This window comes from Ambystoma mexicanum, chromosome 5p (assembly GCF_040938575.1).
Source record: "Ambystoma mexicanum isolate Mex_15411 chromosome 5p, UKY_AmexF1_1, whole genome shotgun sequence".
Lineage (NCBI taxonomy): Eukaryota > Metazoa > Chordata > Amphibia > Caudata > Ambystomatidae > Ambystoma > Ambystoma mexicanum.
Window position 1 is genome coordinate 422941392 of NC_090930.1, and position 144179 is coordinate 423085570.

At 44.9% G+C, this 144179-nt stretch overlaps 1 protein-coding gene and 1 long non-coding RNA gene across 4 annotated transcripts; one reads left to right on the plus strand and one right to left on the minus strand.

The window, feature by feature from the left end:
* Positions 1-9869: 9869 nt before the first annotated feature.
* LOC138480990 (uncharacterized) lies at positions 9870-67134 on the minus strand. The gene is made up of 4 exons (XM_069612823.1): positions 66892-67134; positions 54471-57291; positions 15299-16165; positions 9870-10312 (listed from the first exon to the last, which is right to left on the minus strand). Exon 2 carries the CDS (start codon positions 57237-57239, stop codon positions 55539-55541), a length of 1701 nt encoding a protein of 566 aa, XP_069468924.1. The 5' UTR covers positions 57240-57291; positions 66892-67134; the 3' UTR covers positions 9870-10312; positions 15299-16165; positions 54471-55538.
* On the plus strand, positions 51153-118984 carry LOC138480991 (uncharacterized). Of its 3 annotated transcripts, XR_011274180.1 has the most exons (7): positions 51153-52935; positions 73949-74028; positions 79788-79924; positions 81311-81529; positions 81628-81650; positions 86637-86717; positions 118639-118984. It is a non-coding gene; the product is annotated as an uncharacterized lncRNA (long non-coding RNA). The 3 variants fall into 3 exon arrangements; XR_011274178.1 differs by lacking the exon at positions 81628-81650; XR_011274179.1 differs by lacking the exons at positions 73949-74028; positions 81628-81650.
* Positions 118985-144179: the final 25195 nt, after the last annotated feature.

Consider the following 144179-nt stretch of genomic DNA (forward strand, 5'->3'; position numbering starts at 1 on the left):
ATCCAGTGATCCCAGCGACTGTAGGATCTTCAGGTAGGAAGCAGACTGAAGACGGTGACAAGTCCGCAAGGCAGAGTACCCAGGCAGAGGCAGGCGGCCAGGCACAGAACCAAAGAGGTTGAGGGCTAACCAGGAACAATGACCCAATGGACTTGAGGGTAAAACAGAATGGCAGGTGAAAACCCAAGTCAGGACCCCAAGGCAGGAGCAGGAGGCCAGGCACAAGTCCCCTAGGTGGTCAGGGGGGAATCAGGGAACAGGAGACCCAGAGGAAAACCAGGAAGGGGAAACCCTGCCCAAGGAACAGGAGAGCCAGGGAAAGAGGCCAGCCCAAGGCCAGGGAACAACCAAGGAAGAGAAGCCAGGAGCGAGGAAGGAAGGAACCAGAAGCTAGGTCAGGATCAAGGGAAAGCTGGAGGCAGCTCAAGGAGCTAAATCAGGCGAAGACACTATCCGGAAGCAAACCGCATTGAGACGCGGTTTGTTCACATGGACCGGCCCTTAATAAAGGTCAGCCAGCACCCGGGAGGCTTGGAACGCAAGCCGTGCTGTTCCTGGGTGCTGGCATCCCCAGAACGAGGCTTGAGCAGCAAGCTCCTGTCTCCCCGGGTGCCCTATGGACTGCGCATGCGCGGAGGTCGAGGCACGGCCGCCCGTGCATGCGCAGTCCCCCACAATCGGGAAACCCGGAAGTGGCAGGGACCGCCGAGCGCCGGGACCCCCCCAGCCTGAATCGCAGGTAAATCTGCCAAGATGGGGCACGGCGGAATTGGCCGACCCGCTCCGAAACCCGGGTAAGTGGCGTGACAATTGGAGTATAGGATGACATTCTTGTATGCATTTATGTTTCCTATTCTTATTCTACTGTATGATGAAAATGCTCAGTTTTGACTACATGGAGACTTCTTCAAAAACGTGTATATTGTCATTTATTGTATTATTTATTTTAAGAACTGGGTGTCATTCCGAACAGAATTCACTTACAAAGCAGACAATAACATAGCAGAGGCAGTTCTATGATAAGGGGCCTTTACATAAGAACACTGTTGGATTGAAAGACGTCTACTGGGTAGTGAAGCAGTATGAGAAGAGTCATATGTCAGAGACAGGGACTGGAAGACATTACAGTATTTTTACTATTGAGAACCTGTGACCAGTTTTACATACATACAGATATTAGAGTTGTCCCGGGGGCATAATACAGAAAAGGTGAATGGAGTGGCTAGTGTGGAGGGTGCAGTACCTGGGGGGTGGGGTGCCTCCTTACATCCCAAGGAATGGGCACAGGGAGGAGGTTCTAGAGTCCCATCAGAGGAGGAAGCAGCAGTTAGAGAGACTGGAGGAGACCCAGTCGAGTATGGTGTTCTTGAAGCAAAGAAGGGAAAGAGTTTGAAAGAAGGAGGAATTATCCACACTGTCGAAGGCAGATGGAAGGTCTAGATTCAGGATGAGAAAAGAGGACAATGGTGAGCAGTGGTTAGAGAACAGTCGCGGTAGAGTTTTTGGACTGGAATCCAGGCTGGAGGGGATCAGCAAATGAGTGTACGTCGAGATAGTAGACTTTGCGGTTGAAGTCAACTGTGACAGGGTCACGATCATGACTCTGTGAGGGGTGGTGGAGGGGCAAGAGGGACCCTTCTCAACTTGGGGCAGGAGGTTCTCTAAACCAAAAATCAAAACCAGTGCTGTCCCAAATATGTGATGTAGAAACTGGGGGTTCTCGTGTGACGGGGTGGCCCGCCACAAATAACCACACTGACTCTCAGAGTACTTTCAAGGGTCTTTTATTGAAGTGTTACAACAGATAGGATGGCTGTAGATGCTGGTGGGTCAGATGCTCTACCAAGTCTTTTGGAAAATTGGCGCTCCACTTCCCGCCTCTCTAACCCAGGTGTGCCTAGCGGGGTGTTCGTACTACAGACAGGTGACCCCACTGTCTATCACCCGCCCTGGGGCTAAGTGTTGCTTGCCTAAGGAGTTCACTACCTGACTCCATAGGGGTCTTCTAGCTCTCCTTATCCTAGCCCGCTTAGTTTTCTAGGGATGTTAGGGGTGGTGCCTTTTTCCACACTGTACCCCTCTCTCACTGCTTCCACACGTTTTCTCACCTGACACTTTTCTACAATGGTCTCAAGCTATTCAAGCTATATAACTCCCTGTCGCTCAAACTACTCTTCTTCTACTATTGTTCTTACTTCTTTGTTCAATAAAAACTGGGGGTTCTACACTGTTTTCAGATCCAAACAATTTTCGAACATTCTTTAAATGAACAAAGGTGAAAACCATTTATGAAACATACTGAATTTATTAATCATAAATTTGAAAAAATGCACATTATCAATACACATGTAATTCATGTTATTCCGACAATACATAATTCACAAACCACATAATCACATTATATTAAAGTGCAAGTGCAAGACTCCCTACGTGTAAACTGGTCACACACTCAACTCAATCCATCCTACACACAATCCTTACACTCTCACTCGTGCCTAAACAGGGTTTTTTTTAAATAAAAAACAAATGAGTCATATAACACAAGACCAATGATTCATCCCAATGCCTCTCACAGTAGAACTCAGTGTGTTGATTTGTTAGCTTCAAAAGGTCCACATATTTAATTTCATTTAATGGCCATGTATTGAAGGTTGGAAGCCAAATTACAACAATGTAACAGTTTTTACGTCAACTCGAGTTTTGGCTCTGAAGTCCCTCCTTTCTACCCAACCCAGCCTTCTTCAGGACAGAGATTTCATGGAACCACATGGGACAACATCTAGTCATCTTGTTGTGAGTTCAAATTGGGACGTGTGTCCATTTTATAGTGTCATCTTTGCCACAACTACGTGCCCAATGATCGGCACCCTACAAAATACCATCGGCCCAGGCCACCCAAGCTTTGTAATTCATCAAAGGCAAAAGTCCTTAATAACTAGGGGTGTACAGAACTTCACCTTCCAGTAGGTATTCGGCTGAATTACGACTGATAATCAACTATTCGGTTTCCGTCGAATACTTACAGGAAACCTTACGGGAAGCAGAAGTTACACCCCTACTTGTAAGTATGTCTGGCGGAAGCTGAATGACTCCATGCAAGTCATTCGGCACGCACTCTGGACCCCAGGGAGCGGTTCAAAACCCCCCATTCTTTTTCATTCCTCGTTCACCCCTTTGACCATTTTGATACAATATGCTTCCATGCTGCACTTATTGAGCCGGGGACATAGAATTCATACATTCCTAGCTAGTTCTGGCAACCCTTTTGTTCAGCTGCATAAAGTAAATTAAGATAGGGGAGCCCTGTGACTTGACAGCTTTCTGAAATTCTAAAGCATGCATAATTTTTCATAATTCCTCAAAAGACGAACTTTGAGCTTGCTTTCTATGACATTCATTTGTTCAGCCGATCTGTGTTTCCTAATATATGCATTTCTCAGCAAGGATGTTTGTCCCGCTCTTTCTTCAGTTGCAAGACTAAATGGCATTTGTGAGCAGGGTGAACAACGGGGGTGGGGAAACCAGAGAAGAGAAGCAGGGAGAGTGGGGGCAAGGGTGCAGGGAGTGCAGAGGCCATGGGATGAAGAGTGAAAAAGAACAGTAAGGAGGAGGATCAGGAGTGGCAGGAGCATTGTAGGCAAGGAGTGATGGTGTTGGGGTAGGGAGACAACAGGCTCCTGGGGAAGAATAAACTGCAGTAAAAAAAGAATCACTTGGTCCTAGATGACCAGACAGTGACATCTTTAAAAAATCACATGGTCCTAGGCAAGCAAAGGATGCAATTAAAATAACTGACAGTACCCTTATTTCAGAGTCTATTTGGAAAGCCTTAATTAGAATGGGAACTTACTGCTGAGTAAGGAAATACAAATAATCATCTACAACTAGTAATGCTGAAGGACTACAGATTCCAAGATGTACTATGTCAGGTTTCAGCAAGGCCTCATGTTTTAACTCATAATTTTGTATTCCAGCGACATACTTGCAGTTTATTTTCTTGCTGTAAATATGTACTAGAATGCAAAATGATGAAAGCCTAAGTGGGACACAAGAACTCTGTAAACCTCACCCTGTTAAAGAAGTAGCATCTACTGCAATAATGCCATCCACTGCACAGAAAATGAAATTGATGATTGCCCTTGTGTTGTAGAGGTCCAAGTCCAATGCTGCCAATGGGGGGCACATGTACCAATTGCCCAAGTAACGTGGAGACGGCAAGGATGACATGTGAGTGACATCAGGGTGACAACGTCATTGAATACAGCACAGCTTCCATAAAATGACATAGAAGCCAGCACAGCACAAGAAGCCCCAGGGTGGAACTCCAGGAGGCGTGGGCGTTTTAGGGGCAGTACAGGGTCGTTGTATAGAGTGGGCACATGGTGGGGGTGCAAGATGTTGCAGGGAGCTTATGGTATGGGGGCTTTCTTTGAGCAATATGTGAACAGTAGGGAAGCCATTTGGGTTGTAGGTCCACGTTAAGAAAGCTTTTCTCACAGACAGGTCATAAGAAAAGAACTGCATGCCCTTGTGTGACAAGCAGAATGTATTTCCTGAACATTCAGCCGAAACAGTGTGCTGAAAAGTTGCACGACTGAAGGTTCAAAGGAGAACAGAGCCACAGCAAAGTTATTCTAAAAGGATATTTTCGAGGCCAACGAGCTAGGCACCCGGGTGCACGAGGAGAATAGGCAAAAAACTAGAAATTAAATGCAGTTAATTAAACTCCAGCCACGGTGTGGTCAGACTACACTTGGCAGCAAGGCGTGGGAAGAGAGCTGGGGGGATATGAGGTGCGGGATGGGAAATCAATCAACGGACAGAGGTTTTGATGTCCCAAGGGTGCAACATTGTACAGTGTCCTCGATGATGTCCGTGGGGCACACCATTAATCTGACTCGGTGTGAATGTTTCGCCCCTTGCCATCTCAAGATATTTTGTACATTGAACGTTGCCAACCAATGGTAAACTAGTATTTTTTACTGATCAGCACAATCATTTAATTGAGGGGCGGTGTGGGAAGTTTTGTGATGTCACGAGGGGTGTTAATGTAATTGTGGCCAAACGTTGTAGAAACCAATTAAATTCATTCAATATATATTTGGATACAGGGGACTGATGTAGTCTCACCAATCAGCTATTGTGACCTGCCATAAAACTGTAACTAAAATGTTGTATGGTAATTTGGCAAATGATGAATAAAACGTTTAGCCGCAGTGGGTGGCGCTGACAGCTCACTTAATTCAGTTCAGGTCCACAGGGCTGTCTGAACCGTGCTTCCGAGCTGTTTGGGTACAAAAAAATGTGTGTTAATTCTTGCTTGGTGTACGCTCCTTTTTTTGACTACTTTTTCTTCCCTTTGATAACTTTTTATGGAGATCCTCTGATACACTTGGTTACAAACTCTTTCACAGTACATTGCTTTGACCCAGCAGTTTGTGGTTGAAGCACATGTCATCCCCTACTGCTCTCCTGTGTTTGCATTATTTTGAGGCCTTTTATTGTCCACTTTCTTATCCATTGACTCTCCTTAGCCCTCTCCCCCCGCACCTACATGGAATCAGAAAATCATATGCATGACAGCTCATCATTTGAGACTTCTAAATGCTTCACAGAAAGCACACCTATCCTCATATTTCCTTTATTAAAGCAGTTAAAATATATCCTCCAGCCTCTTTCTCTGTGCAGATGGGGAGCAGGTGCATGTGGATCTTGGTCACCTGGACTAAGCACCACCCACCTTCTTAGCCCTGCCTCTTCCTTCCTACTCTTAGATCAATGGCGTCTCTCGCCTGGGCGTCCGAAGCGAAGGGCAGGCAAAGAAAAGGGCAATTCCTGTTTGGACCTGTGCGGACCAGGAGGATCCAGGGCCTGAACCCCTGCTCAAACAGCAGGTAAGCATGCACCAACATGTGTTTACTCCCTCTGTCCCCACAGGCCATCCCCACCCCTCTTGCCCCCCTGTGATGTTCTCTTTTGCCCCCACCCTTCTCGCACACAGGTGTTGCCTGGTTTGCTTGATTCTTCTACCATGCTCCCCCTCCTTCTCCTCCAGCCTACTTCTGCAGGAGTCTGTTCTGATACATTCTGGTTTTGCCATCACCGTCTTATGGCCAATGTGGGATTTGACTTTTATGGACTTCGTTGATTCACGGCGCGTCACCCTTTCTCATAGTGGCCCTGAATCATGCTGTTGTCATCTTCATCTTGTATCCAGGCTTACAACATTATGTGTTACTACCGACTTCTGCAATTCTATTTGCTCTCCCCTCTTGCTTCACCACTCTTTTTGACTGCTTACTCTCTTGTTTTCTCCTCTCCCTTTCTCCCTTTTCCTATCTCCTCCCCTCCTCCCCTTACTTTCTTCTATGCACTTACTCTATCAGAAGTGTCCCTGGACCTAGTATGATAGCAACCTCGTCTGTCTCCTTCCCCCTTACTTGTTTCCCCCCATACACCCTCCAGCACTATCTGAAATGTCGTCAGGACTAGTACAATAGTTGTTTGTTTTGTTCCTCCCCTCCCTTTCTGCACCCCTCTCCCTCATCTTTTGTTTTCTCCGGCTCTATCAGAAATGTCGTCAGGCCTAGTATGGTAGTCACCTGTCTGTTTCCATTTCCTTCCCACTCTCCCCCTCCCTTCCTTATCTATGTCTTAGCTCTTGCACTAGCCTAAATTTCGTCAGGTCGAGTATGATAGTTAATTTCACATCCTTACTGTTCATGGACTGTAAGAATGTCATTGTATTTTCCCTTGTTCCCTCCCTTGCCTTGAAGCGCTTTGAAACACATTGTATATAGGCGCTATATAAATAAACTATCATATCATATCATGTCTCTTAAAACAGTTGATAAAACTGACCTAATAAATGTGTAAATAGGACATTCTGTTGTGGCTGTTTTCTTTTTGCATATAGCATATGAAGGAAGTGTGGTTTGTTTGGGGGTGGCCCAAGGGTTGGGCAGCCTGTGCGATTGCACAAGGCTCTGCACCCATGTTGGCCTAACAGTCCTCCATCCCCTCTGGTTTTGTTAGGAGAAGGGTGCAACCAGAAACAGGCTGATGATACACAGGTGTCCTGGACTACATGAATGGATCTAAAAGTGACCAATGTCCACGGATGTGACCATGATGGAAGAAGCATTAGAGTGGAGGCAGAGAAAGTGAGGGGCAGAGGCAGGTTAGAGGTGAGGGGAAAGGGTTAGCTTGAAGGCAGATGAGATGTAGGTTAAGAGGATAACTTGGAGTCGAGGAGGTAGACTTTCAATTTGGCTTTGAAAAATTGGTGTGGACTGTTCTCGATTGTCCAGGGAAAGGAAGAAAATTCCCTGCAAGTGGAGTAAAAAGAGAGAAATAGCAGAAGCAAGAGGAAGTACAGGGAACGTGAGATGCCACAAAAGTAGTCGAGGAGAAAGAGCAAAGATTACGAGGAGGCTTGTAGAGTTGAATAGATGAGGATAGATACTGTAGTGACTTACAGTGGATAGATTTGTGAACCAGGAGAGGACATTTAAATCTGCCCTGTTATGCATCGTCAGTCATCCAGCCTTGTGATGGTAAGGGGAAGTAGGTGTGAAGTGAGGGAGTTCAAAAAGAGTCCTGGTAGCAAGGTTAATGATCTTGTCGAGAGGACAGAAAGCATAGTTGGTGAGACCAAAGTGGATGCTTGCACAGCAGCCCAATATAGAGAAGACAAGAGTGGTTAAGAGATGCTTGGCAGACTTGAAAGGAAGAAGGTGCCTGATTTTCCTAATATTTAGGTTGAGACCGTTTTGGAAAGGAAAGTAGAGAAGGTGTGCAAAGAGTCACAGGTGGCACTGAGGTTTCTAGCCAAAGAGGAGTAGGGAAGAGTTTCAGGTGGGAACTGGACAGGCAGGGGAGATGAGAGAGAGTACTTGACAGGGAAGAACAGCATTTCTGTTTTCGAAGAGTTTAACATCAGAGAATGCAATGCCATTCAATATTTATTGGCAGAGAGACAGTTTGAAATTGTGATAGAGAGATCAGAGGAGAATTCAGGAAAAGAGAAGATTTGGGTGTCGTCCACGAAAACTTGGTACAAGAAGCTAAAGGGGGAGATTAGTGCCCCAAGAGCAGATGCGTAGAGTGTAAAGAAGAGAGAGCCCAAGACAAAGATTTTTGGAACACCAACAGTTAGAGAAGGGATTTGAGAAGTGTTGTTGTTCCAGCAGACAGAGAATTGCCGGGGTGGTAGGTAGGATTCAACCCAGGTTAGAGCTTGACTGTGAATCCCAAGTGTTAAAGGGAGCAGACAGGTCAACGAGAATTAGGATACAGGATATGTTAGAGGGCTTTGCAGAGGCAATGAAGTTGGAGACAATCATGAGCACAGTTTTTGTGGAGGGGCAGGAGCAGAAACCTGCTTCTAGTGGGTCCTGAAGGTTGTGGATGTCTAAGGAATTGATAAGACAGTTGCACACAACCCTTCCCAGCACTTTGGAGTATTGCGGAAGGAGAGACACAGGAGGAAAGTTTGCCGGAAGGTAAAGGTCAGCCCCTTGCTTTTTTAGGAGAGGGATGACCATGACTGTTTTGAAAATTGAGGGAAAGCACACGGCTTTGAAGGACGAGTTGAAGTACAGTGAGGTGAGAGGCCACTAAAGGGGCATTAGGCTTGACTAGCTGAGTAGTAGGAGGGTATGATGGGGCACAAGAGGGCCTTCATCAGATAAGATGGTACTAATATGTATTGGAATGGAAAATTAAGAGTTCAAAACGTAAAGGACATGATTTGTGAGCTCTGTTGCAGCAGGTTTTAAGAAACGAGTGTCTAGTCACTACATTGGTGAGAAAGGTGGCCAGGAGTTGGTTGCATTACTAGCTTCAGAAAGGTCATAATCAGCAGTTGAATTTTCATGACGATTACTATTGTGTGATGCAAAAACATGTAATTCTTCAAATTAAGTAGCTTCATCCCATGGGGCAAAGTGTTGATATATCTTGACCACTAGGGGGTTTTTAAGAAACCTACATGCATACGTTTGAATTTCAGCACTGTGCTTTCTACTTTGCATAGTCAATAAAATGAGTACCATTTAGTTTTGAATAGTGGCATGTGTTATTTACAATGCAATGAAGATAGCCCACGAAAGCTCAAACTAATGACTAGGCCACAGGAGCGCACAAATTAACACAATTTTGAGAACATTTGCAGCATCCCGGCGAAACAGAATGGCAATAGTTTTGAGCACAGCTTACTAATTATTGCCAATAATGTCATCCTCCTTCGGGTTGCACTCTTTGATCGCTGAAGACCTCCCTTTCCTTGCTGTGTACCTCTGCCTGCAGCCTCTCCCCCAACCCATTGGTTGCTAGCTGTAGCTAGCCCATTCAACCCTCACACGCCCACATGCTGTTCACCACAGACCTGTGTGCCAACAACACTGAATCACAATACTTCCAATCCCAGTTCAGCTTCAGTACCCATAGCAATGCAGATGCAGTGCGAAAGGGAAGCCACATGCAAGTAAAGTAGCCTTCCATTTACTTTTACAGCCATCGGCTCATCCAGCACCCTGACTGGTGCTAAACACTTTAGCATCCTTGGGGGCCTGTAAAACCAGCTTTTAGGTGACCCTCAGACCGCCTTAATGGTTCTTTCTTCACACAGGGTCGTGGTTTCCGGGCACCTAATGGCTGGTATGTCCCCCTGACTCCTGCAATGGTACTCTGATCAAATAAATATACATTCCTTAGTTTACTGGATCGCCTGTCATTGGCAATGTGTATACAGTGTAAGCCCAATCTGTTCAAAAATCCTGCATATACCACTGTTGGTGATCCTGGGCAAATCATTTTATTTTATTTTTATTTTTTATTTACTTGACTCATTTGCATTTACAATTTTTACAAGAGAACTTTGCCTTAACAAAATGAAATTTTTGACGGATTCAAATAATAAGAGTGGAGTTTCCTGTGTCTTCAGCTCAGGTTGTCTCTTCCAAACGAATTTCGTACGGAATATTTGTAAACCATTTTCTAATTACAGATTTAGGTTTCCTGAGCCGACTCCAGACATATATTCTGAAAGAATTGATGTTCTTCTTTTTCCATTCATCAAGTGGCTCCACCATGTCTCCTCTTCGTAAAATCAAAAGGTCTTTGAAAAGGTGTCCCATACGTGTGAGCCTCATTGTAGTTGTTCCGGGCATGACAGTAATAGATGTCTTATCGTTTCAACTTTATCCTTTCTATTACACTTCGACCTTCCTCTCACCGCCAAGATCTATCTTGCTTTGCTTCATCACTCACAATGGGGCATCCTCACAAGTGATTTAGTTCACATGGTATGCTATTAAAAAAAGACGTAATCATGGTTTAATAGTGACATCAAATAATGCACATCACAGTAATCTGTTTCATGGTATAACCAGGTAACTTCTTGTAACATAACTTCCCTCAATGTCTCCAGGTAGAAAATTAGTCGGCCCTGAACGGCAAACACAAACTATCACAGAAATGCACATTTTTGTTTTACTTGTATTAGTAAACAAAATGATGTGGGTAATTCCATTTAAGGAAGGTAAATCTGCTGATCAGGTTTCCTTTTCATAAAATTCCATGCCAAAAGCAGTACCTGATGGCAGCACCTGCCTAACACTGCCACAGAGCAGGTTCAGGTCACAGGCGCCCTCTTGACAGCCAAGTCTCTGCAGCCCAGGGGCTGTTTTTAAGATATGCACCCTTGTTCCAAAATCGGCATAACTCTGAGGATTTTGTCCGGGTGGCATGTTAAACTGTAAAAAAAGTAAGCCATACCTGTGTTAAGGTATGGTGGTCAGCATCTCTCAAAGTTATTTTTTTTTAATGTATTTATTTGCATTTGGTTAACAGATACACCTTTGCAAAAAATAGTCAAAAATGAAAAGAAGTCACACATATTTCACATTTAAGTACAAATCACTATTAGCATTTAACACATTTAAAACAGATTTAAAAATATACAAATTAAAAACATCCAACTCATCGAATTAATTGATTAATTCCAATGTTATAATTAGAATTAGGGTAAGATAAAATAAAAGAAAAGAAAAGAAAAGGAAAGAAAAACCAATAAACCAATGAAAAGAAACATAGTTTCATTTTCTTTCACATAGTACAATCTCCAAGAATCTTAAAATTGTCACATCTAAAGCTAACTCTCGGCTATTTAAAATCTTGGCCCAGAACCAATCTGAATTGAGAAAATTCATATCCTGCACAAAGTGCTAAAAAACGTTAAAGCGAAGATTAGTCCAGGCAGAGCATTGCAACAGGAGATGGCGACTCTACATGTTCTCAAGGATTGCTCAATACCTTTTCTTGCACCTTCGGCTTCCCCAGTGGACAGTGTGGACAGTACATTTTATTTGAAATGTAACATATCGCAACAATGTTTCCTAGACGGATTTTTTTTTAGATAGAAAGGTAAGACATTGGGCCTCATTACGAGTGTGCCGGTCCAGCTGGTCCAGTAACAACGGTGCCGGTAAGCTTACCAGTCCCGTTGTTACCGGACCAGCACACTATGAGTCTGTGGGCAGGTGCCGTCCCGCCCACCAGAGTCAGACCTGCCGCAGACTTTCACAGAAGCACTGGCACTGTTGCCCACAGTGCCAGTATTTCCGTGCTCCCCATTCCCATTGAGTCCTGTAGGACTCAATGGGAATGGGGATTTACATATACCGGCGCCTGACTTCACGGACCCCCGGGGCAGTAATGCCCCGGGGTTTCCGTGAAGTCAGGCGCCGGAAAAAATCACAAGTCTGACAGCAACCTGCTGGTTTTACCAGCACGGTTACTGCCGGACTTGTAATGAGGCCCATTGTGTGCTCTTGTTTCATACTGTAGATTGTAAAATAGATGGTAATTCAGAGCTGCCTCTCTTTTTCTAATCCAATTAAGTTAAAAAATGATTTTCTTTTTATTTACATGGGCCGCTATCAGCTTGTCTATGTTCAAGTTATAGTTACTTAGTCATTTTACACACAAGTTTCAAACTATTCTAGCAGAACTTGAGGTACTACTGAACAATTCAATTTGAAGTTCTGATAGAATACAGTTCACTGGAGGGAGCAAGAAAGCCCTACATAATTGCAATCTCTCATCGTTATCCTAGCCACATTACATTAATATCACACGTGTCAGTCCTGTGGCCCCAGTTCAGGTGTGGAAGGGTTATGTGTATTTGTTCCAGACAATGCTCCCCCTGCCCACTGACAGGACTGTAGCATTGGAAGGTTGCCTTTCTTTGTTCCTTTGTAAGGGCAGGTAACACCCTATGCCCAGGGACAGCCACTCCAAATTAAGCTGGCCTCAGAACAGGCATCAAAGGGCACACCCATCAACAAAGGGCTGGGCCTCACATCAAGGTGCTGCATTTTTAATGGCTCTTGATTCTATTGAGAAGGGAAGGGGCAGGGTTATTGTAGCCAGGGAGACATCTATACAGGTGGGGGAAGATTCTGTAATCTTGTTTCTCTCTGCCTCTCTCTCTTTACTGGCCCCTCCACTTCCTGTAGCACAAGGCCCTTTGGGAGAGATGTCAGAAGGGCAAAGTCCACTCATTCCAAGATCTAAAGCAGGCTATCGTAGATCCAATCACCGGTGGACTTTTGCCTTTAAATGAAGGTGTCTCACACCACTTCTTTGAATCATTTCTGGAATCTAACCCTGGAAAAAGATTTAGCTGGGTCCTGCTGAAAGAGCAGTCCTTTCTAAAGTCCTCCAGTTGTGAGGTGTAGGTAGGTGTTCCAAGGCAGAGGTAAGCTATGTCTGCTAACAATTCACAGGGACCATTGGGGGTAGACCAAGATCTGCATCTCTGCCAGCCACCCTGTTTCCAAAGACCGCACCATGTTGCAGGATCCCAGAAGGTGTGGCCAGCCTCTCCTGTGTTTGGGAGCCCATGAAAATGACTAATCTTGGCCCTTGAGACTCTGGAGTGGAACTCACAGCTCCTGAAAGCACAAACAGCCATGATCTCTTTGTTTTCGGCGCCGACCCACTGCAAGCTGTGATTCAGGCACGTTTGATGCTGAGCGAACCTCCGGGACCCAGCGAAGCTGCCTTTGGCATTCATCTGTCTCTGAAAAGCTCTTTGCTGTTCAACTCTGTTTGCCACTGCTCTATGCCAGCCGAAGCATGTTATTGCCTTGGCTATAGTGACTGAAGTACTAGTGCATTGCTCAAGTCACTGTTTGAAGCACCAGCTTCTTAACTGCCACTCCTGTAAGTCGATTGACCCCAGGCTGGTGTCCCCCAAACAACAGCCTTTGACTCAACTGCACATCCTGGTATCAGCTCACCACTGTAAAGCTTCTACTGTTGGAGTAGACACTTCCAGACCGCAATTACCTTCCATTCAACCTTGACTAGATACCAGGTTACCGCTGGACAACCATGACTGAGGCATCCTCCAACCAAAAAGAAGCTGTGAATGACACAGAGAAGCCTGGTTTGACGCTGTCGAACTGCCAAGACATTGGCAAATGTATTGCTGACTAAGATCTGCCCGCCTGGTCCATCTTTGGGCACTAGAGACTGGCTATGTCAGTTTAATCCCTTTTGCAACCTCAAGAAATATCCTTTTTGACCATTGTGGTCTTTTAATTGCCACCCCCTACCCCCAGTCTCATTACCCAGAGTGCTGCATCTATTCTCTCTTTGCATATTCTGTGTTCTTTCCCCAGGAGTTTTGACAGTGTTTTCTGGTCAGTTATTATTGTACATGGTGTGTCTGATTAAAGTAATACATTTTTATAGAACTTTGATTGGACATTCCTCTTTATTTTGGACTATTGTACTTTGCTGTTTGGGTTGCTACTGAACAACATTCACACCCCTTTCAAGAGTATAGCCTTCTCTCAGCCCACATTACCACTAATGCCACAAAGGTGTAGTCAGGGGTCACTAATTAGTGCATAATAAAAACTATGTAATCAAAAATTAAGCACAAACCGGGCAAGAAGCAAAGCTGTTTATTACAGCTGGGTGAGCACAAGTCAAACAGAACCGTGGATTAGCTCTGATCAAGAGGCTGACATCTGACCGGACTATGAACAGCAGTTTTATAATAAGAAATACAATAGTCAGAAGTCAGGAGAAACACTTGCAAGTTGGAAGATTTGTTTTTTCTGTGCTTCCCAGGGATTTGATTGGTTTGCAAGCTCCTCCTCTTCCTCAATATTTACATTAATTAGTGAAAGCGTCATTATAGCAAACAGTTCAATAGTTTCCCATCACCTCACCTCCCCATATGGTACCACATGTTATTCACAACCCACCCTGGAACATCTTGTTATTAATGAAGCAACATTTGACCGCCAGAACTTTAATATACTGCCATTGGTCAGCACCATTGAGAACGGGACACAAGACACCCTGCAGCTGGTAGGAAAGGGGACATTCACATGATATCTGTTAGATAATGACCATTGCGGACTCTGTGGTATATACTTTGAGGGCTGGCTCCCTCGTCAGAGCTTAGTAATTTACCGTCTGATTGGTCCTCCCAGGAACGCCGCTTTGTCCAGTGTTCCTTTCCAACTGCGGTCTGCCGATGGGCCTCGCCAGTCTTGTGACCCGCACACTGGCGCACTGGTATACAGCCACCCTCCCCCCAACCGTGCAGGGCGGCTTGTTTGTCCAACTGCCCTGCAGTTACCTCACCCAGTTTCGTTTGTCTTAATTCCCATATGATGAGCAAATTGACCCCCCCCCTGCACATCCCTGTCATTGTGTTTAAAATGGAAATGTTCCCAGATCCAGCCCGCTCCTAGGGATTTCCCACTATGTTTATTTGTGATTGTGCTATTTTTGTCCCTCCCCTCCTTTAGCTAATCATACAGCAATGTGTTGGACCAAGTTTACACCCAATGTATCGTTACCCACTACCATTCCGGGTGAAGTCCTTTATACAGTGTGTCGGTGGCTCAGAGTATCTGTGTTATTTCCGATGTGGCCACCCCCACCATATATCTTCTTTACTCCTGTAGTTGGTAGGTGCGCCCCCCTAGCTGGTGCTGAATTAACACCTTTAACACATTCCCCCTTCGATCGATCTTTCGGTCAATACTTCTGCCCCTTTCATTTCTTTTTCTTTACGCACCCACTCCCTTGTTATCCTGGTCATGTCCCCCTCTTCCTCGTACCTGTCCAGGTATTCCCCAAAAATCAATATTTTTGTCCCATCAGGCGAACAGTCCCCCCCATAATGCATGGTAATTCTCTAAGTCTGGTTGTGGTGCTGAAAATATTATTTCTTCTTCATTCTCCCTCTTGCTCACACTGGGCTTACCTAATTCCTCCTTAGCTTGCATTTTTTTCATTGCCATTGCTTTCCCTTTCTTGTGCTGGTGGCATTCATACCACTGGATGATCCGACGACCGATGCAGGTGACGATGAGCATTGCGACGGGCAGAGGGACAGTTATTTTCAACATAGCCACAAGCCAGTTGGGTGCCCAGGTGAACGATGAATCCAACCAAGATACCAATGAAATGTCTTTCTCCTCGTTCGTCATTCTCTCACCTGTTGCTCTTATTTCCTCTACCACCTCTGGGATTGTTCCATTGGTAGTGTCATTGGTTGGAATTGTGGTAAAGCATGAGCTGCATATCTCATGACAGACCCCTCCATCCACTGCCATCATAAGATCAAGAATGAAATAGTTTTGGAGGGTCACCAACAGTAGAACCTGTAATTCTTCATGCACCACGTTGAGTCCCTTTTCAGTTGCATTTGCCAGTTGGAGCAGTTTGTAGCGGGTGATCTGCAGCCATTTTGCATTGTCTGCAACCTGCACCCCAGGTACCAGGAGAGAAGTAAAGAAAACAGATCCTGAACTGAACAGTTTCAAATGCAATGGAATGTTCTATCCGCTCTTGGTGGACTCTGCCGAGATATAGTTACTACTGGACCTTTTCTTCCTTGTTACCTTATGCTGGTTTGTTTGTTTTTCTGCTGCCGTTTTCTCCTTAGTCATGGACAGCCCAGTCAGCGATATCAAGTCTGCACACGACACCACTAATGTTGTGTTATGAAGAGTTAACAGTGCACATATTCCCTTTCAATCTGGCGGTAGTTGGGTGTATGCTCTTGTTCCGCGATGTCATCTTCCTCCTGCAGCCGGTATTCATCCCCAGCATTATTGTTCCGTTGGCCCTAAAACATAGAGAATATTGTGTCAGTGGCTTTATGTTTTATATGTTTCTGGACATGTGTTTTCATTTATCAACGTCAAAGCATGTATATAACTGATCCAAATGTTCTTACATCGACCATTAATTTTCTTAACCACCCTTCCTTCAAAGCCCACCAACCCTTCTGCATGGCACTGTGCCAAACCTCTTACCCATTTTCCGTTGTGTAACACCGAACCCTGGATTTGCATCAAGGGCCTGGTGTGGCACCATGGCACATAATTTCCTGTGGAGGTTTTACAATATATTCTTTTATGGACAGCAGCCATCTGTTTTCCCTTTTGGGTCCCCTCTGTTACATATTCCCGAACCATGTATTTCTTTTTCTCCTCAAGGGCCAAGCTTTCCAGTTGTATAAGGTTGTCCTTGTATATCTCTTCCCTCTCATCAATCCACTTTACTCTACCGTATGTCCCTGGAACATACCCCTGGTTCTTCACAAGGCCAGATGTGCCAGACACCCCCCTCTTCTGCTGTCATCTCTTGTGCGAAGAATTGCTTTGGCGTTCCTGTGAGGTGTGGAATCCGTGAGCACACATAGCAGATATCATTGGTGCTCCCCTGTCCCACTTTCTTCATTTCCCCATACCATATATTTTCTCAGGCTAGATCTACTCATTCCCTGACAGTGTTTAATAATTCCAGTCTGCTAGCCACACTTCTCTTAGTGCGTGTTTCCCTTTCAGCACTTGCTGATGGGCTCAATTTATCTGTATGTGCTAAATACCAGAAGAGAAGAAGAAGACAGAAAACAAAGATGCAGAACAGAAGAATATATTTTACTTTTGCCATACTCTTCTCATCACTCGCCGCCCCTTTTCTTTTTCCTTGTCCCTCGTCCATCTTCATTGTGGGTTTCCTATAACACCTTATTATAGTACAAAATGTTAATGTAAATTGGGTTATACTTCCTGTCAAGTCACTCCTCCTCTTTACAACGTGCTGCTGGTATCTCGTCGAACATCAGTGTCATGAATCCAAGCACAAAGTTATTTTATCTTCACTGCTGTGGGTGTTGAGAAGATTACTTCAAACGGCCCACAAAACCGAGTGTTTGTGGAAATGCTTCTGCACTCTCTTCAATGTTGGTTGGTGTGCTTGTGGATTGCTGGATTTGGTGGGAAATGTAGCGAAGCACATTTGCCATCTCAGTCAGATATTTTTTCAGTTCCTTTCTAATTATTTATGAGCTAGAGTTAGCATCTGAAATTTAACATGAAGTAGGGACAGGCACATGCATTCTCCTTCCTGGTACATTTTCATGCGTACTCAGGTGGTGGTCCACAGAAGCTGTTTTCAGAGGGCAAAGAGTGCAAGAGGAAGGCAAAAAATCCAGTTTTGACACATAGGGGGTCAATACGACATTGGAGGTAACCATGGCGCAATTTGCGGCATGGCTACCTCCATTCCGGTTACCGGGTCAGGGTTCCCTGAATGGGGAAGTACCAGACCATTCCAACCTTGGAGGGCCCGGTATTTCCCCATTCAGGGAACCCGGGCCCGGTCCATCCCCATTCATATTTTAGCCCCCATAGGGTTCAATGGGAATGGGGAGGATGCTAACAACGGGCCCGTTGTTAGCACCCTGGTCTGCTAGCGGGACCTGCTAAGGGCACCAGGTTTTACCAGGCGCCCTTTGCGGATCCCACGAGCAGACTCGTAATAGGGCGGTAAGGGGTTAACGCCGCCAGCACCTTTACCGGCGCCGATAACCCCTTAACGCCAACCTCAGAATGAGGCCCATCGTATTTATTAGCTTATCCAAGCGTTCTTTTAGTAAGCCATTTATCCTTCCACAATTCCGTTCACCTGCGGCTGGTAAACTGTACAAAGTTTGTATTTAATTCCTAGGAAACGTGTTATCTCCTTAAAGACATCATTGGCGAAGTGCTGACCATTATCTGATCTTATCTCTTCACATATGCCCCATCTTAGGAATACTTCCCTCACAAGAAACTTTGCAGAGGATTTGATATCATTCTTTGCACAGGGTCCTGCCTCAAGCCAACATGAAAATGGACACACTACTACTATTAGGTACCTGTAGGAGGCACATCTCTCTTGCATGTTGACATAGTCAATATGCAAGTGCCGGAAGGTCCCTTCCGGCTGTGGTATTGTTCCCCTTAAGGTTTTCAATGTGTGACCAGACAGAAACTATTTGCAAACCATACAATTTCCCACAAACTCATTTACTTGCTCATGCATTTTTGGAACTTACCATCCCTCACTCAGCTCTGCTGCTAAGCTCTCTTTGGATGCATGAGCAGGGAAATGCAGCTGTTCTAAAGCTACATTTAACAGTTTTTTGGGCGTCACAGGGTTTCCTGTGCTATTTTGCCACCAAATCAGGTCGGTTGGTGACAGTGAACACCCTCTTTGTATCCATAATTCTTTTTCCTCTTTTGGCACTTGTCCTTGTAATTCTACTATGTCTACTATGGGGATCATATGGAAACTTTCCTCTCTTTCTTCCTCCCCACACTTCTTTCTTTACGCTGCGATCAGTGGCACCCTTTCCCCTTCCTCTAGGTACCCCAGCACTCCACCTTCCTTTGGTAAATATGCTGCTGCCTTTGCCGCTCTGTCAGCCATTGTGTTCCCCATTGATACCCTGTCTTGTTTTCCTGTATGGGCGGTGCATTTTATTATTTCCACCTCTAATGGAGCATTTAATGCCTCAATTAATTTCCTTAATAGTTCACAAACTGTGCAACAAGCAATGCTGTTTATTACAGCTGGTTGAGCACAAATCAAACAGAACAGTGGATTAGCTCTGATCGAGAGGCTGACATCTGAATGGACTATGAACAGTAGTTTTATAACAAGAAATACAATAGTCGGAAGTCAGAAGAAACACTTTCAAGTTGGAGAATTCTTTTCTTCTGTGCTTCCCAGGGATTTGATTGGCTTGCAAACTCCTCCTCCTCCTCGATAGTTACATTAATTAGTGAAAGTGTCATTAGAGCAAACAGTTCAATAATTCCCAATCACATAACCTCCCCATTTGGTACCACATTTTATTCATAACACACCAGGGGACATCTTGTTATTAATGAAGCAACATTTGTGATGACTGCCGGAAATTTAATATGCTGCCATTGGTCAGCACCATTGAGAATGGGACACAAAACACCCAGCAGCTGGTGGGAAATGGAGCGTTCTCACGATACCTGTTATAATATGACCATTGCAGGCTCTGTGGTAGATACTTTGAGGGCTGGCCCCCTTGTCAGAGCTTAGGAACTTACTGTCTGATTGGTACTCCAAGGAACGCCACTCCATCCAGTGTTCCTTTTCCACTGCCACCTGCCGATGGGCCTCTGCAGTCATGTGACCCGCACACTGGTACAGAGCCACCCTCTCCGCTACCCCACAGGGTGGCTGGTTTAGCTGACTGCCCTGCAGTTCCCTCACCCAGTTCCGGTTGTCTTGATTCCCATATGATGAGTATTTTGAGCCCCCCGCTCCCCTTTGCACATCCCTGTCATTGTGGCTACGTGTTTTAAATTAAAATGTTTTCCAGCCCGCTCCGAGGGATTTCCCACTAGGCGTATTTTTGATTGTGCTATTTTTGTCCCTCCCCTTCTTTAGCTAATCATAGAGCAATGTGTTGGACCAAGTTTACATCCAATGTATCGCTAACCCCTACCATTCCCAGTGAATTCCTGTATACAGTGTATCGGTGGCTCTGAGTATCTGTGTTATTCCCCATGTGGATACCCCCACTGTGCATCTTCTTTACTCCTGTAGTTGGTAGGTGTGTCCCCCTATCTGGTGCTGAATTAGCTCATTTAGCTCATTTAACACAGAGCTATATCTCTTTACTGTGCCTCTTTTACCTCTATGATTGTGTTGGCTGTTTGTTTGTTGAGAGTTTGTAGGCTGATTTATTTATTGAGTCTTTTTTATAACTCACTTAATAGAGATACGAGATACGTGGTCTTGCTTCCAAGATCAGCATGTTGCCCCTGTGATTGGGCACTTTAGCCTCTACTGATCCTTGTACTCCTGTAGGGTAGAAGACAATTCGTCACAAGCAGCACATAAATGGGCCGTAACACTTCAAAAGACTGCAGCCTTCTACATGAAGCGCAGGCTGCTTTTCAGTACAGTGGCAGCGACACCGGAATACAGAAAAAGCAAAAGCATCAGATACTTGTTGTAGCTGTCCACACTGGTATATATGTCCTGCAATGTAGAGCCATTTTTTGCTTAGGGTGAGTAGTGTGAACAATTAAAACTGGAGAGCCCAACTTACATTATTCGCTCAAAAGGGTTTCAAATGTAAAATTCTGAACATACTTATGTTCCCATAATGCTCTGCTTTTATGCAAATCGCCAGGATTAGTTTTTTTGTAGAGATGCTCTGATTACTTACTGTAAACTTCATTACTCCTAGTACAACTCTTCCTCGTCACAGTACTTTCCTCATGAGGCCCTGCCTCTGATACAGGAACTTCTTTATTTATTTTCTTCATATAACTCCTCCCCGCACCCAGTACTGCAGTTCATTAGTACCAAGCCAGAGCTTGGGACTCTTCCTGCAAGGAGGGACAGGAGGGTCGCCCAGCACTGTGACGAGGAAGAGTAGGACTAGGTGTAATAAAGATTACCAGTAAGTAATCAGAGCATTACCTCCACGTCCACTCTTCCTCGTCCCAGTACTTACCTCATGAGGAATACCAGAGCAGCAACGGAGAGGTACCAAAGAGACACACAGACACAGAAGTTCAGTAACAAAACGGACAACTTTAATGACCCTGAACTTATATACCAAAAGACAAAACTCCAGGCCCAAAAGACCCATCAGTTGAGTGGTAGACATTGAACTGTTGGTGGTTGATTAAGGTATCCTGATCAGCCCAGGTAGCAGCCCTACCTACACATTTCCTGCAGGGAAACCCCTCACGCATCTGCCCAGGAAGCAGCCACACCCCTGGTTGAACGATCCTGAGCATGGTCGGGCACAGGCAAACCAGAAGCTACATATGCCATGGAAATCACCGTATGGATCCATCTGCTAACGGAAACCACAGAGATTTTCCGCCCAGCACCTGCAGTGCCAAAAGTAACCAACAGGCTATCAGACTGCTGACAGGGGGCAGGCATTAATGGAATGCCAGGCCACCTCGTCCGGCATCTGCGGATCCTGAAAAAACACTGGAAGAACCAGATCATGCAACATATGAAACCTAGACACGACCCTGGGCAAAACTTAGGATCACATCTCAACATAACAGAGTCAGGAAGAGTTCCCAAAAAAGGGGCCCGACACAACAAAGCCTTTAGTTCCCCCAACCTGTGGGCAGACTTATTAGCTATCAGAAAAGCAGTCTTCAACGTGAGGTGCTTGAGATTAGTCTCAGACAGGGGCTCAAATGGAGGCCCTTGAAGGGCCTGTAAGAGAAGAGGAAGATCCCAGGGGGCAGGTCCTTATAGGCACACGGACGGGAGATAGAGAGACTGTGTCAAAACCTTCCCACCAAGACCTCCCCTTCCAGATGGCGATCAGAACCCCCATAGAGTCAAAGGCCTTCGAGCCGTATGGATCGAGTCCACCACAGGACCCGAGAAACCTTGGGCTACTAACCGGAACCGTGCAATCGCCAAACTGCCCATTGAATCTGCCTGACCTTGAACCCCAACCCCGTCTGCAGGGTACACGAACACCTCGGAACCAACCAAGGAGCCTGAGACCAAAGTTCCAGAAGCGAGGGAAACCAGCTGCACCAAGGCCAAAGGAGCAACCAAAAGCACCTTCGCCCCGCTGTCCCTGATGCACTGAACCACCCGGGGAAGGAGGGGAAGAGGAGGAAAAGCATAAAAGAGACCCAGAGGCCATGCACTATTCAGGGCATCCACACCCCATGCTCCCCTGTTTAGAATTCAGGAGCAGAAGAGAGGTACTCCCTCCAAGACTTGAGAATTAAAGAGATCCAGCACTGGGTGCTCGAACCTGTTGCAGATTTCGGCAAACACCTGGTCCAACATAACTAATTCCACTGGGGAGGGGAAATGACAGCTGAGCCTTTCCGCCCGGAAATTGTCCACTCATCTGACATGAGTGGCCCTCAGGAATAGCAGTTATGCCTCCCCCCAAGTGCCAATCTGGGCAGCCAGAGCATTCAACGAGCAGCTGGACCCACTGTGCCGGTTGACATAGGCCAATGCGTGGTATTGTCCCTCTGGGCCACCACTGCTTGACCCTCCAGGAACTTCTAAAAAAAAAAAACAGGGCCCTGAGAATGGCACACGCCTCTTTCTAGTTGGAGGACTGATGAAGATCCTCCGGAGCCCACAAACCCTGAGCCGAGTAGACACCTATCGTGGCACCCCATCCCTGCCCGCTGGCGTCTGTAGTAAGAATGGTCTGTATGGGCCAAACCAGGGCCACCCCGCCCGGAGATTCGGAACCTGCAACCACCACAGCAAGCCGGCGTCCAGATCCTGTGACACCAGAATCATGGCCTTGTAAGCCTGAGACACCGGGAGCCAGCGGGGTAGGAGGTAACACACTAGGGGACGCAAATGAAGACGAGCCCAAGGGACTAGAAACACGCAAGAGGACATGTGCCCCTGCAGCATGAGCAACAGGCGAGTCGAGACCCTCCACCGCCGGAGAACCCTGTCCAGGATAGACAGCAGGCGCAGGACCCTCTTCAGAGACAGAAACACCCGCCCCAACCTGGTACACATCTGAGCCCGATGAACATCAGATCCTGGGAGGGCTCTAGGTGGGACTTCTGCCAATTAACCAGAAACCCCAAGGCCCGCAATGCCTGGCAAACCAACTGGACATGTCTGTCCGCCAGAGGTCCGCCTTGATTAATCAATCATCCAGGTAGGGAATAATCTGGATGCCCCTCAGGTGGAGGCGCACCACCAGGGGAACCACCAGCTTGGTGAATACCATGAAAACCGGAAGAACTTCATATGGCAAGGCAGGAGAGACAGGTGGTAATAGGCATCCTGGAGATCCAGGGACGCCATCCAGTCCCCTCTATGCAACATCGGAAGAATGTTCTGCAAAGTCTCCATTTTGAACTGCTCCTTCCGGACAAAACAGTTCAGAGCTTTGAGATCCAGGATGAGACGAAACTTCCCTAAGGTTTGGGCACCAGAAACACCCTTGAATAAAAACCCTGGCCCTGCTGGTGAAGAAGAACAGGAATGACCGCCTCCTTGATCAACAATTCTGACAGAGCCGATGCCATCGCCAATTTCTTTCCCTGGGAGCGGGGAACAACAGTCCGTACCAAAGAGCCTGGACAGGGGTTGACAGAAAATCCACATGATAACCCCCTCGAACAGTGACCAGAGCCCAAGAATCTGAGCACCACTGGGCCCATACTGGAAAAAACCTCTGGAGACGACTGCCCACCGCCTTCACCACACCATTAGGACTTCTGAATCGGGCCAGGCCGAGAAGGAGGAGGCCCACGGCCCCCTCGGGCCTTCCAAAAAGACAGCGAGAAGGAACCAGAGAAAGACTGTCTGGCCTTGATTCTTGCTCCAGAAGAGGATGTCTTGGCTGATGATGTTCCGCCAGTTTATCTGCATGTTTATCGGCCCGAAACACCTGATGTATCTTATCCTCAAGGGAGTCACCAAAGAGTTTGGAACCTTCAGACGGAGGTTTAAGGGCAACCATCTTCTAAGAGCCTTCCGTCTTTCAGTCACGCCAATAAACATTCCTCAGTACCAACACGCCAGCACCCAGGCCCATGGTCGATTCACAGACCCCATCATATGACGGATCAGACAAGAGTTCCACCTGCCACTGCATATCTGGCAAAAGAGGAGCACAGTCAGAACCCCTTTCCACTGCATTTATCAACTTTTTCAACCCACTGAACACTGTTTCCGCAGTGTAGGAACCATAGATACTTGCCCTGAGGGCCAAAGGAGCACCTGCATGAACCTTCTTCAGACTGGAGTTCACCCTACGGTCTACCGGGTCTCGCACTGCTGCCTCCTCAGCTGACATAGAGGAGGGACCCTCTAGACTGTCAAGGATATAATCCACCGCAACTGTGTCCGAAAGCAACTTCTCACTCCCCTTATGAGGATAGAGTTTGACCATAAAACTGGGCATGGCAATCCTTCCTGGATCACGTCATTCTCGCAGAACTTTAGAACTGATATCCAAGACCAAAGACAACCCCATATAATGGGTGTGTTTGTACTGCCGAATGGTAGGATCCACCCCTTCACACTGGGCCAAGGGCTCTGAAAATCCCATATGTTTCCCAGACTTGAGTCAGCACTTCTTCCACGTATTTCCCTTCAGATTCAGGCAACGAGGACCGGGACTCTGTGGGGGAAAACTCGGCCTCAGAGGAGGAGGATGAAGAAGATGACAAGCCCCGGCACTTACGTCCATTCTTGGATTGAAGGAGCAATTTCTTAAAGTTGTTTCTAGTCAAGGAAACATGTCTGGACTCTGTCCTCTTCCTAAAATGATGATGACCGGAATGGTCAGAGGAAGATGAAGAAGAGGACACCACAAGGTGCCTCAGCTTTCTGGTGTGCTTCCCATAGTACAGCCACAAAGCACAGCAGAGACACACTGAACTAAAGGCCCTCCTGAAATACCCCTGCCAGAGGGGATGGGGAGCCCGGAGGACCTGCACCAATGAGAGAGACCAACCAATTAATCCCCCGGCAACCGGCAGCTCTGTGCACTCTGAGGCACCAGGAGGTGATCCCAACCCGCCCCTGGGAGCCTACGTGCACAAGCATCAACTTCAATAAACACAGAAGCGAAAAGGCTGCCGACCGCCACCAACAAGAGCCATGGTGACTGCAGCGAGCCCCTTACCGTAGCTCTGGTCTCGTTACACCGGGACAGCTACGCCGTCCTCGCCGGGCCTCAAAGCCCCCATCAGCCCAGGAGAGATGGCTCCCACTCCACCGGCACCCAAGCCCCGCAGGGAATCCAGGACCATGCCACCCCCTGCAGGTCACTGAAGCCTCGCAAATGGAACGGTCAGGGGCCCCGGTGCCCCGCACCCGGAAGAGAGTAAATGACCCTGCTGGATGCAGGAAAAGTTGAACTGGAGTACTGGGTGCGGGGAGGAGTTATATGAAGAAAATAAAGAAGGTCCTGTATTGGAGGCGGGGCCTCATGAGCTAAGTACTGGGAAGAAGAAGAGTGGACTTGGAGATAATACTGTTGCATAAACTGGCCTAGGGCCACGCCCCTCTGGCCTTCCTTTTCGTCCCCACAGCCCCGCCTCTCCAAGGATGAGAGGGCTCCCCCAATAAATGTTTCCTATTTCCAGCACTGGTCACAAGCACCATTTTTGAAATGCTAATTTCGTTAATATAAAATGTAGCTTTCGTGTGTAAAACATGTTTCTCCACTTCCACAAAACTGTAGCATATATGATCGCAAACAAAACACATTATTAACACATTCTCATTTGTTCATTCAAAATGAAGCTTTTATGTCTATAAATAAAAGAGCCACTTCGCCTTTGTATGCCGTAAATAAATGCAGACTGAATCATGTGTAAAACAAAGGCAGTTTCTCCACTTCCACAAAACTGTAGCATATATGATCGCAAACAAAACACATTATTACCACATTCTCATTTGTTCATTCAAAATGAAGCTTTCGTGTATATAAATAAAAGAGCCACTTCGCCTTTGTATGCCGAAAATAAATGCAGACTGAATAATGGGGGACACGACTATCACACAGATGAATGCTCATTTTGTAATTAATGTGGGATACTTGGTTGAAACACTGGCTGCTTCTCCTCTCCACCGCCAGTGCATACATGATTCTATGTCAAGACTGGAGGCTCGGATTATGCTTCTCTTTCATTTTTACTACTCCAGCAGCAACATGACAACCAATAATATAACTGATAAAAAAGTTCAAAGAACTACAATATCCATTGAAACAGAATCTTTGGTAGTCCTGATATTATTGGTCTTCAAACTGACCACGTGACAAACTTGACCAATCAGTACAGTCCTTATCCATAACCACACTGTACCTTCTCCTCTATTTCCTCTTTCTTTGCTGCTCGGCTGCGAGTTAAGTGCTTTTTTCACAAGAGACCACTATTTTTGCCCCATACTTGAATCACTACAGTGATGGTAAGAATTTTAATCAACATTTTCTAAGGTGAAATGCACTTGGTAAAAGAAAATAAATCTGATTTTGCTTAAAATTGAAGATGGCATATTAACTAAATAGATTTGATCAGTAGGCCATTGATGAGTAACAACATACTATCTATTAAATACTGTACAGTCAATGTTATGTATAACACCAGCATGTGACATTTAACATGCAACTAATCAGGGGAGTTGCTAGTTCTGGAAAAGATCCGGGGCTACGCTAATGTCGGAACTGTTGGGACTGGGGGCTAGCTAGCCTTTTGGTTGTAGCTCCTGAGATTCTATCCGGGGCTACAACCAAAAGACCAGGGGCTATAGCCCCCTGAGCCCCCCCTAGCAACGCCTCTGCAACTAATCCCAGATTTTTGCTTAATCTTTTCCTTGTACCTTTCTTATTTCCAATTAATCCTATCCTTCACCCTCCCTAATCTGTCAATACATGTATTGTATAATCATTGAGCAATGAACAGTGACATTATGACTATGAGATATGCCCTGTTTTGAGAAAGGCTCAGCATGAGCCAAAACACATGTCAATAAAAAGGGCTCTCCCACAGGAGTTTTGTGACATACAAATGGTTTGCACTCATCATTTCAGTGGATCAAATTCTGTAATATTTCTAAATATGTGAGGCGCAGTCACGGTGTGAAATTTTCAGAAACTTGTCTCAAATCTCGAAGAAGGGGTAGTGGTTACTCCAAATTATCCTTCACATAGACGCAACACTTGAGATTTGCAACATTTAAAAGGGGGGCAAGCCCTAGGAGGTTGACCCCAAACAACTACCCAATCATAGTATGCTTTTTTTCATTACTCTTATTACATGGGTTACATGCTAATGTATTGTGATTGATGTTCATGTGTAGGGGCAGACATGCACGCGTGCGCGCAGTGTAGAGATTTTCGCAGAGCGTATCCACATTTCGTGGTATCAAGAGTTGCGGTCGCGACGGGGCTTGTGCTCCGGTGACCGCAACCATAAGGTAAAACCCATAGTGGGGCACCACAGCTACAGAAGAGGGAGCACCACAGGACCATGTAGTTCCGGTGCTCCCTTCTTTCCACTGACCGTTGGTGAAGGTTAAATCTTTTCAATTGATCGCTCCGTGACCATATGCAGATATTACAGAGTCCAAAGGCTATAACCCGCTCGATACATTAGAGTACAACGTTCTATGAAATCGCCACCCACGATTAGCGAATGCAGCGCCCCTACAGGCCACCGTGATCAGCAAACGCAGCACCCCTGCAGGCCACAGAGAGTCAACGCAGCTCTCATATTGATGGGTAAAACCTGTTAATATTATATACATATATACAAGTCAGGTGATTTATATCAGAACATATATATATATATGTATATATATACAATCTCTAAGAGATAACCATTATAATTCCTGGTATAATATGATATGATATGATATGATATGGTATTTGTAACGCGCCTATACACAAGTGTTTCAAGGCGCGATACAATCCCCAGTGTTCTGTGCTGACATGATGTTACATTTCCCAAGCACAGACCTGCAGTACCTGCCTTTACCGGGAAATACATGCGAGGGACGGCGCGCTCCAGATCCTCGTTATGGTTCAGGTATCGGTTGCCATGGCGTCTGGCCATGCAGCGGAGGACGCCAGGTCAGCTGAGGTGTTCCGTGCACGAAGAGCGCGTAAGGAGGCCCCGACCCCTGCACCATAAAAAACGGCTTTCCATTCCGCCAGGGGGTTGCCGGCGTCTTTGGGGGCGGATGCTGTTACATTTCCCCGGCACAGACCTGCAGTACCTGCCTTTTCTGGGAAATACATGCGAGGGACGGTGCGCTCCAGATCCTTGTTATGATTCAGGTATCGGTTGCAGCGGAGGACGCCAGGTCAGCTGAGGCGTTCCGCGCATGAAGAGCACGTGAGAAGGCCCCGCCCCCATGCACCATAACAACCGAAGAGCTCAAACAACTAGTTGCTGCTAATTGTTGCGTTACTCTTCTTCGGTTATTTCCCGCTCCTGGATTACCTTATCCTTTAATCCATTCTGCCTTGATTCCTGTTGCCGACCTCGGAACTCCTCCGGACTGCTTCTGCCTTCTCCTTCAGTCCATTCCTTGATTCCTGTTGCCGACCTCGGAATGCCTCCGGACTACTTCTGCCTTCTCCTTCGGTCCATTCCTTGATTCCTGTTGCCAACCTCGGAACGCCTCTGGACTGCTTCTGCCTTCTCTCTGTTTGGTCCGCCTACCTCTCGACCTCTGTGCAGGACGCTGATTTCTGCGGACGTTCCTGCTGAGTTTTCCTTCTGCTCTTGCCCGTAGCTATTTATCTGGCTGCTGTGTGTAGCAGAGGTCACGGCGGATACGGAGGGATTCCCTCTCCCCCACCAGCACCCAAACAAGGTAAAGACACTTTCTGCTTTCATCCTTAGTTGTCTGTATACCTTACCTGAACCACAACTTCCCTTCTATTGTGGTGTGGATTCCTGGAACTCTGCATTGACTCTACAACCTACTGAACTTCTCCACCGTGCATTTAAGTGACGCTTTCCGGTTCATGCACCATCCCGTGACTAGTGCGACCCTCGTGCCGCCCGGGTATTACTCCCTTTACTAACCTTCCTGTTTGTTGTTTTATACCTGCCGTTGTTGTTCCTTCCCTTTTGATATCCCATGGGAATTCCACTTCTCAGGTCTGTGTTGTGAATTACAGTCATAAGTAGAATCATTGTTAGCTAGTACAGATTTCTTATATTTGGGTTTTCTCGTAGGTGCAACACATATCTCTACACCACAACAACCAACCTCTAGGTATTCCCAGAGTTATCTGATTGTGTTGATTTGATTCCACATTACCATATCATTCCTAATCATTCTGTATTTCCTTTGCAGCATTGGTTTGGCGGTGTGTGTTTCTCCCCCGCTCTTTTATGGGATAGACTTTTCTGCTAGTCCTCATCCTATTAGCAGAGAGGTACATCGTGGAAAAGAGCCCCTCTTTTGAGGAAGCCTGAATCTTTGAATTATGGGGAGCTGGATTCCTGAGGCTGGATTGTACCTATCACACATTCCCTTCCTTGGTGAGGTCTGCTTACTACGCTCCAATGAAATACCGGAGTGGTAAGTAACAGAATTAGCAGCCTAAACAAAATGTCTACAGAGACCACTGAGGCATTGAATCAAATAGTGCAAATGGTCACGGATTTACGTACAGATTTGACCAATGCACAGGAGGCATTGTGGCAATGTGTAGACGCTATTCAATCTCTGGTTACAACTCCAGCCTCACAGTCCATTGGCACTGGAGCTTCAGCTTCAGGGTCACGGTTTCCGGCTCCTACCCAAGAAGCTGCCCCTGTAATGCTCACCACTTAGTTTCCTCTGGCACCTCCAGAGCGATTTTTGGGTGATCACAAGCAATACAGAACTTTTGTAAATCAATGCAAGCTGCACTTCTTATGTCACCCAGGTTCCTTCCCTTCTTCCACTACTAAAGCAGCTTTTATCCTGTCGCACTTGGGTGGTACAGCAGCTGCATGGGAAAATCCGTTGTTGGAGGCTAACAGTCATGTTCTCTATAATTGTGATGCACTTCTCACTATGATGAGCAAGGTGTTTGACACCCGATACACCACCCAGGCCACGGATCTGGAGTTATTGAAACACAAACAAGAGGATAACTCCCTTCTGGTTTATTTAGCCCGCTTTAATCAGCTGGCTGCCAAGACTGACTGGCCTGAAGAAAAGAAGTCGGTTGTCTTTTATCAGGGTCTTTCAGATGAACTAAAGGATATCCTATCCACTGTCCCAGTTGTTCCCACTGTATTCGGCGAACTACTTGACTTGGTCCTGCAAATCGACACGCATAAGGCTGAGAGACGTGGAGAAAAGAGAACAACTCTGCTCGCCCGGCAGTGGCTGAGGCTGCCTCCACGACCCTGCCTGGCCCTGAACCTATGCAAACAGGAGCAGTTAAGGGTTCTCTGACCCCTGCCCAACGCGAATACCGCAGGTCACACAATTTGTGTATGTACTGCGGAGCCTCAGATCATCTGTTACCAGAGTGTCCAAAAAAGCCCAAACGAAAGGCGGGAAATGCCAAATCCCGACAGTAGACGGAGTCCCTACGTCTGGATGTTTCACTATGGACTCTACTTTGCTGGATCCTGTCCGGTTGTTCCATCTTCCTGTTGACTTTTCTTCGGCTCATGGTGTATCATTCAAAGCTACCGCAATCATAGATTCCGGAGCAACGGGTAATTACATTGATCAAACTTATGTTTCTGCGTCAGGAGTTCCTTTACTGCGCAAAAAACATCCGGAAACAGTCAATGTCGTGGATGGATCCGTTCTTGCCTTGGGATTGGTCACCCATCAGACAATCCCGTTAGTCATGAGTACCGAGGATGGACATACTGAGGAAATATCCTTTGACATTATTAAAGCACCATCTTACAAAGTGATTCTTGTTATTCCATTGCTGCAACTCCACAACCCTGCCATTGACTGGTCAACGCATCAGATCCAGTTCCCGTCCAACATTTGGAACACCCAGTGCACTTCATTGCACGGAATAAGTCACGACGGTCCAGCCAGGGCAAAGGTTTCTTCTTCTATGCATATTGGAGCCATTACTAATTCTCTCACACCTGTGGTTCCGTCCCAGTATGTCAAGTTTACTGATGTGTTCGACAAAAGAATGGCAGAAACCCTACCCCCACATAGGGTCTATGATTGTCCAATAGACCTTATACCAGGGGGGAGGATACCAGTTGGGAGAGTGTACTCTCTCACTCTCAAAGAAGATGCAGTGCTCAAGGACTATATAGAGAAGGCACTTGCCATGGGGTTTATCCAGTCTTCGAAATCTCCAGTGGCGTCTCCTCTTTTTTTGTCCCAAAAAAAGAGGGAGATCTGTATAGATTATCATGCTTTAAACACGGTAACAGTAAAAAACCAATATCCCCTTCCTCTGATCTTAGTCCTCCTTGATCAATTGGGATCCTCCCAGATCTTCACAAAACTAGACCTCAGAGGGGCCTATAATTTGGTCAGGATGAGAGAGGGGGATGAATGGAAGACCACTTTTAAAACACGTTACGGTCTATTTGAATACTTGGTGATGCCCTTTGGGCTTTGCAATGCCCCGGCTACTTTTCAAGCCTTCATGAACGATATATTTCACGATATCCTGTACCGGTACGTTGTGGTCTACTTAGACGACATTCTAATATACTCACAGTCTCTCTCCGAACATGTCCTACATGTCAGGACGGTGCTTCAACGGTTACGAGATCATAACCTGTTCGTGAAGGCGGAAAAGTGCATTTTTCATGCCTCTGAGATACAGTTCTTGGGGTATGATTTAACCAACCATAGAGTCCAGATGAGTCAATCCAAGGTGAAGGCTATCCTAGAATGGCCAATACCCAAATCAGTTAAGGCCCTCAATCATTCTTGGGTTTCGCAAATTTCTACAGGCGTTTTGTGAACGGCTTTTCTGACCTATCAGCTCCTCTTACCTCCTTGACTAGTGTCAAAGTTCCATATGACTGGTCGTCAGAAGCCCAGAATGCATTTGATCAACTAAAATCTGCCTTTACTACCGCTCCTGTGCTTAAACACCCAGATCCCGAAATCCCATTCTATGTAGAAGCTGATGCCTCGGGATATGCGATTGGTGCAGTTTTGTCACAATCATGCTCTCATTCCGGTGACATACATCCAGTAGCCTACTTCTCCCGTAAACTGACACAACATGAAAAAAACTACTCTATTACAGAACGCGAGCTCCTCGCCATTAAGGATGCCTTCTTGGAGTGGAGGCATCGCCTACTTGGTGCTAGGCACCCTGTGACCGTTTACTCAGACCACAGGAGCTTGTTGGCTTTCAAGTGTATGAAATGCCTCACTGCCAGGCAGGCACGATGGCACTTGTTTTTTTCTCAATATCAGTTTACGATCACCTATCGTCCCGCAAAAGCATAGCTTGCAGCCGATGCTCTATCTCGCTCTTGTGCGGGTGAACGGATCTTAAGGACGGAACCTATACCACTTTTGTCTCACAAGGTCATCTGTGGTTGTTCAGTCCAACCCTCCTTGCGATCCATCATCTCAGAATGGGCCTCTACTCATCCGGGTGAGGTCACGGAACTTAACATGGATCTGGTACAAGGGTTATCTTTCATTCAGGGGCATGTCTTCATTCCACCCGGTCAAGCCCGCACCTTAGCTCTCCAGTGGTCTCATGATTCGCTTGTTGCTGCACATCCTGGCATCCAGAAAACATTGGAGGCGTTACGGCGCTGGGCCTGGTGGTCTTCCATGTCTCGCGATGTTAAGGATTACATAACAACTTGTGCCATATGTACTCAATGTGAGGGCGTGGCCTAGATCCATGGACTGATGACGAACTTCTCCTGAGCTCCTGCCCTGATCCTGAGACTGATCCTCGTAAGAACTTCCAGCCCGGACCGAGGACGGAAATAATCATATCTCCAGCTGCCTCATCCGAGCCTGCAATGCCCGAGAGCGAATCCAGACGAAAACGGAGCCGACAACACCGAAAACGCGACCTCCGCGCTTCTGTCCCGGGGAATCAAAGATAGCGGCTGCGACTCCGTCCGAAGCCCGCAGACGAGGAGAGCCCGGGAACTGAAGGAGGCGGCACCAGCGGCTCCGGATGGTGAGGAATTACTGATCGCCTGTGCCACAGACGGCGAGCAGACTACTGCGCCTCCCGTCCCTGCGCTGAGACCATCGCGGGGCGCACACCGCCACACACCGCCGCTGTGAGGAGAAGAGGAGAAGGCGGGGGCTGGCGGCCCGGGCCGCTACGGGCCCCCAAACGGACGAGGAGCACCGCGCGGAGGGGCACGCTGAGCCTCCCAGCCCTTCTCTGGACCCGGCGGGTGGGGGCCCTCGCCGCCGGGAAATACTCGCCCTCGGTCCGCGGTGCCCCTAATAGACGCCGGCGGGCCCTGCGGGCGACCGCCACTTGGCCTGCACACACGGTGTGAGCCTCCTAGGACACCAAGAATCACCCGAGCCATAACGAGGGCCTGTGGGCCCCGCGGCGGGGGCCACCACACGGCCCATCCACATAACGCGGACGAGAGGACCGATAGCCGCACAACGCTGAAGTGCCGGGCCCCAGCACAAGACACAACCCGCACCGACGGCCAAGAGTGGCTTCGCCCCAGCGGACACTTCCCCACCCTCTGCCCAAGGATACACCAATAGTCGGGGGAAACAGCACAGCCCCCGGGAGGAAGAACGACCCGCTGGCAACTACTTGATCAATACCCTAAAATAACGAGGCGAGTGAGGTGGAGCACCTTACTGCATGCAAAATGGCAGCGCCCACAACAAACCAGTGAACGGCACTCTCCCGCACAATCACTGAAAATGACCTGAGGAGCCATCAGGCCACAAAGTCCACCAAACCACGACGGCCCCATATTCCTGACAACCAGAGGTCCCGAGAAAAGAAACACTGCCGGAAGTAAGCGTACCGGAGAACCAGGCCGTTGGGAGGGGTCATAACACTGTGGGAACCAGCCCTAAAACATGAGAACACGCGGATGAGTCCCGAGGCGAAGCGAGGAGCAAAATACCCAGCAGCAAGGGGGGTCACCTACCTAAGGCGACCTAAAAGCCGCATCCAGGACTCTCTCATAACAGTCAGGCCCAAACAACAACAAGAAGCAAGGGCAACAGTTGCACAAACGACTCAACGGACACGCTACCACTGCAGGCAGCAACGGCACTGCACATACCTCTCGGAACACTCTGCTGAGAGCCCTGGTGGACGAGCTTGAAGCGGACATCATATAGCACCTCACCAAAAGCCCTCTTTGGAAGGAATGCCACCTCCAAGGCACAAACCCAGACTTGTCACAATGGATGCCTTCACCTCAGTCAGACCAAAACAACAGATCCCACAGGAGATGAGCGCTGTTCAAGGATCTCCGACTCAGGCAACAGATCCTCGAGACTCCCAAATCCTTCAAGCGATAGCAGCACTGCGAACATCCATGGAAGACAAGATTGGCGAAATAAAATCGGACATTCAACTGATGAGACAAGACGCGCGAAACCTAACCGACAGAATGGTCACTGCGGAAGCCTCCCTGCAGGACACCGCGGAGACCACACAGGAACTTAAAGCGAAAGTCAAAGAGCTGGAATCCACAGTAGCTCGACTGGAAACGCGCTCAGAAGATGCGGAAGGCCGTGCCCGCCGCAACAATGTCCGAATACTGGGGACACCGGAGGATTCAGAGGGCCCCGACCCTACCGAATACATTGAAACGCTGTTCCTGCAGGAAATCGGGGCAGGCAAACTCACCCAGGGTTTCTCTGTGGAGCGAGCTCACCGATCCCTTCAAAAGTGACCACCCCCCGGCTCACATCCGAGACCCATAATAGCTAAAATCCTAAACTTCAGGGATCGGGAGGCCATTCTGCGGTTCTCGAGAGAAGGCGGAGAGATCAAAAGAGGCGCGGCGTCAATAGTCATGTATCCCGATTACACCCCAGTAGTACAACGGGCGAGAAACTCTTTTATACCGGTGAAGGCCACTCTAAGGAAACTCAACCTTAAATATATGCTGCTATATCCAGCGAGACTCAAAGTGCTTCACAACGGGAAGGCAATCTTCCTTGAAACCCCGGCGGCGGCAAATCTATGGCTTGAGCACAATAATCTGGCTGAGGATGCGGAGGGAATGGCGAGAAGCAACAAACACCAGGGCAACGACAAAGATCACGCGAGAAGCTGAAGGACACATCAACCACGGTTACCACCTCGGAATGAATCGCATCGCCACACCAAGAAGGCGACGCAATCGGGCAGGAGCTCGGAGGCTCTTGTGCAAAAACACTGACGACCCACCCCAACCGAAGCGGTGCAGGTAAAATGCCTACACATCACCCGGGCCGGAAGCCCTGGAGAGGACTGGAAGGCCCGGGAGCCCCCGAGCGTTGCGAGTTCGTAACAACTGTTGGGGACAGTTTATTGTTGTTCTTCTTCGTTGATCCATTCTACGGGATGGAGGTTGTTAATGTTGATAAATCTCCGAAGGCAAAGTCACAACTGACGGGTGGGGGAACTGGCTGGAGGGCCAGGATGGGCAGGACCGCACCAAACGGTGCCGAATTGGCGACGCCGGTCGCCACCATCTGCATTACTGGTGGAAGTGGGGGCTCTCTAAGTGTTTTGCGAATACAAGATGGCTACACACATTAGACTATTGACTTGGAATGTAAGGGGCCTGGGCACCTACCTCCGCAGGAACAGGATTAAATCCTACCTACAAAGAAAGAGAGTGGACATTGCTCTCCTACAAGAGACTCATTGCACCGCTGAAACAGATGAGAAGCTCAGAGAACACTGGGGGGGACAAGGCTATGGAGCCCCCTACTCTAAATTCGCCAGAGGGGTGTTCATCTGGTTCAACCCCCAGGTACCGTTTCTCCTGCGCAGGTTGGTGAAGGACCCTGAAGGTAGATATCTGATCATATGGGGAACGGTAGAACAAAGAAAAATATGTATAATAAACTCATACTTCCCCAACAATAATATCCCAGCCCATTTAAAAGTACTCAGCGCCCAGATGTCACAGTATCGGGATGGCCTCTTCTTGTGGGGAGGTGATTTTAATTGCGTTTACAATCCTGAACTAGATAGGTCTTATCCACCGGTAAGCGGCTTTCCCGCTGCCACCTCATCCCTGAATGTCACGGTCAATGAACTTGATCTGATTGATGCTTGGCGGGACCTCCACCCGGGTGAAAGGGCATACTCATATTACTCATCCCCACACAAACTTCACACGAGGTTAGATTATTTTTTCATAAGCAGAGAACACATGCCTCAAACGGCTAGCACACAATACCTAGGGAGGACCATCTCCGACCACTCCCCACTCCTATTAGACTGGCAACACAATAGCCCTAGACCGCCCATCCCTATGTGGAGAATGCCTGCTGAGGCCCTGAAAGATCCGACCTTTAGGGATGAGCTCCAGGAGTCCTTGGAAGACTATATAGCGGTAAACACAGGCAGTGTGGACCAAATAGGTACGCTATGGGATGCCCTAAAGGTAGTAATACAGGGAGAAGCAATTGCAAAAGCAGGGGGCATCAGGAAATCACTACGGCAGGAACTGAACCAGAAGGAGTTGGAAGTCCAACAACTAGAGTCCACCCCTATTGACACGTTGGGGAGGGAGGAAGAACTGAGTTCTCTCAGAGAGGACTGCTGCAAGGCATGGGACAGGCTGGCTAAGTTCGATTTTAGCGTTAGAACTAATAGAGCACATGCAGAGGCCGACAGACCGGGTCGACTACTAGCGTGGCTCTGCAAAAAAGAACACCCTAGGCAGGCTACTACAGCACTACAAGACGAACAAGGCATAGAACACAGGACTCAACAAGACATAAACAATACCTTTCAGCGCTTCTATGCACAACTATACTCCCACACACACAAGGGCCCACAAGACCAGATATTAGATACCCTGGAGGAGATTGGCCTGCCCAAACTGTCGCCAATGCAGTCCGAAGCCCTAGACTCCGACATCACACCGTAAGACATAACAGAGGCTATCAGGTCCCGCGCTACTTGTAAGACCCCAGGATGCGATGGACTCCCCCCAGAATTCTACAAGGAATACGAACCCACCCTTACGCCCCTCCTACACCAGGTCTTTTCTGAGACATTTGAAACTGGTATCCTACCCGACAGTATGAGGGAAACCTTACTGGTCCCGATGCTCAAACCCAATAAACCCTCCGATAAATGCGACTCCTATCGCCCGCTCGCCATGCTTAACTACGATGTGAAAATACTGACGACAATACTAGCGAGGCGACTATCCAAAGTGATTGGCGACATAGTGCATGAAGACCAGAACGGCTTTATACCTGGACGTAACACGTCCCTAAACTTACGCAGGCTTCAGCACATTATAGCTGAAACCAATACAAGCGATAAACAACTCGCATTACTCTCCCTAGATGCTATTAAAGCATTTGATTCCATTTATTGGGAGTGGCTGGTAGCGGTCCTGGAGGGGTTTGGACTCGGCCAACGATTTATCAGATGGGTAGTGATCCTATATAATGAACCAAGGGCCAGGATAAAATCCGGGAAATATGTGTCAGACGCATGGGATATTCGCAGGGGCACTAGGCAGGGCTGTCCACTCTCTCCCATGCTTTACATCCTAGGCCTAGAACCCATTGCAATCTTCCTCAGGCAGCAATTTTTTGGTGCAGGAATTAGGCTGGGCGGGACTGACCATATTGTTTCATTATATGCAGACGATGTCCTAATATACGTTAACAACCTTCATCTCAATGTCCCGACAATACTGGAAATCCTTGATAACTACGCCAAAGTTTCGGGTATACAATTTAGCAAAACGAAATCCTGCATGTTTCCATTGGCATCCCTGAAAAATAAACCTGCAGAAGTGCTTCCCTCAGTGGGCATAACGTGGGAGACCAAATCTTTCCGTTACCTTGGGATCCAGATAATGCACACCCCAGAACAAATGCATATACGAAACACGATGGCTGCGATACCCAAATTGCGCAAATCCATACGTTTCTGGTCTAAGCTTCCATTATCCATGCTGGGCAGGGCCTCAATAACCAAGATGATCATTCTCCCTAGATTCCTATATGGGTTCCAGAATGTGCACTTTTATATCACCAAACCCTTCTTCCAGCTTCTAGACACAATAATTAAGGAGTTTCTATGGGGTAAGGGCAGACATCGGGTGGCACTATCTACCTTAGTATTACCACACAGCCAAGGAGGGATCCAGTTACCAAGCCTAGAGAAATACTACCTCGCAGCTCAGCTAAGCCATGTAACCAAATGGCTAGCGGACGGGACCACTTCAGAGACCCCCCTCCTACAGGCCATGATCTCCCCAATTCGCCTGAGGGAATTGCTCTGGGCCCCTCAAACTTTGCTACACGATCAGCCTTTTCTGGCAATCCTAGGCAGGAAAATATGGTGTAGAACCGAGACGATGTTACACTTGAAGCAACCATACTTCCAAGAAGTACCAATACTCTCAGGACTTGACAAATCTGTCACCACCCTCCACACCATTAGGCACTGGGAGGAAAAGGGTGTATACACCTGGGGCGATTTATACTCCGAAGGCATATTCAGGGATTTCGCTGAGCTGCAAGAGGAGGAGGGCATTCACGCTGGCCAATTCCTGTGGTACCAAAAGATCCGCAAGATAGCACGCACTAGATGGGACACCTGACCAGAGGAACCAGAGGCCACCCCCTTCCTGTCTTTAATGTATACCCTGAGCGAAGAGGGGAGAGCAGTATCTCAGATCTATAAACTCCTTGTCGACATCCCTAATCCCCGCAGTGATATACTAAAGACCCGCTGGGAATCAGACATGGGACAGGAGTTATCCGAAGAGGAATGGAGTAGAGCGCTATCCTTTCCGAAAGAGGTCTCTAGAAACCAGAGATTTCGGCTAATCCAATTAAATATACTCTATCGCACCTACTTAACCCCAAGCAGGATTGCGAAGTTCAACAAAACCGCCCAGACACAGTGCACCTGGTGTGGGACAGAGGGGGCAGACCTAATCCACATGCTATGGAATTGCACCAAAACCCGCAGCCTCTGGTCAACGGTGAAAAAAACCTGCGAAGAGGCAGAAGTCACCAGATATAAGTGGACCCCAGCTGAATGCCTCCTAGGCTGCTATCCCAGATTTGCCAAACTCAAATATGCGGTTAAGCTGATGGACTTGCTATGCATAACAGCCAAAAGGACCATCGCCATGGCATGGAAACGGCCGGCAGGACCAAATCACAGGGCATGGCGCAAAGAATTTGAAAGATGGGCGACCGCCGAAACAAGAGCTTGGGAGGACAGCATGGCTAGATCCACGGATGAGTCGAGTATGGCCCTTGCTGCATGGAAAGACACCATGTCTAAACTGTTTCACTCCTCTGACGATAAGCCCCCCTGAATTATCCACCGGCCCTAACACAGGACCTGAATGATTGCCTAAGACACTCGAAACCAAGCCCCTCCAGCACTAACATTCTTGGAAAGCCCATACCCGCGTCCGTGTCGCCCGGCCACTCCCCCTCCGCTTACGACCCAATCAGTCATCACCTACCTCTAAATCGGAGATAGTTAATGTTTCTAATGTTTTTAAGTTCTTGTTATGTAAAGTTTGTTGTTTAACCGCAAAGATTGAATGTCACTGACCAAATCGGTCACCTTGGAATAAGTAACTGTAACCAAAATGCCAATAAACAAATTTAAAAATAAAATAAAATATGTACTCAATGTAAAACCTCCAGGGCCAAACCAGTGGGGTTGTTAGATCCCCTACCGGTTCCGTATAAACCTTGGCAGATGATATCGATGGACTTTATTGTCGACCTACCAGACATGCGGGGACACAACAACATATGGGTGGTGGTGGATTACTTCACGAAGTATGCAGTGTTTGTCCCTTGCTCCGGATTGCCTTCAGCACCCAAACTGGCTGGTCTGTTTATGGCTCATGTGTTTTGCCATTTTGGTTTACCATCGATCATTGTTTCCGATAGGGGTACTCAATTTACCTCACGGTTCTGGAAGGCTCTTACGGCCTCACTGGGCATCGATGACAGATACTCCTCATCCTACCATCCGCAAACTGATGGACAAACTGAGAGGGCCAACGCCACTATTGAGCAATACTTACGTTGTCTCTGTCTCCAGTTTCAGCAATCATGGTTCACAGCGTTACCTCAGGCTGAATTTGCCTACAATAACTCTATGCACTCCTCCACAGGGGTCTCTCCTTTTTTTGCCCTTTATGGGTGTCATCCCAGGACATTACCGTTAGACCCAGCCTTACCTGATTCCAATCCAGTGGCTCACGAGTGCATCCGCGACTTGGATCGAGTTCATCGGAATGTGCGTTGTCATCTGATCAGGGCTCAGGAACGTGCCCAGAAATCTGCCAATGCGCATCAATCCCCGGTGCCCCTTCATCAGGTGGGCATGAAGGTCTGGCTTTCATCCCGAAACCTGAAGATTGCAGGCAAGCGCTCTCTGTTACCTCGCTTTGTGGGTCCGTTCTCTATCATCAAGGTCATTAATCCTGCTGCGGTCAGGTTGTCACTGCCCAGTTCCTGGCGTATCCATCCTGTCTTTCATGTTTCCCTCATTAAGCCGTTTGTTACTTCGACCCGGCTTTTGGCGCGTCCGTCTCCTATTCTGGTGGATGGCGAGGAGGAATTTGAAGTGTCCCGCATCCTTGACTGCAGGCTGTCCGGGGGTACTATCCTTTACTTGGTCGATTGGAAGGGCTTTGGTCCTGAGGACCGTACCTGGGAGCCCCTCGCTAACTTGCATTGTCCTGACCTTTTGAAGGCTTTCCATTCCGCCAGGGGGTTGCCAGCGTCTTTGGGGGCGGATGCTGTTACATTTCCCTGGCACAGACCTGCAGTACCTGCCTTTTCCAGGAAATACATGCGAGGGACGGCACGCTCCAGATCCTCGTTATGGCTCAGGTATCGGTTGCAGCGGAGGATGCCAGGTCAGCTGAGGCGTTCTGCGCACGAAGAGCACGTAAGAAGGCCCCGCCCCATGCACCATAAAAACCGAAGAGCTCAAACAACTAGTTGCTGCTAATTGTGGCGTTACTCTTCTTCGGTTATTTCCCGCACCTGCATTACCTTATCCTTTAATCCATTCTGCCTTGATTCCTGTTGCCGACCTCGGAACGCCTCCGGACTGCTTCTGCCTTCTCCTTCGGTCCATTCCTTGATTCCTGTTGCCGACCTCGGAACACCTCCTGACTGCTTCTGCCTTCTCCTTCGGTCCATTCCTTAATTCCTGTTGCCGACCTCAGAACGCCTCCGGACTGCTTCTGCCTTCTCTCTATTTGGTCCGCCTACCTCTCGACCTCTGTGCAGGACGCTGTTTTCTGCGGACGTTCCTGCTGAGTTTTCCTTCTGCTCTTGCCCGTAGCTATTTATCCGGCTGCTGTGTGTAGCAGAGGTCACGGTGGATACGGAGGGATTCCCTCTCCCCCACCAGCACCCAAACAAGGTAAAGACACTTTCTGCTTTCATCCTTAGTTGTCTGTATACCTTACCTGAACCACAACTTCCCTTCTATTGTGGTGTGGATTCCTGGAACTCTGCATTGACTCTACAACCTACTGAACTTCTCCACCGTGCATTTAAGTGACGCTTTCCGGTTCATGCACCATCCCGTGACTAGTGCGAACCTCGTGCCGCCTGGGTATTACTCCCTTTACTAACCTTCCTATTTGTTGTTTTATACCTGCCGTTGTTGTTCCTTCCCTTTTGATATCCCATGGGAATTCTACTTCTCAGGTCTGTGTTGTGAATTACAGTCATAAGTAGAATCATTGTTAGCTAGTACAGATTTCTTATATTTGGGTTTTCTTGTAGGTGCAACACATATCTCTACACCACGACAACCAACCTCTAGGTATTTCCAGAGTTATCTGATTGTGTTGATTTCATTCCACATTACCATATTGTTCCTAATCATTCTGTATTTCCTTTGCAGCATTGGTTTGGCGGTGTGTGGTTCTCCCCCGGTCTTTTATGGGATAGACTTCTTTGCTAGTCCTCATCCTATTAGCAGAGAAGTACATCGTGGAAAAAAGCCCCTCTTTTGAGGAAGCCTGGATCTTTGAATTCAGGGGAGCTGGATTCCTGAGGCTGGATTGTACCTATCACGCATTCCCTTCCTTGGTGAGGTCTGCTTACTATGCTCCAATCAAATACCGGAGTGGTAACACATGAGCTCTTCCAGTTATGAGGGTATGGCTAGTATTAGCCAAAAGAGGAGCCATACGGAAATGACTCAGGTCCTTCAAAAAGCCCTGGGTGCCTTGTTGGGGCAAGGACCTGAGCAAATAGCTCTGATGGAGGATTGGCTCAAGTTCTCACAGGGACTAGAGGAAATAAAATGTTTGAAAGCACAGGGGAGAATGAAAGGGGGCAGAAAGACAGCCCGCAGGGCAGATGAAGCCCATACCCCCCCCCCCCCGGGCACACCACCTAAGAAGAAGGGTGGTAAGAGAAGGAGAGTGAGATCCAAGGCGGGGCCTGGCAGGTGGCAAGATAAATCATTCGATACCTCAGATCAAGGGGTTGAGGATTGGGAGGATGATTACTCAGAGGAAGAAGTATACTCAATATCATCCTCAGAGGAAGAAGGCTGTAAAGCGCCAAAGAAAAAGAAAGAGGAGACGGAGGAGGGCAGTGCAGGGGATGACTTCACCCCAGAAGTGCTGATCCACCCCTGATCTTCCGAATGGGAGCCGCCAAAGAAGATAGCGGCCGATCTAAGAAAAGCCTGAGGGCACCCCTAGCAAAAAAGGCTAGAAGTAAGATAAGAACAGAATGCCCAAGACCTCACCTCCCGAAAGGTGCCGCTGAGACACCTGAGATTGACGTAAAGATGGTGTCCAGTCAATTCGTCGAAAAAAAACTGGTCGACTGCAATTTGGTCAACGCAATTTGGTCGAAAACCAAATGGTCGAATTTTTTTTTTATTTATATATTTATTTTTCGGGTTTTCGTTAAGTTAAAAAAGGGGTTTTTAGAGAAAAAAAGGGGGTTGGGGGGACCCCCCCAAAAAAATAAAAAAAAAGGGTTAAAATAAAAAAAATAAAAAATTCGACCATTTGGTTTTCGACCAAATTGGTTCGACCATTTGTCTGGTCGACCAATTTTTTTCGACCAAATGTCTGGCAACCCGTAAAGATGATAACTTTCATGAGTTAATATCCAAAAGACGTAAGGAAAGGTATGGATAAATCCTGGCGATCATGCCAGGACAAGATGTTAGACATGGTGGGACCACTCACCAAGATTTTACAGATTGGCGAAGAAGCCAGAGAGAAGGGTGAACCAGTGGACCTGATGATTTTGATGGTGGTCCTAGAGGGGAAATTGTATGCTAGGTAACGCAAATCACGTGATTACCACAGAAAGAGGAAGATCACTTCTGGTGAAAATAGATCCAAAGCTAAGTGAACTAGCTTCATCAGAATCAGCAACGACAACGAAGGGGAAACTCTTCAGAGATTCATTTATCAAGTAATTAACGAAGTTTGCAAACTCTTACGCATCGCTGGATAAGGTGCAAGTGCAGCTCAAGAGAGTATTTGGAAGACACATTTTCGGGAGGGCCAGCAAAAGTAGCGATCGCTCTACGGGCCAGTTCCCATTCAATAGATCCTACAATGATAGGACGCAATGGCAAGATCAAGAAGATCAGAAGCAGATCCCTTTCATCCCCTCAATGGGCAGAGGAAGGGGAAGAGGCTGGCGACACAGAGATCGGCAACAGGACTCCACAGTTGAGAGCGAGCAACCTGCACTTAGTTACCCCAGCAGTAGGGGGAGCTTAGCGGAATTTATAAAAAAAATGGCACGCTATATCTGGAGATACATGGGTACTAGACACTGTGCAAGGTTTTCACATAGACTTTAACAGGATACCGCAACAGAGGACCCCTCCAAGGGGTTTAGATCTAAACAAAGAAGACAGACAATTACTAGAGGACATTCTGAGAGGGCTGAAAAGCAAAAATGTCATAAAACAGGTCTCAGAATCCTCAGGAGGTTTCATAAGCAACATGTTCCTTGTCAGGGGAAAACACAAGGTGGAATCAATTATAAATCGATAGGGTTTGAATGAATTTGTCGTTTGCAGACACTTCAAAATGGAAGGGATACACCTGTTAAGAGACATGTTAATTCAGGGAGATTGGCTCGCCAGAATAGACCTAAAAGACGCATATTTAACTATACCCATAGTGAAGGTACACCGCAAATTCCTAAGATTTATCTGGGGAGTCAACATGGGAATTTTGATGCCTTCCCTTTGGGCTGGCATCCGCACCATAGTGTTTCACCAAAATAATGAAACCAGTGGTGATCCACCTCAGGAGTCAGGGAATAAGCCTCATAATATACCTGGACGATATATGCTTAATGTGTCAGGACAGAGAGACACTTCAAATGCAGGTACAGATGACGGTAAATGTATTGCAGGACCTGGGCTTCCTAATAAATTGGGCGAAATCTAGAATATTGCCAGAACAGACAATGGAATTTCTAGGGTTTATAGTAGACTCGACGCAGGGATCCCTCAGCCTACGCAATACCAAGGTGAACGATATCAGGAAACAGATAAGACACACCCTAGCAAGGAGAGAGATGTCACCGAGAGACATTGCAAGGTTAGTTTGATGACTAGCGTCATCAATCCAGGCTATATTCCCAGGGCCGCTGCATTACAGAGCGCTACAGAGGTTGAAGATCAGACACCTCAGGAGGGGCGCATTTTACGAAACGAACGTTACAATCGCTCACAAATGCATGGTGCATGGAACGGGAGAGCCATATTTGGCTCATCCCCAGACCTGATCATCGATTCCGACACCAGCAGATGGGGCCGGGGAGCCTGATGTTGGAATCTGTCGACAGGGGGCAGGTGGTCAGATCAGGAGACAACTCTCCACATTAACTGTCTAGAATTACTGGCAGGGTCTTTCGCAGGGAAATTCTGGACTCAAGAGAAAGCACAATGTTGTGTCTTACTCAAGGTGGACAACGTCTCGGCAGTCAGGTACATAAACAGACTGGGAGGGACGAGATCCAAATAATTAGCAGAATTGGCAAAGAAATTCTGGGAATTCTGTCTTCGGAGGAAAGTGTCACTGACGGCAGAGTACTTACCGGGCCATCAGAACGAAGTGGCCGACTGGAACTCCAGATACCCTTAAGGACGCCAGCGAATGGAAGCTGGAAGAGAAGGTAGTCCAAGAACTAATGACTCAATGGGGGCCATGCCAGGTTGATCTATTTGCATGGAGACTAGACAACCAACGACCTCGGTTCTTCAGCTGGAGACTGGACCCAGAGGCTGAAGCAACAGATGCCTTCCTTAAAACATGGGGTCAGCAAACAAATTACGCGTTCCCTCCTTTCTCCATGATAGCGAGGACGCTAGCCCACGTGAGGAGGCAGAAAGCATCGCTAGTTATAGTTACGCCGCACTGGAGGGGACAGGCGTGGTTCGGCAGTCTACTGGAATTATCATATCACAACCCGGTGGCTCTACCCAGGTACAAGTTCATTGTACGGGACCCCAGAGGTCTCAGCCACACATTAGCGAGGATAGGCAAACTCAATCTAATTGCATGGGTGATTTCAGGAGATCTTGGGTTAGGCCAGGATTATCGAATGAGGCTGAAATCATCTCTGCATGGGATAACTGGAGTAGCTGGTGTATGGAGAGGGACATTCATCCTGATGGAACATGTGTAGTTCAGGTGGCCAACTTCCTAGCACAGATGGCAGCTCAAGAGAAAGCATATAGGACCATCAATACGGCCAGGCCCGCGATATCAGCAGGGCACCCAAGATTGAAGTGGTCGCAATAGGAGAACACCCCTTGATTTGCAGATTATTAAAGGGAGTAAAGATGTCTAGACCCCCTAGAGAGAACTATACTCAATTATGGGATGTGGACACAGTACTGAAACTTTTTCTATCATGGCCTGATAAGCAGGATTGATCCCAGAAGGCCATTTCAGGCAAACTATCCATGCTCCTATGTCTACTGTCTTGTAAAAGATCATCAGACATTAGGGCACTGGAGATCAATAGGAAGAGTGTATCACCAAATGGGGTGACCTTCCCCATTACGAGGAGAACTAAGACATGATTGAAATCTATATCATATGATTCTTTTCCGGGTCAACCTAAACTTTGTCCGATTAGATGTTTGACAGCATATGAGGATATGACGAGGAAAGTGAGACCACCAGGATTATCGCAGTTACTAATAGCAATCTGTAAACCATTCAAGGCTGTGACACCGGCTTCTTTAGCCAGTTGGCTTAGATGGGTGATGGATCAGGCAGGCATTAACGTAGTAAAGTATGGTGCTCACTCAGCAAGGGGAGCGATGGCTACCAAGGCATTGAACATAGGAGCCAGAGTTCAAGACATTATGAGATCAGCAGATTGGTTGAATGAATCGACTTTTAAGACATTCTACTTTAAACCAACAGAGAGTGTGGCATTGTTAGTGGTAAGCTTTGAACAAGCATAATCCGAGCCTCCGGTCTTGACATAGAATTCAGATTTTCAACGCATTCGTTCCAGAAAGTCATAATTCTATTAACGACACAGAGACGAAGGATTATCCCACCCTGTCAATCGTAATATCAATGAAATGTGTTGAATGTGTATTGAACTGGTTTTAGAGTTATATAAATGCACAAGAGGTTTTGAAGATGAACATGATAAAAGTGTTAAATGTTTTATATGCATAAAGCTATAACAAATGGAAAATGTGGTTTTTACGATTGTCCCATTCTCTTTTGACTAACAGTCACTGGATATATTTTGTTTTTCTATTATGTTCGGTGGTAGATTCCAAACAAACCGGGAATTTAAGGTTTTCGCTTACATGACAAGATTGTGATTATCAGTGGACGCAATTTCGATTGAGCTAAGAAAGAGGAAGTAGAGGAGATGGTTCAGTGCGGTCATGGTTAAGGACTGGACTGATAGGTTAAGTTTGTCAAGTGGTCCTATGAAGACCAATAATATCAGGACTACCAAAGACTCTGTTTAAATGGATATTGTAGTTCTTTGAGCTTTATTATCAGTTATATTATTGGTTGTAATTTTGCTGCTGGAGTAGTAATAATGAGAGAGAAGCTTACTACTCGCTCATGTCGCTATTACCTCTTTAATATCCGTAAAGTCCATTCCTCTCTCACTTTCATGCTACCAAACTTTTAATCTCTTCCCTCATCTTTTCTCTCGATGTTCTGTCTCTGCAGACCTTCCCCTCTCTGTACCTCTCTCCACGCTTCTCTCCTGGAGTGATCACTTTCTTCTCTCCTCCCACCTCACCTTCCCCACCCCTCAGGCAAAGCCACCTTCATCACTGCCACCCTCCATCTCGGTCATCCGACCCATGAAGCGAGTTTCAGTTGAGGCTTTCGCCGCCACCTTCTCACTCCCCCCTTCGGCTGACTCCCACCCTGACACAGCCCTCTCCACTCTCCACTCTGCTGTATCTGATACTCTTGATATCCTTGCCCCTGTCATGAGAATCCGCCTGAAGCCCAAAGCCAAATGTAACTCCTGGTATGACTCGGATCTCGTCACCCTAAAACGCAAGTGCAGGGTGGCTGAGAGGAAATGGCGTGCTTCGTGTTCATCCTCTGACAAACTGGCCTGCCGCCTGCTCCAAAGGCAATACTGGCTCTCCGTTCTCACCAAGAAGAGAGCCCTTATCCAAGCCCGCATCTCTGCGGCATCTAACAATTCGGCTGAACTCTTTAAAATCTGCAAGGAACTGGCCAAGTCTCTACCTCGCCTGTGCCCTCCCAGGCCCTCTGCACGGCACTGGCCTCTCACTTCATTTAAAAAACTCAGGACATCCTGTCCTCTCTTTTCTCCTATCACCTCCCTCCCTCTATTCCCTGTTCTTCCTCTGGCCCTTCCGCAGCCACTGCTCCCTCCTTCTCTGCCTTTCCCCTTTTTTCTGCTGACGAGGTTTCCAGACAAGTCCGATCTATGAAAGTCTCATCAAAACAGGTTCACCCCTGTTCCTCCAAAACTATCAAGGACCACATTGACTCCCTGGCTCCTGCCCTGGCCGACTTCTGCAATCACTCCTTCGCTTCTGGAGTCTTCCCCTCCCCCCTTAAGCACTCCCTTGTGCACCCTCTTCTTAAGAAACCCTCTTCTGACCCCTCCTGCCCAGCTAACTAACGCCCAATCTCTATCACTCCCTTCCTGGGCAAGCTCCGGGAGAAACTGGCCATCTCCCAGCTTAATCTCCATGCTGAATCTGTTGGTAGTCTTCATGACCATCAGTCTGGCTTCAGAGCTGCCAGAAGCACGGAAACTGCTCTCCTGAACATCCGTGAAGACTTGCTCTCCAACCTTGACTCCAACACTCTGTGTGTTCTCATTTTACTCGATCTCTCTTCTGCCTTTGATACTGTCAACCATGCCATCCTGCTCAACCGTCTCCGTGATAACCTGGGTATCACTGGTCAGGCCCTGGCGTGGCTGACCTCTTTCCTCTCCAATCGACCCTCCCAGGTCCAACTGAGGTGCTTCCTCTCTGACATCTTTTTCTCTACCTGTGGTGTCCCCCAGGGATCTAACCTCTCTCCCTGGCTGTTCAACCAGTATCTGGCACTCCTTGCCCACCGCATCGCCGCTCTCTGCCCCAACTTTCAGTGCTATGCGGATGATACCCAGCTCATTTTCAGGCTACCCTCAGCCTCCTCCTCTCCTTCCCTCATCTCTGACTGTCTGTCTGCTATCCAGGAATGGTGTGCCGCCAATGACCTCTGCCTTAATGCCAGCAAGACTGAGATTCTACTCTTCGGCACACCCACTCCCTCCTTCCCTGCAGCTCTCTGGCCGGCCTCTCTTGGCCCTCTTCCTGCTCCTACCTGCAAGGCAAAAAACCTCGGGGTCATCTTCGACTCCACACTCTCCTTCTCTCCTCACATTTCTGATGTCTCTAAGAAGTCACACTACCAGCTGCACCTCCTCAGAGGTATTCTTCCTTTCCTCTCCTTCCCCCATAAGCTCACTGTCTCCAGAGCCCTGGTTCTCTCTAAGCTGGACTACTGTAACAGCCTCTATCTAAATCTTCCTGCCTCTAATCTCCACCCTCTGCAACACATCCAGAACAGGACTGGGAGACTTGTCCTTGGCCTCAGGCCCAGGGACCGTATCTCTCCAGGACTGAAATCTCTACACTGGCTCCCAGTGGCTGCGAGGATCAAGTTCAAAACCCTCTGCATTGTACACAAGGCCTTCTGGGGCCTGGGGCCAAAATACCTTCAACTCTCTCTTCCTAGATATCTTCCTTCTCGAGCTCTTCGCTCATCCGCCTCCAACTCCCTCAGGGTCAGCCGCTTCTTCAAGCAACGATTTGGGGGTAGATCTCTCTCCGCAGCAGGGGCCTCCCTCTGGAACAGCCTTCCTGCCTCCCTGAAACTTGAGGAGAACCATCTGCGGTTCCGGAAGCACCTCAAAACCTTCCTCTTTGCTTCTGCTTTCTCTCCCCCTCTCCCCTGCTAAATTCCTGACTGAAATTGCACTGAATCTGCAACTGGGCCACTCTCACCAATCTCGGTCCCTGGCCCTGCCACTCTCCCCCTGCACTGCCTCCCTGGCAAACCCTGCACTGCGGGACTGTCTCTGTATCCCTACAGCCCCCCTTCCCAGCACTTATTCTGCACTTACCTTGCACTTGCCACCAGCTGGCCCTTATTTATCTTGTTATTCACTACCCCTGTACTGTACTTTCCCCTCTTCCCTTTCCCCTTGCACTTTTCCCTTCCCCTCCACCCATGCACTTGCATGATCTGAATGACACCAGGCCTAGTAGGATCGTTGTCTGTCTTCCCCTTTTTTTCCCCCCTCCCTGCCTCGTCACGCCTTGAAACACTTGTGTATAGGCGCGTTACAAATACCATATCATATCATATCTCACCTTTTCTACTGTTTTTCTCTCTTTTTCGGTCTCCCCTCTTCCCATCTTGCCCCCCTTAAATCCCTCTACCACTCTGCCATCTGTACCCTTTGTCTTCTCTCGCCCCAGGATTCCATCTCCAATTCACTTTCCAACCTAGGCTGGCTTCCCTTCCACTCCCAACTTAAATTCCACTTACTTTGTCTCGTTTTTAAATCTCTTTATGACCTTGCTCCTCCTTACCTCTCCTCTCTCCTTCTGTGCCCCCTCACTCCCTATGCTCTGCTGATCTCTTTTTACTCTCTGTTCCCCCACCTCCTTGTGCCTCTTCTCGTTTCCGCTCCTTCCAGCTCCTTGCGCCCCTACACTGGAATTCCCTTGCATTCACTATCTGCTCCATGTCCACCTATTCCTCCTTAAAATCACTCCTTCTTCACCCCCCTCCCTCACTTCTCTCCCCTTCCTCCTCTTCTTTCTCCTCCCCACTACATCTTCCTGGTCATTTATCTTTCCCTGTCTCACCTATGATCTCAACCCTCCCTACTACTCTCTCTACTCCCTTTTCTCCTTCCCATACCTCTCCTCTTCTCTTCCCAAATGCAAATTGTTCCACATGCTGTTTTTCTGGTTTGATTCATGTATATTTTATTGCTTCTATGTTCTATCTTTGATGTTTTTCTTGTTAACTGTAAAGCGGTTTGTAGTAAAGCGCTATATAAACAATAAAATACAAATAATCCTTCTCCTGGTGTCTTTAATAGAATTGTGCCTTTCTGGAACAATGAGTTGAAAATCTGAATTTTGGATCCCTTGGAGAGAGATTTGTGACGGAAAGGGGAAGAAAGGAATGCATTAGGTTAGGGATATTTTTGGAGGAAGTAAAAAATGTCAACTTTTTCGAATAAAAGTACGAGTCTCCCGCCTAAACAGCACGGGCGAGTGATGTCACTGCTCAAAGGGAGCCAGGGGCGGTTTTGTCCTGTTTGACAGGTTTGACGTTCCCGCCTGTCAGGCCACCAACAGGACTGCTTTACACCAGCCCTCAGTCCCCACCCTTCAGAGACGCCTCTCCTAGAGCAAGAACCAATAGTAAACCTCGCTCGGGTAAAGTTGGACTGACGCCCGGCGGCCATCTTTGGACGGACTGAACCCTCGTTTCTTACTTTGATTTGTGAAGCCCGGAAGACGGGAACATTGGGCCAGGCGCAATGCACGCTGATGACGCCTCGGTTTCCTGAAATCCTTTGTTTGTTTTCTGTAGCGTCATACTGGCGCCGCCCGTGCCCTGGTTTAAATTTTAGCGGGCAGGGTTCCGGAGTTCTCTTACTACTTGCGTTTTGAAAGCTGGAGATTTGTTTTTGTTGCACCCCATCACAACAGGAAGACGTCGTGCCGAAGGTTGTTAGCTCCTCGGCCCCTTTCAAAATATATAAGCCGACCTGCTGACCGAGTCCCTTGCTGGAGCAAGATATAATTGCTGCGGCTGCCTGGGTCACTGGGACCGCAAACAGTGTTTGTTTAATTTTTGGTAGAGTAAGTCCTAAAATTGTAAACTACCACATTTGGAAATCAAAATACTCCGACCATTAAAATTCGAGTAGGAAATGCCGCCCAGGGCATACAAAATGGATGTCGGTGGTTACTAATTATACAAGTAGAGAGCTCTCCTTTTTGTAAGCGAAGAAAATAAGTAATTGGATTTGTTGAAGTTGTGTTCTGGCCTTATGAAATAAATACACGGACACTACCATTGTGATGTGTAGGAATGTTTCAAGATTCAACACCTTGAAGTCCGGCTTTAAACCTCGTTTAATTTACGGAACTCTTTGACGTCTTAGCTTTCTCTCTTGGACCTATTGCGTTGGCCCTTTCTGTACGTAAACCTGTATAACATAGGCTTCACTTAAGCACTGGCTACAAGAGACAGTTCGCCTAAAGACATTGCGCCCTGGCCTCCGAGCAAGAAGAGTACCGTTGGGTAGCAGCCTGCCTGCCATACCGTCCAATATTTGAAAACATTTAAGTGTGAGATGTATCGCCGCTACGAGGGCGATCATGAAGTTAACCTATTCTCTTACATTAGAGGAAAGTTCATTGTAAGAGTTAGAAAGTTGAAAAACACTTTTTGGGGGCTAGAAATTCGTGTCTGCAACGAAAAAAGAACTGGTCGGTTTGTTGCTGCTAAGGTGCGGGGTCATTTTACAACAGGCAAGTTTATGCAGTTATTTTCACATTTCACTGTTGGTGTGTGCGTGTAAGATGAACACACTAAAAAAAAAAAGTGTCGGTGTATGTACAACAGAAATTGACTGGATCATGGGGTGTCACCAGTGTAACAAACTGTTGAAATGGAGGTGATGTGAACCCCATCACCCCCGTTTAAAACGATGCAAAGTGGGCTCACCTCGCTACGGGAAGAGTGATGTCAGAAGGGGAATGACCTGCGCACTGAAATGCAAGGGGGCGGAAGAGGGGTAGTCGGGTCAGCGCATCATTGCCAGTGTTCAAAATTAAGAGCTGGTAGACTAGATAAGCTTGGCTCTCTTGACACAAAGGAGCTACCTGTGATCTCCCGGGCTAACTATATCACGTTGGTTCAGAGTCTTTGGGGTGTGTCTTAAGGGACATTGTATCTAATTTAGTAGATAACTCATAGTGGGTTAGGTTATATGTAATGGACAGCAGTGGAATTGGCGCCTCGCTTTCCAGAAGTAGGCCGTGTGTACTGAGCTAAGTCGGGTACACAGTGTCTGCCTTTTGCTCCCGCACAAGTTCTTCGATCCTTGATGGCTCCAGCACAGGAGACGATGGCAGCAACCCAAAATGAAGCGTTCATGTCACCCATGATGACCACAAACTGCTGCTATTGCTGTGCATTTATTTATCGCTACAAGAGAAAATCATTCGCGGTGTCAGCAACTGCAAGTCATATTTTAATGCCTGCAGGTCTGGACTTCATTGAAGAGCATTCTGGAGGAAGCGTCCCATTGAAAACCTAGATTCGCTGTCGCAGCTTTACGGTGGAACATTCTGGCGGGCAGGTGAGTGTGCTCTGGACAGAGCAAGGTTGGGGGCGAAGCTGCTTGGTGCAAGCAATCATTTGAACCTGCATTCCAGTGTTGGAAGACTTCATTGCAGTTACAGCCAGAGTTTTTGTTCGTGGTTATGGGGATTTGAATGAGCCATGCATTTGATGCTTGCACCATTTTTTTTTTTTTTTTTTTTTTTTTTTTTTTTTTTTTTTTAGAAGTAGCATAATCTAATGGCTCTTTATTAGCTGTACGGTCTAGTTCATAATTGACTGCCCAGTCCCACCCCGAGATCAGTCAATTACCGAGTGGACCAAAATGTTGAATGCAAAAATGCTGAATTTCAAGGGACACATTTTGTTGTGGGGGGTGGTTAGGGCTATACAGAATAAAAGGGGAGTGGTGGGGGTTATGCGGGTAAAATATAATTGCGGGTAAATTCGGGGATCGACACTTTTGCACTGACATTTTTTTTTCTTTTCAGTAATCGCACGGAGCCAACCCCCACTACTGCCACTTTATTTTGTCTTCAGTCTTCTGCCCAGTAATAAGTTTCCAGACAAGGGTTGTTAGTAATTTTGTCAAATGCAAGACCTAGAAATTGAATTCCTTGCTTTCTAGAAAGTGTTTGCTGGTGTTGACATTTCAATGGACGTAACCTCATACAATCTTCTCTCATTGCATCTAGTTATGATACATTTTAAACATCATGGAACTTGTAGGGTATTTTGTGGAGATTTGGGGCCTGACGGTATTTTATTACCGCTGAGAAATAACTTAGCAATAATCACTCTTTGTATTCAGATTTGGCCATGTGCAACAATAATACAATGGACATGCATTATTTCAGCACCCAGACCTGCATATTTGGTATACGTGGTTGGTGGTATTTTGGTGAGCATAATTCCCTTGTTTTATTTGTGGCCCCAATGTCCAGAATCCCTTATCTTCGCTTAGATTTTTCGTGTGATCACTAGAGAGACCTCAGACCTGCATTCTAGGGAAACCACAATTTCCAGGGATAGTGTTGGTGCGCCACCATGGGCAAACTCACTGACTTATTTACGACAGAGAGCTATATGTGGTAGTCTTGTGGTAATTTCCACTACCTTATATACGGTAGGGAGCTATGTTCAGAGAGTCTCTCTTCCCGTTGGCTCATGTACCTCCAACAAGTTATACTACAGTCACTCACAATTATTCATACTGATTCTGACATACACACATCTGTCTTAAAATGACCATTGCACTGTTTAAAAATCTCCCCACATCATTGGCATTGTAATGGTAAATAGAAAATAAACCACCCGTCTGTTTTCAAATATTTTCTGTATTATAAAATTTGCATTTAGACATAATCTCATTCTTTACAGCAATAAAAGGGAACAATCAAAGCATTTTCAATGACACACTGCAATTATAGTGGCGGAGAACAGAACTTAAATTGCAACATTAGCACTTGATTAAGACACGCACGGGACTTTCATTTTTCTACACTGACTGCATACTTTCGTGCACACACACAGCTCCCCCAGTTAGGTAATTACCTTATCTGTTTAGAGGATTCTCTCTGTGAATGTGGCTCTCTTGGCTTAACTCCAACGAAAAGGGACGCTTGCCTTCTCAAGCCGGGGTCATTGCCTGGAATTCTCAGCTTTTTCAGATAGGACAGCCTCTGCCAGTGGAAATGTAATTCTTTCAGCTTTCCCCAGTCTCGACTGCAGCAGGACACCCCCACAGCCAGGTCTTCTCCCCAGTAGTGCAGAAAGATGTCCGCCTGTCTTTTTCCCTGCTACTGCCCACTAAAACTTTCCTCTCAGCCCTCTTTATGACGTGTTCCAATGAAATCCATCATCTCTCATCCTCCTACTTTTAAACAATAGCTTCGCTTATACATTTGCAATTGTTGCAAATCTGACTTCCTTCCTCCTGCAGTTACTGTGCACAACAACACGGATAATCATGCAGAGAAGAGAGGAAAAATCTGCACACTCATTTAACTGGTTTTCAAAATATGCCTAATTCTGCAGTAGAGAACACATTTTATTAGTGAGTTATAATAAAATAAGGTTTTATTAGTCAGGTTAATGGTTAATATGTTAGCTGTTAATTTTCAAATGTGTCTCTAGCAATATAGGCATTTCAGGTGAAAAATAGTGTGCATATTTTTAAATGAACACGTGTGCTTTTAACTGTAAAAATAGCTTTGCATCTTATATGTTAAAATCGTTTTTTGACTGAATAGTCTGTCTTTCCTTGTTAATCTGTTAACCCATATAGCAATGCACCGCACCCTTGTGGTGGTGCTGCAAAAATGCTACTTGTGCAGTAGTGCTGTAATGCTACTTGTGCAGTAGCGCTGTAATGCTACTTGTGCAGTAACATGCCAAATATCCTTACATATACCCTCCTTTTGTTTTTAGAACTTGGCTATAATCCAAGCCAATCTCCAAAAACAACTTGTTTTTAGAACTTGGCTATAATCCAAGCCAATCTCCAAAAACAACTTGTTCTTTCTTTTTCTCTTAAAATGCATGTGTATTGGGATATCTTTCTCTTCCTGACGTAGTCAGTAAAATCAGTAACATTTTCATTTTTACTGATATCACAATCAATCATCCACCCATGATTAGCACCAGGATAGCCAAACCCACTATTGAGCGTTCCCCCCAGGTTCCCCAATTAAATCTTTCCACTTCTATTATGCCCAGATTACTAATTGTAATATTGTTTTTTCGCAAATTCATTTTCATAACATGTCTTTCTTTGTGATTCAATAAATATTCCACATCTGGATCTATTGGAAAAGTATCCCTTTGAAAAAAATCGATATTTTCCACTTGGCTTTCCCAAACATCATTTGTTACATGGAACAATGTTAATCCCCCAATTGACACAATTGCATCCTTTGGAACCTGTAAATAAAAAACATTATATTTTACCTGTTTAACCACGTATGTTCCATGGTTTAAATGTACTACCGTCATGTTCTTTAAACAGGTACTGACCAACCATTTACCTCTGACCATCTTAGCCTGTGCCATTTCTTCACTCCCCATATTACTAATAATCACTTCACATCCCTCTGATATACTTGGGTCAGATTTCAATCCACAAATAGCATCTGTGGCATCAGGAACAAACGGTTTACCTGGACACATATAATTTTGTTCTTTAAATGTTACACATGTTTCCAGGTTTGGTATTAAATAAACTTCAGGTTCCCATGACTGAAATGCCACCACTTCTGGAGTCTTAATCTTAATGAATTTGTCCTCTTGCCAAAATCCCACGTTGTGTACCCACTTCGTTTGATAAATAAGTTCAGGGGCTACAAATGGGATGCATAGCAAAAATCCGATCTCTAGTCTTTCCAAGTCCACATATAACGGCATTGCATTCCCCATTTCGAATGCAATTCTTATCTGTATAAGGTCAATTTCCCTCCTGGTCAATCTTTCTATCATTTGCCGAATGATATCCTGCGAAACAAAATACAAGGGAATATGTCCTTGAATCAATTGTGAAACTGCAGTTTGAACTTCTCTCATATAATTCGTTAATAGTCTATCAACAGGACTCATTATGTTCAATATTTCATTTAAAGTTCTGTCATGCTTAAGTATTATTTTAGTCGCCCGTTGCATCACATCCGCTTGTTCATTTAGAATGATTGCAGTTTCATTTATGAATCTTACTTGTTCATCCAGTCCCCCTCTAATTCCATCTAATGTCTTTTGTATTATTTCTAGGTCAATACTCAGTTGTTGTGCTTTAGTACTCAGTGTTCCTACCGAAATAGAATTGGCTGTTGATATTGTAGTACCTATTATTGCCCCAATTATAGACATTACCATTGATATCGCGAGCATCACCGCACCTCTCTTTCCTCTCTTCTTCTTAATGTCTGCTGAATTCACGAATGTTTTTTCCAATTGCATTAATATATCTCTTATTGACTGCTTAGCGTCCTCTTTTCTTATTTCCAGCCACTCTTTAGTCTGTTCAATCTTAATTCCGGTATTGTTCAAATGTTTTTCAATCAAAATCTCAGGATTCAATGGTATGTAGATATTTTGGAAAATCATCCTTCTATCACTCATGATGAATCCTGGTGCTTCTTCTACCGCGATACCAGATGCTGGTCCAGGTTCAATGACAACCTGTGCTTCTGAATTCTTGAAGATCCCTCCAAATATCACTATCGTTAAACATGTCATCGGTATCATCTTCAATGCTGATCGCTTTGTAGCCTTGGTCTTCACCCCTCTTTGGGGCTTTCCCGGAATCCGTCCTCGAGGTCTCCAGGACTCCATCGTCTCCCGTGGCCTCTGGTCCCGGAACCTCCGATCAAATAATGTTAATCGTCTAAATCAAAATAGAAAATAAACAGATTAAGTACATAGCACAATACTAACTTCATCCTTTTGCCAAAAATAAAACATGCTTGGTAAAAATACTTCGTTTTTTTTTTTTTTTTTTTTCTGAAATTAAACACAAGTTAAAAGAAAACAAACACATATAAAACAGCATTCAATATTTAATACACTTTCTCTCTGCACACCAACCACGAGCTTCCGTTATATGTGCATTTATTTATTTATTTATTTATTTATTTATTTATTTATTTATATTATATATTTTCACACATATTACAGTGTTTATGTGCCATCCTAACAATCAACTTTTTTTTAACTTCTTTGTCACTGCCTCCTGATCACACCCATTTATTTTCTCAAGGGACTCTATCCGTTTCCACATGCTCAAGCTGCCTGATCTCATGTCTGGGATGGCATGGTTTGATTTGATTTACATGGACAAACTGCTCTATTGCTGTTTCACCTTCATTTTTCAAAATTTTATACACTACAGGAGAGACTTTATCTATAATTCGAAATGGCCCCTGCCAGGCTGCCAGAAATTTAGAATTTTTCTGTTTACTTTTTCCAAAATGAAACTTGTACACCTGATCCCCTACATTGTATTCCTTTACTGATGTCTTTTTGTCATAATATGACTTAGCACTGTCAGCAGCTCTTTCCAGATTTCTCTGCACAAAAGCAAATGCATGTTGCAAATGCCTCCTCAGTTCATCAATATATTCATGAACTGTGGATGCACTCACTAGAGTTTGCTCATGTGTTCTGTATAGTAGGTGTTGTGGTAACACCATTTTCCTACCTGTTAAGACCTCATGGGGGCTAACACCTGTTGCTTTGGCAGGAGTCGACCTGATTGCCATCAAAACCAATGGTAAACGCAAATCCCAGCTGGAACCTGCTTCTGCCACAAATTTCTTTAAAATGTCCACAACAGACCTATTGCTTCTTTCAACTGTACCTGAAGACGCCGCCCGATATGCGATATGTAGTTTCCTTTTTACACCTAGTATTTGCCATACCTTACTCATTAGAGTACTTGTGAAATGACTTCCTCTGTCTGACTCAATTCTTTGTGGCAACCCAAACCTTGAGAACACATGGTTCACCAGCAATGTGGCTGCTGTTTGCGCACTACAATCTGGTGCGGGAATGCACTCAATCCATTTTGACATCAAACATACCACACTCAAAATATAGCGGTGTCCCCTGCTCGACCTTTTTAAAGGACCTACATAGTCTATTTGCAAATCTGACCATGGGAGAGTTAGGCCTCTTTTCATCAATGGTGCTCTATGCATTGGTGAAGCAGGTTTAAATTGGGCGCATACTAGACATCCTCTAGTATATAATTCCACATCTTGGGACATATGTGGCCAGTAAGCATAATCTTTTAGTATTTCTAATGTCTTTTGTGAACCTCTATGGCCTGCAGTTATGGCATCGTGTGCATGGTGTAGCATTAGTCCTCTGAATGAAAGGGGTACTACCCACTGTATTTGCCCTGTTATGGACTCTCTAATCATGAGCCCATCCTGTAATCTAATTCGTGTTTTGTTCTTTAATAACACCCTCAACTCTTCTTTTCCCATACAATCATTTTCTGTTAAAGGATTTTTTTCAGGATCTATCAAATGATTATAATAGATTCCCAAAATTTGATCATTCTTTTGTGCCTCAATCAAATCTTGGTCTGGCGTGTCATGACTCCACTGCACCACCGGTTGATCTACCTCCTTTGGTGCTTTAGAACGTGTGACTGCATCAATTTGTATTTCACCCATTAAATAATCAATAGGTAGCAATTCTCCCATCACAGCCCCAATCTTAGCCAGATGGTCTGCCTTATCATTTCCCTCCTTATCCTCTCCTGGTGTTTTTAAATGCCCACGAATTTTTCTCCAGTATATTGTTAAATTATTTTCTGACACCAATTTGTCTATGGCTTGTATCATTTTTCCATGTTTAAGTGGCTTTTTGTTGTATGTAACCATGCCTCTTGCTTTCCAACCAGGCAAATACTCCACAAAGCTATTCCGTGCATAGTCAGAATCAGTCACCAGGACAATTTCACTGAACTTTTTATCAACTGCAGTAGCAATTGCTTTATAGATGGCTGCCAATTCCGCTACCTGACTGCTCCTATCTCCAATCCTCATCCCTATACTAGGAACGCCTTCACATTTCAACCAGACATTTCCTATTCCTGCCACTAATTGTTTATTACTGTCATTTTCAATGTGAAAAGCACAACCATCCACATATACAGTTGGCAAATCCTTGCATGTTTTTTCATCAAAAGCTTTGTGTGGTGATTGTTCAAACTCCTGCAAACTAGCTTCCACATCCATTTCATTTGTTATTTGTTCAGCTGCACAGTCATGTAAGTCAGCTAACCCTTGAGCAATTGGGCTCTTTTTATTTTGTCCATATCTTACTTCTACGGGAAAACCTTGTAATGCCAGCGTCCATGAAGTGATTCTGGATTGCGCTAGATTGCCTGATCTAATTCTTTTACTCTCTAAAAATTGCAAAGGTTGATGATTTGTTTCAATAATCACCTTTTCTCCCTGAACAATGGGGCGGAAATGTTGTAGCGCCCACACAGTGGTTAATAGGGCCTTTTCGCATTCATTAAATTTCATTTCAACTTGGGAAAATGCCTTACTTGCATATGCAATGGTTTTGTGATTCAAATCGTGTTTTTGTGATAACACTGCTGACATACAATGTTCAGAAAAGCCTATTTCTATAAAGAAATCCCTGTCCTTTATGGGGTATGCTAAACATGGTGCCTTTACAAGACATTCCTTCAATCTAGCCACTGCATCAGACTGCTCTCTTCCCCATTTCCAGGGAGTATTTAGTTTAAGCAGTTTAGTCAATGGTTGAGTGATTTCTGCATAATTCTCAATGAACTTTCTGTTATAGCCTGTCATCCCTAATAAACTTTTTACTCCTTTCACATTTTTAGGATCTTTTAATCTTTGTATGGCCTCTATTTTCTTCCTTTGTGGATTTAGCCCATGTTCAGTCACTTCATGCCCTAGAAAGTTCACTTTTTTCTTGCACCATTGTGCTTTTTGCAAAGATACTTTGGCGCCTGCTTTCTGCAATTGGCCAAGCACATGTCTTATTTCATCAAAATGGCTTTTAAGGTTTTCATTTTTTATCAAGACATCATCCACATAAACTATTGTCCCTCTTTCCGCTGCATCCGGCATGGCCTTTCTCAAAAATATGCCAAATTCACTCCCACTATTGATGTACCCGAACGGAGCTCTAAGCCAGGCATATTGAGTCCTGTCAAATGTAAAGGAAAATAGGTGTTGTATCTCCTCTGCCAATGGCACACACCAATATCCAGATGTGAGATCTAACGTGGTAAATACATTTGAACCATGTATCTGAGCTAGGCCCTGATCAATGAATGGTAGTGGCCATCTAGATACTGGTACTCTTTTATTTAACTCTCTTAAGTCTGCACACAGCCGCCATTGACCATTTGGCTTTAACACACCTAAAATAGGCGTATTGGATGTGCTATGAATGGGCCTAATTATTCCCCGTGATTCCAAATTTTTAATAATCTCTGCCAATGATTCTAAACATGCCAGCGGTAGTCTATACTGGCGTACAAACACTGGATTTCTGCTACAACCTTCTGGTAGTGTGGCCACATGTAAATCAGTTAAACCACAATCATAAGCATCTTTTGCAAATACATCCTTAAACTCCATAAATATTTCCCTCAGATTGCGTCGATCCTCATCGCTGTTACATGCATCCGCTAAGGAGATCTGCTCTTCTACCATTCTGGAAAATTCTGGAAACTCTTCTGGTAAAGGAATCTCAGCGCTTTCCTCTAACTGTGTGGCTGTGTCTTTTTGTAGAGCTGCCACTTTCAAATATTTTGGCAGATCAGCTTCCACTTCAATGGGCTGATTTCCTGTTTCATTTTCATTTAAATTAAATATTATGCAATCCTCTTGATGGCAGCACACTGTCTCATTTGCATCATAAGGATACACAGAATGAATTTTAAATATTCCTTTGGGCTGAGAGTCCAGGTGTTCTGGTAACTCGCCCCTGGCATCTACATATTTTTCAGGAATATTCCCAATCACCATGTTATTTAAATCTGCCGTATAATGTGATTTTTGTATGGCCATTCCTAATGGGGAGTTTTCCTCTAAATGAACGTCCTGACAACCTTTATTATTTACCATGATTTTTACAGATCCCTCACCAATGTCTACCAATGGAATGTATTCATAATCCAGGCCTTGCTGTTTTATGGATTCATTCAGGCATACAAATGCATCAGAGCCTTTCATCTGCTGTCCATTTTTGCATTTCAGTGTTATTGCAAACTGTTTTGTAAATGCAGGAACAATAGTATTTTTCCTCATCTGTAATTCGACTGCATAAGGAACTAGTTGTGCACAATGATAAGCCCTTCTTTTGTCTCCAAATTCAGGCGCCGGCCCACCTAGGCGTGACCATATTTTTTGATTAAGGAAATCTAACACCATACACATTCTGTGCATGATGTCATTGCCCATGTAAAATTCATTTTGTGCTCCACTCACTATCCATACATTATGGTAAATTGCTTTCTGCCCAATGCTAATTTTAAGCATGCATCTGCCTGTAATTCGGTTTTCAAAGTCTGGACTGTCCAACCCAGAAACATATTGGTTTTTAATCCTAAATTTTGGGATTTCTTCCCTCTCCATAATTTTTTGCAACAATTTCTCATTAATGAAACTCCTTTCATGTTCAAGCGCTAAAGTGGCTTTTATTGTTTTAAGATAATCATTTATACCAGCGTGAACCCATGGTTGCTCATCTTCCATGTGTATCTCTGCCAGAGTGGTAATGTGTTTTTCTGAATCTGTTTTAGGAACAATATTCTGTTTGCATGTATTCTCTTTTAAATAGAAACGTAATGTGTGTTCGTCTATGGCAGTCTGCCAATCTTTCCTTGGGTCCAAGTATATTTGTACAGGTAGTTTTTCATTGTCGCTCTGATCTTTGTCTTGACACCTTAATATAACAGTGACACTAGGTATGCAGCTATTCTGGAGATATACCTCCACAGCATCATTTGTTTTGGCAATGGTGTGACATTCTTTTATATTGCTGTTTTGTGATTTTAGTTTCTTAGGCCTCAATGGTTTTTTGGTTAAGGACCACAGCACTCCATTCACCCCATCTATGAGAGGAGACAATCTTTTCAGGCAATCTGTCCCCATCAGAAATGGAATTTCACAAATAGATGTGATCAATACCTCTTGTTTCATTCTGTGCTTTCCTATTTTTATGTCAACCTCAGTTACACCTATGATGGGCACCTCCTCCCCATTAAAGTTATGCACTGGGCCTTGATTTGCCTTCACTGTGATCTGACTCTGTGGAGGCCTCCCTTCATTGATACTCTTTACCAGCTCCTTGGACATAATTGTGGCCTGTGCGCCAGTGTCAATCATAGCAAAGGTGTGGCATTTTTCTTCTACAGTGATGGGTGCATAATATCTGTCCTCAACTTCCTCTAATACACATAAGAAATGTGAATTCTTACTGATTTCAGGGCTCACCTTTCTCAGGTCTTTTTCACTTTTGGCTAAGCACATTGGTAAATGAAAAGACATTTTTCCCTCCTTTTTACCCATTTCTGTGCGAGATATTTTATTCATTTCTCCATGTTCAGAGGTTTTTTGGAGTGTGGCCACCGTTCGCCCATCCATCTGGGTAACATCAGAGACCACATTACAACCTTCCAACTGAACATGTGTCACAACATCATTCAGCAATTTGTCATTTTTTAATTCTGTGCATTTGTGATCATTTAGTGTAATACCAGCCCTTTCAGCCTCTTCAAAAATATGTGGCTCAAAGAATTTTTCAGGTGATTGACTTGTACCCTCCTTGTGAGTATTTCCTTTTTCTGTCTGTGTTTGGTAATTGTTTTGCTTGCCCAGGGAAGGAGCTATGGCATCCCCACTTACTCCCTGTTCACTGGTATTCCCCATGCATGAGTCATTTTTCTTAAATCTGTCCCTTTGTTCTTTTGGAATTCCTAATGTTTCTTTTTCATTTGTGCAAATCTTTACTGTTTTATTTAGCTCTAAGTTAAACCGTACCTCTTTTTTAGAAGTATTTGCACTTTCTGTCACAATTTCATTTACTGGTACTTTCATTTTTAATCCATTAGACATCTCAGAGTCGTTATGCAAAATTATATCAGAGCTATCTGTCATTTTGGCACTGCAGTTATCATGAGTACTTAGTCACTTTTCGGAAGCCCCCCGGTCATTGCTATGGCCATCAGCCCCCTCTTTGGAAGGTTGTTTTTGCGCTGTATAGAGCTTTCCTATTTGCTCAGCTAACATTTTCACTTGGGCCTCAAGGCATTGGAACCTTTCCACCTCTCTAGGATCCTCTTTCTGTGGCCTAGGTCGATATTGGTTGTTTTCCCCCTGATTGGATCTATTCTGATACCTCTCAGGTGATTGATACCGGTTGGGATGGTTTCTGAACTCTTGATTCATTTGTGGAGGGGAGCGGGTTGCACCCATCCTTTGATTATAGTCCCCTGGTGGGGAATCATTGTACTGGCGTGGACTGTAGTTCACGTTTTGCTTCATGTCCTGTTTCTCAGATTGTGGGTACTGGCCCCTATATTGATTTCCATTATCAGTAAATCGATCCACATATCGGGGCCTATCCTGATTACCATATATCATGGTGCTGGGATCAAATCTGCTCTGTGTCCCCAATGACTGGTAGGGACCATCATTTCTTTGATCTTGATTTTGTCTCTGATTATTGTTCATACCTGCCATATCAGACCGGTATCTTACCCGGGGTCTATCTCCTAAATATCTAGGGCTGATGTAGCTCTCTCTATTACTAGGATCATGTGATTGGAATATTGGTACAGTAAATGGCGATCTTTGTTGATTACCCCTTTGTTCAGGTGTCACATTATTTTTACCTTGGCTTTGAGCAGACTCAAGGGACATTTTGGCTGACCTGATTTCCATTACTGTGGCTGAGGGTTCTTTAGATTTAGGCCTAGTATCTTTCATTTTATCACTTTCTCTACCCTGACAATAGAGTACCTCATATAGCTTGGTGCTTTGATGTACAATCCATTCAAGGGACTTGTCACGGTCAAATTCACGGACCAATTGGGATATAATGTCTTTCTGTAGCCCATAGAAGTATGCGGTTTTAAACTCATTGGAATTTGAGTCAAAAGATACATCAAAGCGAGAGAATGCTCTTTTTAAGTCTTGTAAAAATTGGCGAGGTGATGTATTAGGTCCAGCAGTAATAGTGTACGCAACTTTCTTTGCCTCCTGCAATGACTGAAAAGGAGAAAAATGGCGCCTAATTTCTTTTTCAAACTCCAGCCATGTCATATTCTGCTGTTCATTTAATCCCCTTATGATGCTGGCCGTCGGGGCATCTAAAGTTAAATGAAAATATTGTCTGTACTGTTCCTTAGGTATCTGGAGCGCTTTAAAAATGTCATGCACCGCTTCTAAGTGATCCTCAATGCAGCATTCACCTCCCTTTTTAAATGGTTTGATCAGGGCTTTAATGGATTTCATTATTTTTATGGGGCTACTTGTTGCAATGCATGGAATTGCACTATTTTGTGATTCAATCCTGTTTTCAGGTGTATGAGATTGGTGGCTGCCCCCAATGGGAGTATCAAATCCCCCAAGGGCGCTGCAACCAAGTTCAGTCACCGGCCCAGTCACTGGGGCACTAGCTCTTTGGGCAGAGCTAGAATTCACCTCCACTCCATTGAATGTGGTGCCCTGCCGCCTCTCCTGGGACCTGGGAATGCACATTTGCTGTTCTAAGTCCTTACACTTTTTAAGGAGTCTGTTGGCTTCATCATGCAAATAATTATTTTCATCACTCATTTTATTAATTGCCTCCTGCATATCGCACATTTGCATTTGGCATTCATTGAACTCTTTACTTCTCTTGTCTCTTTCTTGGATCATTTTAATCATTTCTTGTTCTACACTCTGGAGATCACCTTCTTTTTCGCAATGTTCTTTTTGTAAAATCTGCATTTCTGAAACAACCTCATCTTTATCCTGCCTAATGTGATCCACTAAGGCTTTTAAGTGTGTCAATTCTTGCTCACTATCTTCAAATTGTTTCTTGTTTTTGGATAACTGAGTATCAAAGTCTCTGCATTTTAATTGCATGTCTTTTTGGCATACATCCAATTCTGCTCTCAACATTTCCTGATTTTTACTTGCCCCATCTAATTCAGTCTTTAACCTGTTAATTAGCTGAGTATCATTCTCTTGCATTCGCAGTGACTTGTTTAAAATAAACCATATTTTGCCGCATAGCCGTATTAAACAGTCTTTCTCTGCACTTTTATCGGCTGCATTCAATAATCTTGTAAGGCAGACCTGAATTATGCTGCCTTCTGCAAAAATATTGTCTAGTTTTTCTTTCTGCACCTCACCCTGAATGCGGTTACTCCATTCTAAGGTACTGTTCGAAGACCAATTCCCATGTGCAAATAACTTTGCCTCTAAATATTGCACTAGATCTGAGAATGTGGTTTCCCTTTGTGACATTCTGAAATTCGTTTCTAGTGGCACACTGCTATTATAAAATGGGTTCCCTTTAATGTGCAAATGGCAGTGTGAGACACGCTTGCCACGCCCAGTAGGTACTCTATGATCACTTTCCCGGCCTGCAACGCACCATAAATATGTAGGGTATTTTGTGGAGATTTGGGGCCTGACGGTATTTTATTACCGCTGAGAAATAACTTAGCAATAATCACTCTTTGTATTCAGATTTGGCCATGTGCAACAATAATACAATGGACATGCATTATTTCAGCACCCAGACCTGCATATTTGGTATACGTGGTTGGTGGTATTTTGGTGAGCATAATTCCCTTGTTTTATTTGTGGCCCCAATGTCCAGAATCCCTTATCTTCGCTTAGATTTTTCGTGTGATCACTAGAGAGACCTCAGACCTGCATTCTAGGGAAACCACAATTTCCAGGGATAGTGTTGGTGCGCCACCATGGGCAAACTCACTGACTTATTTACGACAGAGAGCTATATGTGGTAGTCTTGTGGTAATTTCCACTACCTTATATACGGTAGGGAGCTATGTTCAGAGAGTCTCTCTTCCCGTTGGCTCATGTACCTCCAACAAGTTATACTACAGTCACTCACAATTATTCATACTGATTCTGACATACACACATCTGTCTTAAAATGACCATTGCACTGTTTAAAAATCTCCCCACATCATTGGCATTGTAATGGTAAATAGAAAATAAACCACCCGTCTGTTTTCAAATATTTTCTGTATTATAAAATTTGCATTTAGACATAATCTCATTCTTTACAGCAATAAAAGGGAACAATCAAAGCATTTTCAATGACACACTGCAATTATAGTGGCGGAGAACAGAACTTAAATTGCAACATTAGCACTTGATTAAGACACGCACGGGACTTTCATTTTTCTACACTGACTGCATACTTTCGTGCACACACACAGCTCCCCCAGTTAGGTAATTACCTTATCTGTTTAGAGGATTCTCTCTGTGAATGTGGCTCTCTTGGCTTAACTCCAACGAAAAGGGACGCTTGCCTTCTCAAGCCGGGGTCATTGCCTGGAATTCTCAGCTTTTTCAGATAGGACAGCCTCTGCCAGTGGAAATGTAATTCTTTCAGCTTTCCCCAGTCTCGACTGCAGCAGGACACCCCCACAGCCAGGTCTTCTCCCCAGTAGTGCAGAAAGATGTCCGCCTGTCTTTTTCCCTGCTACTGCCCACTAAAACTTTCCTCTCAGCCCTCTTTATGACGTGTTCCAATGAAATCCATCATCTCTCATCCTCCTACTTTTAAACAATAGCTTCGCTTATACATTTGCAATTGTTGCAAATCTGACTTCCTTCCTCCTGCAGTTACTGTGCACAACAACACGGATAATCATGCAGAGAAGAGAGGAAAAATCTGCACACTCATTTAACTGGTTTTCAAAATATGCCTAATTCTGCAGTAGAGAACACATTTTATTAGTGAGTTATAATAAAATAAGGTTTTATTAGTCAGGTTAATGGTTAATATGTTAGCTGTTAATTTTCAAATGTGTCTCTAGCAATATAGGCATTTCAGGTGAAAAATAGTGTGCATATTTTTAAATGAACACGTGTGCTTTTAACTGTAAAAATAGCTTTGCATCTTATATGTTAAAATCGTTTTTTGACTGAATAGTCTGTCTTTCCTTGTTAATCTGTTAACCCATATAGCAATGCACCGCACCCTTGTGGTGGTGCTGCAAAAATGCTACTTGTGCAGTAGTGCTGTAATGCTACTTGTGCAGTAGCGCTGTAATGCTACTTGTGCAGTAACATGCCAAATATCCTTACAAACTGGAGACATAAAAACTGCAGGTGTGGATTGTACTGGAGGAAACCTTTTATGGTTTCAAAATGAGGTGACTGAAAATGAGCCCAATGCTTCTCTGTCGTACCCAGTGAGGTTCGTTTGTGGAGCTTGGCAAGCTTGGCTTACAGAAGCATAATAAAGCAACGCTGCTGATGGCTTGTTTTCTATCTTTTAAGGAAAGGTTGTACAAGCTACATTAAAAAAAAAAAAAACCTTTGGGTATCAATACTTGCTCTTTTTGTTTAGTTGGTCAGCGCTGCAGTATCAAAAAGAAGGAAACACTTTGTTTTTGCTTGTCTGTTTGAATATACCCTTCGCTGTCGTCACTGTAACTTTTGACTGTTAAGCTTTTTTCATGAAGTTGGTTGCACCAACTTTTTTTTTTTAACCAACTTTATTTAAACTCGGGTTTCATTCACATAACATATACCGACAAACAGGACCAGGCAGACTTATTGTAACTCTTTTAAGTCATACCCACACTATATTGTCCATCCCTGACCCTTCCCAATTCCACCTGGACCCCGGCAAACCCCACAATGTCCAATGGTTGTTGCACCAACTTCTAATTATATTTAGCATGGCCGGTGAGTTTTGTGTTTTTAAAAAAAAACCATATATATATATATATTTTCCCCAAGGGTTTCCTTTTTTATCTACATCCTCTGGCTTCTAAGCGCTGTAATAATAGCCATTTTTATGCAATTTAATGGTGCACGGTTTGTCTTCCTTTGGAGGATGAATGGCTTTTTGGTGCATGCTGTGATTTGAACTTGCCTCATTTCAGGCTGGTCTTCTATATTCTTTAAGCTCTTAAGAGTGTACTTTTTATTTGCTTTTAAGATGTATTTTCATGGTGTGATTTCTTAAAAATCAACTGCCGTTAGTCTCCTGGCACATGTGCATTTTTACCTTGTTGGCTTTAAAGATTGTTGTCCCAGGTGGTGGTGGTCAGTGGTTCGCAGACATCATGCATAGGGGAAAAATCGCAGAATCGGTCATGGAGGACTGTACCAAAAATTTACGACAGGAAATGCCAGTGTATCTCTGCTTTCAAAGTTGGTGTGTAGATTGATTCAGTCACAACAAGCTTAACAGAAAAGATTCCAGGAAGTAGACCAGGAGAATCTTACCTATCAAAGACAGGTACGGCTAGTACAACATTATTGCAAACGTTGGCGTGTTCAGTACTTTGTAACAACATTGTGTCCCAGAAAGTGCTCCGATTTAAAGGGGGACAATGATGACACGGTCTGGTAAAGAGGAAATCGATCAGATAGCACCACTGTAGATGAGCAGCTAAATTAGCAGCCATTTCCTGCAAGCTCTGACGACTGTGCTCCCCAAGAGAGGCATGGCTGCCTGCTCTACAAACCGCGAGTAGCTCACAGAAGTACATCTGCTGATAAAATTGGCGTGCAGGTGCTGCTTTTTGTTCATCTGCAGAAGTGTTCCTTCTTTCCAATGTAGAATTCTCAACTCGGATGTGTTGGTCCTACAGGCTGAAGAGATCCTATGAGGCACACTGACTGCTTTTCAATCTTAGCTGCTGCCAATGTGAATTCTGGTGATAAGTCAAATTACCAACGAGAGTATTTTATAAGCGAGTAAAGAATCAGTTTTCACTGAAAGGCAGAGATGTTTTTGTACTATTTATTTTGGGTGGGGGCAGGCACTGGGGTCAGGGATGTTTTTTTTCCACTGGAAATCTGATAGATTTCCAGTAAAATAAATGACACGCCTGTCCCGTTGCTCCCGAGCTCCTCACACACAATGTGGTTATGTGTATGCCAGTCACTGGTGGTTCAAGGGGCGTGGATGGTATTGTATGACTGGATATCTGTCATGGATGTTCAGTAAAAAAATACCATGCCTGGGCCCCACATTGCCAAACAAATGCACACAATCAACGTGATTGTGTGTATGCGAGGTGCTGGGGAGACCATTGGGCAGGCATGTTAATGCCATCCATGTCCACTGGGGGACACACACACACACACACACGTGATTGTTTGTATGCAAGGTGCTGGGAGGGGTGGCAGGTATTGTATTTTACTAGACATCTGTCCTGTTTAAAAAGAAAAACACACATCCTGGGCTTCACAGCTGATTTTGGACGGTGGGGAGGGGGATTGTGCAAAATGCCTTTGTTGCACAAACCACCTACTCCCCCGCCCTCACTCGCCAAAATCATCTTGGAGCAGAGCTCATACACCTGTTCATTCACGCAAAAATCCATTATGCACTCACTTATAACACAAGCATGCATACGCTCATCCATACACATTTAAATGAGTGAACATACAAACGTACACATTTAAGCACCATCATGCACTCACTTATAACACAAGCATACATGCAGCCATACATATATGAAATAATTGAACATAAAAATACACATTTACACAATATGCGCACAGCAATTATGCTCTCATTCACACCAGCATCCATCATCATACATTAATTCACCTAACAAAAGCATGCACGCATCCATGTACATTTACATAAAAAAACATGAACCTAAACAATCGTAACTTCTGCCGTGGGTTTAGGAATCGGGAGGCTTCCTCGCTTCTGCACATGCGTGCAGGGGCCTGAGCACAGGTGATGAGGGGCCCAATTCCAGCCGGCTCTGTCTGAGGTGCAGGAGTCCCCCACAAACCCCCTTGCACATACAGAAAAAGTTACCGAGCCAGCATTTCCAATCGGCCATGCACGACTGGGGAGGCAAACCTCCCCCAGCCTTGCATGGCTCATTGAGGTTGCACCGCTAGGGAACTTTAACTGTCATCGGAAACAGTGTTTCCCTTTAACAGTTCAGAGCACTCCCTCAGCTGAAAAAATAGCTGAGGGAGTGCTCGTATTTCACTGGGCTGGCTCCTCCATAATAGGTGAGATGCGGCCAAGACCCGGTGGGTCGACTCCCCCTTCCCCTTGCCCATCATGGACTAGCCGCCCCTGAAATGCTTGCTAAAAAGAGAACCCGAGACTAACCAATATCATTTTTTTTCTTTTCTGGGAAACACACATGGGATCATGTCCCCCTCCTTCCACCCACAGCTCTGGATATTTTGGATCAGTGGTACACAGATCCACAGAGAGAAACTATTAATACTGCTTGGTTTTAAGAGATAAAAATGTATCTTTTGATGTGCATAAATAACGAAATGCAAAGAAATATATTACAAAAACATTTCTCTTTTACCATCCAACCCTATTTTAGCTGGCTTGTAAAATGCTCCCATTGGGAATGGGACTTATCTTTTTGCTCTCTAAACTATAATTTTACTCCCAACTTAAGAAAAATCATTGGCAATGCCAACCGCTTGGGTATTTGTGTAGGCTTGGGGAAAGGCACTTTTTAGGCACAGCTCTAGTGGTATTAACTGGCCATTGATATCAGCTGGTGCAAAATAGTATTCAATAGCAGTGCCTGGCAAATGCCTAATACTTATTCACAAGCCAAAACGTCTGGCTTTGCCAATGCTTTTTTTAGCAGGAGTTTGTGAAGGACAGTCGTAGGAGTTATACATCGAGTGGCTGAAGGCAGACCTGGTTAATATTTTTATTACACCAGTAGCAGGTTTACAACTCCAATTGTCATTAACTTTCTGCCTACTGTTTTGGAAAAAAACCGCTGGCAGGCACTTGAGTGCAATGTTTGATGGTAAGGCTTGAATAAAGCGAGCTAATTTACTGTGAGCAGGTGTTTTCGGCAGGCAGGGGTAGAAACTGGGTGGCAATGGCCATAGGGATTAACGTGGCCATGGGCTGTCAGTATTGTATTTGTTTATATAGCGCCACTTCCCCATTTGTATGGCCTCTCTGCCCTAAGTGGTTGGAATGTCCTTGGGGACCGAAGTCCATGTAATGGATTCAATGAGTTAACTGTAAGGCGCATGTGTGCGTTCTGCTTGGTTAGGGTTTAGGTGGGCTGGCTAGGCTCCAGGAAGCAACCCGGAGGTCAGGCATGTGTTTGTGAATTAGGATAGAGTGCTAGTGCAGGAAACCTGATGTGTGCCCTGCTAGACTGACATTTTACGTAGGTTGTTGCAGTGTTCTATTGGCAGAGGTGCGACATACTAGTTGTTTCAATGCAGAAGGCTATGCAAGCTCCTAGACTGGATTTGCATAGCCATAGCTGCGTTCTGTTGTGCATGGCTGCTTGGCCGTGCCTGCGGCCTGTGTCCACAGATGTGGTGCAAGATACACATACCTTAAATTTGGATGGAGTTAATCTTTGTCACTTCCTAGGTCCAATGTGATTGGCTGGTCTTACCAGCTAAGGACTCCTTAGATCGCGAGCCTGCACGGTGGGAGGGGTGGGGGAGTGATGCATGATCGTCTGGGTTGTGGGGGGGGGGGTGCAGCACATTTATCATGGTTTGCCGTTGCAAATACTGCAGGAATCTGCAGTGGGTTGGGGGAATAGGAGTGTTGCCAGGTTTGGGCCAGCGCTTGTGTGCAGGTCAGTCACTGGCTAGAGCTTGAGAAGATTTCAAGAGGAGGAAGGAAAGAGCCGGGTTTTGAGGGCCTTTCCTGAATGCCAGGTGATTGTCAATGTTGCAGATGTGGATGGGGCAGAGAATTCCAGATGAAGGAGGATCTGCACAGTCTGGTGCAGTTTAATGGGGGATAACCAGGAGGGATGCTGTGTGGGATTGGAGTGTCCTGGAGGGGTGGTAGTGAGTGAGATTGTCTTGGGGGAATTCTGGGCCAGTGTTGTGAATGGCACGGTGAGTGATGCACATGGATTTAAAGTTAGTTTGACCGATGGGGAGCCAGTGGAGGACTTTTAGTGTGAGGCTGATGTGTTCTCTGGGTGGGAGGCCAATGAACCGGCGTGCCGTAGCGTTTTGTATTTTTTTTGTAGTTTCCTTAGCTGGAACGCCTGTGCGCCTATATAAAGGCAGTTTGCATATAAGCGGGAAAGGATAATGGCAGAGAATCTGTGAGGTATGGGAAGATTCGCCTGAGGATGCGTAGGTGGACGAAACAGGTTCTGGATACAGAATTGACGTGTTGGAAGAGGGATAAATCCCTGTCCATCCACAATTTTTCACTGGGTTGGAGGTTGTCGGTTGGCGGTCTAGAGCGTGAGGGTAGGGGATAGGTTGGGTAAGGAGTGCATCTGCAGACTAGTATTTCTGTTTTTCCAGGGATGGGGGTGGAGTGGGTGGTCATCATCCAGTGGTCCATTTCCGAGGGGGCATGATGACCGATCAGGGTGGGTGACACCCAGTGATTTGGTGATTTTAAGGATGATCTGGGTATCGTCTGCGTTTTGTAGCAGGTGAGATTGTGGGAGCGGTGGGGAGTGGGCTCAAATGCATATTGAAGAGGAGGGGGATAGGGACCTGTGGGACCCATTTTGGTACTGGGTGGGATGCAGAGGTGAAAGGATGTCTAGGAGAATGGTGTGGTCAATGGTATCGAAGGCAGCTGAGAGGCCATGGTGGAGTACAGTGCATCCTGCAGCGTCCGCTTTTTTTTTTTTTTTTTTTTTTTTAGATCGTCCCAAACAAATATTAGGGAGGTCTCTGTTCCTCTGGGGGGGTCTGAAGCCAGATTGGGCAGGGTCAAGGAGGTTGTTGACTTCAGTGAAGTGACAGTTGCTTGTATGCTGTGCGGCCTGAGTTTGGCCATGAAGCGCAAGTCCTAAAATGAGCAGTGTTGCATAGCAATTTACTATGCAATTCTGTGGTTTTGCTGATTAAATTGACACGTGTGTAGCAAAACTAGCCAAGTTACCCTGTTCAATGAAAGCACAGCACGCCCTGCATTAATCTCTTGCCTTCAGGGCTCTCTCCACCCTCTTTTCTCTGTACAAGTTCAAATAGGCAAATGGGGGGAGAGGGTGCACCAGTAATCATCTCCTCCACTCTTAAGTGTGGGAGTGTTAGGCGAGGTTACAAGGCATACATTAGTTTCAAAAATTGATTAGCAGAATTTGCTAATTAAAGTATTTTTGATGAGCAAATAAACTTATTTGATTAGCAATTTTAAATCCCAAAGTTATTTTACCCCAAGACAAACAATTAGCAAGAATACAGCATTTCTATGTACCTCTCAAGTAATACATTAGTGCAATGACTGTCTGTAAAATGTAAAGGTTCACTGCATGAATGGACCACATAAATAGACTTGATTTTTAAAGCTGACGTTTTTTTTTCTCCCATTTCAAGGTTCTGTGCAGCTGGGTCATGCAGCCATCAGTGGTGCATAGTGCAGTTTCCATCAAATTGTCAACAAGACATCAATAAAGGTGCAATTGAGTGTCATTTTTATTTTATTATCAAGCTTTATTTAGCTAGTGTTTGGCATACAACAGTCATAAGCAACTTCCCAAGACGAAGACAGCAGCTACAAGGAGTTTGCGACAAATTGGGGACATTAGTTATCTTATTCTGCATCACCAAATGTCCAGATGCCAGTCTCTTGGTCTGCCCAGTTCAGTGAGGCCCTGATGCAGCACCTACCAGTTACTAGTGCCGTAAAGTCTCAACTGCGAGACAAATGGGCCCAGCAAGTTAACATGTAATCATCCATTTGTGGTCTGACTTATTGAAAGTCTGCAGAAAGTGAGATGATTTAAAAGATCAAAATAATAATCTAAAGAGGGAGTGCCATCAGATACCTAAAAGCCAATAGAAAAATCATCAGGGTGCCCAAGAGGTCGGAAACATCTTCTCTAAACCTATTGCACACAGGCACTGCATTTTGTGACTCCATGGCATTGTGAGAAGTATTGAGTGGCAAGTTAGCAGCAAATTGTGCAATGTAATGCCCATCAGGCCACCAACACTGCTGAAGGATAAATAATGCACATTTCTGTTCTTGCCAGCACAGTGGTGTGGCTAGGTTGGGTCAAATGATGTGCCCAGCATCACACAGTTTGGTTAAGCAGTGAAGCCAGAATTTGCTAGCAATTTAAGCAACTTGCCACATACCTTCCAAGCTCTAATTAGTACACATTTGTTTTGTGTTTCAAAAACTACAAAATGGTTGTTTATTTGCAAAGGACACAAATCCCCTTGGGTTATTCAAACAACGTCGCAACAGGAATGAATTCCCATTTGCAACTGTGGAGCACTTTCATTGGTGCCCGAGTCAATTATTGTATGCCCCAGTCTGACCCTGCACCACTTGCCACCCTCAGCAGCGGGTGGCCGGGCACACACCTTCAGCCGGGCCTGTTGCTGGATGTTGGAGAGTGGGTGGCAATATTTCTCCCGCCCGAACGGGTTGGAGAAATATTATTCTCAGCCACTTGCTAACACTAGCACTCGCAGCAATAATGCAGCCTGCTCTTAGAAGGTTTTAAATATTCTTTCATGAAGTGAAATAATATTTAAAGCCTTCTACGAGCAGGCTGTGTTACTGAGGGGCTGGGTAATAGCAAGTATGGCTGGAATTAATATTTGTCCCCCAACGGGCGGGAGAAATATTTCTTCCCAGTATGGCCACTTGCTAAACACCCAGCGCCCCATGAAACACATTTAATGCAAAACGGGCCCGGCTCCCACACCCAAACCTCCCCTAAGCTCTCCCTCCACCTTACCTCAAAAACACAAGAGCCGAGTGTGAGAGGGGGGCTGAGATCCTCCTCTCATGCAATGTCGCCGCATCCGGCTGGGCTCATAACATTGATATGTTTTTAGGCCAGCCCGGGTGCTTCTGCCTCGCCTGCAGTGCACGCTGTGCACAGACTCGCCGAGAGGCAGAGTTTAGGCACAATCTTATTTTTTTCTTCATTTCTCAGTTGGTGCGACACGATTCATTAAATATACAGCAGAACAGCAGTACTGTATCACTTACTCTGTCTGGCAAAGACCAGTATGTGTATGTAAGCTGTTAATGCATAATTACAGTATTGCTACTGCAAAACACTGCATTGTCTCCATGCTTTACAATACAGTTTAGGTTGGTGTATCTAAATTGCATAGTGCCAACTATATTTCATTTTGTTGAGGAAGATGTTTCACATTGACAAGTGAACACTTTTGAAAATGTACATGATCACAGGGCCAAATGCTTTTAATTTCCAACCTAGTTCTGTGACCTGCTGGTCACATACATCTGTGCAACTGGTGCACATCTCGTGAGCTTTTCCCATACTTCTTGACATTATATCTTTATCATCCTGTTGCATTATACCAGCGACCTTGAAAGTGAGACAGCCGCAAACTACAATATTCCACCTAGTTAGGCCAGTTCTCTGTTGCTTCATCCAATCTGCATAGTCTCTTCTTTCCTCTTGCATAACAAATTTACAAAGCTAATCAGATGTTTACACAAAGTAGTGATTAATAGTTAATCCAGTCTGTAAATCTACATATCTACTGCAATGTCATGCTCTATAGTAAGCATCCAGAGCTCGATTTTGCTCAGTTTGATTGTATATTAGCACCTGCGGGAGACAGCTGGGCAAACGTTTTCAGAGCCTGTTTTTTTTAAATATATATATTTTTTTTTAACAATTTCTATGATTGTTTATTCATACAGCTAACCTTTTACATTTTACAGACCTCCAGGGCTTGAAAAGTCTACTTGCCCACTCACATTGTCAAGTAGATTTTTGGAAAGGGTACCATTTGAAGGGATGTTCGATTTTATTTTGCATTTACTTTGTTTGCAGTAAGTACATGGCTGCCATCTGGGTGGCAGCAGTATGCCAAAGAGAGTGGATTTGTGGTTTCCTGCACCAAAAGCGCATTTAAATTTGTTCTCCGTTGCCATGGGTTGAGTGCATTCCTCTTAACTAGAGTAGGTTAACTTAATCGTCCTTTAGGTCTAGCAGAATTTTAGAGAATTAGCAAGGACTGACTCATCTTACAAATTTCTTACTTCAGTGGTACACAACAAATGCTGCATTGCTGCTCATTTTATGTCTTGGGTATAAAAAACTTCTGGTGACATTAAAAAGTATTAGTGCAACATTGCTAAGAAATGGGTTTGTTTTCTAATGAAGAAAATTTTAATTGGCAGTCTCTGCTAAGTAAACTAATTTATATCTTGAAGCGGTTGTTGGAAATGAGCTGGTAGTTCTGGGGCAGGAGTGGGTTGAGCATAGGTTTTTTGTGGAGGGGTTTGATGTAAAGGGTTTTTTAAAGGCTTCTTGGAAGATTCCTGATCTTATGGGTGGTTAAGGATTGAGCGAGTGATGACTCCCTGCACCGTGTTTGGTTAGGATATTTTGGAGGAGGGCGGGTTAGGGTCCTAAGGGGAACCTGATGGCTGAGAGGAACTCCTGTGAGATCGAAGAGAAAGAGGCACAGGTTTGCATCGGGAGTGGGTGGTGGACGGGGGGTGGTAGGTGGGCGGGGGCATTATTTTTGAGATGATGGCAGAATGCCTGTCTATAGCGATGTTGTGAAAATGTTCTGATAAGGCATCACATAGGGATTGGGATTAGGGTGCAGAGGGGCTGAGCAACCTGGCGATTCAGAGATGATTCTATGCAGTTCCTTGCTTGGGTTGCGAGAGTTCCAAGATTATGTTCCCATAGAATGCTTTTGTTTTTTTTATGATTTCCGAGTGTAAGTCTTGTTAGGGTGTGTTATATTTTTTAGATTTTTATTTGAACAGTGGGGTTGGTTTTCCGGGTCTGTTCCAGGCGGTCCTTGAGGGTTTACAGAGATTGGTGGTGTACCACCTGGGTGTGGGGCCTGATCAGAGAGGTCTGTTTTGTTGTGGTGAAGGGGTGAGGACGCTGGAGTGCCAGTGGTTGAAGAGCTTGATGGAGGGACTGGGGCTTCCTGGAGGGCGAGTGCTGGGAGGAGTTTGCCTGATCAGGGTTGATTATCACTTTGTTCCAGAGTGGGGTGAGATGTGTGGAGGTAAGTGAAAGCTGGGCGTGGCCTTGGACAGAGGTGGTTGAAGGTGGTACCGAGAAGATTGATGAGTGACCTATCCATGTTGGGGAGCATGGAGGTAATGTGGAAATGTCTTGTCTCGGATGTGGCCTGCTTTGTGGGTGGACAGAGAAATGCTTTGTGTCAAGTTGAGGGCTTCTAGGATGTCTGTGAGAGAGCAGGTCATGGGGGTTGAAGGAGATCAAACCAGATGTTCAAATCACAGGATGGAGAATGCTGAATGTAGGTTGAAGGTAGTTGTCGGAGCGTTCCTGAGTGTATCTGTGAAGTTTTTGTTGTACCCAGGAGCGGTCTGTAAACAAGTAGGAAGCTGTGGGAGGTGGAGGGTGAGAGTTGGGCGTTTTACAAGAAGGGATTCCTAATCTGTGGTGCTTGCTGAGATGTCCTTAATAAGCAGAGTAAATTGGTGTTTGTAGCAAATGACCAAACGCTTGCAAGCTGAGTTTCCCTCCTCCTATGCCGTTTCTCCCCATCTGTGCTCTAATGTCGGAAGCGACACCGCCCAAACTAAAAAATAGGGAGTAAAATAATCCCACTTATAATCTTATGTGTAGCATTGTCTGGACCTCCCTATTCTGAGCTCACACGCTGAAATAAAATGATGCGGAGCACGTGGGTCGGGTCCCACCTCAGAACAGGGTTTGGTGAAGGTCTGGTGCAACAGTTTTACCAGGCTCAAAATGTGCACTTGCCACTAGCCATTGACGAGTTATAGACTTGTAGCAAGTAAGACATGGCCTGCTGTGTACATGTGAATAAATGGGATGGGGGAGTAACTTGCAACTTGAAACTTTACCCCTCGTATCCAGTCTTCTGGAATATCGGCAAGCTTTGATAAAACAATGGGTGTTTCCTGCCATTTGGAACTGAAGGAACATGGTACCGTGTGTGAGGCGTTGGGGTAGGGTGCACTGTCATCTGATCCTCTGTAGAAAAATAATGTTCTTCCTCTAGTTATGTTGCCCTATTTAGGTAATAGGAAAAATACTCTTCCTCCCTAGTGAGCGCAAACGTGACAGCTGTTTTAGCTTCAGTGCTTCCATTGTTGAAATAAATCACCTACTCCTTGTTTGAACACGTAGGTTTTTTTTCTACAAGAAGTACATAGGACAAATTATCCTACGTTATATAGTTCATGAACAACAAAATGCCATACAGACACCATTTTAATAGTGACCCCATTTCATTGTTTTCGAGTAAGTCTTAGACAAAGCTACCACTTTTATTTAATAGCAATGCGCTGCTTTTAATTTGGTAAATGTAATGCTGGCCTTGCTGTGCATGGTGCTACAAAAAAGAGCGGTAGGGTGTGTTAGTTGGATAGCGAGCCGGCAGATATGGAAAAGTGTGATGCTGGTGGATGCAGGTATGATGCATCAGTTGTGTGCCAAAATGAACGTCTTTTGTTTGTGGTTTCCAGACCCGGGTTTGATGTATGGGCAGCCCTACAGTTGCCGAGCGCAGAAGTGACAGAATGGTCGTTGATCAAAGTGGTTGATAGATTGATAGGGTCTGAGTCCACTATACCTGGTCAGTTGTCTGGAGAGGCATGAAGTGGCAAGCTTTATAGTACAGGATTGAATTAAGGATGTGTTAAGCGGGAAATAAAGCAGCTGCTGGGAGTCTGGCATCATACAGAAAGCAGGCAGTCACTTCTTCTGAGAAAGTAAGAGCTGGTACATTGCAAGTTGCAAATCTTTCTTCCAGATGAGGCCTTTCGGCCATTGTTTATGACCAATTATGGTTTAACATTCCCAAAACCAGTGATGTTAGTTGCTCTGGGACCTCAAAACTAGCTCCTGGTAGCATTTGGTGTTGGGCTAACCAGGCTCTTTTAGGCTACTAGAAGAATCAAAATAGCTTCCAGCTCAAGGTGATTTCAAACCCTGTACTAGTGAGGAGTTAGTTCAGGAATGAGAGCGGACTGGGAGAGTTGTTGGAGGTTTAACCGATATTCTGGTGTGCACCAGTGTAGCAAAGGATCCGTAAATCGAAATTATTCTCCATGGCTGGTAGTGCAAAGTTCTGCAATTTGTTTGTCCAGAAGTAGACCACGTTTCTGGTGCACCATTCTAGTCTGTTGCTATTTATCTTTAATTTCTTTCAGAGTGGTTGGCTGAGACATTTTGACTTGTTTCCTGATATGCAGGTTTTTCAATTCCAAGTGGAGACGTTTGTGAATGGTGTTCCAGAGTTTCGTTGCCAGAACATAAAGCGTATCCGCCTTGTTTCTTATTGAAGTTGGGGACTAGTACATCATTGCTGGACCCAAGTGTCCTGGAGACGGTGAGTAGGAAAGGCCCATTCCATGGTATGGGCGATACAATGTTTTGAAATTAACCCTTTTCTTTATGTTCGAGTCGCTTTTATTCTGGGAAGTAGTCTTGCCGCTGCATTTTCAACTCTTTGAAGTTTCCTCATTATTTCATCTGGTAGTTGGACATCGTCTGATCAGTCTAGTTTGGGTAGTATTAAGAAAAGTATGTCTGTGACCTTGTGGGTGAATGTGCCAAGATGTGACGAAGCATGTGCAGCTGGAAGAAACTGCTTCCTATGACTGCTCACGTCTGTGGATCAAGAGTGAGTATATTATCCTTTGGTAGTTTCAAGATTCTTTACTCTGGTTGACGGTGGGACGCATCTCAACAGGCCATGGTATTGTGATCGAGTACCTGCAGGATTTCGAGTACCTATAGGATTGCAGAGCATCAGTTCCATTTGGCCAGGATTGAGTTTTATTCCGTCTTGCAAAGATAGATATATAGATGACTTGATGTATGTCGCGTTTGTCGACTGGTGATATGATATGCCATTTAGAACGCGCCTATACACAGTGTTTCAAGGCGTGAAGAGGCAGGGGAGGGGGAACAGAGGGAAGACGAGACAACGATCCTACAAGGTCAGGTGTCATTCAGATCGTGCATGGTAAAGTGGGGGGGGGTTGGGGGTTACAGTGCAGTACATGGGGATAAATGGAATAATTAAACAATAAGTAAAAGGACAGCCAGCTGGTGGCAAGTGTAAGCTCAGACATCAGTAGCCAGGTGCTGGTAGTGCATAAATTAGATGTGTTGTCTGTACAGTTAGCGCAGGAGAAAGCTGATCCATCGATTAGGTCTAGTAGTAGGGGTGTCACGTAGGTGAGATTGTGAAATATTGGGGCTCCTCTGCAGATTAAGTGGGTGAGGCTGGGAATTGTAGGGCACCAAGACTGATTTCTGTTCTACCAATGTTGGAAGTAGGGGATCCAGTGTTGCGCTCTTCCCTGAATTCCGATATCTGCCAGACGTTTTAGGATTATCTTGTGACTGGTGTCAAAAGTTTCTGAGATGTCCAGCAGTTTGAGCTCACTATCTGGGTTTCTCATCTACTTGATTTTTAGGTGTATCCATGGCAGGTCTAAATCCGTACTTGCAATGCCAAGCTGTGCTGGGTGACGGAATTTTCATAACGTCTATCCACTCGGCTGCCACCGAACCAGAACACCTAGACCAAAGACATTATGCAGCGCTCTACTACTGTTTCAACAATTTAATTACATTTATAATATCGATACTTAACCACTTGTAGGACTACAAATCGTCGATTCTATCACACCTTTCGTAATTACTGTGTACCGCTTTGCTAGAATGTAAAATCTGTGAACTCTTAACACCAACCTGCCTTTCTCAGGAATGTATAATTGAGAACACCCACTGTGGCGAGACTGCCAACATTGCTGTACCTTGCATCTCCAGAGGTTAGCTCAGTCTTCTTTTTCATCTACTCCATAATTTAAGCACTGCATCAAGCCCATTTACCAGGTCACGCCTTTCACCTTACAGTTTCCATTTCAGGACTATCATTCAGCCTCTTACCATTCCTATCTGAAAACGCCTCGAGACCCTCACGGTAAGTGCCCAGCTTGATCTTTAACATGTACCAATTTGGTACACATGCTTGAATTTATGCATGTTCTTACACCCTACCCTCTGTTATGTGATTTACAGGGCAATACTTTATACCCTTAGTGGTAAGTATTATCCCTGTTCTTTAAACATCGGACCTTCTAACAAACAATGCTACATCTTAATGTTTAAGAACCTATCTCGTCTCTACTAACTGCATCCATCCTTTATTTCATATCAGTGGTATGATCGCCCGACAAAAGAATATCTTGCATGTATTTTGAACACCACATTGATTTGGAGAGTTTGGGTGCCTTCTCCATCCCACCTCTAACTGCACTATGAATACATGCTGTTCACACAAGTGAGCCAAACCACATACTAGACTTTGAGAATAGCTCAACGTTCGATGATTGCTGTTTATTGAAATCCCAATGCATTTGCAATTTATGATTTCCCCCACCTCTGTTTGCCTTCCTCTCTCTCTCCCCCATTCATAACCTTGACAATGATCGGTATGCATTGTATTTATATATTTTTCTTGTACGCATGAATTTTAATGCTAAACATATCTTTTGATCAATTGCAATTGAATACTGTGTTAACATCATCCTTGACAAAGACCTAGCGTCGAAACACGTGTTGGCTGAACCACATCATTCACTGAATAATAATAAATAAAGCTTTTTGTTCAACAAATCTACATGATCCTTGGAATCAAATTTATCACAAGGGGAAAGTGCGGGCAACAGGAACCAACCTGCTAGCACTACTTTCTGTCTGATGCTGAGAGTAGAACCTCAAGGTTCCAGTTGCGCAGTGTTAGGCAAGAATTGATGTAGTAACCCTGGGGGAGACTACACAACCCTTGTCCTCTTGGTATTAGGCAACCCACCTATTGGTATAGGTCTGTACTACACAAGTTGGTAGTGTGACTGAGCAGCCAGACTTGTCTCAAGAGGGGTAAATGTGAGCTGTAGCTCTTTAGCATCGAAAAGCACAAATACAAGTATCCAAATAACACGTACTCGCGGTTTTCTAGTAAAATAATTATTTAATGGTCAGTTTTAAATGAGCATTCTTTAAAAGGGGCAATGTGCAACAATAAAAATACACTTCAAAATACTTTCTCAGAATCAAGGCAAAGCAAGTAGATATTCTTTAGCAATGCTTCATACACACTTCCTACACCCTGAGGCGACTTCACTAACTAGGACGGTTTTGGCATTCATATATCCCTTTTTGTACTTTGTAAAATTCGGAGGTTGGTAGAAAGGAAAGGTTAAAGGAAGGAAAAAGGTTGAACGGGTTTCTCGAAGCATGTGAGCACTTTTAAATCTCCCAATGAAGTCTAGATAAAAACCTTTCCAAGTGATATTAGCCATCACCCGTGAGGGACAGTAAGAATCAGTCAATGGACCAGAAGAGTCTGCAGGGAGACAATTCTATGGAGCTGAGGCACTTCTTAGATATCAAAAATGCTTGCAGAAAGTTGTAGAAAACCACTGTTGGGTCACAAGCTGTTACACTTGTGAAGTTAAGCAGCTACTGCCAGTCTCATCTGAGAAAAGCAAGCTACAGAGAGGAAAGTACCCCTTAGTAGGAACAGTACCGTAGGTAAGAATAAGAGGATCCAGCTGGCTTCTGTCTTGGTTGCAGAGCCTGTGTTGCTGGGCCTCCGTCGCGGGGTAGGACGTCTGGAGGACTCCTGCACAAGAGTTCGGAGGTTGGCGGCTACGGGCTCTTTTCAATTCAGTGGCACTGTTAAACAGCACCACTGCGGATCTTTGACACCAGTTGGGCTTCCAGCACTCTGGTGAGGGGGCTCGAGCTTGGGTTGTCATGCTTGGGGGGGGGGGGGGGGCCTCGGGAGACTCCTGGAGCTTTTGGCCAGCTTACAGATGTTGCACTCGACTATGGATTGTTCAACCCCTGGCACTCACTTCCAGCAGCAGCAAAGAAGTACAACCAGTTGGGGAAGGTCTTCCTGCAAAGTTAGTCTCGGGATTAGTTGGTCCCACTAACCCAAGGGAAGTAGTCGTCCTTTCTCAAGCTTCTCTTGTTGAGCAGAAGCACAGCAGCAGGGTTTCACTGGGCAATTGAAAGGTCCAGGAGGATGCAGCAGGTGTCTGTCATGGTTTCTTCATCGATTTGTTCCAAGTGGTCGACTCTGACATCAGTCCAAGAAGCCTCACCTTTTATGCAGGTTTCTCCCAATCATGCACAGCCTAGCTGTCGCACAGGAGGGTGGCTGTCCTGCAAGGACAGTCAGCCTGCCAATCCGGACTGGAGACTAAGGACATGGAAGTTTCGGGCACCTCCCTCACCTGCCAGACACAGTGGAGCTGGCTTTCAGTACTGAAGCCTCCCAAAGGCAAAACGAACAAAGGGGTTAAACCTGGTTTGACGCAAGTAAAAACCGCACAAACAATAAATGGCAAAAAAAAGAAGACTGGGCCATTTTGACATAATGGTCACCCATGAGTGCTATACTGCAGGCTGAGGATTCAGCCTGCGGTAGAGAAGCACAATGGTAGGAAAATAAAACCACTGCCACCAGCCATTTAAAGTACTGAGGGTAACAAACATATTTTCATAAGTAAGTAGGAAAAGGGGCTACTACGTAACCCCCCAGCACTCCACATACGATGGGGTGTGCTGGACCTACAAAGAGAAAAGGTAAATAGTCAATTTCACTTTACTCTTCTTGGGAACAGTAGTTTTCACAAGAAAGGGTATAAACTTTACGAGAAATCTATTTCTCTGTGACCCTGCACTGAAGGTGCTGTGTCACCATGATGCCTATGGAGTTTGTCAGACTCCAAAAACAAAGGGAACACACAATCCAAATCAGATCAAAGCACATGAGTGCGAGAAAAAGGGCTCACTCGCTCCAAGGTTCAAATTTAAGTCCTAAATTCCAGCAAAAGAGCTGGGGGTCTCTGTGGTTCAAGGGAATTGGCACAAAATGAAAATTCTCCATAACACGCAGCTCACTGAATTATCTTTTAGGACTGAGGCGCACGAAAAGAGTCGGTCTTGCCTCTTCTATTGAGTCTCAGTGGAGGTTAGGTCTCTTTGGAGCTGCACCTTCCATTTGGGAGACATCAACACCCGCTTCAGCTGCAGGTATTTAAACACTGATAGCACCCCGACATGTAAACTTTCTTCAAGGACTCCACGTTCCACACATTCCATCCCTTCACCACCTACCCAGTACTGCTTCATACCAGTCTTGGAATCTAAGTGGGTTCTGTATGTCATCTCTTATTGGAGGCACGCATATGTGGCTCATTGTGACCCCTGCCATAACTCTTCTTGCCCTCCACAGTGAGCCTAGGATCTTAGGATGTTGCACCTTGCGCAGAACTGTTTTCAATGGGTCCTATAGCCATTTGCTTAATGTCACTGGGTGTACCAGGTAGTTTTCCGTGTCAACCCATTGTTTGTCTCTATCTACTCCCAATTGCGGCACAGTTGCTCCAAGCTGCTCTGCAATGTATAAACTTGCATGGGAGCCCCCACTCCTTCTTTGTCTTTGGGTTCTATCAGAATATGCCCATATTGTCTCTGCTAGCTTATTGCGCTGCTTCTAGCACATTCAACATGATTCTGTTTGTAACTAAGATGCACTTTTTAAAGACTCTTAAGCGGATTCTTCGGCTTGCATTTGCGACAAAAATTTGCCCAAAATGTCAGACATGGTATTAAAATACCCCACTTTTCATAATTATGAAGGAATGCTCCGTTTTCATCGAATATGAATTTGGCAATATAGCACTGGTGGCTAGGCATTGTGTGATTACTTACTATAAGATCCTAATACATGTTTTATCTACTTCAGAAATTGTAAGGGGCCTGCCATTGGTTTTAGGTACAGGAGAAGCATGTCCACACTGAACAGGCTTGCGCAATAAACCGGTTTTCAGCCAATAAGCTGACTTTAAGGCTCTGCTGGGACAACAAGGTTCAAATCCATTGCTGATGAATTAGGGTGCAGTGTTAAAATGGGCCTTGCGTGTACTACTCGTGGCTTTAAGTGACACTTTGGAATGGAAGTCTGTGCAAGGGAGCAAGGGCTGCAAATGTACATTCTCTCCATCGGATTGCTGTAACTAATTGGGTATGCCTGTTGCTAGGCAGATGTTGGGCAGCTAGCTGTCCATGATTGGATAGCCTGTGCCTTTTGAATGGTGCAGATCCTTCCTATTTGTGGTGTTGTGCAGCCCCATCACGAATTTAGGTCTGGTGCCATTCTGGATGTGGCCATCTGGAGCCAAGAGTCTGAAGATGACTTTGGGGGTCTGGGGGTGTAAACTGAAGACTAATGAAGAATCTGCATTGCTAAGGCCAGCCACTAGGGAACCTTGAATCTATGACGTTTTTACGCAGGCAGTTCACAGAAGCCCGGTTTTGGTGCTGCAGAGGAAAACCTAATTTTCTTTGTGTGCCTACTCCTATGCGGGGGACACCCCTGTTTCTCTCCCCTGCATTTCTTCCCACCCCTTATCCTATGTTCTATGGGCGACACCCACCGCCTGCTTGCCATCATCTGCACCCAAACCCCCCTCAAAATACTCGGAGGGTGTTTTTTCTGGGCTTAGGGGCAGAGTGGGCTTTCCACTTTTAGTGACCTTGTGCCCACACCACCATAGTTATTGAATGGTCTTCTAGTCCAATCCCATTAACTGACCGTGGGTGACGGGAGTTCTGGTCAGGGATGCCTTCAATGACTAGGAATGGGGAGTTCGTCCTGGAGTTCGTCCTTCCGTTTAGGCAAACCGTTTTACTTGATCATTTTAACTTTTTTGTTGGCTATAGCAAAATCTCGCATTTGGAACTTTTCAACCCCTACCCAGATGCTTACCTGTTAGCTAGTTCCATTGGAACACAATCGTTTGCCTAGAGAATGACAATTTTGGTTCATACCATAATTCTAAAAAGTACATGTTTTTTCTTCCCCACTTTACCGTAGTAATGCCTTTGCGTTAGTGCAACTGACACTGTCCCTTATGTAATCCTCTTTTAGGGTTACTTGTGATGTAGATGTGTGTATATACATGTTGGGAGTGTTTAATGTTTTTGACATGTAATTGCTTTTATTTTAATAGATGGTGTATTGTTAATATACACGAATGCATGGGCCGTCCTAAATTTGCACTAGCCATTGGAGAATGCTAATTTGACTCCTGGTGAGTAAGAAATTCTGTGCTCTGTACATGTGGGGAATACTTGCTAGTATTTGGCAACTTGAAACATTTAACAGTGTGTGGACCTTCTAATACTTGACGGTCTCTGTTTTACCAAACTCCATCATCTTTCTAAGACTTTCTGATCTACACAATGGTATGGTAATATTTGAAAAGCGCCTATACACAAGGGAAGTCTTCAAAGCACTCGAGGAGAATGGGAACATGGGGAGGGGGGGGGGGGGGGAGTCATTCAGAGCCCTTGAAATTCTGAAACGATAATAGCCTGCACAGGCGGAGTAAGTGCATCCAATACAATTAACAGTTGAGACCACAGTAAATGGGTCTGACGACAATTCTGCAGTTCTCCAAGTGCAATTAAGGAGTGAAGATGGGGGGAGGGGGGGGGGCAGACATACTGCCTTAGGCAAGGTGCATTCGGATAGCGCGAGTGCACATACGGATTACAGGGTAGGGGCGGGGTCCAATACCTGGGGGTTGGGGAGGTCCAAGTGCACCCAGTCGGTGGAAACGGTGGTAAGTGCAGAGAGCCATTTCTCAAATGTAGCGATGAGGCGAGTGCAGGGCCCAGAGGCCAGTGTGAGAGGACTAACGGGGGTGCCGGGGACCTGTGAGGCTTTGAGGTACACTAGGTGGCCAGTCGGCAAAGCTGTGAGGGCTAGAGCAGAGGGATAGGTTAGCAAGGGAGAGAGAGAGAAGGCAGAGGAGAAGAGGAGCCTTGAGGAGTTTCTGGAATTTAAGGAGATCAGGCTCAAGACGGAGAGCGGCAGGGAGGCTATTCCAGAGGGAGGCCCCTGCTGAGGATAAAGATATCCTGAATCTCTGCTTTGAGAACTGCCTCTTGCAGAAGGTTGGAGGTAGATGAACGGAGGGCTCGGGAGGGACAGTATTTAGGTAGGCATTGTTGCAGATGGGTAGGTCCCAGGCCCCAGATGGCCTTGCGGACAATGCATAGGGTCTTGAACTTGATCCTTGCAGCCACGGGGGGCCAGTGGAGGGACTTCAGCAATGAGATTAGTTAGACCCAAGTGGTTGGTCTTTCAAAACCCCACCCCAGTGTTTCTGAATAGCACTTCTGACAGATTCCTATGATATTCCAAATTAAAATACACCTATTGCATTTGTGTGGCTAAAGACCACAAACGATCAACGGTTATGACTAAGATTCTAGAACTCTTGTAATTGTGCTAAAGTAATGTTCCATAGATTATTTTGGGGTTCTGTGGTCCCTGTATTCAAGAGCCATGTACTGAAGGTTCAGACTGGGCAGAGCCAGCTTGGCCCTTCATTTTTCCAGTCCTAAATAGAGTACCATTTTATGGTAACACTACGTATGCCAGATACGATTTTGAAGTGGCCTGTTGAGTAAAAATATTTTTGGGAGAATAAAAATATAAATCCAATTCCCAATGGGAGTATTTTATCAGTGGGTACAAATGTTGAAAATGGAAATGTTTTTTAATACTTGTTCCATTGCACCTAGTTAGTCATACACATTAAGCAAGGTGCAGGTTTAGGTCTTCCAATCAGGCAGTAATAGTTTCTTCCTGTGGTAGAATGTGCACTACTGGTCCAAACCTATCCATGGAGCTGTATAGGTGAAAGAAGGAGCACAAGGTCCTATGTGTCTGTTTTCCATTTTTTTGATGAGTATTTTTACTCCCTATTTTTTTTTTTTTTTTGCGAGTAGCCTATTTTTAGGGAGTAAAAGTGACCAATGCACCCTTTTTTGTAGGGCTGATAACGCTTTTGACACTTATTGCAGTGCTTGGAAGCAAAATCTATCCTGACGTGCTATATAAAATTGTTCGGCATAATAAACTATATAGTGCTGACCTTCAGTTTGCAGCAGTGTAACGTGTTCCATGTCGCCGCAATTCCTTTTTTTTAACATGGACGCTGACATTGTGGGGCCATTTGTTTGAAGATGGAGTAAAGAACAAGAGCCTTTTTTATTTGCAACCTTTTGGGTTATTGCCCCTCAGCCTAAAATTACGAAATGTTGCTTGTGCAACGAACTAAAAGCCTGTCTTGATGTGTGGACTTGCCAGATCTGCGTGGCCAACTACAGACATCACCCAGCACGATATTGCTGCATGCGCTTTCCGGATATGTGTCCATTACAACAGCCTGATTTCAAGCAATAAAGCCCTGTTTGGGATGGAGACAACTTGCAGGATGCTACGGCGAGCTTCATACAAGGTACGGTATGTGGTGCGCGGCCAGCAGGATTGGGCACCAAGCACAGCTCCTTCAGTGGCACACCTACAGAGGGTTCCTGTATGTGCAGCACTTCCATTGGTCCAGTGACAGCCACGCAGTGGAGGAGCAGTGAGCATTGACCTAGCAGCTATAGGGCTGGGTGCTTTGCTAGTCGCCACCCAGGTGTGGGGCTGCTACATCACTGACTGCACAGTACGCACGCATCTGGCGCAGGGTAGGCCACCCCTGGCTTGCAGTGGCCCCCAGAGGATTAGCAATAGCGGCTGACCTATGGCGCGCTGAAGTCTATTGATAGTATCGGGCCAGATCTCTGCTTGCATTTGCTACCACCTATGGGGCTGGCTGGGCATACCATAGCAGAGGAGTACCATAACTCTGATGGCGCTGAGGATAGCACCTCTGTTGGCACTCGGCTATGACACTCATCTTGACGATGTCCCAAGATGGAGATCCAGGCCCAGCTGTAGGCATTACTAGCCGAAATGAAAATTATTGGGCAGCAGATGCAGGAAACCAACAATACCGTCCAAGATATTAAGCGCGAACTGCAAGATGTTCACACCCGGTTAAATGCTCAGGTGGAACGAATGGCTGACAAAGAAGAGTGCATCAGCACCCTGGAAGATGACTAGGAATCCATTTCCACTGATCTGGACGGGTTAATCAAGTAAGTGCAGCGTTTGGGGGCCAAATTGGAGGACCAGGAACACTGGTCCCAGCACAATAGCCTCTGTATGGTAGACCTGCCTGAAAACACTGAGGTAACTGACCTTGAACCCTTCCTTTATGGCTTCCTGCCTGATTAACTACACGTGGAAAATCGCCGGACCTATGTCTTTGAAAGAGTGCACAGGGCCCCTATTCCAAAGCCAGCTGCAGGTTGGCCACCATTACCACCATGCTTCTGCTGCACTTCTGTCATAAACTGGCAATTCTAAAGGCGTATTGGGGACCGTGCGAGTGTACAGCTCCACCATACAGATCTTCAAACGACCACTCCATAGAGAGGTCTCGGTGCAGGAAGGGATTCAACCCCCTGTTTGACGCACTGAAGGGCATCAAGTACAAATAGTGTCTCAAATTCCTGGCTGTATGGTGTATACGGCTTGTGCGGCAGTGGCCTCATTTAAGGACCCATAAGAAGCCTGGCGCTTTCTAAAATCGTGTGACTTGGTGACCACTGATAATGCTTACTCAGAAGACTGGGTTGTGCCACCGGACCTTATGTCACCACAACCACAGCGCCAAGCGAGGAAGAAAGGGAGATGGAAAAGAGTGCGGAAGAGACCACTGGGCCCAGAATGCAGACATGGACACTGTTAAGTGAAGGCTGAGGGGGACAGCATGGAGGACTAACCAGCGTGTCTGTGCGGCTCTAGAAGCATGAATTTCTCGTGCTTGTCCCCACTGCGCCAGGGATACTTTGCCTGGTGGCAATATGAAGGGGGTTGGAGCCACGGGATGCGCCTTCCCGATACTGTCAAGCTGGTGCACGGATGCTGCACCCTAGCTGCACGCATATACAGGGATGAAACCTGATGCATCACTAGTCACCCATGGTTCACTACGGCATCACCTGTCAATTATCATTGCAATGAAAAGTCTTGCATGGCTCCCTCATCGGGGGACTTGGAATGTGTGGGGAAGGGAGCTGGCCTGCCAGCCTCCCACATCAACCTTATGCCTGGGCTATGTTGGCCGTGCATTGCTGCATCGGTTTGCTTGGTTTCACTGTTTTGGATGACTTCATTGTTGGGGACCGTTCTATGTATATGCTGTCTGTTATGCTGATGATATGGCCGGAGCCGCTTGGTGCCTATGTCTGGGCTCATATCGGTCAGGCCTTCCCCCTATAGGAAGAGATGCCCTTGCTTACACTTTTAACACTTATCGTCCAGGGCCTCGGACACCTCATCAAAAGGAGGCGGATGCTTAACATGCGGGATAACCAGGGGGAAATCATCTTTTTACAAGAGACTCTCCTCCTTGCAGGTGAATGAGCGACTGGGCTGTGGTTGGGTGGGAACTGCAAAGCACTCTCCTTTCCTAGGGTAAAGCGGGGTCTTATACTGATTCACAGGCACATCCCCTTTCTGGTTAACAGGGCAGCAGGCAAAGACCTAGTGATGTGTTTTAATCCAGGGGCGTATTCAACAGCAATCAATCGCCCTACTCGAGCTTGCACACCCACGACCGACACTCCAAACTTCTTTACGCACATCTTCATGGAATGTGCACGCTTCATGGGGAATTTAACAATGGAGGGAGCGGACCTCAATGTAACCTTGGACCCTCTGATGGAGCGGCATCACATGACCCCAGGTAATACTCATTGAAAAAATTTGCCATCCATAGCTCCCTAATGGAATATCTTGCGTTGACAGATGTCTGGCGTCTCACACATCGGGGACAAAGGCTACATGTTCTATTCAAACCGCCACAACAGTTATTCTAGGATAGACAACTAGTTGGTATCGTCCAATGCCTTACATAAGGTTCAGAAGAGCGATGTACTGCCCACAACCCTGTCGGGCCGTGCACGGTTATCTTTGTGCATGGTCCTGCCGGATGCCCAGTGCAGAGTGCTGTAATAGAAACTGAAATTAAGTGCCCTGCATTTTCCAGATGTTGTTGCACACCTGGGAGGGGGGTGCAGAAATATTTTGGCAGACCAACCTGTGTCCGGACTACACTGCACACAAATGTTGGGACGCCTTTAAAGCCTATATGCGTGGACAGTGTATTTTGGGATGGTCTCACAAATTAAAAACCTGGGGAGAGCGCGAGATACTATGCGTGACATACTTGCTTCAAAAAAACAGCACAAACTTGCACACGACCCCCAAACCTATGCGTGCCTCAGCCCGTACCCAAACCTTTTTCACGAGCTGGTCTGCTTTTTTGGAAGTAGACCGGCCCTTTTACTTGATTGTGCTAGCGCTGAGACACAGGCAAATGGCGCAAATTCTAGACTCTATCCGGGAAGGGGTAGGACTCTTCAACGGGGAATGAAAATACTAACGCTTGCTTCGCAGAATACTAGCATGCTAAAGCTGATGCCCATGAGGCACACCACATTAGTGATTTTTCTCAGCTACATTACGCTCCCCAAGATAACTGCACCCCAGGCTGATAACATCAACGTCCCTGCGTCTAATCCGGGCTATCGAATCACTTTCAACTGGCAAAGCATCGACTTTTACAAGGTGTTTGCTGATGTGATTGGTCCGATATAGGAATCTTGTATTTTCCAGGGACTGCGAATGAGGCTGACTGGCCACACACGATGCTGGCTGCCAAATAGTAATAGGTCGGTAAGAGCTACAATGCCTTGGGTCCCGTCCCTCTTTATGGACTATTTCCCTGATAAATTCTGGCGCAAAGGATCCTGATTCATAGGGATGAAACAGATTTTATACGTATTAGACACTTGGCAGATAATGTACAACGGTTGCTCCTTATTGTCACTGGAGAAGTGGACCCAGGGAATCCAATTCTAACCCTAGATCCTGACAAGGGCATTTGACCAAGTTGAATCGGACTTTGTTCCAGGTTTTGGACACATTTGGCTCCCCTCCCACACCCCCCCTCAGTAAACTATTCTTCGCCAATCCAAAATCCCCATTAGTCACAAACGGTATCACTTCTGCCCCTTTTTCTCTTCACACTGGTACACACCAGGGATGCAGTCTGTCTCCGCTCCATTGCGCACATACCATAGATCTGCTAGCGACCAAGCTTTGACATGCTCCTGGGTGGACGGGTATAGTAAAGGGTGGGGAGGGACATTGGGTCTCGCTGTACGCTGATGATCTACTTCTATATGTCAGCAAATGTACAGCTTCTCGGGTTCAGTGTCTCCTACACGAGTTTGGTCCCATGGTGGGCTAAAAATTAACTTGGATACATCTGAGATTCTCCCTTTGAGAACAGACATCCCTTGGGACCCTAGAGGTGTCTCTCTGTTTAGACCCTAGATACACCATATTAAATATCTCATGGTAAACATAAGCGTGGCTCTTAGTAAGACACTAGAATTGGATTATCCACAGGTCCTCAACAAAATCAAACCGATTTATCTAGGTGGGACCCAATCGGCCCTATCACTCTTGGGTATAATGAATGCCTTTTTGAAAATGAACTCCCTACCAAAATGAATATATCTTGCCACAATGATGACCAGAGCGCACACATCTCAAATGTTTAAGGACCTCGATGCACACATCTCAAGTTCATATGGTGGGGTAAGAAGGCACGGCTCCAGTTGAAAATATTGCAGGCCTGTAGGATCGATGGTGGGCTGGCCCTCTCTTCATGTAAAGGGTACTATCAAGCAGCGCAGGTTTTCTGGGCCAAAACAGTGGCTCAACCCGGACAACCTAACCAGTTGGAAGAAGATGGAGCTCTCACTACTAGTTCCGTACTCCTAGCCGTCCCGCCGGCCCAGCTCAAAGCACCCCATAACGGGGCCAACGCTTACTCAGTGGCACAAGATGAGGTCTATGCTGTGCACGCCTGTACGAATTGCACCATCCTGGATTGAGCGAAGTGCTACAAGAAAGTGGTCTGCTGTGGTGATCTGCGTCTTTTGGCTGTGTTTATTAATCCTGGGAGGAGCGTCGAGCAGCAGGTTTGTTTTATCATCCACGGCACAGCGCGATGCGGATGTGGTACAAGAAAATGGTCTGTTGGGGATCGGTCTGGAAGGTGGACCACCCTCTTCTCTCCTTTCCTCATGCCTTTGCAGAATAAAATCTTTTCTGTTGAAGTGAGAACAAGGCAGCGTTCAACTTACTCACAGCAAGGTGAGACTTGTGGAGATTGTGTCTACCGGGCCACATTTCAACACTGCGTGAGGTGCAAACTATTGAAAACTGTCAAATGCCAAGCGCCGGGGCGTCCCAAACTTGCTTGGTTGCAATTCCAAGTTGTATGGTCTTGGATTCGAGAGCCTCCCCAGCGCCACTCTTCTGAATGCTGGCAAAAAGGGGCACGCCTTGTTGGGCACCAACATGATGGGGGACAATGATCACCCAGAACCTGCAACAGCAAATCAAGGAGGGGTACAATTAAAGCTGATTTCCCCCACAAAGACTGGGGGGGGTCTTGGTTGAGGATGTGGTCCCCAATCAGGAGAACCAGAGCTTCTCGCTCAACGAAATTGAGAACTCATCATTTAAGTTGTGCTATGACTTACACAGAAGCTTAGAAAATATCACTGCCAAGGAAGCAGGTTCTTCAAATACACCTTCTTTCGAAAGGGAAATTATTGGCACTGGGTGCTTTAAGAACTTGAGTGAGGGGGGACGTGATGAGGGTACTGATGCTTTTCATGTCTAACCCATCTATCTGGAAGCCCTAAAATGGTCTATGAAACAAATAGACTTTGTAACATCTCCTGCCATTAAGAATTTTAACCTGCAAGTAGAAGACCCCAATAGTGGCTTTAGCATTGAGGTACTTTAATAAAATTCTGTTGCAATTTTATGGGGAGAGCCATGAAGATCTTAAAAATCAAGGGGGTTATGTTGTCATTACTCCTAGATTTGGTTTGTACAAACAAGCAGCACCCTAATAACCCTACACCTTTGCACAGAAGCTTATGGGGCTATAGCACAGCACTGTTCTAACATTGGTCTTGCTGACCCTAAAACTGAACGAAGTGAGCCAAGCTTTACAATTTAGACTATTCACTGGCAAGCGGTTACAGTGGAAAAAGCACCTACCAATTTTAGCAGCGAAGGAAAAATGGGCCAGAAATCTCAGGTGGTCTCATCGACCCCCAGCACCAACTCTACGGCGTGATCAGATAACATCACAAATACTAAAAAGACATGGAAACAAGCTGCTCGCCGTAAAAGATCTGCTCAAGGGGCTGGCTCCCTGACCAGTTGGCTGATGAAGGAAGACGGTCCACAACAGGCAATGATCACTAGTGTGCCACCTATGCCTATTAGTTGGCCTACTGGTCTGCAGTAAAGAGTAGCCAAGCTTGTAATTTATTTATTTTTGGATGATTTAGTTTGTTTGGAAACTTTCATCATTTACAGAAAGTTCGTTAGTCTTTGAATTTAATGCTTTAGGGTTTAGAGTCGGTGATTGTTTTTTTGTTTAGTTCCAATATAGCGCTTAGAAAAAGAACAATTGTGTAGGAGTACTTATTATTATGGCCACTGAGAAGGGCGGCCCACCTTTTTTCCGTAGACATTTGTTTGGTTGAAAGTTGAAAAAACGTTCCAAATTGTTTACGTTGTGGGGAGAGTTCTTTGCATTCCATGACTAGGTGAAAGATGGTTTCAGCGATTCTTTTTTTTTTTTTTTTTTTTTTTTTATTAAATATCTTTGCAGAACCTACAGTAGTTTCCAGCATCAATCTGTCTTGTTGTAGATAAGTATGATTTTGTGGGAAGAATGTTCAGACGTACTTTTAAGAACGTTGTTCGAATGGTTTGGTCTGGGAAGATTTGCAAGTAGGCTGGTGGTTCATGGATTTTCCTATTATCATTTGTACATTGGAGATTCTGTTTGTAAGTATTCTTTTTTTGAATGGTCTTTATCCAGTCATTGTGCAGAAGTTTATTTTTGCATGTTGTGGGCAGAGCGTGAGAAGTTCTTCTGTAATGTCTTCGATCTCCATTTCATTTCTCATTGAAGATTTCCATTTTTGAAGTATTGTGGTATTGAAGGTGTTTTATTTTTTTAGCTCGTAGAATTTGGATTGCTGGAGTTTTTTCGTCTGTCAGTATTTTGCGGAAGATGTCTAATCTTTTCCATTGTACAAAGGATTCGATTGACTGAGTTGCCATTTCATAGCGTATTCTTGGCATTGGGTATGTTTGTGGAAGTCGGAGGATTTTACGCCAGAAGATTGAATCATATTTCGTCCAGTTGATTTTGCAGGCATTCAGCATTGCTTCTGTTCCATATGTTAAGATTGGGATGTACTTCTGTCTGCAATAGGCAATAATGGGCTTGAAAGAGAACTTGCCATATTTTCTGTGAAGTATACAGCCTTGCCTTGATAGAGTTTGAGCTGTTTGGTCAATTTTGTCTATCCATTGATCTTCTGCTTTCGATTGATTTATTGGGATGCCAAGGTATTTAAAGGATGTCACATTTTCAATTTTGGAGGCGTTGATCATAAAGCTCGGTTGGTATGGTTTTTTCCGTATGGTTTGGTGAGGGTCATTGTCTTAGTTTTTCCAGTATTAATCGTTAATTCGTTTGTTCCCATATATTGGCTCAGGGATGTCAGCGTAGCTTGTAGTCCAATTGGTGTTTTATCTAGTAAGACGATATTGTCTGCATATGCCATAGCCGGAACTGGAATCGAATTGATTTTTGGAGGGTTGGTTTTATTGGATGTTAGGTGCTCTTCGATGTCAGTGATTGTAAAGTGTTGCTGCCAGAGGACAACCTTGTTTTAGACCGTTTGCTGTTAATGTGGCAGATGTTGTGGCTCCTTGTTTTGATAGTCTTACCTTTTATAGTGGTTTTTGTGTACAGTAGAATAATCGGTTCAAGAATGTTCAGTGGACAATTCCATGCTCTAAGTTTCGACCATAGTTTTTCGCGTGAAATTGCATCGAAGGCTGTCTTTAGGTCAATGAATGCTGCATATACTTTAGAGTTGGAATTGATCGCTTCATGCTTGATTAATTGCAATAGTATCAGATTGAGGTTTGTTCCAACGTTAGCTGTAAAACCTGTTTGCCTAGTCGAGAATTTGTTGTTTTTTGTGGCCCACGTGGTTGTTTTAGTAGTACTGCTGCAAATATTTTCCTAGTGGATCGAGGAGGGCAATGGGACGGACGTTTTGGGGATCTTCTCTTGATCCTTGCTTGTAGATTGGTACAATTATTGCTGATCTCCATGAGTTTGGTATTCGGTGTAGTGTATTGATCAAAGTTGTGATGTGACACAAGAAGTTCGCCCAGGCAATCGGGTCTTGTTTAATGACAGCATTAGATAGACCGTCAGGGCCTGGTGCTCTGGAGGTGTTAAGCTTTTTGATCAGTTGAATGAAGTCTTCGAATTCCGCATGTACTTTCCATGTTGGTTCTATTGCAGGCAGTGTGTTCTGTAGATCTGTTCTACGTGATGCGTAGATGGTGGCAAAGTGAGTTATCCAAGTTTCATGTGCTACGTTGGCTGTGAGTTTGTTGTTTTTGATGGTTTTCGTTGAGCAAATTCCAGAGCTCTCTGGTATTGAGAGTCTTGTGGAGTTTCAATATGTTTTCTGCGTCAGCTTGTTGAATGGCGCTTTTTTGAGCTTTCGTCCAATTGAGTACTTCTGTTTCAGAGATTTGATCTGGTTAATGTTCTCTGCAGTTGAGGTTTTCTTTAGTTGTCGTATTGTTCGATTTAGGGATTTTTTCCTTTCAGCAATTTCTTGATTATATGAATGATGGTGGTCTTTATGAAGACGGTTTTTAGTGGTTTGTCGGAAAGGAACTAAAATCCATTCATAGTTAAGTTTTGCAGAGTCTGTCAGGTTGGCGTCTTGGAATTTTTTCGGTAAAGTGGCTATGGTTGGTTGTGGGATCCTTAATCTTGATGTACCATTTAATTCTAGCAGATTTGATATTGCTGGGTCTTTGTTGTAAAGGTTGAGAGTGGACAGTGAGTTGATTATGATCACTCCTGTCGGTGTGTACCGTTTGTACTTTTGTGACTGGTTTAACCTCTACTCCATGTTGGAGTGTAGGGTGTAGAGGTGCTTGCATGATTCAGAAGTATTAAATTTCGTGTCGTGGTTTCTTTTATCCATCTCCTTGCATTTGGAGAGAGTTCTGAGTTGGTTTCAAGACAGCCATTCTTGTTGTATAACTTAATATTCAGGTTCAAGGAGGAGTGTTTCCAGTCTCACTGCGCCAACACATACAAAATTGAGACACTGCTTAGTTTGCAGTTTTATTAGGTGAGTATGGTACAGCCTTACACGTGTTTCGAGCAACACTGCTCTTCCTCTGAGGCTTGTACATAAAAATTAAAATTAAATTAAATATTAGCCAACCAAATACGAGGTTGTAAAAGTAACAAAATTAATAACGACAAAAATTGAATAAAAAATAATAATGAAAGAAAATAATAGTCATGTTTCAAAGCAACCATATAGTGATAATGAATAGATTCAAGAATTCAAGATGTACCACGGGGCAGTGGGGGTGATATGTCACCCGATTTTAGAAATAAGTCGGTCACATTTATGCCCCCATTTTGTATAGAGGCGTGAGTTAAATTATATAAGACAAACACATTTTAAGTCCAAAAGTTAGCGGGAAACATTGTCCATGCATAGCATAAAAATTAGTACATTTTGGGTAAACCCACAAATACATTTGTGTACATTTAGCATTGTTGAATAAATAGTAAGAAAACCCACCGTATTAATGTGGTAGGTTCAAGTGGCATAAACGATTTAGAAACAGGGTTGGAGAGTTGAGAAGGAGCGGAGGATAAGAGAGAGACAAAACAATAGGAAAACCGTTAGTGCATGATTGCAGTGTGTTCCCAATGACCATAAAATGCAAAAGTTCGATTTGATTTAAAAGCTTGATATTAAGTACCTTGGGTTGATTGTTGAACATATGTGATTACGTGTTGTAGATGTACTGAAAAGTACGAACCTAAAGTGGATAATACTGATTATAGCATTGGTCGTAATTAATCAGTTTAGAGTTGCTAAATTATGCAATTAGAGATAATTAGGGCATACCTTTTTATATTCCTCGCAATTGTTGTCGAACTGTTGTTTTTATTGAACTGCTTAGAGCTGTACACTCAAATGGTCGAACCACACCTAAACCCATGTCTCTCTTATCCTCCGCTCCTTCTCAACTCTCCAACCCTGTTTCTAAATTGTTTATGCCACTTGAACCTACCACATTAATACGGTGGGTTTTCTTACTATTTGGTCAACAATGCTAAATGTACACAAATGTATTTGTGGGTTTACCCAAAATGTACTAATTTTTATGCTATGCATGGACAATGTTTCCCGCTAACTTTTGGACTTAAAATGTTTGTCTTATATAATTTAACTCACGCCTCTATACAAAATGGGGGCATAAATGTGACCGACTTATTTCTAAAATCGGGTGACATATCACCCCCACTGCCCCGTGGTACATCTTGAATTCTTGAATCTATTCATTATCACTATATGGTTGCTTTGAAACATGACTATTCTTTTCTTTCATTATTATTTTTTATTTTTTATTCAATTTTTGTCGTTATTAATTTTGTTACTTTTACAACCTCGTACATGGTTGGCTAATATTTAATTTAATTTTAATTTTTATGTACAAGCCTCAGAGGAAGAGCAGTGTTGCTCGAAACACGTGTAAGGCTGTACCATACTCGCCTAATAAAACTGCAAACTAAGCAGTGTCTCAATTTTGTATGTGTTGGCGCAGTGAGACTGGAAACACTCCTCCTTGAACTTGACCTCACAGTGGTGTATATGGGCAATATACCCACACAACCCAGTCACCTGCTGCCCTCCATCTAACACCAAATTAATATTGCAAGCGCAGTGTTCCACTTGGCTTTTTTGCCCAACCCTCTTGTAACTTAATATTCAGGTCGCCACAGATTATTATTTCCAATGTCTGATATTTTGTTGTAGCTTTGTCAATTGAAAGGAACACCATCTAGGAAGGCATCCGTTGTTATTGCTGCTGGGTTCCAGTAGAGGTTTACAATTAGGATTATTAAGTCGTTTTTACTTTCTCCTTTTTTGTCAATTTTTTTGGAGGTTAGTGTGATAAGTTGGGTCCAAGCGTTTATGTTCTCAGAGATTGTTACTGTACTGCATGGTTTATCTTGATTAAAGTGAGTAACCCAGATGCGGGTCTTCCTTGTTTTTGAACGATGGCTGGGTTGAGAAAGGTGATAAAACCATCACATGCCGGTGGGTCGCTGAGCCAGGTTTCTTGAAGGCATATAATTTGATATTGTTCTAGTTCAGTAGATGGATTTGTAAAAAGGTGTAGTTTCCTCTAGTGTTCCACGAGCATAGTGACCACGTGAACTCGGGATTAATTGATTGTTATGAGTTGGTCATTGAGTCTTCTGTCGATACGATTTCTGCAAAGGTGGTTTCAGGCTCGTAAATTCTTCTGATCGGTTGTACATCTCTGTAGGGATGGCGTGTTCGTGTTGAGTCTTCCATCGATGCGGTGTCTGTAAAGGAAGTGTCAGAGTCGTAGCTTCTTCTACTTGGTTGATCATTTCTGCGTGACTGGCGTGTTTGTGGCGAGTGACTTAGGCGTCTGTCATCGCTAGTATAATCAGGTGTCTGCTTTTCGTTGTATGATTTTATTTGCTCATTGATCTTTCTCTGACTCTTTGTGGTCGCTTTATACTTTGGTTTATTGGGGAGCCTTGTGTATGTTGATGCCCAGCATATGAATCCAAGTTTGAGTAGTTGGGCTCGCATTGATAAAATGAGTTTTTGATTCTTAGGATCCGGTATTTCTGTGACAATCTTATCCAAGTTTAGGTCATCTTTGAAAGTTATGAGATCGATGTCTTTTGTTGTAAGTTTATTCAGGCGAGGTATTACACTAAAGAGACGTAGTAAGTTGGTTCTGTTTAGAATTATCGGTTCCAGTCTTTTGGTTTCATTTTCAATGTGAATTTCACATACTTCATTCTGTCGTAATGGATTGACAAATATTGGGAGGATCCGACTCTGTTCAATGGAATCTTCTGGTGTTCTTGTTAGCGAGGCCGATGAGACTAGATCATAGGATTCGTCTCTGGTTTCGTCTGTTGGGTCGTTTTCCATCGATATAGCTGAGATTTCTTCTAGAGAGTTCTGTAGTTTTATCTTGATTTTTATTTGTCTGATGATCATAAGCTGAGGAATATTCATCAATTATTATGATGCCCGCCTGGTTTATTGATTGTAAGGAATGTTGATTGTTTTCTGATGCTTGTTCTTCGTGGGTGGTTAGGTTAAGCAGTTCCTCATCAATCGGTAATTGTGGTGGGATCATTTGCGGTATTTGAAGATGTGTCTGCGTTAAGGGGTCTTGGTCTCTCTGTGTACTGGTGGATGGTGGTATTGTACGGGTTGTGGTTTTGGTCTTTGATGATTGAGGAGGTTGAGTGTTCTGATTTACAGTTCTTAGAAAGGCTCGCAAACCCGTTTGTCGTTTTTTGATACTTTTTTGTTGTGTGGGTTTTGTATCATTTGTTGTTTTTTCCTTTGTGAAAATCTGGAAGGGTTCGGTTGGTTTCTCTGATAGAATGTTTGTTTGTCTCTTTGGGTGGTGATGTTTTGGCCCGATTCTTTCGTTATCCGCTGTGTACCGCTCATGATTGTCTCTGTTGGATGTTGTGGTAGATTTGGAGGAGGAGGCCTCGAGGTTCGTTGGTCATTTGGTCTGTTCGATTGTTGCTGATGGTGTTCTTTGAGCATCTGTACTAGTTCTGCTGTAAGTTTAGTTTTCTCTTGGCAGTCGCCCCTTGCCATTTCTGCTAGTCTTTGTTGCCATCGATGTGTTTCCTCCGATTCAATTGTCAAACGGGATTCAATTGTCGAGACAAAATGTTCCATATGGATCTGTTTCGAGTGAATTAGCGCTAGGAGAGTTGCTTGATCCTTCATGGTGTCTTTTATAGCTTCGTGTAATTTCAGGAAAGGAATCATTGATTGAGAAAGTGTTGCAATGAGCATATTTTGTAAGTCTAACATTGTTGTAGGAATCCTTTTGATTTGCGTTTTCTTCAGAGTGATCATGATTGTGCGTTGTATTTGCGTTTTTTTGTTGAAGATTGCCTGGTTTTGGGTTCTTAGTTGTGGGCTCTGGGGTGTAATAGGATTTGTCTGAGTCGTAGTTGAAACATGTTGAGGCCTTTTTCCCCTTCATCAAGATCAGATTGCGGTTCTCTTTTCACCGGTTTGTTTTGAGTGTCATGGAGAAAGCGCGGTGTTGATGTTAGTTGAATTTGATTTGCTTCTGTTATATTTCCGAATATTTCTTTTCTTTTTTCTATGGTTGTCATTAGTGACTCAATTTCAGTAATGTCCATTGATGGTCTTGCTACTTTAGTTCTTGATTTAAAGGTTGTATGATCCGCTGAAAGTGTGGATTTGACGGAGTTGTGGGTCTGAAGCCACGCGAGTCGTGCAAGTCTTGCTTTTTCTTTTTTCGTATGTTGAGATGTTGTTGGTACTGATGATCGGGTGTTTGAATCTTGTCCCAATTGGTGATGTGGGGTATCTTTGTCACCGTTGTGATTAGGTTTGTCTTTTGCTTTTTGTTTACTGATAGATTCATGTGGCATGACACTGGTTTCAGGAGCTTGTTCAGTTAGTGCGCTTGCTTGAATCTGTTCACCTGTCGGTTTTATAGACTCTTTATTGTTGATCATGGAATTTGGCAGTTCATCTTGTGTCGAGTTACGAAGGAGATTATGATTTGTATATCGCTCTTTTCTGTTAGGGTCGCCAGAAGGGTCGTCGTCTTGAGTTACTGAGGAGATTATGATTTGTATATCGCTCTTTTCTGTTAGGGTCGCCAGAAGGGTCGTCGTCTTGACATTAAAGATGAGGTTGCGAGGTGCACAATGGTGCCACGGGTACAGTGTCTTGTTGGGTTTCAAAACATGAATTGTGGACTTGTGCTTTGATTTCTAGAGGTAGGAGCTCAGGTGAATTGAGTTGGTGATTAGCTGCTGTAATTTGTGTCGCAAGTGCTAGTCGGAGAGTTTCCTGAGTGGAGTTGTCATTTTCTGGCTTGTGTTCTATGATGGACTGAGATTCTTGTTTGGATTGAAGGTCCAGTGCCAAAGTTTTTTGGTTTCCTTTATGGATTGATGCTTTCTTAAAGGATTGCTCCATTGTTAGCTGTGATAAGTCTTGCTCCATGGTACTAGCAGTAGCTAGTTTAGTTGTTTGTCTTGTCTTTGGACGTTGAATGGAGTGTTGTTTAGTGGTACGGATTATTGTCATCGTTATTGAGTCACTGTGTGTTCGCCTAGGATCCAAGGAGCTTGTCCTTTCGGTTTCCTATGCGTTTTTACAGGTAAGGTTTTATTTCTGTAGAGTTTGGGTTCTGGTAGACGAGCCCTTTCAGTCCTCCGATTACTGGTGTGGTCAGAGTGCTTTGGGCTCCAAGAATGGGTTCCTTTTGTTCTCCGAGCAGTAGTTTAGAGTAGAGTTTAGATGGTGTTACGTTCAGGATCCAAGGGTCGAACCCTTTCGGTCTCCTGTTCAGTGAAGAGAGTCAAGGATATGTTCCTTTCGGTCTCCTGTAGTAGTTGAAAATATGGTTAAGATGTTGTACTGTTCAGGATCCAAGGGACGAACCCTTTCGGTCTCCTGGTCAGCAAGATGGGCCTACTATTCAGGATCCAAGGGACTAACCCTTTCGGTCTCCTGGTCAGCGAGAGGGGTCAAGGATGTTTTCCTTTCGGTCTCCTGCAGTGGTTGAAAATGCGATTTTTAACTGTTGTAGTATTCAGGATCCAAGGGGCGGGCCCTTTCGGTCTCCTGATCAGTGATGGTATTAAATTAACGAGCTCTATCCCAGTGTCCCATTTAGTCCATCATCGGGATGTAATGTTCTCAGTTTGTTACAATGGTTAAAATTAAGCTGACGTTCGGTATCTAGGTCGGGAGTTCTTTTGCTCTCTTTATTGTTGAAGAAAATGAAGATCTTCTTTTTGTGTTGGCGTGTGGATCTGAGTTTTCTCTGGTTCCAGTCAACAGGATGAGGCCTTTGGGTAGGTATCAGGGAGGAGAGGGTTGTTGGATGTTCAGGGTTTTGGATCAGGACTGTTATGTCCTTGGTGGGAGCGTTTTTCAGACTTGAGGCCGCAATAGAGGGGTGGTCCAATGAGTTCCTTAGAGCAGAGAGTCTTTTATTTCTTTCCTTTTATTCCATAGAAAAGAAGTTTTTTTTCCTTTTTTTTTTCCTTTTTTTTTCCTTTTTTTTTCCTTTTTTTTCCTTTTTTTTTCCTTTTTTTTTCCTTCCTTTTTTTTTCCTTTTTTTTTCCTTTTTTTTTCCTTTTTTTTCCTTTTTTTTCCTTTTTTTTCCTTTTTTTTCCTTTTTTTTCCTTTTTTTTTCCTTTTTTTTTCCTTTTTTTTTCCTTTTTTTTTCCTTTTTTTTCCTTTTTTTTCCTTTTTTTTCCTTTTTTTTCCTTTTTTTTCCTTTTTTTTCCTTTTTTTCCTTTTTTTTCCTTTTTTTTCCTTTTTTTTCCTTTTTTTTCCTTTTTTTTCCTTTTTTTTCCTTTTTTTTCCTTTTTTTTCCTTTTTTTTCCTTTTTTTTCCTTTTTTTAATTAAAAAAAGTTTAGCTTAAAACGTTTTTGTGTCGATGTTGGCTGGAATTGTAGGTGGAAAGTCAGGTTCTGGTCCGTGGCAGTGAGGGGGGGAGCGTGGGCTGATTGTCTGCTAGGGGCAGACACGTAGAGGCAGTCGGGCTGTGGGCGTTGATGACCGCCGAGCTGAAGTGCTAAGCCGATGCAGTGCTGGTGCGGGTTCGCTGTTTTCTTTGGAGCTTCACCAGCATGGAGTCAGACTCGGGGAGTAGCCGTGAGGCTGCGAGTGCCAGGAGTCCCCACGCTGGAGCGCTGAACTGGAGCAGCGCGGGCAGACGCGGAAATGGATCAGATGAACTGTCGAGAGGATGCGACACAGCAGCAATGCTGCGGGCGCCAGAAGCGAGGAAGCTGAAGCGCTTTGCTGCGCCGGAGCCGCGCAGACAGAAGAGTCCGGATCCGCAGCCGAACAAACGCGGAAGGACCGCGGGCGCCAAGAACCAGCAGGCCGGAACGCCGGGTCAGTGGAGCGTGGACAGAGGAAGGATGGAGTCCAGAGAGCTGAAAGCAATGTAGAAAATCACAAGTAGTGAAGAGGGTGAGTGTGGGGGTCCGTGCCAATGTTGAATGAGAACGTAACTTCTGAAGGGGTGAAGAGAGATCAGAGAGGAGGGAGGGGAGAGAGAGGGGGCTTTGTGGGTTTTCTCGGAGTCCAGAAGGGGGAGTTACCCGTGGGGGGGGGGGTGTTTTTCTCCCAGGATTGGTGAAGAGTTGCAGCCAACAATGTAATACAATCAGCTAGTGATAAGAAGCAGTCAATCTGGAGTCCAACGAGCCGGGAGGGAGGTATTGAGGGGGCGCCGCTGAGCCTGAAGACCAAAAGAGACTGCAGCAGACTCCGCGGCCGCTCCGCGGCTTTCTGGGTATTTTAAAGGCAGCTGTTGAAACAAAAAGAGGACAGGAAGCAGGTCCTCACAGGTACAGGAGCACAAACTGTAGAGTCTTCTCACAACCGCAACCAAAAGACTCTGCAGCAGACTCCGCCAAGCTTGTAATACCTGAAGAAGAGGATCACATTTCCCTGAATTGCATGTCGTGTGTACCCTCAGTGGAGGAACAAGATGTACCGGCACTTGATTCTAGAGGTACGGGCACTTGATTCTAAAGTTCTTGCAATTGGACCAGCGATAGTCATGAAGGGTAGCCAGAACCTGACTAGGCCAACCCTAAAGGCACTACTCTTTAAAGTCACCTCCTTTAATACTTTTTAGTTCTGACTATTTTGAGTTCATTGGAACCCCCCCCTCCTCACTTCCCCAGCGGGCAAGGCCACCAGGATCTATTGCTGCCTACTTGAAACAGCATCCATGATATGAAACCAGGCATCTCTGAAGTACCTGGGCTTTGAGCTGGATAAAAAGGAACACAGACATATCAGTGTGCTGCCTGCAGTGCAAGGGTCCTCAACCTGCTGTTAAGTCCCTACAGTAAATGTAGCTGTTGACTCGGCTGTTCAGTTCGATGTCATCAAGGGCTGGGAATGGTTGCAGAGAGGGTTCCCCAAATCCAGGCATATTCACTAAAGCTGTTAGATTGAGTTGGAACACTCGTGGCTTCCTACACTGTATGTGTAAAGTGGGTTTGGGGGGGGGGGTCTCGGGAAGCCCTGCTCGTATTTGACGTCCTTGCTGTGCAAGAGACTTGGGTTACATTTGACGTCAATATTAATGGGTCAGTTGTATATCCATCTAAGGTTGTCAACAGGAAAGTGGGCCGACCGTCTTGGGGGGGGGGGCTGGTCTTGATTGGGGTCAGGAACGACCTAAAGTCCCTTGCAGGTCAGCCTCAATGAGTCTGGGGGTAAATTGTTGGCTGTCGATTTGTAGGTGAGGAGACGGCCGAGGATGTCTGATAATTTAGATCTTGTCCTGGCTGACTGTGGAGAAATGGCAGCCCTTATCCCGTGAATATTGTGTGGTGATTGGAATGCTGGATGTGCTGATAGATCTGAAGGGCCGGCATTTGGGAATGTGTCCAAATCAAGTTCTATGCCACACAACATTGAATGCCAGGTGGCGGCAATGGCTTAGTTATTTGAAGGTTTGGAATGTATCTTTGCTCAGTGGTCGAATGAAAGGGGACTGTCCAGGCTGTCCAACCTGGTGGGAGGGGAGGGGAAGGGAGTGGTGAGGCGACTAACTATTTTGCAGGTAACCATTGCTTTTGGAAATCGTTAATACTCTGTTCCTAACTCGTACAGTGACCACGCTGTGCTGATGCTTGACCTAAAGACGAATGTGAGGGCAACTAGCATCCCCAAGTGTGGTAATGTTGAACCAAATTACACAGGGAACCAACTTTGTTGGACTGAGGTTAAAATTGGCAAACTGTGTGCAAGGGTTTTTAAACAAGGTTATTTCGGTTGGAAGGGTCTTCAGGGCAAAAAAGGCTAATGAAATTGAGGCATGGCTCTCAACTCTTGCGTATGAGGGAGTGGGGGGGGGGCTGTAATAGAGTGCCAACAGTGGTGAGTAACACCCAAGTATTTGAGACCATAAGCGCCTTATGCGTAGGGACGTTTGCCTTAGAATGCGAATAACATCAAATGAGCAATTGGGGTATTGTGTGCTTCAAATTGCGCAAATTAAAAAGGTATACTGTTCTTGGTTAAAAAATCAAGATATTAAAATGTCAAAATGGGAACAGTTTGTCCAACTATATGCTAGACGGGATTCGAGAGCCATGTGGAAACTACTCTCAAAAGCCAGGTGGCAAAAAGATAACACTGTTAACCTGATTTTGGGAACAGCCTAGTGCGGCCATATCGGCACAAAATATTATTACCCCCGGGCCCCCCTCGGCCCATGCTCATTCCCACGTGCTGATTTGACCTGGCCTCTGGAAATGAACAGGAAGACTCTTGTATTAGCTATAAACAAATTAAATAAAGAGCTCCAGTGGCCTAGCTAATGTGCTCTTTAAAAGGGGACCAAGAGAATCAGGAACATGTTATGCTCGTCTTTGCGCGCATCTGCAGAGCGCGTGCGATCCCGACCTCAATGCAGAAGTCTCTCAATACCCATTTATAAGAAAAGGGGAGCTTATGGATGTGTAGGCTCCTGTCCATGTTGGACGTCACTGGCAAACTGTTTGCAACAATGTTCCTAAAAGAACTACAGAAAGGGTGGAGGTGAATAATATCCTCCACCCGTTCCAGACAGGATTCCGGTCAGGGACTGCCCATAACATCAGAGCATTATATGTCCTTATCCAATCCACTCATGGAAATAGCTCTGTGTCACTGTAGGTGGCCTTTGCAGATTTTAAATTCGCTTTTGACAAAGTAAATGGGGAGATACTTTGGACCAAACTTGGCAATTTGGGCTGCCCATTCTGGCTGTTGCAAATATTAACTCGGCTCCACAGTAATAATCTGGCCTGTTTCAGGTTGGATAATGGGGGGTCGGTGACGCCATTGATTGGAGTCAACAGCGGAGTCAAGGTTGTGCTTTGGCTACCCTGCTGTATAAACTGTACAAATCCAACCACAAGGGCCTGCAAGTGAAAGCCAACTGCCCACTTAATATCGGCTTGTCACCAGTAGTTGCAATGTTGTATGATTTGTTCATCTGCGACTGGCATGAAGAACTTGCTCAATGAATTGACAATATATGGTGATCAGCATGAACTGGCCATCAACCTGGACAAGACTAAGATCATGTTAATATCTCAAAGGAAAGTCCACAGAGTTGAGATGGAAACTAGTCTGGGTATGAAGGACTATTTTCCTTGTTACCCATATTTTGGTCTGGAACTGAATGCCTTGTCTGGGTATGACCAGATTATTGCAAATAAGTCAGGAAGGTCAAACAACTGACCCTACAAGTACAAATGTTTGCGCTTGAATATGCTGTATACTCTAATAAGGGTATTGTAAAACTGAACGAACAATGCAACTGCCACACACTCCTGTATGGGCTTGACGCCCTAGCCATGCAGGACTTTGCCTGGCTGAACAGAATAGAGGTCTTCTTTTGACGCACAGTCCTGAACCTTTGTTCCTTTTGCCCTAGGGGATACCTACAACTTTAATAAGGTTTAACATCACTCAAGGGGCATGGCACATGGGGCACGTGGCTGTTTTATAAAGTGAAAGGCCAGTCCCAGCGATGTGCTCTGCTGGCTCGGCTGGGAGACAGTGGTGACAAAGAATTGTTCTATAGGCTCAGTAATTTCTCGAATCTAAACCTTGATAAGGGCTGTTTGAGTTGGGTATATGTATGTAATATTGATGATCGACTAATTGTAGATGTATTTATTAGTACCTGTCTGAATTTGTTGTGTAGTTAAGTTAACCTTGTGTTAAGTTCAATTTGAACTAAATCACAATAAAGATATTATTATTAGAACGATACTATCGTATGGGCTTGGCCATAAATTGCATCCTAGACAACACAAGACACTGCATGGCAACACGTCAGAGTTATGGATATTTAAGACAGCAAGGACTCGATGGCATTTCATGAGGCTCGTCTGATCCTGGGTTTGGGGGGGAAATTGGTTTGGCTTTATTAGACCCTGCAGTCTGTGATCACTACACAAACTTCAGAGTGGTCCTGTAAGGCTGCACCCACTGTATGCATTGAAATGGCCATGTGTTCCAGTGATCTAGGGATCGTGCTGGAATCCGGTGACTATGAATTTTTTGCTGGAATACCAGAGGGCTCTTTCAATGTCAAGAATGGGAACATTCAGTTTAAAATACTCCAGAGAATGTATTATACCTTTAGCCAGCTTTATAAAATGGGACTCAGTCGCCAGTGTGGGAGCCTTGGTTCCATGGGCCACATACTGTGGTCTTGCCCCCGGATTGAGCCATATTGGTACGTCGGGAGATCTTACACATGGGTGACACTAGGCTCAGGATGCCCCAAGCCCCATGCTGTGTAGAGCTAGTAGTGACGGCTGGCACGATGACCACCTGAAAGTCGGGCTTATCCACGTGAGGCTCTTATCTGCACGCAAACTCGTCATTCTCCAGTGGAAGTTGGATACCCTACCCACAAAAATTGCATGGTCGGCTAGGCTGGCTGAACTCTGTGCACTGGGGTGTAAGGCCTATAAACTACTATCTAGTTCTGCACAGGCGGGTCACTTCTGGGCATTGAAAGATCCTATATCTAAAGTACGGGTGGTGCTTTGTGTGTTGGGAATACCAGGAACATGCCTCTACATGTATTTGCATGTGTATGTACATAGGAACAGGAGGAATAGATGTGTTCTGTTGCTTGATTTGACTTTGCTTGATTATATCAGATGAAGCGCTTTACCCTTCATGGACGCCTCTGGCGTACAGCAGGAGGAGGACCCTGTCTCGTGTCTTCCCCACACTCGCAGCAACCCACTGGAATGCTCTGCCTTTTCACCTATTAATGATAGACTTGCACATTGCATTCCGGAAAGCCATCGAAACGAAACTCTATCTAGTTGACCACGCTCTGTATGCACTCTTCTACCTAACCACTCTGTGCTTGCTTCGTACTGCTATCTCTGTTTCTCTGTTTCACACTAGCTCTGCTTTCTGTAACCAAGAGACTGATGTTCACATTAATCAAAAATGCTTAACAGCGCCTCGATGTCCACGGGCTGCAAGTGCGCTTAACAAATGCGGTAGTTTGGTTTTTATTTCAATCAGTGTTGCAGACTCAACACAGGATTGGTCACACACAGTGCGTATGTACTTAACTTGTGGATATTCGATCGCCGAGGTGCTAATGTGTTCTGAACTATGTTTTGGAAAATAAAGTTTGTACAGTGTTTGAGTTCTAGAAAGACAATTTCGAAAAATGAAAAGCAGTGAACTTTGCGGAGATGTAGCAGCACATCATGGTTTGTAGAGGCATGAAGATGCATACCATTCTGAGCTGCCTCGTTTTCGCAAGGATGTATTCGGTGTCCTGAATCGTCTTGGAAAAAACAAACTGCACTTCTTATCATACGTTTGTCAGCCAGCAGCAACCCACGCGGACGACTTTGCTATTACGATATGATACGCAGAACGAACGTCTCCGGAGTTCTTTGTCCATTGTTACTGTATTCAGAAAGGAGGACGCAACCGGGAGTCGTCATTTTGTCAGCAGTGCTGTAGATACTGGAGTAATGGACGGCCTGGGTGCTCTCCAGTATTGCATTGCTGTTCCAGTGATGCTAAAAGACGCTGCATGTGTATCGGCAAATGCAGCGTATGCGCACCCGTGCAATGTGTTGAAACTGCTTTCCTCTTTAGAAGCATGTGCTTTAAGAAAAGTCAAGGTGACATTTAACGTATCTGATTTGTAGTGGAAGCGGTCAACTTTGTGCCGTAATGTATACTACAGATCTTAACACCCGTCTTATGTTGGTAATAGCTGAAACCAGCTGTCGGGGTCTACAGGCGTCCTGCTTGCCTGACCTGTCTGATGATCGACCCAAAGTTGCTGCGCTAAAGTATTAACAAAGTTTTGAATCGCTCATTCCCTCGAAAGCATGTTAATTGGAAGTTAAATGTGCCTGTATGTCTTGAGCATATGTATCAAGAAATACCTTTTAAACCTAACCTTGTTGAAAACGTACTGATTTGGAGAAATACATTGTGTTTTACTCGTTCTTGCAGTGATCTAGAGCTTCAGCCAGTTGTGACTAGCTGTCATTTATTTTCCTTTTTCGTTTGTTTTACTTTCTATAAAGTAGTTCTCGAATGTGCTGAAATCGCTCCACCAGAGCTACTAAATGTGTTTTGGCAAAATAACACATCTGAAATATTTGTATTATGAGCCGGCCGTCTTAATGTACTTGCTGATGTATGGATTGCAAGTGCACGATGTGTTGTGACGTATCTTACAAAAGTCATAACACTTTCAAAATGATGACACATGGTTGTCAAATTGTGACTAAAACCTTTACTTTGTAGTAAATAGGGTGGCATGTATATGTTTATAAATAGTGTTGGAAAGAGTGACACTGTAGTTATGGTTAAGTTGGTCTAATAAAACGTAAGACATTTTGTTAAATGTTGCTTAAATGGGTGTTCTGGTTGCAGCACAAGAAACAGAAAAGGGCATTTATGGTTTCTAAGGCTGCTATACCTGCGCCACTGTAAAAAAACAATACATGGAACTCTTCATTGCTCCTACATATGCCAACAAGAATGGCCTGTATATAACGCGATTGACTTTAAAAAGAAAGACTTTTAAACTGTAATTTCCTTTGCGGACCAAGAGGAAAACCACTTCATAGTTGTCGGTTTGCATTTCATGTGCAGAACAAAAAGCGAAAAGGTTACATGGAGATCTAATTTCCAAGGGGAATTGCAATAGACGCGTACACAGCAGTGGAGCAGTTGTGGTTGTTTTTAGAAACAAAAATTAGGGAATGCAGTTTTTGCCCTGAAAATTTTTTCTTCACTGGATTTAATAGCTTTTTGTATGGGGCAAGTTAATCAGTGTCCTTTTTTGTTACTGTAAGGTGGGAATATAATTATGACTGCCTAGGGATATCTGTTCATAAAATAAAGCTCCTGCACGAATACTAGCACAGTCCTTTATTATGCTAGTAAATGGCTCTAAAACCCTCATGCTCAGTCTTTTGCCATGGAATGCAAAATTCTCTTACCACTCCAACACTGATTTCCACGTGGTTTGTGCTGCATATGCAAAACCTATTTGTGAGTCTATTCATTGGTGACACTTGTAGAATGTGATCTATAAATTATTATGCCCTTCTCACAAACTATACATTTGAGCACACTCCGTAGTTTCTGGGCTATTTGATATAAGGATACCAAGTATTTGCTTGCCAATCGTCTTGCAGAACAGTTTAGTGAAGTGGGTTGTTTTAGGTTCATTTAAGAACACTGCAGAAAGGGAACCATTAGATGTGGAGTCTGGTCTTTTACAATTAAACTGCAAAGCGACCAGTGTCCTCGGTCTTCACTTTTATCACTTGTTATGAGTTTACCATGTTGGTGTTATTCTGAGGCAAACCATATAGTGGTAAGAATCACGAGGAATGATCATTCGCAGTGGTATTTGTAACCCAAATATTTTGTAGTATATTATCAATCTGCATCTTTATGACCCGTTTCCCAAGTTGGCTAATACTATGGACCCTGCTGATGTTGGGGCTTTTTAGCCTCTAATCAAAGAAATGTAGTCGCTTAGCCAGTATCAATAGTATTTCAATCTTCACATTTGAACATTTTGAAATATCTTTTGCACAAGGGCAATTCCCTCCTGAGTCAATATGCCTGCCTATAAAGAATGCAGCTGTAAGTATTGTTTTGGGATGAAAACATTGAGCAACGTATTGTTATGGAGTTTTCACGTTTACTAATGAACTGCATTGAGCAGGAAATTCTTGTACTGATTTGTGGACAGCGATATTGCTGCTGTCATTACAATAGTGTTTGTTTTACAAAAATATAGAACAATACCGTACATATCTAAGTTCACACCTTCCCAGAAAGTCATACCCATGATCTATTCCATTCAGTAGTAAGGGCACAAAGTATTGAGTAAATTAGAAGCAACTCGTCAAGAAACCTTAACCAAAGTCAAGTAGACCCATGTATACATTTCCCTGACTAAAATAAAAACCAGAAGCATTCCACTGGGTCTGGGCCATGGCTCCTTCTGGCACTCAATTATACAGGCCGGATATGCGACCTGTTATGAACACTTCATGGAACTGCTGTTGTAGCACAGAACACCCACGATCGGAGCATGTGCCAGTCTGGTGGCTGGCGCTTCACTTCAAGGAATGTGTGGAGGCAGGAAGAGTGCTGCCTGTGCTCCCTGTTGACAGCTGGCTCACCGCTTCCAGAATTCTTTTGGGTTTGCATCCCTGGGCTCCTCGTTTGTATTACTGATACCTCAATCTGCCACTGAGACTAAAACGTGGGTAAGTTAGGAACTGATTGGGCTCTTTTAGGGAGCGTTTTGTGCCGGTGCCATCTTAAACTGTCATCCATGTGCTTGCACGTCATACCTTTTGTCAAAGTTGTTTTTGCACATTATTTGGCCCACAATGCAAGCATGATCACTGGTTTGGAAACAAAGTAAAAAGTATCCCAAGAATCATGATGATTATTCTTGGCTCTGTAAAAGTTTTAAGTTTAACACCCAAAACTTATTATTTTTTTTTTTTTTGCATCTTGGTCTCTATGGTGCTTTATTTCCTGATTCACAAATTGTGCGTCTTTGACCCGGTCACAATCGCACAAGTATACGACAAAGGTGAAGTGCTGTTACTTATGCTACCCATCTTGAGCTCTCCTCATTCAAGCAGTTGTGGAAGATTGAGAACCCAAAAATGGTACTACTGCTGATAGGCCTAGTATGGCCCACTGGTAACCGCAGGATTCATATAGGATTCCTATCATAGAGATGTGGCTAAATGGGGTTCGCGAAACTGGGCACACATTGTCAAAAGCCTACTTTTTACTCTCAAAGTGCAATTGGTAGAAGGGTTCCAAGAAGATGAGGTGAGCACCACCGTATTTGGTAAATCTAAATTTAGAGGTGCATGACAGTAAATGCCTGCTGTACACTACACATAAACAAGGATTGCTTTCTGTGTGGGTGCTTACAAAAATGGTTCTGAAATCTGGGCAGAGCTTTTGGAAACAAAAGGTAGTGAAATGCATGAAAATCGTATTTAGTGATTCTTAATGAAAAAAACATACTAATGTTCATAATTGTGTACTTAGACAAAAGTGCAACCACACTATCCAAATTCGGTTACATGTGATTTTACCGATCAAATAACGATTGAAAATTTTTTTTTTTAAATTGAGCGTCCCTCCTCCCCAACCCCCTTGTTTCCCCACGCTTTTACCACCACCCCTGCCCCTATTTATTTTTCGGTATTTCTTCGTTATTACATCCGTTATGATCACTCGTACCAGTTCAAGAAGTTGAATTTATTCCAAAAACACACACAGCCGACTCGTGCTTCGTACTCCGTCTTTTTTCAAGATGAAATCATTCAAAGATTCCCACACTCCTGTAGAATAACGTGAGCAATATCTACCCAGTGCTGTATGACGTAATATATTACGGCAGACCGCACTGTCAAGTAGAACTTGAATAAACATGGAAATTGCTCATGTTTAATCTACGCAAGTGTGTGAACATTTGAATTGTTTCAGAATGGAAAGACAGGTCCAAACACGTGTCAGCTGTTTTTTTTTGTTAAATAAATTCAGCTTCTTGAGCAGAATTTAATTTATCTAGCAGTGTGGTTGTGATTTTGTCTAATTGCATAGTATTTGGGATAACTGGGGCATAGGCTCCTTTTTGCATGGTCACCTGCAGCAGACACTGTGCATTCATTAACGTACAAAAAATTATTGGTACAGTGGTGATGTGCGCAGTGGGTTCTAGCTGTTAATAGCCCCAACCAGTTGTGTTCAGAATTATGTACTCCCAATGTTACATACTTATATTCCTGAATGCAAGCTGTCAATCTCTTGTAAATGCCACATAAACAACTAAAACGAGCAGTACTGATAAAAGGAACAAAAAATTATCAAACTATGCCACTATGGGTTATTTGTAATGTGCCTATACAGCCAAATGGTGTTTGAAGGCGCACCAAGACAAAGGGGCGGATGGGAAGAGGGAAGAATACAATATCAAACGCTCCTACTAGGCCTTGACACATTCGGAACGTGCAAGTGTTGTTACATGAGTTGGAGGGGAGAAGGAGGGAGGAGCGGGTGAGGAAATAAAACCTAATCTATAACGATGCTACTAGGTCATAAGACAATTCAGAACATGCAAGTGCTGTAACATGAAAGCAGGGGAGACTGGGTGAAAGGAAAACAAGACCAAAGAAGAACCGATCCTTCTAGGCCCAGAGACCATTCGTATTGTGCAAGTGCTGAAACATAGAAGTGGGGGTGGGGTAGGGGAGGAGGAGCAATGCTAAGGAGGGATGGAGGGAGAAATGGCATTATGAACAGGTACGAGACACAGAACAAGACTGGTAGGGAAGCAAATGGGGTATGTAAAGGTTTGGGCAGGCAGCATCACATGGTGAAAAGGGCTAACAGGTCTACAACATCATCGGGGGAGCACAATGTGGAAAAGCCACCTCTTGGTGTAGGAGGCATATCTAACATGCAGCAACAGTTAGGCAAAAAGTCAGCAGTGAAATGACCAGTACGTTTTTAGAAAAACCACACCGTGAATTAAACGGATAATACAGCAAATTCGCAATCCATGGATAAGGAGTGTGGTCAATCAGATCATAGGGACCAGGGAAGGAGGGTTAAACGCAGCAAAGTCCCGCAGCATGCATGGCAGAAACAAAGTAGGCATCGGTAGACCTTAACAGCAGAAGTAAAAGATGTTGAGCAGATTAGGTTGGTAGCTTAAGAAACGAGACCTAGTTTATATAGGGAAGATAACATAAGGTAGCAGCAAAAGCTGTTCTTCACATTAGGAATGATTGTCCTGAGAATCCGTAGCGGCAATCGGCTGATATTGTCAAAGTGCATCGAGAAGCCATGACGGTGGGGTATGAGGTGACTGGGAGAGAAAGTCAAGGGAACTTGTGGAACTGGAGGTGGGCGGCCTGACTCGTGACCGGGTGCACGCCGAGTAGGCAGAAGGAAGATGTGGGAGCACGGGGTGGCTGTAACAGCAGGAAGCAACATCGTGCAGTGCCGTAGGAGTGGCTAGCCGGGAAGTGAGAGACCAGGTGCAGAGCAAGCAGCAAGGAACTGTGCAAGGCATCCTTAAGCTTGTAACAGCAGATGTGAGCTTTCTGCATTAGTGCAAATGTACAGAATGGGATGGAGATCAATGCTCTTTCAGCCATGTAGTGTTTTATCACAGTAATAATCCTGTCCCAGTATCCTTTAACCCACTGTGCTAAATCACTACTTCGATCGCCAGCGCTGAAATAGTAATACGCTGAAACAGCGATCGGCCGCATGGAGGCAGGGCTAGTTGAAGACATCAGAGCGGTGAACGGAGAGGCAGAGGAGGGCAGGCAAGAATGAAGGGGACATGGTGAGGAAGGCGGCACGCCGACGGGATCAAGGGCCTTAAGAGGGCGCCAGCTTTGCCTGCCGGCTCCCAGGGTTGTGGGCTACAACACAAAACATGCTGCCAATTAGAAGATCGGTGGGGCAGGCTCTGTGTGAGCTCGTCTGAGCCCGGCAGTTGCTGAAAAAGGCTGCGGCCATTTTAGAAAGGCTATGATTTCAGCAGCTCACTGTGACCTTGATTGAGCTTAGCTGAAGTACGGTGTGCGTGGAATATGTTGGCTTCATGGCCAGGCCGTAGATCTTCTGTTGCTTCTCGGATGTTTAAGCAAGCAGGAGTCTGCGAGTGCAGCATAAACTCCAGAAAAGCTGCTGTTCAGAAAAGGAAGAATCTAAAAATCTGCACATGCACTCATAGAAGTGCATTGTCTCAAACACGCGCACACATGCTATTGTGTGGGAATTGCATTCTATCACTCCATCTTTATGGTATCTAGACTGAAAAGAAAATCAGGGTGGGGGCCAACGGAGGATAGGAGAGAAAACCATGATCTTAATTGTAAAACAGAAAAAATAACCTAACTAGAAGATGAAACATTTGTGATTAACCTCAAGTGATCTTGAAAAATATCCAGAAAAGGCAAAATGTTCGGTACAACAAAAAATAAACCGAAGTTAGTGCCAACAACCCCTTTAGATATGAACTAATATATCGCAATAATACAGCTGTGAACAAGCTAAATATATAAGAGGGAGTTTGTCTGAGTGCCCCATGAAAAGCACAGGCAGTTGTAATCCTCATTCATTCTGATCGGTGTAATGGAATCTGGTCCATCGGTCCAGGTGGTTTCTCAGCGCTCCAATTTTTGTTCCGTACATTATCATGCTGTTAACGGAGCCTCTAAGATCTGAAAAAGAATTTGCGAGATTTGCTATTACCGAATCACAAACTATTTTGTTCACAGCTGTATTATTTTATTTACTATTTTTATATTTCAGCTTTTATATCAATGGGTTGCTAGCAGTAACGTCCGGTCTAATCTCTGTTTTCCTTATTCTACATTTTTCCATATCACTTAAGATTAATCAGAAATAAGTTTGATCTCTAGTTTTTAAATTGGTAATCTTCGGTTTTCCAATTGTGGATATTTGTTTTAATATTCTCATTTTTGTCAATTTAAATATATATACTTTATTTTCTGTAATATCATCCCTCCCTCCCCGCCCTCCTCCCTGCTTTTCTTTCAGTTCAAATAACCATAAGGATTGAGTGATATAATGCGCTTTCCACACAGTGCCATTTGGGAGCGTGTTTGTTGCAATGTTAATACCACCTGTGTGCATGCATGCTGCAGATTTTTGCATTATTTTCCGAGTGGCAGGTTTTCTGGCAAGGCCCCTACTGCTTGCTTGAAGTATTCGTTCCCGGTGGGGTAACCTTAGCCTCTTAGCCCTTTTTCACTTTAGACGTATTGCTTCAGCCTTTTTGCTACTTTAGGAATGTACTTATTTCTTTAAATATTGGTTTGCCAACACAGTGATAATTTAGTTCGACTTTAGTTGTAGCGTTTCATTTGTGTTCTGTTTCTTGGTACCATTGACTGTTTTAGGTGTTTATGTGGAATGTTCGAGAGATTGTATGTAACATGCGTACCCAATTATGTACATGCATGTCTTTTCAGGAAGACTCACTACATGCGATATTCATACATTTTGTTTCTACAGACTTTGCTGGGCTGACGGCAATCATCCCGAAAATCCATTGGGCATGATTTGTCCGTTTGCTTCATGATTATGGATATTCAAAAATGTCAACAAGTTGCTTGCTATGATAATTTGTTTTGCTAACGGTATTTAACTCCAGTGGTTTCAGACCAATGTTTGTAAGCATGCAGCACCGAACAACTGTGTTCCATGTATTAGTAGAAGGGATGTCGGAGCAAAAAATAAGATTGCACTGTAACTGCCTCAGTGCTTTCTTTATCCCCCCCGACCCCTCCTCCGGATTTATGTACATGGGATTCTTTGAGGAAAAACGTCTTTATTTTTTTATTTTAACCCTCTTCACAGAAGCAAAATGGGTAGTGGGTGACAGAGGTGCTGCAGAAACCATGCTGATTGCAAACCTTTAATGCAAAAGAAACATTGTTTTTTTCACACACTAAACGGCCAAATCTAAATTACACCATGTGTTTACACATCTCCTATTATGCATGTCTTGAACTAGATCTTTTAAAATAGTGGTATCTTGGAAAACAGAAATGTGATTTTTTTAAATGAACTCCCAATTGTGCATTATTTTTTTTTTTTGGGTGGTGCAGTGAATGAGCTACTTATGACTTAAAAATATTTTTTGTTAAATCTACTTTCTACAGATGATCAGCTTCGGGTCCAGGAGTAGCGGTGACGCAGCCCAGCAGTGACCAAATACCTCTGCAATGGACGAACATGGCACTGCTTCTGCAGCCTACAGTCTGCTCCCCTTAACCTGTACCTTAAGTTGATCAGAGGTTTTATGGTGTAATGAAACCAGATTCTAGTTATTCTGTTTTTAAGGTGGGAACATTGTGCGATGGTTATGAAAGCGAAAAATAATAGAAATCCGTACGGTTTAAAAGAAAGATGGATATCGGTGCCAGACGTCTTTACTGCACATTTAAGAAAAGTATAGTGGGGGTGTACGTAAAAAAATAAATAAAATTGGTAGGCCAACAGAAAGTACTCAGTTTCCTGCAAAAGATTTTGTTTTTAAAAGTAATGCCTTGGCTGCCTCGCAAATTTGCTCCCTGTACTTGTATTGTACTTGATCAGAGTGCAATGTGAACTTTCTTCCATGTGAGGATATCTGTGTCTTGCACGTATCTGATTATATGGAGATTAATGTGCTCACTGTTTCACACAAGTAGCTGAGCTTTGCATGGTAACGTTGCATATATTTATCATATTGAAAAAAAACTTTAGTTCAGGGACAGTTAAGGTTATCCGATTTAACGCAGCAATCACCTTGAAATTCCTTGGCTGTGGGAAGTGATGATCATCGTAACTCCTCCCACCCCATTGATGATGACTAGGATCTAATGTTATTAGTCATATAGTGCTTACGCCCAAGCGCTTTATATTGAACACATATTCATACAATAATCACCAACTGGAGTTGGCAGTCATTTATCTACCTCGGAAGGATGAAAGGCTGAGCTGCTCTGGCTGGGATTCAAACCTGCGACCTGCAGATCACGCACACATCGCACCAGCAAGCGCTCGGCTCAACCCATTGAGCTATCTTGGTGGCCTCTTATTTGGTTTGTCGTGAATACTGTCTGTTATGTATGTGCTCATGGGCTTTGCAACAGAGGAGCCCGAGTTGGGATGATCATCACTTCCCACAGATGCTAAATTTCAAGTGTTTTGTTGTGTTAAATCTGATCACCTTAACTACGTTTTTCTCCCAATGAATTTCCAAGGTTTTGTTATAACCTAGTTCATTCAAGGGGCCATTAGCCATGGTCACTGTACATGTTGCAACAATAGGTTTCTTTGGAGCCCACTGACCAGGGCCACTTTCACAAAGACCCATTTCCCCCTGCCTAGTAGTTGTGATCACAATAGATGCCCCCCAATTTATTATTTTTCCTCAGTTTCTATCCCCCTCGATAATTACCATGGTAATCCCGTGCTAAGTACCACGATTACGCTTGTTCCTTTTCCCTAGCTTCCCCTTACCCACCTGAGTGGATTTTATTACTTTCCATGCACCCTCCCATTGCTCCCTTTTGCTTTGTGTGAAGCATTTTCGTTTCCATACACGTCTTGCGTTATTACAGTAGTTATTGTGCGATTTCCCCCAATATTGTGAAGAAATCTGAACGGTTACCTACTCCCCAGACCACCAACTTCACATGTCCTCTTTCCCCTCCCCAACCTCTAGCCGGATGTAATTTCAACCTTTTTTCCTTATTCAAATAGCTTTGCGCTTTTCATTTTCGCTTTCCCCAGATATTACTGTGGCAGTCGCTCACAGCAAGGATAAAAAAAAAGCTGGCTTTTCAATTCTGAAAAGTTTTTCTGCTTCAAAGCACCATGGGAGATATAACTATTTTTGGGAGAAGGGAACACCCTCTTGCCCTCAAATATTTTTAAAACTACAATGGAATAACTGCATACCCTTTCCGATAATTAAGTCAACGCTGTGTGCCCAAATTGTTTGGTTCAATTCCCTCCAGCGGTTTTTGCGCTAGGCTTGATCAAATTTTGACTTTTTCTCTGTGGTCAAATGAATGAGAGTAGGCTGAAAGCAGGTTTTTTTTTGCTTTGACAACTTCATTTTTTAATGTTTCCTGTAATTTCCAATCTGGGGAAATTTGGAAATCAGACAAAATTATCATGTAAGTCAAAGGTTATTGTTAACAATAGAATGTTCCTATTTCCTATGGCTCAGGTCGCTCATCATAACTATAGTGCAGCAACTATATGCATAAAATCTAGGGTAGAACTGCTACTTTATGTGGATAAAGGTCTCTGTGGGCCACGCACTGCATACACCCATGTAAAATAAACAGATATATGGAGGCCAGTAAACAGAAAAGGTTTTACCTAGTGACGTGAAAGACTAAAATCTTTTTGGTGCCATTTTTAGGCATGGTTAAAGGGACTTTGCTATGTTCCAGCGCATTGCAGCTATGTATTTGGAGGGAGGCCTGCTCATGCCAACAGCAACCATTTAAAAAAAAAAAAAAAACCTTTTCTCCTTTTGACTGCTGCACAATAAGATTATAGGCACAGATTTAGGCACATAGTTGTACATCTCGTGTTTCTAAAAAGCAATATCGACATGACATATGCACATTACAGTGACTATAATTGAGATGTAACCACCAATATCCTGAGAGTTTGAGCAGTAGGAGAAAAGAAGTAAAGCTAAATAAACCAATAGATAAAAACAAATAAGTACAATGCACATGGAACAAACCCAGATAGATGGTGGCTTCTGGCTATCACTCCACTTTAGGCACAGTTTTCTAGTTGAGCAGGTAAAGACACAGCTTTGCATTGCACGTGTTATTTTGGCTTCTGCCTGCCCTGGTTCGTGTTTCCAAACTATATGCAATTAACATCCGTTCTCTAATGGTCCCCTTTTGGCAGAGCAAATTCTGCAGTCCTTTCATTATTTCTGTTTTCTGAGACATGCACATTTTCTTACGCCTGGAGCAGCAGGGTGAGCGCAGACTTGGTAAGGAAGAACCACAGATTTATGTTCATAGTGACATATGTCCCCTCAAATGTAATTGGCTTTCAATTTTAGAAAGTGTTTTGTATCGTTCTGTGTGTAGTTAAAATGTATTCAAATTGATTCAACTGTATTTTTATTTTTTATTTTAAGCAAATATCTAAAAAGAAAAAAATATTCTAGTACAATTACCCCCCTCCCCGCAAAAAAATATAGTAGATGCTAAAATGGGATTCTCTACTCCTTAGATGGTTGCCGTCGACCAGGCTAGTGTATGTGCTGTAATATTGAAAGGAATTGTTATGTCTGACAGTTACTTGACCTCAAAGAACCTGCATGCACATTTTGATGCTTCATTGTGCAATTCAGCAATGGAAGCAACATGTTGGTTGCGTGGCAGTCTCGTGGGGCTGGGCGTGACTCTGCTGAACACCTATGCACAGGGACCAGAAAAACATTTTTATTACACCTTTTTAATGACTGGTATACGTTTGGGTGAGCACAGGCCATTAAGTAGTCACAGGGCGAGTGGGTGACCTTATGCAGGAGGGTGCAGGAAGGGGTGCACGTATGGGTGTGGCTTTGACGCAATAAATTCTTGTTTTAAAGAGTGCATCAGCGTTGCCCAAAAGATGGTTCTGTGTATTTTCAGATGCAGATCGCAAATGTTTCCTTGACTGGCAAGAAGAAGAGATTGAAGTAGGTGGGTTTCAATGCTGTGTGCTCACAAAAGAAGTCCAAGCGGAGGATAGAGATACAAAAGTTCATGAGTGTTTCAAATGCAAAACATCTGTTTTATAATTGCTAGTAATGTTACAATAAAAAACAGGAGAGAGGCCGGTACTTTGTCATGATCCTCTCCCAGTTGTGCTCCTTCCTTTTTTTTCTACCTCATTGTGGTTACTCTTTTGATGGTATTGGTACGTCTTTCTGTTTATTTGCCGTTTTGTCTCTCCAAAGTGCATTCTACAATTTGAGACGGGTAGAAATTTCTATTTTATATTATGTGTTGAAATCTATGATGTGTTTGGTTTGTATTAGCTGAGGATCTCGGACCATATTAAAATACTTACGTTTTTGTTTTCTCTACGCATTTTCCTGTTTGTTCTGTCCCTCTTTACTTTTATATTCATTTTATCGAAATGTGCCTCGATGAAGGAATATTATGCTTTCCGAAATGCAGTGGCCATGACATCTGCTCTCCTGTTTATTTATTTTATTGTAACATTACTTGCAATTATAAAATTGCATTTTGAAAGTCTTATGAACCTTTTTCTCTATTCTGTTTGGAATTGCATTATTGTGGTGCCTCTGTTGGCAGTCTTATGTGAGTACACAGTAATGAAGCCTGTCTGCTTCAATCTCTTGCCGTCTTTTGAGTATCCAATAGTGCCTATTGAGGTACTGCAGTGTTCCTTATAGTTTAATCGCATCACGTATTCCTACCTGCAGGGTAGTGCCCACTTCCTCTTCAGATTGTACCTGCATTGTCACGTTAAATGCTCCGCAATAGTATTTTTGGCAAGACCTTTGTTTCTTTCATCTTTCAACATACTGTTATTTCCAAGCTGTGGTAGAGTATCCCAGAGTGTAGCACTTTGTTGCCTAACTTTCAGCCCATACACATGTACCTTCAGAATCGATGGCGAAGTGTACCTCTGGGGGCCCTCCAGGATCCTATATTTGGCACCCGCTTTGGTTCTTATGGCATTGGATAAATAAGTCGCACTATTTTAGGGGCTGACCTAGTAATTGCTAAGAAATAGATTCTGAACTACACGTTTTTCACTGTGCATTATTGTTAACCTGTATTCTCCCATCACGCTACAGAGAGCTTGTCATGCTGCTGTCCACATTTTAATTTCTATACTGTTTCCCCTTGATCTGCTGTCATCCTGGAATGGTAGATTGTTGCTGGCAACAAGAACAACTCAGCTTCCTTTTTTATGTATTGTCAGCCTCTCACATGCAGCCTGTGAACGGAGTTCTGGTTATTCTTGGTGTGATGTGATTGAGAACCTTTGGGTGGAGGGGAACTCGCCACCTTGGGGCATGCTCTGCTGCCTTGTATTGTCCTTGGTCTTCATGCCTGCATTCTCCTCCTTCCTGCCAGGTCACCTTGGGGCCCCTCCTGCTGCACTCTAGCTGGGCTAGGGGCATGGGATGAGGTTCCCACCAAAGGCCACAGACTAGGTAAACATCTAAACCTCCAAAAGTGATGTTTGTGGAACTCCACAGGGAGGGAAGCATTTCTGCACTAACGAGATGCTAGTATAATTTGAACTTGGGGAGTAATTGTATGGGATTTATAACGCTGAAACCTAGTTTGGAAGCAATGTAGTACTGTGCAAAGGGTGCGCACCCAGAGGTTACTAGTGGGGTGCAGAGGAACTGGGATGGGTAGGCAGGGTTGTAGGTGGACTCCAGAGAGTGAGAAAGGGTTGCCTGGCGCAAGCAATAATTGGTCAGATGTTCTTTTGAAGTAGGGTCTTCAGGTCGTTACTGAAGTGTTTCGTGGAGGGGGTCCATGGGTCCATCTCTGCTACATTGATGATTTGTTCCATAGACAGGGTGCATAGCAAGAAAAGGCATGTTACTGCATTTTCCCCACCTATTCTTTGTTTCTAGCCTGGTGCTGTTGGGGGCCTTTGATGGTATGCTAGCTTCCGAATAGGAGTTTTTCGTCCAAGAAGAGTGGTGTTTTGTTTGTGACTGCATTCTAGGTGATGCAGGTGCTCTTGAATGTATGCTTGAACGGGTATCCAGTGCAGCTCTTTGAGGATGGGGGTGATTTGGTTGAATTTTATTAGTCCTGTGATGAGTAAGGCTGCATGGCTTTTAGAGGAACCACGTCGTCTTCTGGCACTCCTGCAAGTAGGGTGTTGCCACTGTCCAGGTGGGGAGGTGTCCGTCAGGGTAGGGATGATAGGCTTCACTTTGCAGAGGAGTGTATGCTGCTATCCTGAATAAGAGACTTCAACAAGTTGCTGCATTTTCCACTTCAGCAGCAATGGGTCAGGTCCTGCCTCGAAAACTGTCAGGATTGTGACTGTAGTCAGGACGTGACAGTAGACTCAGTTTGGTTGTGCTTGTCCCCGTCCCCCTCTTTATATAATATGTTTACCCTGCCTTTGTTTCAGCTTTTAGAGGACTTGGGAGGGATGGTGTTGTTGTCTTGACCAGCTATGCAGACGATACTCCATGTCTCCCCCTGTCCGGGGTGTATGATACGGATTTGGAGGTTAATCTGGTGTACTCCTGTTTCAGGTCTGGATGGTCAGAAATGGGCTAGCTCTGAACGATGAGAAAACAGCTCATGATGGTGGGAATAGCAAGGAGACTGCAAGCTAGGACCTGCACTTCAGCATTTCTCCACCTCTAGCTATAAACCTGCAACATTACCCAAGGTTAAAACGTGTATCTGGATCAAACCATGATGGCGCAGGTAATAACCTTGTCTTATCATTGGCTTATTACAACAAATTATTTACTCAAATACACTCGTTCTTTACCAAAAAGAGCTGTACCACAGTAGCTAGACCAATCGTGATCACCAAATTGGATTAGTGCAATGGCCTTCTCCTGGGAATTGGTAAATGAGATTGTGCAAGGATTTGAGTGATCCAGAACTGTGCTGTGGAGGGTCTGAGCAGGCGGGATCATAAATGCCAGGCTAGTAAGAAGTTACACTGGCTTCCTAAAGAAGCCGGAATTGTGCATCGGATCCTGATGATCGCACACAAATGTCTTCTGGGCACAATTCCCATATATCTGAGAGTCAGGTCAAGCTTCTGAGTTAAAGGGAAATGCAATCTAATAAATCAAACCTACTCTGGACCTGAGCGTTTTCTGCTGCTGCTTCCGTGATATGGAACACCTTGCCACCAGAACTGAGGGGGTATAGGGTCTTTGGACTTATTTAAGTGGAAGTTAAAGACTTATCTCTTCTATTAATGGTAGCCCCCCCTTAAAAGCCATAGACTTCTGCTCCTGAGCGGTTGTGACCTTCTGTCCCGTATTGTCTTTTTATTGATGCTTCGTGCTAGCACCCTTATGCCTGCTGGCCTGTTGTTCTGGTGCTATACAATCATACAATACAAAATAAATCAGACTGCTTAGGGCTTGATTGTTTTGAATGGCTGGTCAGTTGATAGTCAATGCAACTTTTTGATCTCCTCTGGTTAGTGGGTGATGGGATCTGTATGGGCCCAACTGGACTGGTTTGCCTCTGTTGAAGAGGTATGAGGTGAACCAGTGCAAGACTTTCTGTTGAATTCCATGTGCGTGGCCCAGACTTTGAGGATGACTTCTTGGTCAATGGTATAAAAGATAGCTGAGTGGTACGATAGTGAGCAGGGGTACCCGATGTCATTAGAGCATCATCTATAATTTATGGTTATATCTGTTCTGTATCTAGGTAGGAAACCAGATTGGTAGTCGTGTAGGAGATTGTGTGATCATTTTGTGTAACTGGATGTTGACCATCATCTGAGGAAGTGGAGATGTGTGGTGGGGCGATAAGTGTCCTTGTCTTCTAGGCTGAGTGGGTTTCTTCAGCGGGAGTATCGGTCCTGATCGCTGCTTCCGCGAAGGTAATTGTCCTGGCTGGTATGGGTGAATTATCTGGTGTGTTCGGAGCTGTCAATTTGTCTGTGAAGAAGTTGTTGATGTTACATTTGTCAGTGGATTGTGCTATTGAGGTTCTGGCAGAGGGTTGATGCAGCACTTCACAGCTTCTGATCACGCTCTGCTCTTGTTGGATGCTTCGATGACGGTTGTTGTGTAGTAGTTTGGTTTGACTGATGTGTTGGTCTGAGGTTTCTCAGGAAGATTAGTTCTTGTAGTTGGTGGGATTTTCTATCAAGTATTTCTCTGCTGAGTTGTGGAGGGCTTATGTATGTTGATGTTTCAGTGGTGCACGATTGTTTGTGAATTTGGGGAGTGGTTGAGTGTCCTGAGTTAGGTGACATTCTCCAAGGGGTCAGGTGGGGAGGCAAGGTGTCCTTTGCTATTATGATCAAGCAGTCTTCTTATGCATTGAAAAAAGGCCATGCAGATCTAAGTTTGAATTTATATGTATGACTGTTGAGTAACTTTTTTGTTTGCTCAAATGGTCTATTTGTCACCTATGCTTGGCAAGGGTTTATTTAACTAGAAAGCGGATCTTGCAATATTTGTTCTGGAGGAGTTTTGTATGTGCCAAATCTTTGGTAGTCTCTTGGGACCTTCTTGAGAATCATTGTTATCTTAACTTTTCTGTCTAACGTCTTGAATTGTCACTTTCTTGACAATGGGTTTGTAATGGTTAACTACCAAACATTCATTGGTTCTCGAAGATGGAAGTGGCTCACTCATGTAAGATTTGACAGGGGAATCGATTGAGTTTAGGTTGCAATGGTCAATATTTGTATGCATGTTTGAGCCAGGTACTTCAATTCTATTCCGTGTTCTTCCAGGGTCAATACGTTTAGTAATAACACCTCCCAGCTAATCCAAATGTTTACAGTGCAGTAAGTAACTAATGCCATTGATGGCGTTCTGACCATTCTAGCTTCATAAGTGGATATGGAAACGATGATGCAATTTCCAGGCAAGATTTTGTTTCAACAAGACAGTTTCTCAGCCGGAGGACCTTTTTGTTTGTTGCTGCAGCATTCTATTTAACACATTGGAATAACACCTAATGCATGCTCACGTTAAACCGGCTCCAGTTCAACCAAGTTACAATTAAAATGCTTGACTTTCGAAGACAACCATGTTATTTAGATACTACAGTCAAACCACATTTTATTTACCAAATCAGTTTGTCTATTTACATTACTCTCTCTTAAAGCACACTTTTTTACTTCACCACAAAAACTCCAAAACATGTATTGCTGCCACTACCACCATGGGCTTATTTATATCCTTCTAGACCTCGGGAGGGGTCGTTATAGCTTGGGATAATGACCATTCCCCCAACATATGGCCCTCTGCTTCGCCTTGGGTTTTTTTTTTATAAATCTCGCGAAAGCTGTATGAAAAGGGAGTATGAGGGTGGTGGTCAAGGAATGGAGTGGTGCTGGCTGAGCTGCTCGGAATGCAGGCTTGTACCAGTGAGTACGGCCTGTGTTCTGAGCTTCCTGATCTCCCACCCTAATCAGGGATCTAATGGTATAACCTATATTTCCGTAGCGTTTTCTTCCAAGTTGTAGGATTCATGGTTAACTTTTTTGAATACTTTTTTGAGCATATGAATGCACTTTACATACTTTTGTTGTAGCTGTTTGTATGTTAGTATCCTCTTTCCTGATAATTACAGTCCGTTGTTCAAGTGAAAGGTGTATTTGCAATCATTTGAATCAGTTAAGCTGAATTTGAAGCAAGTGATTTGTTACTAATCCTTTTTTTTTCTTTTTTGGTGTGTACAGTTTGAAGACCATTTAGGAAATGTGAAAATGCTGAAAAGCAGTGAACTTTGCAGAGATGTAGCAGCACATCATGGTTTGTAGAGACATGAAGATGCATACCATTCTGAGCTGCCTCGTTTTTGCAAGGATTTATTCAGTGTCCTGAACCGTCTTGGGGAGAAAAGAAAGCTTCTAATAATAATTTGGTCGAGTAGCAGCTCTTGGAGCCAATGTCTCTTTTGTAAGTTGTATTTCGCACTGCTAAATTGTGGCCAAATCCTGCAATGTATGTCTGTGTATCCTCTCTGCATACGCCCTCCCTTCCACAATCTCCCGCTTACTGCAACCTAAACATGGCCTAGTGCATAGCTCCTTGTCCACCTCCCGCCCCCTTCATTCTGTAATGACTGCAAGGGTCCACCCTTGCTCCTTCTCTTAAGAAGATTAAGTTGAAGCAAATGTACCTGGATGCCTTCTGGCTATGTAATCATAAAGAATGACAAATGTAACCTTGTTCAGGGGTGTCTTGTTTTTGATTCGCCTGAATTAACTGTTTTGCTAATTGTTCAGTGCTCTGGAGTGACTAGCTGTGGCGTATGACTTTTCTCCTTTTTTTTGGAAAAAGGTAGATTTTGAATTGAGTGAAATGACTGAAGGTCTTTTGCCAAAAATACAACTTCTGAAATATCAATCAAAAACCTTTGAATTATTTGACACTTGTAAGCAGGCCAACTGTTCCAATGTGCTTACCGGTTGCAAGTTCATTCTATGCAACTAAACTGCAGTTGTATGTTGCAGAGCTGACTGATGGGCAGTCCAAGGTGTACTTCTCTGCTAGTACACCAGCTAAGCTGAAGGACTGCCAAACTGGTAAGGATTTTGGGAGTGAGAATTCTTGGGGGTCAGTAACCGAGCTGGACCATGGGTGGAGTAAGGGAGCACTGATTTTTCAGTTTCTTCTGGGTGCTTGCAGTCCATTGATACTTTGCCATTGGTTGGAGGTGTAGCAATGCCTCCTTTATCTTCTGGTAAATTTTATTCTTGTAGCTTGTTTGGGACAAGTCCGAGTGATTGGCAAATGTATGGTGCTGAAACCTGTGTTGGAGCACTCCTGGGAGCTAAATGCACAGTCTGCTTCCAATCAGATAAATTGCACCATTCAAGCATTGTTTTGGCCACCCGATTGGTGATGGGTTCCACATGGGCCAACACCGAAGATGTGGGTTTTATGTTGAATCCCTGACACCTTGTTTGTATGGCTTGCCAGTGCTGCTCTTGGTGTCGTGAACATATGTATTTCCATGCACACTGAATAATAGCTGCAGTTCCCCATTGGAATTTCAAAGCCAGGTCTCTAGTTTAAGGATATCTACTGGAAATGAGCCTTTGTTACCTGGAAATGGTATACTTGCTGCAGCATCTTGCCGCTGTGTAAAAACACAAAAGATATAATCACCAGTGGCCTATGCAGCTGTACAGGGGTACCTACTCAGTAAACAATCTACAGTATTCTTTGGGGTGGGGGGGGGTGTTTCCCTGCCTCTGGGAGTCCTACACACTGCCATGGAGTCCTTCTGATTAGGACGCAAAAGGGATGGGTCAGTGGACCAGATTGACAGGGAGAAGGAAGCAGAACCCAAACCTGTGGAACGTGAATTCCTGTAGATCAATACAATGTTGTGTGACTGTCTTGTATGCAAGAGTAATGGTAGAAAGTGACCTCACCACCTGGTGCCATCGTTTCCTTCATGAGATCTTAAAATAGACCGGTACTCTTATAGCTTAGCTCTTATTGGATGAGGCATGTGAACACCTAATGCCCTACCTGCTATTTGTAGTATGTGTCGGTACCTGCATACCATTACAAAAAACCTGTTCAGCAGTATGTCTTTGCTGCAACAGTTTTCATGTGAGGCTGTCTATCACCAAATGGGGAAGTTTAACACTATACAGATGTGTTCTTGCACTCAAGTCGGTCACTGAGCCACTGAACCTGCTCTTATACGTCCTGTAATTGTCTACATTGTTAAAACCTCTGGCCCATGCTGGACTCCCTCCCCCCTCCTCTTAGTGTCGCAATAGTACCTTTGACAGTTCCAGCCTATCCATCTGCAAGTTGGGCATGTGGAATATAAAACGAGAAAAGAATAGAGACCCAGGTCTGAAGTGCTGTCTAGTAACCTGCCAAGTGTCTGGGAATTGGGCATGCATGGCGCTACTGCCTCCTCCTGCTGTATCTGGTCTTGTCATTCTTTCCCCAGAGAGCCACAGTCTGCTCTAACTGCCTCGGGAAAGTAAGCAAGCAGTGTCATTTCAACATGCCTCCTTGGTACTCTTGATGTCAACCCAAGTTGGCTGCCTTTAGTGCCTACACTTCACTACACGTGTCTAATAATGTGTTTATAGCCAAAGCCCTCAGCTTAGGTGGGCTGGATCTAAATCCCTGACCACTTATACAAAGTAATTTCCCACTCATTACAGAGAGCAGAAGGACAACACCCTTCGTCGGCCAGATGTGGTGCAGATTGAGGCCTCCACCATAACTGGCATTTGGAATGGATTTCTAACGGTTGGTCACAGTCTGTCCAAAGACTTCGTGCAGTCATGATTGTATTTTGTGTTCTGGGTTTAAGCAGGGGAGTAGAAAAATGTTCATATCGGAAAGTACTTTAAGAAGGATGAGTACAAAGAGAAATTGGAATATTGTTTAGGGTGCTGAGTTCATGACCATTGTAAGCTGATGTGGCTGTCACCAAAAAGGTAATCGTCCGTGCAGTTAGAGGCAAATTGGCCAAGTCAATTTACTCAAATGGTCAGCGAGCCAGTGTCGAAACAAATTCAATTATTTCCTTCTTGATTAATGTTGACGTTGTTCTGACAGAGACCCAGGTGGCTGGAAGCGGGAGAAGGGTGTGAAGAAGCACCCACATGTTTCCCTAACCCGGTAGAAACCAGAGAATAGTAATGTAACTGGCCAATGTGAGGTCACCAGTATCAGGCAATTCTGTATCATTCTGAACCTGCAAAAAGGGAATGCATATGTTAGCATGTGAGCCCTAGAATGGGGTTGCGTACCTTGGGACATGCATAAGGTCTGGGGGAGGAAGGAGGGGACGTATCCTTGCTGGAGAGGGGGGGTAGTGAATGGTGATGTATGTGTAGTGTGTGAGCCTTCTAGGTGAAGTTCCGTCTCATCGGGCACTCCTCTGTGAGATGGCACATTCACAAGGGTCTTGATTTGCTGATCATTTATTTTCTCTACCTAAACAGCCTCTTCTGCGGTTGGTGTGAGTGGATCTAGGTTATTTGATATGTGCTCTACCTACCTGCTTAGCCCTGCCCCTTGCTTACCAGTTAGAACACAGGGCATCTCTTGGCTGGGTATCTGAAGTGAGTGGCAGGTGAAGAAAGGGGTGATTACTGTTTGGACCAGTTGTGACTGGGAGGACACAGGACCAGAACCCCTGCTCATCAAACGTCAGATTAGTGCATTTCACTGTCTCCCTCCACTCTCCCAAAGCCCACCATGCTGCTCATCAGCAACATTATGGACTTTATCGTGGTGACCTCACCCATGTTGACATAGACTGCCACTACATAACTGATGCTTGCCAGTACCTGCTCAGCATGCAGCAGGTCTCATTGCACACATGAGTTGGACATTATCTTCTTTACTGAGACTTGGATGACAATCCAGTGCCACTCATATGTTTGATGTCCTGCTCTCCAATGGCTACATCATTCTACAAAAACGAGATGGGCTGGAGACACTGCCATCATTACAATGCACCGCACCACATCCGCTTTTTTTATTTATTTTAAAACCTCTGACACTTCCTGCAATGGACTGTCACCTGCCACTTCATCTACAGACCACCCAAGCCCTACACCTGCGTCAGACTTGGTCACCACGAGTTCTCTCAAGCTTTCTAACTACATCTTCCTTCGTGACTTCAACATTCCTGGCAGCCCTCAACCAAGTCCCTGAAATAGGATATCTAATGCTTGCTTGACACTAGACCTCACACAGCACACCTGAGATACAACAAACATAAAAGTTAATATTCTCAATGTAATCCTCATTGCCCTGCCTACCCTCTGTCACAGCTTTACAAGCTCGCCTGGCAATCCAAAATGAGTCAACCCGCCCAGCACATCCATCAGAAACCTGGCCAATGAGCCTTCCGACTATTAAAGTACTTCCTAGTAGTAGTCCTCACAGAAGAGCTTTCCAAGCTCAATGTCACATGGGCCAATCTAACTTTGATGAAGTAGGACAGTGTCTTGCTTCACCAGGTACTCCACATCATCCTCAACTGCCATGCCCCATTGAAACAATGCACTCCCTAGCCTAAATGGTCAGCACACTGGTCTATCTAAGAACTCACTTGCACACAAAAAAGAACCATCAGAACATAAGACATGTGGTGACAATCCCACTGCACAGACAACTGATCACCAGTGACCAGGCCATCTACTACCACAGCACACGCCATGAAAGATTTAACTGCCACCCTAGCAATCCCTCAAGGCCACAATGTGCACATACAACATTCTTCCTGCCTCTGGCCACGAGACCCATCTGACTTAAGCATGCCACCCTTACCTGGCAATAATCTACGACTTTCTTACTTGAGGTACTGTCCCCTCGACAAATCCTCTGAGTTATCAAGAAACCAGTGTTGGTCTCTTATGACCTCAGCACCTAAATAAGATCCTTGAGAATGCAGTAGCCAAGTAACTCCTCCAACACATCACAATAACTTCAGTTCTACCAATCCGGTCTCAGCTGCAGCATAGATTTGGCTACTGTCAAGATGATCATTTATGCCCATAACAGCCTCCGTGATGACCATCCATACCTCCTGGGTCTTCTTGAACTCTCTGCCGTGTCCGATACATTAGACCACCAGACATTTGCTGACGTTCTTCATTGCTAAACTGAGGCCATCCTTGGCTGGTATAAATTCTACCCATCTTCCACCAATTCGTCTAAATGGATTTGCCTAGACCACAAACTCTCTACCCATCACATGTGGAGTCCTGCAGGGGTCCATCCTCCCTCTTGATCTTCGACATTTACATTGAACCGCTCTGAATTCTTCCTGTGCCACACACATCCACAAATTTGCTGCTGACGTGCACCTCTTCCTCAAGATATCCTCCATTGAAGACATCCACAGACTGAAAACCTGCCTCACATTGATCCAGTCCTGGATGAGTAGTGCTTGTGTAAAGCTCGATACCTTCAAAACCGAATTCCTAATGTTGACCAACAACACTTCTCTGGCTCTCTGATCTGCACCTTGTGGGCTTCACACCCCAGTTCAATCCTTGGTCCCCTCCAACCTGGAAACGCCCACCTCTTCCCTTGCAAGGCTTTCTGGTGGCCACCCTTGCAACCCTGTGATGTTTCTCTCATACTGCATTACAACGAATTAAATATCACTAACTGACCATAGTACCCTGATCCTCATCGAATTACACTGGCTCCCGCTGCAAGCATGTATCACTTTAAAATCCTGTTGCACCCTTCACAAAGCCAATTTGCTAAAGTCCCCTAGCTACCTCGTTGAGAAGCTAAAGATCTCTGGTGGCTGATGAGCCACCCAGAAGCAAGGACCTGTGCAGACTTGAATGTACCTGTGTGGGAACAAAGGTACAGTAAGATGGGCCTTTGGTCTACACCCCTTGACTCTGGAACCTCCTCCCTGTCAATACAGACAACCCCCCCCCCCCCCCACTCGATTTTACTTTTCCAGGAATGGTTCCTCCCTAAAATCTAGGTTCACACAACCTCCACTCCCACCTAACCTAATAATGTGTGATCTGCTACCCCTGATCTCCTCCCATAGTTGCTTCTAGATCCCTTGCTGACAAATTACCTGCCCTCACTGGTTGTTCTCCCCACTCTCATATATTGATCCTTTGCCATCCGCTTCCCTCGCTGTGAACATCCTTCTTCATTCAAGTGTTATGTTGCTTCCTGCAGCTTAGTCTGTGCTCAGTAAATACTGTAGGTGCCTTTCCCCGGCTTACTACGTGTGAGAGAAAATAAAATAACCAACACCACCCCTGTCGGGGAAGGAGGTACTGAGACCCGGCTGCAAGAGTTCAAAGGATGGTTTATTTCTCCAGCTAGGAAATAACCCAAAAAACCCCTACCCCATTTACATCATAACTCGTATATATTTATCAATTAAAGTAACTCTAACAAAAAATGCTAAATGGACCTGATTGGCTAGGCGGTGTGGTGCTGTAGGTGTGGGTGGCATCTCTTCCTTCTGGTTGGCTGACGAGATGACGGACGTCAAATATCTTGTGCTCCACGCAGGTCAGGGTCCGGTCACTGTGGTCACTACCTTATGTTGCATCCGAAAAACACTAAATAACAAATTATCTAAACATTTTGTTACTTTTCATATTTCTTACACAAATCACACATAGTTTTTATTGTTAGTACAGTTGGGTCATTCGTGGCTTTAATTGGAGGTCTTGACCTATCTATTGTGCATGTAAAGAGTCAAGCTGTGTTTCACAAATCTCCTAAGCTTTAGACCTATTAGTATAAGTAAAAACATATATTGTGGTAAGATGCTTAAGGTTAGTAGTGGGTGTGTTGGGTGGGTTTCGCAGCACAGGTGAGGGTCTGGCGCTTGAAAGAAATACCTTTACAGGGAGCGCAGGGTCAGGATGGCAATACATTGCTCTAAATGAGGGTGGGTGGCTTGCATGTTTATGGGGACAAATGAGCAGAAAGTGCTTAGCTTATCCTGGTTCACATGCTGGTTCTCATGCTAGCAGTGATCTCAGAGGAAGAAAACTATCATATTGGTTGTTGCAACTTTCTCCGGCTGCAGCGTGAGAATGGGAGCGCAGAGCTTTCCTTCACAGGCGCAGTGCAAGGGTGGGGGCCAGCCAGCTCTGTGTGTGTGTGTGTGTGTGTGTCTGTCTGTCTGTCTGTCTGTCTGTCCTTGGCTGCTGCGGTGGAAGGGGAGCTGAGCATTGCTGTACTATCGCAATGAGGCCTGTTTACCCAAGATGGAGTCGAAAGGGGGCACAAAAGATGGATGCCCCGTGTCCTGCTCAGTAGTCCCATCTATGTAGCTGTCAACCGTGGTTAACCATAAGGGCAAGGGACAATCCCACTACAGGAGGCACGTGGTCCAAGCCTTGTACTGAGGAGTGTACGGCGCAGGGGGGCCTGGGGGCCCCTCACTCCCATACATGCCTCCATTTCGTTACATATAAAGTAACAAACTACTCATCTTGTTCTTTCCGTTCTCCCTTCGGTAGCGCTCAGTTTCAGCCACAGCCTCATCCCAAGTGGGTGTAACCTTTATTGACATCCATGCTTTGCACACACTTCTTAAGCTGTTACCTCTTCTTGCATATTCTTCTGGGGTGACCATTAAGCATATCCCACCATCCCCATCTAAATCTAGCCAAACCTCGTTAGACCACAGCAAGTCTTTTGGTTCTTTAACGGTAGTGTGATGTAGATTATCGACCACGTCCCCATACTGCCTATAGATGGCAATCATTCTATACTGCGGTGTGGTGTATTCTCCAGTTTGTACCTCGGCATCTATCATGGTAGCCACTGCTGTCTGTCGGCCCACTGTTACCATGATCATCATCGCTGAATTAGGCATATTATTTTCACAGCATCTTTGTCCCAGTTGGCACACACAGAATATTAGGAGAAGAAAGACAATAATGGGAAGGAGTATCTTCGCTGCTATGTTCACCCGTGATGGTATCCAGCTGAACAGATTGTCGAACCACGTGTTGTTTTCTGCTCCACCTTCTGTTCTCATTCTTTCTCCTAAATTATGCACTGCTTTTATCACTTGTGACAGTGTCCCGTTATCAGCATCTGAAGTTGGTACGAACGTGCAGCACGCCTCCCCAATTCTTTTGGAAACACCGCCGTCCATCGCTGTGATAAGATCTAAGACATATCTGTTTTCCATCGTCATCAGGCGCAGTGCACACAGCTCTATTTTTATGCTGTTGAATCCTTCTTCAGTGTTGTTAGCCAGCTGGATGAGCTCCCAGCGTGTTATCTGCAGCCATTTCGCGTTTGTCCTTGCTTGAACGCCTGGTGCTAGAAATGATTCAAAAAATGTCTCTGCAGATGAGAAAAGCTTGTACTGCTGCGGGATTTCAGCAAGGAGTTCTGATGATTTGGACGAAATATAATTGGATCTTTTCCTGCGTGACAACTTGGTTCTCAATGTTTCTTCTGACAATAGTTCGTATGCTGGGGGCTCCGTGATTGTCTCATCGGGCGCTGTCGATGGTTCAGCCGATTGGCCTGCTGTCGAACTGTCAGCCGAAGGCCTTGCTGAAAAACTGAACGTGGCTCTCTGGTATCGCCATTGGTGCGGAGTGAAGTGTGGCTAGGGCACAAGTGCCCCTCCAGGATGCTGGGAGATGCAGGTAAGCTTGTTTGCCACAGATCCAGTATATGTCCATTAATGCAGCAGTGCCTTTTTTCATTTCTGGTATTATTAAAGTCTTATTGCACTGCTGTGCGTTTCCCATATTCACCTTCCCTTCTCCATGGAAGCAAAGTTCGTGCGGTATTTCTCTTTGAATCTTTATGGGTCTCTCCAGGGGTGTGACCCATGTCAGCTTGGTGATGTGCTGTGACCAGATGGGGATGCACATTTCTTTTGCCCACTCGTATGTTTCGTCTGGCAGCCCTCGAAGCCCCTCAGCTTTGCATTCAATAGTTTCATCATGCCACTTGTCCTCTGCATACCTTGTCCCTTTTATGATGAAAAATGGCTTTTGGAGGCAAATTACTCCTTGTAGTCTGCTGGTGCATGTTTGTACGTTTTCCAATTTTTCCATGGTGACTGTGTGCCTGAAATGTCTTTTTTATTCTACACAGCATCAGATGAATCAAACATTGGGCCTCAGACAAGGGTACTTTCTGTGGAACTAACATTTTTGGGGTTCCAGTTGCATGAGGAATAAGTGAGCACACGTAGCAACTTTCATTACTTGCTTGCTTTGCTGCGGTGCTCATGTCTGAATACCATTTATTTGATTGGTCAGGGTGTCGGGGTCCTCTATTTCATCTAACCCCAGGTTGTGATAAATATATCTGTTTTTTAATTGGGTACCAACTCGTTGATATTGCAGCGGGAATATTCTGGACCATGCATCATCAATGTTGTTCATGGTGACATGTGTATTCAGTAGTGGTTTCTGGTGCCGTGTGTGTGTGCGCATGCTTGTATTTCTGGAGTTAGTCAACCAATAGTAATCGTCATTTACATTCCATCCAAGCTCTATTTCCTTGGCCATAGTATTACTCAACAATGGAATAGCAGTTTTGTTCACATGCAATTTGTTATAGGGTGGCGTTGCATTTATACTAGTTGATTCAACGTTATAAGTGTCCTTCAAAATGGTTGTTACTCCAGTCCATATTAGTTTAGACCCTGGGTTTGTCATATTAGCCATGCTCCCCCCTTTGTTCATTTCATTTGCCACAAATAAAACAACGTTATAACAATAAAAATAAAACATCATTATTGCAAATAATATGGCAGCATATTTTATAACGCATTATACATTGCTCAGTCTACTGGCCCTAGTGGTATCCCTATTTCTATTTAACATTTCAGCCTGCTCAGCCGGTTCGTCGCATTGGCTCATGTTGAACCTATGTGGGCGAGACAAATTCGTTAAGTCATCATGAAAAGAAACATATTTGCAATTGTTCATTCTTTTTCATCTTTTTGCTCAATGAGGCATTTAACAATTTTTTCTTTTTCATTTATCATAAAAACAATGAAGAAAAATAGAAAAAATAACACGATTCATATGAGAATAAGAGAAAAAAAGAGACAGAATATACAGTCCCTGTCTTAGTTGCAGTTTTCATCGTGTCAGACTGTGTTAGCGATGCCATTCACACAGTCTGTTTCATTCTGGGGGAGTGCGACACTGTGCGCCCTTCTCACGTCTGATAGGAGCACCCAGTATTTCAGTCCCTTCACTTTAACTGCGTTTGGGTTCTGTACACCACTGTGTATGGACCATGAAATCTTGGTGAATTCCAAAAACTTCTAACATAGATGTGTTCCCCTGGCATTAAAGGCCCCTCCGGGCTATCTGCTGCTGGCATGGAGGTGTCTGTTGCTACATCTTCAGTAAATGGCGGAGCAGTTTGTTTTGCTATGCTGCGTACTGCCCGCGTTAGCTGTTCTAGGTATTCCTTAAACTCTTCCCCCCCAGCACTGTGGCAGCCCTGTGTGCATCAGACGCCCTCCTAACAGGAGAGAGCGGCGTGTGCATTCTTCTCCGTCACGATTTTGTGCGGGCTCAAATGGTGATCCTTGCATGGTTGATTTCTGAGTTGGAACAGTGCTAGGGGCAGACAATATACCCAATTATTTTTCAACGTGCTGCATAATTTCGATAAATTGCTTTTGAGCAGCCCGTTGATCCTCTCCACAACGCCATTGGATGATAAATCGAACATAGTTTATGTTTCACCCCCAGAAGGGAGGTTACTTCTTTGAAGAGATCATTCACAAAGCGCGTGCCGTTGTCTGAACGGATCACGTCACAGATTCCCCACCGCGAGAATACTTCTTGCACAAGGAACTTGGCAGCACATTTTGCATCCGGATGGGGACAGGGGCCCGCTTCCACCCACTGTGAAAAAGGGCATACCACCACAATCAAGGCTCTTGCTCCATTACGTCTTTCTCCCATATCGGCGTAGTCGATATGTAGTTCTCTGAATGGACCTGTAGGGCGTGGCATAGTGCCACGCAGAGTTCGTAAAATCAGCTGTAACCGCCGGCAGGCGGATCACGCCGGCGGCCAGCGCAAAGGCCACTCTAAGGCCTGTTGAGGCCTGCTTACCCCCTCACTCACTCTTCCACACCGTGGGGCGAGGGCAGGAGCCCCCCCAGCACCCCAGCCCAGCGGCGAAACCACGAGACGACGAGGAGCACGGACAGGGCCTGCCTGACCCTGTCCCCACACGCCGCCTGACCCACGCATGCCGGGCGCAGCGCGGCCTGAAACCGAGGCTGAGCCTCGCTAAAATCAGCTGTAACCGCCGGCAGGCGGATCACGCCGGCGGCCAGCGCAAAGGCCACTCTAAGGCCTGTTGAGGCCTGCTTACCCCCTCACTCACTCTTCCACACCGTGGGGCGAGGGCAGGAGCCCCCCCAGCACCCCAGCCCAGCGGCGAAACCACGAGACGACGAGGAGCACGGACAGGGCCTGCCTGACCCTGTCCCCACACGCCGCCTGACCCACGCATGCCGGGCGCAGCGCGGCCTGAAACCGAGGCTGAGCCTCGCTAAAATCAGCTGTAACCGCCGGCAGGCGGATCACGCCGGCGGCCAGCGCAAAGGCCACTCTAAGGCCTGTTGAGGGCCTGTTTGGAGCATCAGGAGCCAGGGGCCACAAACTCTGCCCGTGCTGCTCCAGGTGGAGTGCATAGTCGAGCTTAGAGCCAGGACCCCTTGCCGTCCACCTACAGGGTAAGCATACTGCCCCCCTCCTCCACTATCCACTCCCGACCCTCGAGCTAGAGCCCTGACCTAGCACCTCCTAACATTGCTACGCCCAAGGTCCCACATGCACCGTTGTGCTTCTGAACTGCAACAAAATACTTAATGCACAATCCATAGCCAACCAACCATGCTCTTGCCTTGCTCTGCAATATGCTGCCATCTGACAATAGCACCGTTACCACGGTCGCCCAGCGACCACTGTAATACTGTGTAGTCTCTGTGTTGTGCCCGATGGTCATATCTAGACCACACTACTGTGTTGTGCCTTATGGTCGCATAGTGACCACACTACTGTGTTGTGCCTTATGGTCGTATCTAGACCACACTACTGTGTTGTGCCTTATGGTCGTATCTAGACCACACTACTGTGTTGTGCCTTATGGTCGTATCTAGACCACACTACTGTGTTGTGCCTTATGGTCGCATAGTGACCACACTACTGTGTTGTGCCTTATGGTCGTATCTAGACCACACTACTGTGTTGTGCCTTATGGTCGTATCTAGACCACACTATTGTGTTGTGCCTTATGGTCGTATCTAGACCACACTACTGTGTTGTGCCTTATGGTCGTATCTAGACCACACTATTGTGTTGTGCCTTATGGTCGTATCTAGACCACACTACTGTGTTGTGCCTTATGGTCGTATCTAGACCACACTACTGTGTTGTGCCTTATGGTCGTATCTAGACCACACTACTATGTTGTGCCTTATGGTCGCATAGTGACCACACTACTGTGTTGTGCCTTATGGTCGTATCTAGACCACACTACTGTGTTGTGCCTTATGGTCGTATCTAGACCACACTACTGTGTTGTGCCTTATGGTCGCATAGTGACCACACTACTGTGTTGTGCCTTATGGTCATATCTAGACCACACTATTGTGTTGTGCCTTATGGTCGTATCTAGACCACACTATTGTGTTGTGCCTTATGGTCGCATACTGTGCCCTGATTTTGCTGCCCACATTGCATTCTGTTTCTAGTTGTGCCATGTTGAACGATACCCTCGCCATGCCTCAACAATCCACCAGCTCACCAGCTGCCCCACTGGCATTCCTCTCCAACATTCCTCCCACCTACTTCCTACCATCATTCTTCACTGAAAGCATCCCCACAGCACGTCATCCTCCACCCAGCATAACTTCCTACACCAGACCCATCCACACCAGGAACCAACTCCTAGGTCTCCGTTCTAGATACCCCAGACTCACCCACCAAGCACCTCCCACCACTCTTAACACGCCTAACACGCCATCCCTTACAGTCAAAACACCCTTACCTAAACCCACCATGCCGCACCCCATCCCGGCGACACCACTCAACACCACCCCTACCTCGGCCCAACACACACACAACCTACAGTGTGCCCTCATAAACGCCAGATCCATCCCTGCCCATGCCATTGAAATTCACGAACTCCTAATTAGCTTGGACCTCGACATCTTAGCCATCACCGAGACATGGCTGCACAGCGCTGCAGGGCCAGCCCTCAACCTTACTATCCCACAGGGGTACGCCATTATCCGGCAAGACCGCCTCTCCTCAGTAGGTGGTGGGGTAGCATTCATCCTGAAAGATCACCTCGAGGCCAGACAAATCACCTCCAATCTAGGTGACAACATAGACTCTCTAGCTATAAAAATTGCCCTCTCCCCTAACTCCACCATCACCTTCAACCTAGTCTACCGCCCGCCCGGCCCCCTAACAGAGTTCCATGAGAACCTTGTACACCGCCTAACAGAAAACCTAAAACTCACCTCCAAAAGCATCCTTCTAGGTGACCTTAACCTGGGGTATAACGATAAAAAGGACAAGCCTGCTAAATCTCTTGCACTAGCCTTAAAAGAACTAGGCTTCGACCAAAAAATAACCTCACCCACACACAACAAAGGCCGTATCCTGGACTGGATAGCTGACCACAACTGTCACGTCGACATTAGCTCCATCACCCCGACTCCTTGGTCAGATCACCACCTCATTCACTTCTTTATTCCCGCTGTATCTAACACAAACAAACCTAACCCCATCCCCCCAGCACTGGCAAGATGTGTAAAAAATCTCACTAAAGATAAAATTACACCCCACCTTCACATCCTCTCCACAGACCTCAAGTCATCTGACCCGTCAGAATTAGCAGATATCTACAAGAGCACCATAAGCACCGCCATTGACGCCATTGCCCCCTTGCAGACCAAAAAAGCCAAAACTATCAAACACTCAAATACCTGGTTCTCCACTGAACTCAAAGAACTCCGCTCACAGAAAAGAAAAGCTCTAAACTCCTGGCAGAAATCGCCTTCCCCAGCCACCCTATCCTCCTACAAAAAAATCACTGCCCAATACAAAAAAGCCATAATCACAGCTAAATCAGTCTCTTATAATGATAGAATTGCTAATGCAAGCTCCGAATCCAAAGAACTCTTCGCCATTTTCAACGAACTCACCACACCGGCCACCAAATCACAAGACATTGTTAAAGACCAAATCTGGTGCAACTCCATACAATCTGCCTTGTTAAATAAAATTGAACTCCTACAAACAAAAATTAAGGAGCACCACAAAAACCTATCACTGCACCTCAAATCTCCCACCACCACGAGCCACATGCCCACCCCTAGTTCGGGAACCACATCCACCAAAGCCCCCACTACCCCGTTCAAATTCAGGGAAGTCACAGAACACGAAGTTATTGAGATAATGAACAAGATCAAACCATCCAATTGTAAAGGAGACCCCTGCCCCGCCAGCCTGATCAAAGACTGCACTGAAACACTCGCCCCTTTCCTTAAATCATTCATTAATGCCTCTTTCAAAACCAACACTGTCCCTGACAGTCTAAAAGAAGCCTGGGTGCGCCCGCTTCTAAAAAAAACCACCCTCGACCCTGAAGTAGCTACCAACTACAGGCCCATCACCACTGTGCCTTTCCTGCTCAAGATACTGGATAAAATGGCCTACACACAAATCCAGGATTATCTCGAAACCAACCATATCCTAGGAAAAAGACAGTCAGGCTTCCGACCAGGTCACGGAACTGAGTCAGCCCTACTTGATCTGAAAATACAGCTTGCTGACACTATGGATAAAGGCAAACCGGCACTCCTTCTCCTACTGGATCTATCTGCCGCCTTTGACCTTGTCAACCACGATATCCTAGGCATGCACCTAAAAAATGAAGCACACTTCTCCCCGGAAGCCATTGCATGGGTGGCCTCATTCCTAAATGGCAGACTCATGAAAGTCTTCTCAGACACTGCCTCGGCAACCCCTACCACCATCCACTGCGGCGTCCCACAAGGCTCCTGCACCGCCCCCACTCTCTACAATATATTCACCCTTCCTCTCTTCAATGACCTCGACTGTCGTAACATAGCGTATACCAACTACGCAGACGATACGCAGGTACTACTCCCTCTAACTGGGACCTACGAAGAAGATGCGACAGCATTAACCAAAATCTACACAGCCATCCAAACCTGGATGGCGGCCAACGGCCTCTGCCTAAACGGGGACAAAACCGAAATCCTCATAGTAGGGACCAATGAAATTCTCAACAAACTCCCCCCCCCAATACAAATCCTTCAACATCGACAACTCCACCATCTCAGTCTCCAAGACTGTTAAAACCTTAGGCGTTCACCTAGATGCCTCACTATCTATGTCTCGCCAGGTCAACGCCATAGCCTCTTCCTCGGCACTTACCACCAAGATGATAAATGCTGTCAAGCCTTTTCTCTCCGCCAAAAATTGCCTGTCCATCGCCAGAGCCACTATAGGTACAAAACTAGACTACTGTAATGCCCTGTTCCTAGGCACCTCCGCCCACAACCTAAAAAAACTCCAAATCACGCAAAACAATGCGCTCCGGGCAGCACTGTCCATTCCAAAAAGAGAACACATCTCGCAAGCAAGGAAAGATGCCCACTGGCTACCCGTGAAGGAACGCATACTTTTCAAAGCCATGACCATCACACATAGATGCCTATCCCTGGATGCCCCACCCTATCTCGCAGAAAGAATCACACCGAAAGCCTCCATCAGACCCACCAGAGCTCACCGCACCAACATGATTGATGTCCCCACGTTTCAAAGATCCAGGGCGGGAGGAACCAGCTTCCAACACCTCGCACCTAAAAACTGGAACTCCTTACCTACCTCACTAAGGAACGAAAAATCATACCATACCTTCCGTAAAAACCTCAAAACCCTCCTATTCCGCTAAAGTCTTCCACATGCACTCTCATGCTTGCATTGTAACCACAGCATAGCATAACCTCTAAGCTCAATGTTTATTACCAATGTGAAATGTACTCGGTAACTCGGTTTACATCTGTAAACACATTCCTATGCTTGTGTTCATGACTAAGTCTGCTGTAACAGCGCCACGATGCCCCAGGGCAGTTCTGTGCGCTTTATAAATGCAAATAAATAAATAAATAAATAAAATTCCTGAATTGTAAGTTTGCCATGTAGTACATTCAATCACAAATTTAGACAAGTATTCGTGCAGATTGGGAACAAACCAATCCTCCTGAATGTCTGAGGCGATGTGGTGTTTTGCAACGTGAGCTGGGAAGTGCAGTTGTTGGTACGCTACTTCTAATAATTCTACAGGCATCACTACCTTGCCTGTCATTTCCTGTCTCCAAATGAGATCTGTGGCTGATTGTTTACACCCTCGTTTGCCCCACAACTCCTGCTCTTCCGGTGGGGCCCTTCTCTAGAGTTCTATCAATTGTGCTAT

Bases quoted from the DNA above. Each gene is read 5' to 3' on its own strand.
- LOC138480990 (XM_069612823.1), bottom strand. From the start codon at position 57,239: ATGGAGTCCTGGAGACCTCGAGGACGGATTCCGGGAAAGCCCCAAAGA.